This window comes from Toxotes jaculatrix, chromosome 12, assembly GCF_017976425.1.
Source record: "Toxotes jaculatrix isolate fToxJac2 chromosome 12, fToxJac2.pri, whole genome shotgun sequence".
Classification (NCBI taxonomy): domain Eukaryota; kingdom Metazoa; phylum Chordata; class Actinopteri; family Toxotidae; genus Toxotes; species Toxotes jaculatrix.
The window spans coordinates 13,789,095-13,925,588 of record NC_054405.1 but is presented as its reverse complement, the minus strand read 5'-3'; the positions used below and the strand labels follow the sequence as shown (position 1 = coordinate 13,925,588).

At 40.7% G+C, this 136,494-nt stretch overlaps 14 protein-coding genes, 2 long non-coding RNA genes and 1 other non-coding gene across 26 annotated transcripts; 14 read left to right on the top strand and 3 right to left on the bottom strand.

Annotated features, from left to right (window-relative positions):
• Positions 1–25,356: 25,356 nt before the first annotated feature.
• Positions 25,357–30,893, top strand: LOC121191130 (multidrug and toxin extrusion protein 1-like). Its single transcript, XM_041052216.1, has 16 exons — positions 25,357–25,545; positions 26,686–26,787; positions 26,976–27,044; positions 27,209–27,357; positions 27,510–27,552; positions 27,687–27,731; positions 27,900–27,997; positions 28,242–28,339; positions 28,842–29,023; positions 29,211–29,319; positions 29,572–29,647; positions 29,891–29,960; positions 30,053–30,185; positions 30,279–30,373; positions 30,498–30,561; positions 30,655–30,893. The coding sequence occupies exons 1-16, from the start codon at positions 25,357–25,359 to the stop codon at positions 30,891–30,893; spliced, it is 1,761 nt and encodes a 586-aa protein (XP_040908150.1).
• A 3,103-nt stretch (positions 30,894–33,996) lies between these two features.
• slc47a1 (solute carrier family 47 member 1) lies at positions 33,997–47,794 on the bottom strand. Of its 3 annotated transcripts, none has more exons than XM_041052214.1 (17): positions 47,473–47,794; positions 46,984–47,085; positions 43,976–44,044; positions 43,731–43,879; positions 43,227–43,269; positions 42,098–42,142; positions 41,447–41,544; positions 40,699–40,796; positions 40,424–40,537; positions 39,916–39,983; positions 39,233–39,341; positions 38,858–38,933; positions 38,705–38,774; positions 38,430–38,562; positions 35,566–35,660; positions 35,296–35,400; positions 33,997–35,186 (listed from the first exon to the last, which is right to left on the bottom strand). In XM_041052214.1, the coding sequence occupies exons 1-17, from the start codon at positions 47,683–47,685 to the stop codon at positions 34,794–34,796; spliced, it is 1,980 nt and encodes a 659-aa protein (XP_040908148.1). In that variant the 5' UTR covers positions 47,686–47,794; the 3' UTR covers positions 33,997–34,793. The 3 variants fall into 3 exon arrangements, with proteins under 3 accessions (XP_040908148.1, XP_040908149.1, XP_040908147.1); XM_041052215.1 differs by having other exon boundaries at positions 33,997–35,168; XM_041052213.1 differs by having other exon boundaries at positions 33,998–35,189.
• A 4,424-nt stretch (positions 47,795–52,218) lies between these two features.
• tmigd1 (transmembrane and immunoglobulin domain containing 1) lies at positions 52,219–55,228 on the top strand. The gene is made up of 6 exons (XM_041052217.1): positions 52,219–52,355; positions 53,560–53,645; positions 53,797–54,087; positions 54,505–54,792; positions 54,953–55,056; positions 55,150–55,228. The coding sequence occupies exons 2-6, from the start codon at positions 53,582–53,584 to the stop codon at positions 55,159–55,161; spliced, it is 759 nt and encodes a 252-aa protein (XP_040908151.1). The 5' UTR covers positions 52,219–52,355; positions 53,560–53,581; the 3' UTR covers positions 55,162–55,228.
• A 2,049-nt stretch (positions 55,229–57,277) lies between these two features.
• Positions 57,278–61,804, top strand: LOC121190779. Its single transcript, XM_041051775.1, has 6 exons — positions 57,278–57,376; positions 58,504–58,822; positions 58,987–59,294; positions 59,454–59,549; positions 60,293–60,327; positions 60,783–61,804. The coding sequence occupies exons 2-6, from the start codon at positions 58,514–58,516 to the stop codon at positions 60,815–60,817; spliced, it is 783 nt and encodes a 260-aa protein (XP_040907709.1). The 5' UTR covers positions 57,278–57,376; positions 58,504–58,513; the 3' UTR covers positions 60,818–61,804.
• Positions 61,805–62,798: 994 nt separating this feature from the next.
• cct8 (chaperonin containing TCP1, subunit 8 (theta)) lies at positions 62,799–69,470 on the top strand. Of its 3 annotated transcripts, none has more exons than XM_041052237.1 (16): positions 62,799–62,950; positions 63,508–63,598; positions 63,726–63,805; positions 63,894–64,043; positions 64,139–64,319; positions 64,475–64,536; positions 64,627–64,764; positions 65,079–65,257; positions 65,575–65,641; positions 65,736–65,823; positions 65,932–66,047; positions 66,175–66,246; positions 66,402–66,566; positions 66,882–67,001; positions 67,730–67,857; positions 69,181–69,470. In XM_041052237.1, exons 1-15 carry the CDS (start codon positions 62,891–62,893, stop codon positions 67,835–67,837), a joined length of 1,677 nt encoding a protein of 558 aa, XP_040908171.1. In that variant the 5' UTR covers positions 62,799–62,890; the 3' UTR covers positions 67,838–67,857; positions 69,181–69,470. The 3 variants fall into 3 exon arrangements, with proteins under 3 accessions (XP_040908171.1, XP_040908169.1, XP_040908172.1); XM_041052235.1 differs by having other exon boundaries at positions 67,730–67,861; XM_041052238.1 differs by lacking the exon at positions 67,730–67,857.
• Positions 69,471–70,718: 1,248 nt separating this feature from the next.
• rskrb (ribosomal protein S6 kinase related b) lies at positions 70,719–78,254 on the top strand. The gene is made up of 13 exons (XM_041051919.1): positions 70,719–70,748; positions 72,399–72,689; positions 72,778–72,861; positions 73,234–73,302; positions 73,936–74,005; positions 74,883–74,990; positions 75,504–75,544; positions 76,338–76,365; positions 76,671–76,760; positions 76,904–76,992; positions 77,342–77,452; positions 77,570–77,683; positions 77,815–78,254. The coding sequence occupies exons 1-13, from the start codon at positions 70,719–70,721 to the stop codon at positions 78,049–78,051; spliced, it is 1,362 nt and encodes a 453-aa protein (XP_040907853.1). The 3' UTR covers positions 78,052–78,254.
• Positions 78,255–79,923: 1,669 nt separating this feature from the next.
• Positions 79,924–89,560, top strand: aldocb (aldolase C, fructose-bisphosphate, b). The gene is made up of 9 exons (XM_041051776.1): positions 79,924–80,030; positions 85,774–85,890; positions 86,105–86,316; positions 87,016–87,070; positions 87,171–87,331; positions 87,469–87,552; positions 87,676–87,850; positions 88,035–88,234; positions 88,348–89,560. Exons 2-9 carry the CDS (start codon positions 85,779–85,781, stop codon positions 88,438–88,440), a joined length of 1,092 nt encoding a protein of 363 aa, XP_040907710.1. The 5' UTR covers positions 79,924–80,030; positions 85,774–85,778; the 3' UTR covers positions 88,441–89,560.
• A 1,215-nt stretch (positions 89,561–90,775) lies between these two features.
• On the top strand, positions 90,776–95,124 carry pigs (phosphatidylinositol glycan anchor biosynthesis, class S). Its single transcript, XM_041050974.1, has 12 exons — positions 90,776–90,864; positions 91,763–91,902; positions 92,018–92,129; positions 92,219–92,308; positions 92,416–92,507; positions 92,843–93,083; positions 93,190–93,332; positions 93,428–93,542; positions 93,669–93,814; positions 93,994–94,094; positions 94,173–94,383; positions 94,523–95,124. The coding sequence occupies exons 1-12, from the start codon at positions 90,846–90,848 to the stop codon at positions 94,799–94,801; spliced, it is 1,689 nt and encodes a 562-aa protein (XP_040906908.1). The 5' UTR covers positions 90,776–90,845; the 3' UTR covers positions 94,802–95,124.
• On the bottom strand, positions 94,198–95,522 carry LOC121190337. The gene is made up of 3 exons (XR_005894972.1): positions 95,376–95,522; positions 94,500–94,591; positions 94,198–94,332 (listed from the first exon to the last, which is right to left on the bottom strand). It is a non-coding gene; the product is annotated as an uncharacterized LOC121190337 (long non-coding RNA).
• A 4-nt stretch (positions 95,523–95,526) lies between these two features.
• LOC121190335 (serine/arginine-rich splicing factor 1B-like) lies at positions 95,527–99,280 on the top strand. Of its 2 annotated transcripts, XR_005894971.1 has the most exons (5): positions 95,527–95,961; positions 96,605–96,768; positions 96,874–97,046; positions 97,633–98,341; positions 98,716–99,280. XR_005894971.1 is itself a non-coding variant. In XM_041050980.1 (4 exons), the coding sequence occupies exons 1-4, from the start codon at positions 95,768–95,770 to the stop codon at positions 97,819–97,821; spliced, it is 720 nt and encodes a 239-aa protein (XP_040906914.1). In that variant the 5' UTR covers positions 95,527–95,767; the 3' UTR covers positions 97,822–99,280. The 2 variants fall into 2 exon arrangements, 1 of the variants encoding a protein (XP_040906914.1); XM_041050980.1 differs by having other exon boundaries at positions 97,633–99,280.
• Positions 99,281–100,014: 734 nt separating this feature from the next.
• Positions 100,015–103,938, top strand: LOC121190334 (serine/arginine-rich splicing factor 1B). Of its 4 annotated transcripts, XM_041050979.1 has the most exons (8): positions 100,015–100,386; positions 101,271–101,452; positions 101,545–101,717; positions 102,009–102,309; positions 102,726–102,822; positions 103,399–103,575; positions 103,715–103,788; positions 103,881–103,938. In XM_041050979.1, exons 1-4 carry the CDS (start codon positions 100,193–100,195, stop codon positions 102,189–102,191), a joined length of 732 nt encoding a protein of 243 aa, XP_040906913.1. In that variant the 5' UTR covers positions 100,015–100,192; the 3' UTR covers positions 102,192–102,309; positions 102,726–102,822; positions 103,399–103,575; positions 103,715–103,788; positions 103,881–103,938. The 4 variants fall into 4 exon arrangements, with proteins under 4 accessions (XP_040906913.1, XP_040906911.1, XP_040906912.1 ...); XM_041050977.1 differs by having other exon boundaries at positions 103,399–103,788; XM_041050978.1 differs by having other exon boundaries at positions 103,715–103,935.
• Positions 103,939–104,840: 902 nt separating this feature from the next.
• On the top strand, positions 104,841–106,827 carry dynll2b (dynein, light chain, LC8-type 2b). 2 transcript variants are annotated; one of them, XM_041050982.1, is made up of 3 exons: positions 104,841–104,947; positions 105,714–105,858; positions 105,967–106,826. In XM_041050982.1, exons 2-3 carry the CDS (start codon positions 105,727–105,729, stop codon positions 106,102–106,104), a joined length of 270 nt encoding a protein of 89 aa, XP_040906916.1. In that variant the 5' UTR covers positions 104,841–104,947; positions 105,714–105,726; the 3' UTR covers positions 106,105–106,826. The 2 variants fall into 2 exon arrangements, with proteins under 2 accessions (XP_040906916.1, XP_040906915.1); XM_041050981.1 differs by lacking the exon at positions 104,841–104,947 and adding an exon at positions 104,953–105,019 and having other exon boundaries at positions 105,967–106,827.
• Positions 106,828–107,257: 430 nt separating this feature from the next.
• heatr6 (HEAT repeat containing 6) lies at positions 107,258–114,727 on the top strand. The gene is made up of 20 exons (XM_041052419.1): positions 107,258–107,549; positions 107,866–107,973; positions 108,083–108,223; positions 108,316–108,431; positions 108,646–108,760; positions 108,855–108,956; positions 109,083–109,247; positions 109,326–109,573; positions 109,834–110,008; positions 110,097–110,303; positions 110,570–110,669; positions 110,748–111,142; positions 111,247–111,369; positions 111,604–111,690; positions 112,112–112,246; positions 112,344–112,466; positions 112,574–112,698; positions 112,864–112,960; positions 113,218–113,422; positions 113,534–114,727. Exons 1-20 carry the CDS (start codon positions 107,259–107,261, stop codon positions 114,097–114,099), a joined length of 3,624 nt encoding a protein of 1,207 aa, XP_040908353.1. The 5' UTR covers position 107,258; the 3' UTR covers positions 114,100–114,727.
• Positions 114,728–115,471: 744 nt separating this feature from the next.
• Positions 115,472–127,216, top strand: ddx52 (DEAD (Asp-Glu-Ala-Asp) box polypeptide 52). The gene is made up of 15 exons (XM_041052165.1): positions 115,472–115,585; positions 115,839–116,097; positions 116,207–116,346; positions 116,491–116,676; positions 116,768–116,911; positions 117,533–117,644; positions 124,385–124,457; positions 124,591–124,794; positions 124,876–124,966; positions 125,251–125,373; positions 125,485–125,635; positions 125,821–125,896; positions 126,435–126,506; positions 126,645–126,908; positions 127,045–127,216. Exons 1-15 carry the CDS (start codon positions 115,499–115,501, stop codon positions 127,079–127,081), a joined length of 2,019 nt encoding a protein of 672 aa, XP_040908099.1. The 5' UTR covers positions 115,472–115,498; the 3' UTR covers positions 127,082–127,216.
• On the bottom strand, positions 125,471–127,996 carry LOC121191091. Its single transcript, XR_005895063.1, has 4 exons — positions 127,966–127,996; positions 126,229–126,307; positions 125,700–126,062; positions 125,471–125,611 (listed from the first exon to the last, which is right to left on the bottom strand). It is a non-coding gene; the product is annotated as an uncharacterized LOC121191091 (long non-coding RNA).
• A 39-nt stretch (positions 127,997–128,035) lies between these two features.
• rpl23a (ribosomal protein L23a) lies at positions 128,036–130,795 on the top strand. The gene is made up of 5 exons (XM_041052171.1): positions 128,036–128,105; positions 129,175–129,355; positions 129,626–129,802; positions 130,239–130,308; positions 130,551–130,795. The coding sequence occupies exons 1-5, from the start codon at positions 128,036–128,038 to the stop codon at positions 130,563–130,565; spliced, it is 513 nt and encodes a 170-aa protein (XP_040908105.1). The 3' UTR covers positions 130,566–130,795.
• Positions 129,402–129,473, top strand: LOC121191328. Its single transcript, XR_005895094.1, has one exon. It is a non-coding gene; the product is annotated as a small nucleolar RNA Z17 (small nucleolar RNA).
• Positions 130,796–136,494: the final 5,699 nt, after the last annotated feature.

Genomic DNA, 136,494 nt, shown 5'->3' with positions numbered 1-136,494 from the left:
TCAGTTTAAATGAGCTTTTTTAGTGACTTGTCTCTTCAGTAGTGGAGTCAGAAATAGTTTTGGTTTCAGCAGCATCAGCAGTGACTGGCCTACCTTTTGGCGATTTTTCCATCAGCTCTAAGCTTGTCTGTCCGTGTTTCTCACCTCCACGCTGTATGTACTGTACTGCAGACCTAATGCAAACAGACACATGCTACACACAGGTTATACCTTGAGTCAGACAAACAGATAGAAGGATGAGTCCTCCAAAACTCCTTGTTGAAATGAAAACTGTTATCGGTTATCAGCACACCACCCGACTGGAAGGGGAGTAATTTGAAAGCCGTTTGAAACGCGGTAATTTGCCGGTGTGACTCATCGGCAACACCTACAGCCACAAAACCTCTGATCCTCCAAAGGAAGAATAGGATCGCTCAAGACTATGTGTGCAACAGACCAACAAATTGGTGTTTGAAGTTTATTGATAAAGAGGCTATAGGAGGATATGTATGGATCATACATACTAAATAGAACAATATTTTTTATACATCCTGCTCCAGGTTTCATTTACTAATTGTTAATTAATTATTGTATAATTAATATTTTCTGAGCTGAGTCTTTTTTGATTACACATGCGTGAACTACAGTGTCCATGACTGTAAAGTGGAACACAGCCTCTTTTATTGTTTAGAGTAGACAGATGCCAGTAGACAGATGTTTCTATTGATAAATGTCCTGATAGATATCCTGTGCAGCTTTATTGACATGCCATAAAATGGGAAAACAGGTCTGCTGTGGGCTTAAAAGGATATCAGAAGGCTGAGATACAAAATAAACTGCCCACACTTTGATATCAGACAGGAAGTCGGGGTCCAGTTAATACAATTTTGATGACAACCTGATGGTATCACAGCAAAATAGGGCACGCTCACTTGAGGTGTCAGGGTGAGGGAAATTATCATGATTAATGCTGGGTTACACTAGGCAAGAATGTAATCAGTCTCTCACTTGTTAATCATTATCTCTCCCTGATTAATTTTGGCTCAAGATTTAAAATAAGATATCAAGCCTCATTGTGTTGGGCAAAGACCTTAAGACTTTCCATGGATTCAGTGCAAAAACAATTCATCAAATTGTGAACTGTAATTCTGTGAGGCAGAGAAATGAAGCACAGGAGTTAGAAACTCATGCTAAATTGCACATTAATGCTAAAAAATAATTGCATTACTTGCGTTCACAGTGTTACCAAAGTGCTTAACAGGATTACACTAAGACAGATTAAAAATGAGCAGACACTGTACGTTTTTATTAATCTTGTATGTATGTATTAAATCACACTACGTGCTTAGCCTTTCTGCACAGCCAAAATGTACAATTTCCATGTTCATACTGCAGGGATAAATCGATCGGTCACTCACACAGATCAGTCAAGTGGGCACTCACACTTAACATGATGGGTTTTGTTCTTTCGCGTCGAAAATGGTGCGTCTGCTCTGAAGCAAAGTTCCATGTTATTTATATCAAAGTCTAAATCAAGACAGCCACAACATGTAAAAATAATAATGATAATAATAACGATAATATCGTTTGATGGCAGCCATGTGGGAAATTGGATCATGGAATTGCTCCATCTGCAAGAGAGTCAACATTAATAAAAAAAAAAAAAATCCATCCAGCCAGATCACTGAACCCCATCAAACTGAACGTCAAATGTCAGAAATTCAGCTGCATTATGCCTCAGGCAATCGGATTGGGGTTAAAAGAAACTCACAATAAAGCTCTGTAAAGCCAAAGGGAGCCGCAGATTTGTTTAGTATGACCAAAATATGAGAAAGGAGACGAGCTAAACAAGACTGCTGTCTTTTGTTGGCAAAGCGTGTTCAGAAAGTGCATCATCTTTATGAAGTTACCATGCCTGCATTTGTGAAAATTTAAACAAAAGAAAAGGTAGAGATTATATTAGTCACTAATTAGTCACTGACACAAATTCGTCAGCAGTGATATAACTTTATCAAGTGTGAGCCATTGTGGAGCCTTGAGGCTTTCACTTTATGCTACTGACGTGGATTTTACTTTTGTCTCTGCTATGACTTGGAAATGTAAGGGAAGATGAAATGTATACCATTTTAGCGCCAACACGAGTTAAGACATAACAACATACTGTAGGTACAGGCTGTAAATTAGGTAATCAACATAATCTTGATCACCAATGTGCTGATTGGAGTTTAACAACATTGTTTTCTCTAAATGTAGTAGGCATTCACTCAATGACAAGAAAGCTCAAGGTGTGTGGTGCATGATACTCTTGAAAGTAGAATTAGATATAGTTGTCACACAGCAACTCTGACATTCATATACAACGAGGCTGTATGATATGATAGTATCTTGAAGAGTGTAGTTTTGTGGGCTTTGGCCTTTTCAAACATTTGCTTGAGCGTGCCATCTGCAAAACTATGGCACCTCTTCACCTTAATAGGTTCTTAAAAATGTGCATAACATTTACAATTCATGAATATGTGGGAGTCAGTTTCAAATAATGAAAAAAAATCCATAACAAGCTCCCCAATCCCAAAATTGGCATGAAAAATAAACAAATGTGTGAGTATAAATTGTTTGTGTACAAGTAAATATATATCAAATATAGGTGTTTAAGCAGTGAAATTAATGAATTCCACAGAGTTGGACACTTCAACATGGTTTTATGGCAACATGTGAGGAACGTGATCAGCCTCTCACTTTTGTGCTTTTGTGACATACACTTATTTACTTATTTGGTCAGAGTAAGGACGGAAGCCCAACATGAAAAAAAAAACAGGCGTCTTGTAGGAATATTCAAATGTTCTCACATGAGGCCCGTTTAGGTGAAGAGGTATACATGAAAATTGTGGATGTGTTGTCTATTGCACATAACATTTGGAGTCTGTATTTATTTTTTTTTTCTGTAGTGTCACAAAGAAAGAAAAAGTCCTCATTGTAGCCCATGGGTAAAACCTGAGCTTGTAAATGATGTAAAAGGATTTAGGCAGCAGAAGACTGAATAAAAGCTTATATCCAGCGAGCTCAGTATTCACCAAATCCATTTTCCAGATAGCAGCATACAATGAAATTTCCCATTTCTTTATCTGTCACTTCCGCTAATCCAGACACTGATGTCCCTGAAACAAAGCTGTGTTTTCTATATGTAAGTGAATGTCATAAACACTTCTCTTGTCTCCCCTATCATTTCAGCTCATCACCTCCTCTATTATGGCAGCATGCCTTCATTATAATTTCTGTTTCCCTTCTTTTCTGTATCTCTCCTCTATATGTTTTATTTTCAGGCATGAGCATGCTTATCTGTATTTGCCTGTGTGCTTAAGAAAGAACAACAGACAGCGCTGACAGCAGAGAAAAAGCAAACAAGAAAAGGAGGACAGAATTTCCAGGCTTTATTTATGTTATTTATAATATATTATTTTAATTGCTGTTAAATGAAAACAGTGTCTTCCTCCAGCAGTTTGTTCCAGATATATTTTCTTAGAGAGTTAATTCACATTCGAAAGTTTACTTTTACTTGAGCTGCAGTGCATTATTCAGCACAAAAACTTGGGAATCTCCATCAGTTATAAATAAACCCAAGAACCTCATCACTTGGAGAGGACACCAGCCAAAGCGTAGCATAATAGGAAGCCTCCCTTCTTGTAATCAGGGACAGACCCATTGTTTGAAAATTGTATACGGAAATTGTGTGCACATACATTTCCCAGCCTTTGTTTTTCTAATACACTGTGAAGAAATAAAGTTACGTAACACATAAATTGGGCAAACTTTCGGAAAAAAAATAATAAAATGCGCGAGGAGTTCCAGGAATATCTGGCCACATTCACAAAGCTATTTACATGTGAAATATAAAAAACATGCAGTGTCATAGCTCTGAAGTTTTTAACTGCTCCATATTGTTTAAAAGAATAAACATGCTGGACTTGGTGTGAAATGGCGATAAGTGTTAGGGACTATAAATTTGTTTTGGACTTGGGGTGAAAAGGTCTTTGGTCAGCTGTCTTGGTCACAGTGATGTATTCAGAGTTCTGTTCATACAGAGAGGGCATCAGACAGTGTTGTAATTGAAACATTTTATCTTGTGCCTTTCCTGTTAGATCTGGACTGATGTCTTGCTGATAAACGGGTACACTTTAGTCACCCTGATGGAAAGAAACAGTCTCCTTCCAAGTACAAAACACCATGGAGTTGTACCTACTGTTTACATCAGCAGAGGACTGTATAACAATGCTTCCAAAGAGCAATTCTGTCCAGTCCTAATCCAAATATCAAGAATTTTTGTCAAGTTTTCCAATTTAACCTAAATATCAATACATCAAACTAAACAAACATATTTGCGAAGAGTCTATGGCCACCACAGTGGCTCTGTGAGGCTGCAACGATCAGTACGAAGAAAACCAAATGTGGCGAGGGACACTAAGGGGATGATTGAAATCACCGACAACGCCACCTGGGGACTTGCACCGCAGGAAATTCCTAGCATAAATACTTAGTGAAAGCACAAGGCACACAGGTACATTACTGAGGCAGAGACTTGAGTTAAGAGATTTATAAATGTATTTAATAATCACAAAAAAACAAGCAAGAACTGGAACTGATGGAAACTGCTGCAAAAGAAAGAAGAAAAGGTGAAAAGAATACTTGTAACTGAACGAGATAGTTAAAATGTACTTTAAAGAAAAGAAAGAATCTCAAAACAAAATTAAATCACAAGCAAATGAACAATTACGGTAAAGCAAAAAATATAATGTAATTCAATAAACAATAACAATAACCAGCAAAGCAAAAATACAAAGCGACCCAGTTGGCCAGAAGCAAATTCAAACAAAAGAAATCAAAGGAGGATGACTAAAGGAGCAGAAACCTAAACTCAAGGCAAAAGTCAAAAACAAAAGGACAAACTAAATCTACCAGCCAAAACTAAATGTAAAAGATAAATCTAAACAAGTAGGGGCAAAACAAGGGCAAACTATGTCTAAAATAGAGCCAGGGCAAAACAAGGGGCAAACTAAGAGCAAGCTACATCTAAAAAGACCAGGGGCAAAACAAGGGGCAAAACAGCAATCGTGCAGGTGAACCACGGGATGTTAAAAACTAGTATCAAAATCCCTCACAAGCAATGCAGCACCTGGACAGCCATAGCAGGCACAGAGCAGGAGGCAAACAGAGAGACAAAAGATCACAGGTGTCTTATATAACTTGATTCTGATTAGGAGGAGGTAGGAGGTACTAGCTTAAGGATGCACTCAGCAGCTCCACCTAGAGTAGAGGAGGATTCCCCACCACACAAAGATAAATATCTCATGATGGGGTTTGATGAAAAGCAAGGGGAAATTACCAAATTGGTTGTATCCAAGAAACTTCCTTAAATATTATTTAGAAATTATTAGGAACTTACGGACCCGTAAAATAAAGCCTTACCATTGGTTCTGTAATATTTACTGTAATATAAATTTTTATTTATTCGTTTATTTTTTTACTATTATCCAATGTCCACTTTAACCACTGAAATTGTTCTCAACAGTCATCCAAAACTGCACCTTGCCATACCAACGTAAGACAATAGCATCTAGAAAGTGAGCACTGTCATTGAGTGTGGTTCTAGTTTTTAGTTCAGTTTCTGCTTAACATTTGAGTTGTTCTTTTTATTGTATTTTCTTATGTACTTTTTAGTTCAGGTTCTACTTAACATTTGAGTTGATGTTCTTGTTATTGTATTTTCTAATCTACTTTTTTAAGTTGGCTTCTGTAGCATAGGTGTCTGTCTATCAACATAAAAGCAGTTACTCACTGACTTTTATTCTTAGTCACCACTGACGTTATTGTATCTACGCTCTAAAGCACAGAGCAGCGTGATCATAACCTTTAATCACACGTTACTGGAAATACTGTTCACTGGGGGTTTAGTTCAAAACAAAAGAAGTAACAAATTGCTCATCACCTTTATAGTAAGTCAAGACATGAGGAACCATGGCAGTGGCAATGTGATCATCAGAGGCAGTACACTTGTTAACTGAAATAGTAATGATAATAATAAACATTAATTATATAGCACCTTTAAACAAAGATGCACACAAAGTGCTTCCCATATGGGTTTAGCTTAGGACAAGCATCTTAAAAATTTGTTTAGAATTTTAAAAAATATGGCTTTATTGTTAGCAGAAGATTAGGAGATTAGATGCTACAACCTGCATTAATCCTTCTCTCATACACATTAATAGTATATAAACTAAAAAAAGATGGCCAGTTAAAAGTAAACGCTAACATTACAACATCCAGAGCTCCTGATATTTATTGAGGTTTGCTAACGTTACATTAGCTTACTTTTTAATGGTCTGGGTGTTAGTCTGTTCTGTCACTTTACTCAGTTTTGTTGCATTTGCACAGTTTATAGTTTTTTGGTGGGTCTGTAACTAGATGAAGTTTGTCTTTTCTTTTTTTTTTCTTCACTTCTAGACAGTGTAGCCAATTTGTTAAATATTGAAAGGCAAGGTGCTAGTTAGCGCAACAGATTTACTAACTGCTGTAGATAATTAACTTCTCAGCAGACTAGTGAGACTTTTTGAGATTGATGTAGGTCCTTAGATATGAAAGAACTTTTGAGATTAAAAGGAGTTAGCTATTTGGTTTGTTGTTTAGTTTTCATTGGTTAGCAAACATGTTACCGCATATTTCAGTTTGTCTGTGTGTGTAGTGTAGATCTGGTGAAAAAAAAAAACTTACTAAGTATTTATGAAAGATGGATTTTCTTGCTGGAGGAAGGCACTAAAAGAGTTCAGCAACCACATAATATTGAATCAGAGCTTCAGTCAGCGCAATAAGTGGAGTGCCGGTGGCAACGTGGTAATGATCTCTCCCATAGCAAACAGAAGAGCCTGAACTTCTCTATTAGCTCAATTGTCCGATGCCTTCCATGTCAGAGATTAGCTATTCAAAGACACTGTGATTATGAATATAGTTTATCTTAGATAAGGCTGCGTGTTGAAGACAAACCCCAAATTACTGTAAGAATCATGGAAATTAAAGTAAAAGACGTTCTAAAAGAGTTACTTGAAATTGTGACCTACGATGAGCAGATGCCAAGCAGAAACATTAAGGATGTCGTTTTCAGTTACGGATGTGACACAGACATTGCAGTCAGGGAGCAAGTTTGTGTTTGCTCTTATCTTGTGAATGAAACTCAGATGAGCTCTGGGATTTTTTGGAGACATCAAAACTGGTAAGCCTTTTTTTATCTGCTTCTGTGCTATATATAAACGTGTGTGTGTGTGTGTCTATGTGGTTGATTGACAGGTTGTTTGTCCCACAAAATGTCTGTGATGTGGACATGTGCATTGCATAAAGATGGATAAAATTGTCACAAAGTAGTTGTGTTTGGTTAAGGTCATAATGGCAAGAACAGTTGTCATTTTTAAGTACTAATTTTGGGTTAGTGGTGATTTTGATATTCCTACAGGCTTTACAAAGCAATAGGGCCCAAAAGATACTTTATTATGGAAGTGTCTTTAAAGTTGAACACCTCTCGCTGCATGCAAACCACGTTTTGTTGACATACAGCAATTTATGCAAAAAGTATAGTTCTTCACCAAACTTGGAAGTATATAACAGGTTGCATAAAATGGGGTTTCAGAACATTCGTGATTTACAAAGATACTCACTAGGGAAAGCATCCACAGGCCTTTTTCAAAGCAGACATTTTGTCTTGTCATAGTAGGTGCCATTATCAATGGCTCTGCTGTTTTCAAGTGCCCCAGTAAGACATGATGGTATGACAGTGACAACATTCCCAACACCAAAACCCTGAAACTGAAGCAGCTAAATGGAATTAAACCATTGTGAATGTTATTATTTACCCCTTAAAACCTTATTTGTTTTCAAAACTGAATAATTACATAAAGTAGCAGCAATTTAGCTATTTGTTGAAGAAATAGCAAGAAACAAGACTTACAATTTCCACCAGGTTCAGTTTATTTGTATTTCCTTTATTCACAGGTTGCAATTTGAAAAGGCTTGAAAGTGCATGCAATATCAAACATGAAATTTAAAAAAAACCCCAATGTAAACAACACTAACTTTAGACCATAAATAACATGACATAATAAAGAACTGAGAACAGTCCTACAAACCTTCAGTTGGAAAAATGGAGATAGGAGATTGTTTTGATTAGCACATGGATCTGGCACCAGCAAGCAATAATGACTTATCTCATATTGCCATTTGTTGTTACGAAGGTCAACAAAGGATTGTAAAACCTGTAGGACCATCAGCAGTCACCATGAACAACAGCTACCACCAGAGGTGAGAAGGCAGGAAGAGTCAGCAGCCATGATCTGGAATGAAAAGAGGTAGGGGAAGCATTATGACAACTGGCAACCCTCACACAAATGTGTCAGCATGAAGAACAGGTTAACCAGGTTAAACAGGCTAAATTTTCATTAGTGGGAACCTGAACCGGTCAGGTTTGAAGCCTGCATTTCAAGACATTTGGAGAATTTGCTTCACTAATCCCAGCGTGGAGACCACTTCAGTAACGTTTAACATAAAGACAATAGGAACTGGTTGACTGCAGATGCTCAGCAAAATGTAGAGCGCAATGAGATCTACATAATATGGTCTGATATACTATCGCATCTGGCATGAATGGGGAACCATAGGGAGGACAGGATGGATATAATGGACCTAACATGGCCTTTTTAACAGTTGTATCAATCATATGTTTTCTTGGTTTCCACATTTTCTTGTTGTAAAAAGATGGGTAGATGGTAGACTGGATTTTAGTGAATCTTGCACACAAGACATAATAGCAGGAATGAATCCAGTCAGGCTTTTGATATAATTTAATGTTAAGTTTTGCACATTTTAGCCTCAATTAACAGCAGGTAGTAAAGACAGAAAGGAAACGTCAGGAGACAGATTGGAACGACATGTAGCAAAGGTACCCTGGCTGAAATTGCACTGGACATATTGCTGTTTTATGAAATGCGTCTTAATCACCAGGCTTCCAAAACTCCCCCAGCTGCACTTAATCGTGGCACAAAGGCAACAATAACAGGCTGTCATACTGTGTCCACGTAATCCAATAATATACAGAAAAGTTATTGTATTTGGGAGTTGAAAGTTTAGTTCTTTAGTTCTTTGTTGAGTTTCACAGCAGTTTACCCAACACTTATAGCTGGAGTCAGAGCACATTTCAAATAAAGACATGCTCTTATACTAAGACGGCGAATGAGAGATTAAAGTTGAAGTGACTCAGATCCACAGGGATCCTTAACAAAGCCTCAGAACAAGCAGAATCCTTAACAGAGGGAATGAAAGGCTACATTTCTCTGATAATCTGCTTATTATGGAATTCAAATCTGCTTTCATATCTGCAAATATTAATAGTTTTTTTCTGCACACATATTCACTTTGTTTGTGTAGCTACTCCGACAAGCTTAGGCAGAGAGATATATTCAGAAATTAGGCTATGTAGGCTTGAGGCAATCATTTAAATCCCACACTCACTGATATTATCACAAACTGACAGTGTTTGCTAGGCGTGATTTTTTTTTGCGGGGGGGAGCTCAACTCTTGTGGGCTATTAAAAGTCTGTATTCTTCAAAGTATGCTTTAGGCAACAAAATTAAAGCCATAAATATTTCAAATGTTTGAAATAAATGTGGGGTACTCCAGTGGAGTAGTATCTAGCGCTATAACGTTGAGTCACTCGCCCACTGCAAGGCTTTAGATTTTGGATTATCTGAGCCGAAGCGAGAGCTGTGTTGTTTGTTCCCTGCATATGTAAGCAACCGGTGTCCCTGTTGTTAATCACAAAGTTTGAAATCGACATTGAAAAGTTCTGTGTTGATTTCTAAGCTGCAGAATGAGGAGGGGGCACACAGCTTCCTTTGTTCCAAGCCACTTTTGTTTTAAATTAAGCTGCTCCAGAGCCACATTTATACATGATTCTGCATTAGAGCACTCCTGATTTTTTAAAAATATTATTATTATTATTATTATTATTAACAATAAATAGAAAAAGCCTATTCTAAATAAAGATTAACACATATAATTTTAGGCTCCCTTCATATGGTGAAAAGAAAAGTGGCTTTATCAGGAATGTCCAGGATGTACACATGATTAATGTGCACATGTTGGGCCAAGATAATAAATAAAGCTTACACCCTGGGAAACCCTTGTACAATCATGCCACGTGGCTTTTGTTAATGAACTCATAGTTTACAGCATCTGTGAGCAGAATACCTTGAATTATCACTGGCAGCCTGGAGGATAATAGTGTATGATCCCCTCTGTCAAACTGAAACAACTAATGCCAAATACAAAAAACTATTGCACTCAAAATGTAATATTTCATCAGACAGCTTTGCTACATATTCGTGAATGCTCTCCTGGGGATAAAACATCTATCAGGAACAGAAGCATATTGGCATACATCCGCTTGGCCACATGTTTTGTGTAACTAATTGGATAACCACACCAAGTAAAGCACGAAATTGCCTTTTTTTTTTATCCCTCCTGCAGCAGTGGATTCAACCCTCTCTGCAGGGCGTTGGTGGGGCACAGAGGCACACACATTTATGAGTCATACATTTAATATGCTCTCCCTTCCTACTCATATCATAAACACTCAGAGAGATGGAAATGAAACATCCCCCTTTTCCTCTTTAACCACGTCGGCGACTTCGTCAGACAGTCGAGAGAGATTCTCTCCTCTCCGTCCTTTGAGTGTTTCTCATCCTTACTCTCCGGTGCCCCCTGACTCTTCTTCTCTTACGCTGTCTGATACTCAAAAATGCTGCTTGAGCTAATTTTTTTTTTTAGACTATATTAGTGCGTACGGTGTGTCAGTGTGCACTTGTGCGTGTGTGTGTGTGTGTTTGGCTGAGCAGATAAGAGATTAGCATGAGTCAGATAATGATTCAGGACGCCAGGTGGCAAATGCCTCAAATCATCTCTCCCTCTCTCTCTCTTCCTCTCTCTCTTGTTTCCTCTCACTTGTTCACAGCTTTCTCTACTCCTCGCACTGCACACGTCGTCAATTCTGCTCTTTTGCTCGCCGCGTTCTCCCACTGTTCCCACTCTTTTCTCCTCACAGTTTCAGCCTGACTCTCTTATGTTTCCCCAAAACTCCCTCTTTTTCCTCCTGATGTCACCTTCTGTTCCCCTTCTGCCTGCAGCTGTGGCAAACTTAATAACCCACCGGTTCACGGGTGGGCGTGGAGAGGTTAACAGGGGAGATAAAAAGGGTAAAGACAGATCGAGTGACGAGTGAAGGTGGCGGGGGTGTAGTAGAGAGAGCGATGTAGCCAGATGTTGAGAGATAAACCGGAGCGTGTCGGATTGAGGTGGAAATTGAGCACGATTCTCAAAAAGTGTATAAGGAAAAAGCGGCTGCTTGCATCGTGCGCGTGCCGGAGGGGGGAGAGGGATGGTGGGTAATTTAGAAAGAGTGGGACATAGGAATGTGTAGTGAGAGGCAGAGAGGGTTATAGAGAGCTGTGTAGAGGTGGATGGAGGCAGGGATAGAGAGATAGAAGGAGGGGTGGTGATCCTGGGGGCCTGATGACTCATGGCTGTGCTGCGGTTTGTGCGTCACTGGCGCTGGCTGGAGGAGGAGATAGTGGAGAGGTCTACGCATTTAATTACAGCCTTCCAATTTAGACACACTGTACACACGCGCACCTACACACACACTCGCACAAAATAATATCACAAATAATAGTCTTACAAGTACACTAATTTGTAACACACACGCACACAAGTAGACACGCACGGATGGAAGTGCGCGCTGTTAGCACTCCAAGATGTTCGCAGTGTCTTAGGCATACTTGCAAACTGAATATAAATGTTTTCATTCTTTTTTTCTATATTCCTTTCTTCCATCACGGGTATCAAACTGAGGCGATCGTGGTCATGAGCGTGTTGAGCATGCCTGTTCTTTGTGTGCAGTCATCCCATCCCAGACAGACCTCGAGGCACGAAACTTATCAAGACCCCCCCCCAAAAAAAAATCCAAAATACCAAATCATACCATTTGAGCAGTTGCACCACATGGCTTGTGACTGGAATATGAAATAGAGACACAGACATACAGAGGGACGTGCAGGACTCGCTTTGATGACGCAGTAAAGCAAACTCTTCTCTCAGATAATACTGCACGCTTGATAGTTTTCAGAATACAATCCATGCCACGTGATGTACAAGTCATCCTGCTGGTTAAAGGTCATCCTTGTAAGAGCAGGATTTCTGCATCGCCTGTCATGTTTTTTGTTGCTTATTTATGGTTGCATGGTTTCGAATAAGGCATGCGAGGCATGTGATTTTAAAATACCACATCTCAGTGATTTTGTGGGGTTTAGACTGTGGAAATTGTAAAATGGTCTTCATAGCATCATATCCTTTACATTAAGGATCTGCTGTCGTAGAAATTACTTCTCCACCAGTCAAATCAAGTTTATTTAAAAAGCACTTTCAACACCTGCTTCCCGTCATGCGTTTCCTCAAAGTAGAGACTTTCTCAAACAAAGGACACATGCAGATAGAAATGAGAGTAAGAAACAGAACAAGAACATCATGAATGGCAGGAAATGATGGCAGGGCTTGCTCTTGAAAACAGGAACAAAAGAAAGTGTGGCAGCTGTATTATAGTGTTGGCTGCCTATACTTTTGGCAATGTACATTTCTGGGAAGTGAATGTGCAGATATTTTTTCATTTACCGCATGACCCCAAGCTAAATGTAAATTAAAAAACATATTGCATTAGCTTTACAGGCAACCAATATAATCGACCAATTTCAAGTTTCAAATTTTGTATGTATCTACATTGTTTTAAATATTATTTCTTTTTGACAACAATGTAAGAAATGTGGCACATATACTATTTATATTTGAAGAGTTGTGACCCTTCTATGATCAGCTTAATGCAAAAACATCCAATTGGGTTTGTGAAGATAATTTTTTTCACATGTATTTACTATTTTTTTCAGCATAAATTATTATTTTGTTGGCTTTTCTTCCCTTAACCTTAATGAATACAAGGACTATTTCTAAATTTTCAAACATTGTATCTACACAGACCTGAAAAGGTGTTTTGTTTGTTTGTGTTCAGTATCCCATGTGATATTACTCTTGCTTTCAGCTATCATTTTCAGATTTTTATTTGCCTGCAGTACAGTGTGATTTGTGCGTAATCACTGGTTTCAAGGGAATAAAAAGATTATTCTATATTGTGTTTTATCTTAGGAAACCGCAGGGCAATTTGGTTTTGAGGGCTCCTTTCGCCTTTGAACTGACATAAAAAAGATCTCCAGGATACAACACATACTAAGAGCACTGTGTATATCAAATGAAATACTTGAATTGAATTTATACACAGGCCATGTTGGTTTCGCTCATTCACATTTAATTTCAAATGTTTAAATTTAACTGATCCACAGCATCCTCTCCATGAGCCCTTTTGCCACCTTTCTTTTAATTTTTCTTTCTTTGACTTCCCTTTCCCATCCAAACACATTACCCTCCTTGTGTGCCAATTATCCCCTAAGAGGCTGCAAGCCTCACTCTTAAACAATAGGAGCAATCAGTTGCCCTCTCTCCCTCTCCCCCTCTGTGTGCCCCTTTACTCCACTCTCTTTTCCAGGGGAGAGTGCAAAGGGAAGATAATTTTTCCAAACAACAGCGTTGGGAGGAAAATGGCAGAGGGAGGAGAAAGGAGAGACAGAAAGAGATAAAGAAAGAGAGGGGGACTGCTGATTGGCCGGGTCACGTCGGTTCAAAGAGTCTAGAGGCACATCTGACAATACAACACTGCATGCAGATGTTTGCTGTCTTAAGCCGAGACAGGCAAATGCACAGCTGCTCTATAACCCTTGACACAGATCCTCTAAACCCTAAAACACACAACACAGCCACGCTTGCCTGTGACACTCAACTCCACTAAAATGATCCTGCAACAAAGAAGCTGATGGAGATCACAGCTTCTGCTTTTTTTGGAAAATTCATTACAGAATACATTACATTTGCACACCCAGAAGCAATCAAACATGCAGGTGTGTTTCCCAGACAAAGACTGAAGCAGAGCCAATTTTCATTCATTTCTGATGTCAAAAATGTCTCAGTGTCTGAACTAATGTGCTTTAATTTGTTCATAAATGCTTAAAGCTCTTTCTTTTAGTGTTACTAAAATAAGATGTACAAATTATTTGTTTATTACAGAATGATTTCTTTAACCTTCAAAATAAAGGAATCACATTTTTGGATTAAAAGTTAATAAAACAAGACAACATTCATCATTTTTTAAGATTTATAAAATGAAGAAGCAATAACAATTCATAACAAATAATTTTAGAAAATTTTCTTGTGTATGCTTAATTTAAAAAAAAAAAAAATCAATTCAGGCATGTTTTTTTTTTCCCCGGCAGTTTTCCAGGTCTTTCAATTTAACGCCTATTTCCCCTCTCATTCATGTCTGCTATCATGAGTCGTCAGTGGCTCCGTCCCTGGGGAGGGAAATCCCAGCTGTCACTAAATAACTTTTCAGATCACACCAATAAAGCTAATGTCCACGGACACTAAAGGCCGTGGAGTCCATTTAACAGCCGGTTAACGCATGAACACACAAGTGACACACACCCACATACACATGAATGCATGTGCACACAGATTGTTGTGGATTACTCTAACCAGGCTAATGATCTCCTCAATGGGACAACTGGGACTCTTCTGAGACCGTCTTCAGCCTGAGGCCCCACAGGGACTTGGAGAGAGGCTCAGGGGTAATTACAATGTAAATGCTGCTTGTGTGTGTGTGTGTGTGTGTGCGCGCGCACTTCTGAATGTGTATGCCTCCATGTGCATATCCAAGATTAGGTTAATCTACAATCTTACATTTTTTTCAAGCACGTTTTGACTATGGTGGCTTTAAAAATCAATAAATATTGAATTCTTTGCAGTTATTTATGCTATTTGATGTATGTTGACTGATATAACCCTCATATATGTTTTTTTATGACATAAAACTTTCATAAACATACTACGATACTGAAATTGATAACTGTGAATGTGAATAATAATTCAGCATGTTGTACTTCAGCTCATTTTGAGGGATATTATGATTTAAAACAAAAGTAAGGGGGCAAAGTTTAAACACACTAACATCAAATGCAACAAAGGAACTTAATTTCATGCAGTCCTTCCACATCTAAAAAGTTTTGAATCAAATAATCAGTGAGTTGATACCAAATTCTTCAAATTCAACCTTGTCAGTGTTGTGCATGTGTGTGCATGTGTTTGCTTTGTGTTACCGTCTCTGTTCAGTAAACATTCAGATTTGTCAGCAAGCAGGCGCAACATTTTAGCAGCAACCTGCTCTGTGACAGAAAACACATTTGAAATGATTAAACATTAAAACTCAGTGACTCTGAGTGTGACACTGGATGCAGATGACAGGAAAGCAGGGGACAAGAAATGGAGGAGGTAGTGTAATTGAGAGGGAGAGAGGAATGGGGTAAATGGCTGTATGATTGATGTGAGTTTGACACTGGGAGAGAGAGGTGAGGGGGAGGGGGGAGGCAGAAAATGAGGTGGCAGGCACAAATTGATCCTCACCTTTTTTTTTTTTTTTTATACTGCCTTTGTTTCGCCTCATGGCCCCTCATCATCATCATCATCATCATCATCATCATTTCCCTCTCTCTCTCTTCCCCTCTCTTTTTCTTTCCCTCTCTGTCACCAGCCCCTCTTCCCGCCCCTCTCTGCCAATCAGATCGTAACATGACATTATGGCTCATTATACCTGGGCCGGATGAATGGTCTGCTGCTGGTGGCCAGCCTTCTCAGGCACAGTGTACCACACAAAACAGGAAGGCATGTATGACATATTCTCAAAATGTAAATGTTCTGTTTCTTTGTCTGTTTATTTGTTGCATCTCATTTGTGTGGCGTCCAGACAGAATTGGATGAGACAGTGCATTATGCAATGTGTGGAAAGAAAGCAGTGATGGAAAGAGATAGCGAGAGAGTGTGAGGAGAAAAATAGAAGCCAAAAAAAAGAGGGAGTGAGAAAATGAGAATCGCAGGAGAGGGAAAGGTAGAAAGAGAGCCATGAACGCTCAAGCAGCAGAAAAACATTGTGGTCATCTGCAGTGCGATGAGTCACCTGTAGGCAACACACACACACACACATACACACACACACACACACACACACATACACACATATATACGCACAAATCCAAAAGAGACAGGCTTTACAATCACAGCCCACAGCTGTGTAGTTACAATGCCATATTGTCTCATAAAGTTCATTCACTGAAAGCACCGCATTGTCAAATCTGAAACACAATCTTCTGCTGAATGCACAAGTGAAAGTAACGAGACGGAACTTTAAAAATCAAAAGAAACTACGAAATGATTCGACCTTTTACAGCCTTCCTGGTTAAAATCGAGAGATCAACCAATGATTAACATAAACTGTCGAGCCAAATGTTAATGAAAGAGAGAAATTAGTCTTTAGATGGTTTACTGCCAGCATGATGCTCCTGCTCTTGTAATGATTTAGAATAAAATCTGTGAACTAAATCAACCATCTGTGTCCTGTATACATATTTCCTTCTGCTACCCTTCTGCTCTTCCTCTCTTAGGTCGTGTTTGAAAAGGCTGTGGCAAATGTGCTGTGATCAACATGACTAAGTCGATGAGAGAGAACATTTTTAGGGCAACAATGAATGCTTTATTATTATTATTGATTAATCTGCTGATTAATCTGCTGATTAATCCATTAATTGTTTGATATATACAACATCAGAAAACAATGAAAAATGTCCATTCCCTACAGCACAAAATGTCATCAAATGTCTTGTTTTGTTCAACCAAAAACATTAAAGAATATTCTGTTCACTATCATTTAAGGCCAAGAAAATAAATTAAGGCCAGAAAACCTTCACATCTGAGAACCTGAAACCGCATGTTTGGATTTTTTGGTAGTTAAATTTTCTTTCAGTAGGCTAATCAATTAACTAATTGCTGCAGTTACAAAAACTGTGAACAAAAGCACTTTAACTCAGTTGAAAGGGTCACCCTTAGAGCTTAACCCAAATGTCTCATGTGAACCCACGTGAGGGATTTCATGAATGGCATCAAACACCAACTCAGCGCAGCAAAAAAAAGGCAAATACAGCCATGATGGAAGACAGAAAAAAGTTAAATGCCAGAGAGAGAACGAATCAAACTGAAAAAGGTCACAACAGAAAGGAAAATTACATTTGATGTAAATCACATTAGCATCACTGTTACAGTGTTGGAAACCAGTAAAACTATTGAATAAATAAAGCAAAATAAATCAACTCACATGGTTCTGCAGGATAAAACTTGTATGTATTTGCTATATATATATGTATTATTTACCACACCATTACTCACAACGCTGCTCCACTAAAGTAGGATAAATAATCTTGCATATTTTTGTAAATACAAAACATTGGCAAGCTTTAGTTTTGTAAAGTCAATGAGACATATAGTATCGTGATTATGAGAGAAAGGAGGATAAAACAAACCTTGCTTGCTCTGTAGAGTGTGGTTGAACTTTTGCTTTAATTTAATGTTGAATGTGTTGACTTCTTAATCACAAAAAAATCTGCTTCGGCTCCCGACTTTCTTTCCTACAGTGGAAAAGGACTTTGTAGCAAAGCTGTATGTTAAACTGACTCATTATTCACTGGCTGTCAGATAACACAAGGTTACTGTAAAACAAAGACCAAGCGTTTATACTGCAGCCTGACAGAAAATCAGGTGAGCCTTCAACAGCCGCATTAGCTAATTTCCAAATTGTCAGTTCATCACTAGGTAGTAACACTATATTACTACCTACGTGTCCTCGTGCAGAAACAAACACTGGGCTTCTTTTTGCTTCTGTCTGCCTAAATCCTACAGTGAGGAGCTTGTCATCATTCATTCTAATTTTCTCTGCATTTAACTCACACTCTCCAGTCCTCCCCCTTTGCCCTCCCCCTCCCTCCCAGCTTCATCTCTTTTCAAGCCTCATCACTAACACACAGCAAACCTCCGCCACCCCCCACCCCCCCAACTCTGCCCCACCTCCTCACTCCCCTTCCCAATTTCCTCCATCCACTTTCATGTTCCTGAACAAGAATGAGATTAATTCAGTCCATTTGTATTAGTAGTAGCAGGTTGTGCTGCTTTAAATTTCCTAACAGCAGCAGAAACCTAAAATCTCTGTCTGGAGAGGGAGCTGCTGCTTGTCAGCCATCTCCTCTCCGCTGTGTAGCCTCACTGGTTCTCACGCTTGTGTCTTTAGTCTCTCCTGTGCGAGTATGTACGCCTCTGTATGCCTGTGCACACGTTTATAGAAAATTACTCCGAGGCTCTCTTGCATTCATGGACACGTGCATCTTTTAAAGCATTTCATTTTGGTAACATTTTAAGTGGTTTATGCAACTTTCAGGCAACTGGAAGCATTCAGGTGTGAAAGACCACAGAGTAGCTATTAGCTTTTTTTATTTTTTTTTCACCGTGTTGCCATGGCAACAATGTCAATGAGAGACATATTGATTATTAATATTTCGCTACCACTTACTGAGTTGGAAAGTTTATACTGTTGAGAAAGAAATGAGAGACGAGTGGAAACTGTTCCTGTTCATGTCTCTTAGTTGTTACTGTGTGACCAGGTCTCAACCTTCTGTGTTTGTGACCTTTAACTGTTAGAGTCTGACCACATATTTGGCCAAACTCTGTTCAAACAGAGAGTTTAACACATGGACAAACATCCACCGTGGACCAAATCCTGCCCTGGCCAGATCGCAATTTTGTAAATGCTGAAAAGATTCATCACTCTCTCTCACGTTCAGTTAAAAACCAAATCAGTGTCTAGAGGAAACAAATCTATGAAAAAAAAACAAAAAAAAACAACAACTGAGAAACATCAACCTGCTGTATGTGGAGTCCTCCCCCTCCCTCCGATGTCATTGTGTTGGAACAAAAAATATGAATTATTCTGTGGTTTCTCAGAGTGTTTTATAATAGATCTGATTGCATCTAAGCACGTCGCAGAGATTTGAACTCTAATGCCGTCTGCAAAACAGTATCAGATATGGGTCTTAGTGTTGCAAGTCATGATGATTGAACTGAAGAAATGCATCAAGAAACATGTCCAAAGAAAGCAAAGACATTGATTCACCCGATTGAATGAATTGCACTCTACATTTGTGCGTCCGCACTTCTCTGATGAGCAACCTTCTACCTAGAAGTCCAAGAACAGGAGAATTATTTTGCATTGTAGTCATATTTTCTCCAGAGGAGGTGTGGACTTTTACAGAACTTCTTAAGATTGAGGTGTTTTCCTAAATGCATTGTAACTTTCTGTGCGTTGCTCGTAGATGTGATCACAGATTAACAAATGCCATCCACCCACTCACAGAAGTCTAAGAGTGTCTTACTAAGCTGCAGAAGTTTCACTGAAGATTTGATTGGTTTTGTTCGTTTTTACAGTTTTGTTACACTTTTAGTCCATTAAGTGATGTTTAATGCAAAATAAATGATGTTTTACAAACACACACAAACAAAACCAACTAAATGAGCAACTGTTATGCGTTATTGAGCTTCTGGTTTCTATCGTCATCGGCCTCCCCTCTCCTCTTCTGGTCTAATATGTTCATCTCCCCTGGCTGTAGTGACGTCATGTTTTCAGTTTCCATATCTTTTATGTTCTTTTTATTGTTGTTCGCCACATGCTTACTTCTAATGAAGAAAGTGTGACAGAATGTTAAGCCACACCTTGATAATTCAGTTTAACACGTGCTAAAGAGTAACGCCTGCCTCGCAGCAGCTAAGTCTATCAAAATTTACTCACTTCGATGCAGTATATGAATCATAAAGGGCAGCGAGCTGAAAGCCCCAGCTGCTGGCTGAACATTAATCTTTTTCTGAACAATTTGAACAATAAAAGATTTCATTTGCAACATTTCCACGTTGCTGTTTATATATTTTCAATATACAACAAGACTTGAGCACACCATGTTCCTTACTAAAGCGTTTCAGCACAGAAAACCAGAACTGCTTTGGAATATGTGTGAACTGATGTTATATAGAAGTTCTGAGTCTGTAGTTGAAGGAAATCTGGGAGGTGACAAAAATGTAACTTTAAGTGCTAAACTGTATATCTTAAATGGAGTTAAACACTCCTTATGAACTGTACAGCTAAAATCACTTGTATCTTTACTCCAGTAATGGATTTGCCCTCCCAGCTTTTTGTCGGCGTTGATGCACGTGTAAGATGGAAGTGTGCATGCTTACAGCCTGATCTCAGGAGTTAAAATGTTGTGCGCATGCTCTGATGAAGCTCTGTCAGGTAATTAAGACCTGTGTACTGTATGTGCTAAGCGTGTCGACTGAGTAAATCCAATAATTCCTCTGTTTTCAATCAATTTCCAAAACAAGATACTGCATAGTTATTTTCAGCCACTTGTCATAGCGTGTAAGGATCGATTTTAAATGCTGGGAGACTTTCAACGTGTCACAAGCTGCTGGCGTGTATTAGGCTTGATGCGCTGTAGGCGAAGCCAGGTTCCCGCTCTCCTCCTGTGACTCTCATGTCAGATCGTACATCTCCCGCTTCACTTCCTCAGACCAGAAAGACAAAAAAAAAGAAAAAAAAACCTCCCGAGGGTGAAACTGAAAGTGAGAGAAACAGGTTGCCTTCTCTCCAAGGTCAACCAGCTGCCACAGCAATGAGCCTCTTCACTCTGAGTCAACAAAGCACAGAATCAGGTCCAAGCATGAATTTGTCACATAAAATACAGCCCTATGACCCCATCACGCACCAGACAGAAACACGCAGTCATACATAATAACCCCATGAGCTTAATGGGAGGCTTTTGACTGAGTCATACAAGATGTCCTCAAAGACCCGTTTACTTCTAATATTTTCCAGGTTTTTTTCTTTTTTTCTACTCTTGTCTTTGTCAGTGCGAGCGGTCCCTGAGACACCCTTTGGTGCTGTCTGTTTGTGTTTACCCCTACGGACAAACCCGCAGCTTCATCAAGGGTGCAATGGAAAGGACAGTGTGTCATGAGGGACCGAGCAGCACGGTGCCGCATTGTTTTAGAGGCTGGATGAGTCACGGAAGACAAATCAGGGTTGGTGGCATTTGAGAAGGCTCGTCCATTGCATTAGGACAGCATTGTTAAATCAACAGTGGAATTATAATGTGTTCCCATGATGCCTGTTTTAGCAGGTCAGACAAGGAATTCATTAAGGCATAATCTAACCTAACTACCTGAGAGACTCGACAGTTACATGTTATGATTGTAATTTGTTGTCGAGGGGGAATATCATTTGTCTGCCGTCTCTTGTAAACCTTCCTCACGAAAACGATGAAGTTCAAATTCTCAAAACATATTTATAGCACCTAGTGCACAATGTGAGTGCAACATCGCTGTGACTATTTCAAGTAATTTCTATATGACTCACCAAAGAAATTCAAAAGCTCATACATCATCAAAAGAGCAGACAGCAAATTTTCTTCTGCTTTAGTCATGGCTGAATTACTTTTCATCTATATCGTCTTGAGATGAGTCCATGCTTCAATTACTTGTTCCTTTGACAAAGTCGCAAAATTCAAGTGAAGAGCTTGACATTGTGTAGATTTAAACAGAAAATGTGGTCAAAAAATATGTTACCCCCCCCCCCACACACACACACACATACACATACACACCAACCGCCCAGCCCACCTCTCCCACCATCTCATTCATTCAGGTTTTACCACATTTCAAAATAATGCTTCTCAGTAGGGTTCAGCTTTCTTTGAGTGGCTGCCTTTGATTTTTTTTTTCTGTCTGTAGTGATAAAAGCAAAATTACAGAAGATTGCTCACATACAATTGGGGCAGCAATGAATTCATTCATTTTGTTTTTGACTTTCAGCACACATCTCATACGTTCATCCCGTATGCCAACGTATGAAGTGTATGCAGGTGACACACTCCGAGCATAATCCGCTTTTCCTCCCTGCTCCCCTTTTCTCTCTGTTTCCACCTCTTTCTCTCTTTGTGTCTCGTCCTGACCACCCTCACACACACAGCCAACGTGAGATAGCCATGTCTGTGTGTCCAGTGCAGTGTGTCATGTGTGATAATCTCTGACGTGTGCGCCACGTGCCAGTGGTTTTAGGGTTCCACAAGAAGCTACTTATTATTGTTATCATTTTTAGGCATCATCATTATCAGCTGGAGCAGACGCGATGGGTCCCTCTGCGTCATTGTTCCCTCCAAAACCCCTAAAGCTCTCCCCGTCAAAGCTACCCACAACGTAACCAACAAAGGAGGAAAGAAAACACGTCGAAAATCACTCTGGCACTCTTTCAGTGTCCCCCCCTCCCAGCCCCCCATCCATCCTCTCATCCCTTTTTTTTTGCCTCTCTATCAAATGTCCACTTCTTTTGTCTCATCCACTCTTTCTTGTTCCATCGTTACTCCATCTTTCTGTGTGACATGCTCTGCCCTCATCCGCTCTCTCTGGCCGCCATTATCTAAACCACCCATCTCCTCATCTTTCTCTCGATTCCCCTCTCTCATAGTCAGGAAAAAATTTCACAACCTACACACACACACACACACACAGATAAAACGGACACCCCAACACACACTCAGTGACACTGTGCGTGCGAACACTCTCACCCCTCCCAAAACCTTCTTCCATGCACACACTCACCCCCAGCCACGCAAACACCCACCCACCACCACCACCACCACCATCATCACCACCACCACCATCACCACCACCTTCTACTCTCTCCAAACCCCTACCCCCCCCACCCTAATCCTAATCACACCACCACCACCGTCATCAGCCCTTATCTCACTCCACCAAATCTGCTGTGACTCAAAACAATTTCCTCTCATTTGCGATTTTACTGCCCACCCACCCCCCACCTACTACACCTCCATCAACCCACCTACCCCCTTCCAATAAAGCCTCTCCACCTCCTCAATACCCCATCACTACCCATCCGGCGCAAACCCCACCCAAACACACATGCACACAAACACAAACACATATACAAATGCACTCACGTACACACACTCTGAGCGGTCGCCATTAAGAATGACGGCTCATCATGTGTAAGCGGTGACTTGCCACTGTCATCCAGTGGAGCCCGAGAAGAACTGCAGTGTGACGTCACGGCGGACGCCAGCCCTGCTGGTTGGTGGAACATATTTACGTGTGTGTGTTTCTGTGCGTGTGGTTGGGATGGGGGAGCCGGAGGAATACAATTTGGTTGGTGGGTGGACCAGGTGGGCCTTGCTGCATCACTGAACCAGGAAAATGAATGAGAGCCTACACTAGGTGTCACCCCCTTCTTCTCCCGTTGGCCTCAGCTAATTTCCCTTTCTCCTTTTTGTTCTTCTTTTCTCCTCGTGACCCGAGGCAATGAAAACAGGCAAAAGTGCAACAATTAACTGAGTGTTTGACAGTACGTTTGACGGCACATTGCAGGGTTGCTTGACTGTGTTTAATGACTTGATTCAGCTGAAGGAGAAACAAATGTTTATATCATTTGATTAAATTATTAGAAATCCATTCAAAGTTCAGTGAAGCAGCCTGACGTGCCAGAAAATTTTCAGCTTTTGAATTTCAACAAGAGCAAAACAGCACCACCCAATGGGAGGTTCTCATAGCCACAACCAGAGAGAGGAACCCCTAACTGAGAGGTGTTACTATGGCAGGAAGAATATAACATCCTACATGATGAGGTGACAGGATACAAGCATGTGTCCTGTTTTATAGTGACAGATTCACCTCGGGGAGGGGAAGTATGAGAAATATAATGTCAGTTCTCTCTGTATCTCTGCAGTCATGAAATGTTTTGTTTTATTTCATCAGGAGCTGTTGTTGTTTTTTTCTGGCAGTCAGTGTGTAGTTTGTACTGGTGATGAGAATTTCAAATATCGCCTTTGGGAGATGTAATGCAGGAATCGGCAGCTTGCTAGCCCATGAGTCAGCCATAGCGATGTCTTCCAAAAACTATTATCAGCTTGAAGCCTCAGTGTGAGAGGAGGTGTAGACCAGAAGCATGTTCACGTGTTGATTGACAGCTGTGAGCTCCCAGGGCGAGGCTCGCTCATAAACTTTAGAAGGGAATATCTCTGCACTGCTGCAAGACTGTTCAGTGAGTCTGAGTCATAGAAGCCTTTGACAGCACCCCTCCCCATGTTCTGAAGAATATTTCAAGCAAAAAAAAAATTACTAAAAAGTTATGTACTGTAGCTTTAACCATTTTTCCATCTTACAGTCTAACCTTTATTGAATATTTACATAGGCCATTTATGAATCGTTGACGTAAAGTTTCACAATCGTCATATATTAAATGCACCGGAAACTTTACTTGAAGCTGCTATGATCAACACATTTTTATATTAACAGTCGGTCAGATGACTATGACTATGACAAACCCACTGAGAATAAGACTCTGAAATTTTACTCAGCCTTTTAACATCTTTCAGCTTATTGTTTTGTTTTAATGTTAAACATTAAAACTTAGCTTTTAGACATGACTAAACCATAAAGTACTACATATGCATGATATGTCAAGTCAATTTTATTTGTAGAGCACAGTCCCATACAGAAATTAAAGTGCTTTACAGAGTGATAAAACACACTGACACACACACACACACATACATCTAATTAAAAGCTAAGAAGACGAAGAACGTTGTCCTGGGACCTGAGGGATCTGCCAGGTTGAATGACCAGGCCATTTAGTGCTTTACAGGCCAGAAGAGAAATGTTAGACCACACTTTAACACCTCTGAAAAGCTTTTCCTACCTTAGTCTCTACAGTAACAAATTGTCGCCGTCATAATTTCCATCTCCTGTCAATGCCCAGTTAAGATCAGGGGGAAACAAGGTGAAAGCACTGTTGTTCATACAGTATTATTAACTATAGGCATGCATATTCATACTTTGACTAAAAACATTCACTCCTTTTGAACTTTGCTGAAAGAGCGAAGATCTGTGACTCTGCAGAGCAGCTGAAAGAAAAACAACCAGCTTTATTTTGGCACCGTTTACAGTGCACAGCTTATTGGTAGGTCAGGGGTGGAGAGATCTGACTTGTAGCAGTGCCCCCGGTATACTGTAACTGCCTGCTCTCACAGACAGAGAGCAAGGTGAGCAGACATTGCCTTGGTTATTGATTATTACCCAGGTAATTGTTTATTGATTACTCCCAGCTTTCTTGTCTGTGTCTGAGGGGGATTGTACTGTACGAACATCATTCAGTGAAGGACTGAGTTCTGTTTTCTTCCAGATCTCATTTTCAGTATGGAAGATTTAGCTACAAAAAACGCATGTAAGGGAGTAAATGGACAGTCCAAAACAGACGAATCACCTTCTCCTGCTGCTCGCAGTGTTGACTCATGCTGCGGATCCTGCCTGAAAAACATCAAGCTCTGGATACCCGTGGACTACAAGAATGAAACAGTTCAGCTTTTTAAACTGGCAGGACCTGTGGTAAGATTGTGATTAGATGCACCAGTTGACAGGGGCCAAATTTTACCCCACCAGACTTAACATATTCAAAGCTTGAGGAACTAAATCTGCAGCAATATTCAGAATGACGATGAGTACAAATCATATTAGATACAGGAACGTCTGTCTTGTTGGGGGTCTGTATTTTTAAAACCGGCAATAATTTAGAGTAGTTTTCAATGTATGTTACTTATTACCAGAATAAAAGTGAATATTTCTGCATGGCTTTTGATTTGAAAAGGCTTAAATTGCTATTTTCCTTTTAACAGGATGATTGTATTGTATTGTAATTTGCCACCTGCTTTATTAGGCCTATAGCACTAATTAATAGATGAATAGCTCCAAACCATTGGGAATGAGAAAAATAATTGATAAGAGAGTGGCCATGATATGTAGCAATAATAAAATGCCTTAGAGGTGTCATTACTTCAAGATTCAGACAAGTAGAGTGGGATATTTTCGTTGTCAGTTCTAGCAAAGCTTGGTCGTACTCAATTAGCATGTGAAGAAGAAAAGTTCCACAATGAAATGAAGTGAAAAAATTTCAAATTCTTAGACTTTTGAATGACTTATGGCAAATGTTGGCTCAAATATATTTCTCAAACAATATTTTCAATATTCTATAGAAATTGGGTGCATTTGTAAGTGTCTCCTCAACAGAACATTATAACTTGGTGAGAAGAAAAATAGTTTAACAATTTGGAGAGCCCAACCTGTATCCACTTTTGACTGACTTCTATTCATCGCACAAACCAAGAGCTTGATAGATGAGGACATTTAGTTTCCTTTTGTGCAAACCTTTTGATGCCAAAGGCTGTCAAAAACCTACACCAGCAATCACTAGAACTATTTTCCAAAGAAGAAAAGAGAAGTAGTAAAGACGTTTAGAAATACAAAGGAGCCGCAGCAAAACCAAAGCATAACACATGTCAGCTGCCAGAGCAAATAAGAACTTTTTCTTACCTCAAGGCCTTTTGAAACAATGTTTTTTTTTTTTTATGAATAACAACTCGATCAGCTATGTGCGTGTGCATTTGAAGTGTAAAGTTTCATTCATGTTTGTTGAAGTTGGTTTATGTCTTCATAGTTACGAAATGCAGGGAGCATGATTTTGTTTTTCAGTTCATTTCGCATTTGATGAGCTTCCTGATCGGCTTCGTCAGCGTGGTGTTCTGCGGTCACCTGGGGAAAACAGAGCTGGCAGGGGTGGCATTAGCGATAGCGGTGAGGGATCTCGCTAGAGCTTTGTCTCTGCTTTTATTGGCATTTTGCTCTCAAGGATCACTGCACCTTCTTTTTCATAATGTTGATTTGAGTTTAAGCATTTATTTTATTCAGACATTGATCTGTCCAAGTCTGTATCTGTTTTATTTTCTTTCTGGACTGTTGTTTAATATTTAATTTCAATACAGGTAATAAATGTCATGGGTATTTCCATTGGCTATGGTTTGGCATCCGCATGTGATACTCTCATTTCTCAGGTATTCCATCCATCTTATTTATATAACCAGGTCAGTCCTGATCAGTTGCTGCTGTGTTCACAGTGTGCTGTTTCAGATTTGTTTTACTGTGTCAGTTTTGCCCTTTTCTTGCGCATGAGCAAATATTATTTTATTTTCCTTTTTTCCTGACCCCTTTCTTGCAGACTTATGGGAGTGGTAACATAAAGCGTATAGGGGTCATACTCCAACAGGGAGTTTTGATTCTGCTCTTAGCCTGTTTCCCCTGCTGGGCTGTCCTCATCAACACTCAGCCCATTTTGCTGGCTGTCAGGCAGAGCGCAGAGGTCGCCAGGTGAACCCTTTCCACTTCCAAATCACTGCATCACAGCCATACAATAATACAAAGCTACATATACACTTATAACTCATGAATCAAGTTATTCAGTATGATTTGATTTTCTGCACTTATTTTGAATTTTCCCTTTTTTTATGTTTGCCATAAAGACTCTCCCAGCTGTACGTGAAGATCTTTATGCCAGCTCTGCCAGTGAGTTGAACTTCCTCCACAGCTTTACAAAATGTTTTTTTGTATCTGCATCCCTATACTCTGGATTGAATTGTTGTTGTGTTGCATTATTGATCTAATTAACCCTATTCATTGCCTCGTTTTGCCTTCCGCAGGCTGCCTTCATGTACCAGCTGCAGGGGAGGTATCTTCAAAATCAGGTGCATTTAATGACTGTAAGACCACTGGTGTGAAATCAAATGACTGACAGTTTGTCGGTAACAAGATTGTTTTGTGCATGTGTTTGAAAGGAAAATGATCTGTGAGAAAGGAACAAACAGCAGGTGCACTGATGTGTTTTTTTTTAAAGAGTCTGATTTGGTTCACAGGGCATCATGTGGCCACAGGTGATATCTGGAGCCGTGGGGAATGTTTTAAATGCAATAACCAACTACATCTTCCTCAGTGTTCTGGACCTGGGGGTGGCGTGAGTATATACCCATAATATAATAATATATACCCATAATATTGTATTCTTCAACTAAGTCTTACATAAAATATTTTTAAACTAGTCAGTATCAACCAGAGTCTGGATATATCATACTTTTAAAGCTAAATTATACTGTTGATTATCAATCTCAACAGTCAACTGGAGGATTTACCTGAGGACACCTTTGTATGAGTAACTGGCAATGACTGTAGCTTTGTTTTTCAACCTTTTATGTCTAAAGTGGATCTGCAGCTGCCAATGCCATCTCACAGTATTTCTTGGCTGTGTTCTTGTTTGTGTACATCTACGCCAGGGGCCTGCATAAAGCTACATGGGACGGTAAGTTTAGGGGGTTAAACTACTGTGTGTTAGTATTTTTTTGCCCATCGCATTTATATCAATGAATATAAGCTAAATATACCTATATAATACATGTCTATATAATGCAATATAGTTATAATCTTCATGAATGCAACATTTATTGCAGGACAGTTGTATTAAACTTAATAACTTAATTATTATTGTAATTTTTATTCTCTGTGTTGAATTGGACACTTGTCTGTAGATGAATTTCACATTTTTAGTTCAGCCTTTATTTTCAGCTGCACTTACAAAAAGACTCTAGGTTAATCAAGCTTAGCATTTAATTGGAATTAACTGGTCATGTACAGATTGAACACTTTCTCTTGAACACTTATCTATGGTTTACCATTTTGGCACAATTTAACCTTGAAGTTAGTAAAATATTTTTGGTGTTCTGCCAGTACACTGGCAGTATAACATTTTTTAATGGGTATAAATACATTTCACTGAATTCATCGTACCTCCTATAATCTCCTAGGTTGGTCAAGAGACTGTCTGCAGAATTGGGGTTCTTTCCTCCACCTGGCTCTCCCCGGCATGCTTATGATGTGTCTGGAGTGGTGGCTATATGAGATTGCAGGTTTCCTGGCAGGCATCATCAGTGAGGTTGAGTTAGGAGCTCACTCTATAATTTACGAAGTGGCTGTTATCGCTTACATGGTAACTCCTCTATATTACTTTCCTGTAGTTACAATTTCTCTCTTGCTTTAAATATCTTTGGTCATTTTTCTGGTTTGTTTTCAATTGAACACTATGTATGTTAAAGTAAGATTTGTGTGGTTTTGACCTTTAGGACTATATTTAGCTATGAAGTGATTGTTTTCATTTGCCTCATCCTGCCCTGCAGTTTCCAATGGGTTTCTCTGTTGCTGCCAGTGTTCGGGTTGGAATTGCACTTGGTGCTGGGAACACAGAGCAAGCCAAACTGTCCAGCAAGGTCTCCCTTATCTGGGCATGTAAGAGTTTAATGTAGCCTGACAGGTTATGTTACAAAGGAGAGCTCCTTGGTTCTGTTCTTCTGTCATCGTTCTGATTTACAATCCTGTTTCAAAGTCGTAAGACATATGATTTGTCTATTTAATGGCGCCACCAAAATCTTTCCATTAAATCTTCTGTTCTTGCTGTCATTTGCTCATTTAAAATATACAATCAGATGATTTCATACGTTGTCCACCATTTTTGATTAACATGCTGTTTCTCCAATCCAGCTATCGTCGCATGTTTCATTGGAGCCTGTCTTGGTGGATCTAAGGATGTGATCGGTTACATTTTCACTACAGAGAAGTATGTGCTGATTTTGACACTTGAGTAACATTCATTAATTTGTGTAGTCTTAGCTCAAATACAGTAACTAACAGGCTTATGTAATGTCAGTGTGTAATTCATCATGTATTAACCAGAAAAGTAAGCTTGGATTTTTGTCATTACCTCAGACATGGTGGATGCTGTTACTTCATTTAAGCAAAACAACATTTTGATACACCTTGCACTCACCAGTCTTTGTATTTATGTGCATTTTTGTTTTAGAGACATTATTGAAAGGGTGGCTAATATCATGAAGCTGTACAGTTTCATCCATATTGCTGAGGCCTTCGCAGTGAGTACCTTTGCTGTACCAGTCACTGCTGAGCAAAATAAACCTGTCATTCTGGCACAGATTTTAGATTTCTCTTTGTTTTACCTCCACAGGGTGTGACAGGAGGTATTGTCAGGGGAGCAGGGAAGCAAATGGTTGGTGCTGTATGTAACTTGGTGGGTTACTACTTCATTGGGTTCCCCATTGGAGTGTCTTTGATGTTCCCTGTTAAATTGGGCATATTAGGTGAGGACAGATAAAATGTTTATAAAGTAAGTGACAGTTTAGTTGTATTTCCTTTCAAATTAATATATGACCCCATTTCCATCTCTGTTGCAGGGCTGTGGACGGGGTTTTTAATTTCTCTTTTGATACAGTGCATATTCTTTTTAGTTTTTCTATGCAAATTAAACTGGAAGAAGGCCACTGAGGAGGTGAGTAACTCAAAAAAATAGAACTGATTCATATTCCTGTTTTTTCTGGTGGTGGTGGTGGTGGTGGTGTGTTTTTTTTTAATACTCAAAAATGGATTTAGTTGTTTTAAATATCCCTGAACAGGCGCTTATAAGAGCAGGAGTCCACATCACAGAGAGGAACGAGATCTTTGGGATAGAAAATAAGGGTAAACACAAGCTACTTTCAGCTACATATGGACATGTTTTTTGGAACTATTGCACAACTAACATTAACCATATATTAAATCTTTCGCTCACAGTCCTGGACTCTGAAGAGAAACAAACCCACACAAAGACCAATCGATCCAGTTCTTTGAGTCCAGTAGAGGGGAATCTGGAAGTGCTCAGTGCAGACCAGCAGACTTCAGGTGACATGCCTCTCTCAGTCAGACAGCTGGTGGTACGACGCGGCCTCACTGTGCTGTTCATGTTCATCATCCTCGCTGCTGGAGTCTTCATCAGCGAGCTGCTCATCAGACTGCTCCAATTAGATGAGTGACCATTGTTAGACCACATGCAAGTGTCATGAAACAAAGCTCTGTGAGTCTGCCTTCGAGGGCACACATGTATCTTAATGACTATTGGTGAAGGGGGTAAAAATACTAAGTAGGAACACATGCCGTTACACAACTTAAAGTCAAAGGCAAAATTATACCAGTGTGTCCCCCGAAGCAATATGTAATGACAAATTTCCATTCCATACATTACCATTTCCACTACATACATTTCAGACCAGTATTATGATAGAAATTTTTAAAATACATATTACATAAGTATTCTGTAATTGCATTAAATAATTGCTCAGTTATTGCTCAGTTATGAAAACTTGAAAAGTGAATTCATTCAGAGCCATTTTGATTATTCCTTTTATTTTCTGTTATTACCTCAAACTGAAGGGATTGTCTTTAAAGTTAGATTTTTCCGAGAGCAGTTTTGATATTTCATGTCAGTTTTCTGGCACCTTCTGTTCACAGTTCAACCCATTCACTTTTGCAATTGTTATATTTGTCATGTTTTGGAAAATCTAAGAAGAAACAGGACTTAAATGAGGCAATCAATGACAAGCTGAACTGAAAAAAGTACTGTATAGGCATGTCTCCTATATATAGAAACATGCTGCGTAAGAAGGGCTCCAGTCAAGACATTGGCAAAATATATGTTCTCATCCTGCAGTATATAGTCTGAATAGATGCCGCAATTAGAAATAGGATGATTAAATGCTATATTTAGGCTACAGCGCATCTGTGGATGTGTGCTTTCATCATCAAAGACAGAAAAGCTGCTCTTTTTCTTTGGTTTATTTTTCTTTCCTTTGATCTGTGTCGCCAAATTTGATGATAATGAAAGGTCTGTGCGCTCATACTGCAACGTGCAGGCTGGATGAAGACATGTCAAACTGAGCAAATCAACCACCTGTTCACTCCGTGCAGGAGCAGATAAATAGCTAGCTCAGGCTCCACAGTTACAGCCTGCTCATAAATAAAGAATTCACCCTGGTTAACAGCCAATAATTAACCACACATGATGTTCTGATTTTTCTCTACAAATTCTTTAGACAGTGGCTTGACATCTTGAGAAATATGCCTATTCACTTTCTAGCAGACAGATGAGTATATCAATTTTCATATCTGTCCGTTAGCTTAGCATAGCTTAGCACAAAGACTGGAAACAGAAGGAAACAGAAGCATGGCTCTGTGAAATTGTAAGAAAATTCATCCACCAGCAACTCTAAAGCTCACTAATTAACACTTTTTATCTTGTTAGTTTAATCCGCAATGGTAAACGGATTCTGTTAATGTTGTACTAGGCCAGGTTAGGCCAGGCTTCCCCATATTTCCAGTTAAGCTAAGCTAGCCAGTTGCTTTTTGTTGCATCCCACAAAACGGACAGACACAAGAGTAGTTTAGATCTTCTCATCTAACTCTACGTTGGAAAGTCAAACTATTACTTTAAATCCATTCTTCTTTACGCCTCTGCAAAATAATACGGTTACTTACACAACTATATATATGCTGAAAGAATAATTATTTAGTCCAGTCATATTTTAATTAAAGGCCACAGTCAAACTCTCCCAAAGGGATGGATTTCTTTCTTGCAAGGTGCAGACTAATCACTATTCAGGTTTATTCATTTCAGTAGGCACTAATTTCTAAAGAGCTCTCACCTTAAAGTACCTCAGGTATCCATAAAAGCCTCCTCTCTGGCCTGTACAAAGCCAGTGCACCCACAAGCCACCACACTCTCCAAACTGACACCAGCACTGGATTGGAACAGATTGATGTTTGCAACAGTCACATAGAAACTTGCATATTAATTTATCGTTATTCAACATGTAAATCAGGCTTGATTCATACATGGCTACATCGTTGTCTGAGCTTCAGTCTTCAGCTCATCAGCAGAGACACTGCCACAGGCTCCTCACAGAGACTGTAATCTTGGCCCGCTCACCTCCAGAGACTGCAATCAGTAACACGCTGTGGCATCATTAACAAGTGACTATGTAAAAATTTGCTGTCAGTATCGTTCGACTAGACCTTGTGATACAGTAGCTTGAAGAATCTCATATTAACTTCTTGTTTGTGTTGCCATGCAGTACAATGACATACCCAAAACTTAAATTATGGCTGCAGTTAATAATATTGGCTATTACTAACAAAGTCCACAACTATTGGCTACTGCGTATGCGCAAATACTAATATGTGAAGCCTTTCCAGACTGAAGTGTGGAAGTGGAAATCACAAAAGAGCAATGACGGTGCTGATCTTTGACAGAGTTGCTCTCATCAGTGGAGAAATTGATTTTTCTTTCAAGGTTTTTAACCTTTTAAGCAAACTTTATGTCAAACATGCACTAATACATACCACTATTAATGTGGAGACAACAATTTCTACAATGACATTTCTGTTACATAACATATACATTATGTAACAGAAATCAGTGATTGCCTCTTCTCCTAGATGAAAACAGAAAATCAATCTTCAGCACTGATTGCCTCTGACCAATCACTGAGGTGCATGGTTTGACATCATTTACTGAGTTCTGGCAGTGACGTCGCCATTTAACATTAAGTGCCATATTGAAGGGCAGAAGCCTTGTATGACTGTGAAAAACAGTGGCTAAATCATTATTTTATCATGACTCAGTAATTAAACGAGGCCAGTTTCCATCACACTGAGTAACTAAACCATGTTTTGAGTTCATATAAGAACTACAGCAACAGTAGTAACTTCATGAGTACCCACCCTATCCAAACTCATTATAGAACACCTTCTTTAACAAATAGCCTAAGGAGTCTCATATTAAAGTGCGGTTTAGGTGTCTACACCTAAAAAAAAAATTAAAAACTCATAATATATAATAGTATGAACTCTTCCAATTTAAATAAAACAACAAGTGGGGCTTGTCTTAGTTCCCTCACACCGGAACTTTTACTTACTGATATCTGTAAATCTCAGCAACATTTTTTTAAAGTAATGTGATGAAATTTAAATCTGTGTTTAGTACTTGTTTGGTACTGTTTTATTTACACAATACATATACACTTTGATAAGAGTAACGGTAGCATTTTCTGCCCATTAGTCTAGCAGCCATTGGATGCTACAACGTCAATAGCAGGACCTCAATAATTGGTGGTTTAATTTTTGGATCTTTGGCAATACAGTTTGGATTCCTTCAAGTGCATATTTACAAGAACAAGAATATAAGAGTTCAGACTACTTAATGCAAATTTCTTGGGGGAATAATGTATTTTTTGCTTTTGGAGTCCAAAATATCTGATCACCCCTGTGTTTGATTTTACTGTGAGACATGTTTAAAGTCATTTTTATTGATAAGGATGCTAACACAGTTCATTACATTATTGGTCCTATATATACAGTAAAAAAATAACTAGCTTATTATTTATTAATCACCTCTGTCCTGAAGCTATCAGGAATGACAATGCAGTAATACATAGCCTGCTCACATAATGGAGTACATATTTACATGTTTACATGTAAATTTTACATCACATATTTACAGTCAATCTTAAAGTTAAAATGTGAAAAAGAGATTTAAGGTCAGTAAGAAAGAAGAAATATGTCACAGTGCAACATGTAAATCAATACAATCAATAAGTTCCAAAATCAAAAGCTATCAGAGGAAAAACATCTGTTCCTTGGTGCCCACGTGGTCTCATAATAACAGATTTGTAATGTGTCTTGTCCCAGTTGAGCATCTCTGGCTGAGAAGGTTAAAACATGATCTGATCATGTCAGGTTGTAGTTTTACAAAATAACAACCCAGGCTTATGAGAAGATGTGCAACTATGAAAGAACACTTTTCTCTCCAGGAATGAATTGTCCATTTGTGAGAACTGTGTTCGGCCGCTAGGTGTCGACATTCAGGGGTCAAAGGTAGATCAGAGGTATGGAGTCAGGTCCAAAGGAGCGAGTGGCGTAGGAGTGGAGGCATTGGTCCAGTTCAGGGTAAAGTTAGCCCGGCTCTGAGCAGAGGGCTCCGGTGCAGGGAAAGCAATGTGGAAAGCGACACCAATGGCCAAAAGAAGGACTAAAACCAAGAAGGTGAGTCCCCGACGCAAGATTAGCTGAGTGACAGAAAGCAGGGCTTCAGGTTTGGTGTTTATAGTATTTTTGCTCTGCTCAGCATCCCCCTCAGTAGTTCCTGTAGTAGTGTTGTTGCCTTCGGACTCGTGACCTGCTTTCAGCTCCTGATCCTGGGTGCTGACTGGACTGTAGCCATCTGATTTAAGAACTTCTTCACTGTCCAACTGGGCCTTGAGGGTGCATAGATGCTGCTGTTAATCAGTATGTGAGTTACTCAAGTGTGATAAAACTAACACAAACCAAGCAGTGAGAACAAGCTGCTTAGCTACACAGCACATTTTGTACATATGCACTTACTGTGTTAGAGCTTTCAGAGACGTCAGGCACCATTGCTTCAGTCAGCACTGTGCTAGCAGGACGTTTTGGTATCACTACCACTTTCTTTCCAGCTCGCAGCTGAGCCTGAAAATACATTAGAGTGAGATTTATAAAACACATAAGAAAAACAGGTATATTGTTATGCATGATGGAACTGCAGGCTGGTGGCACTCTATTGCTCTATTGTTTTTAGTCCTTTTTGGGAAGGTTTAAATGCCTCAGTTTTACAGGAAAATAAGAAGATCATACCTTGTGTGTGACTTTCTTCCAATTGAGTTTGAAGATTAGAACGAGAAAGAAACCCATCTCAAGGAAAACAGATATAGAGAGACCCACCCACAAGCCTAACAGGAGAGACAGAAAGACACATGCTTTAAACAAAGGTCTACAGTTGATTCATTTCAAACATACCTGCAAACAATTGGATAACCAAATTTTATGGTATTTTAGTCTGGATCAAATGTTGGACTGACCAACCAACAATGCCATCCCTACACTCACGGCATGAATATGGTCAAAAAGAGAAGGATTGCTAAAAGCAGTACTCACTCACGTACACTGAACTCCAAACATATTGCATATCTGCATGTTAAATCAGAGCCACCTTTGCATTATTATTAAACTCTGAACTATCTTTGGAAGTCCTTAATTTGACTATTACTATTACAAACTGGATTAATTCAGTCCACCCTAAAAAGACTCATATCAAGTTTATTTCCAAAGAGCCACACAATCTGGCTGCTTGTGACAAAGTTCTTCCACTGAAAAAAATGTTTTGTTGAATTTACTCAATTTTAATATTGAAAGTGGTTGCACGCAATACACTCATCTAAATCTAGACATATTTTTTAAGTTGGCTGTACTTAATATTTTTGAGTAATTTCAAATAAATTATGTAAGTAGTTTCAGCACAAAAATTCTGAGTATTTGTTACTCTGATTTCCTTAGTAATTCTAACTAAGCGCATGTTCAATTTACTTAAATTCATTATGTAATTCACATATTGTGGTTAAATTAAATTGTTTTATTCAACATATGTAACCCACGCAGGCACAGGGAGGACATGCAAACTCCACACAGAAGGGGTTCGAACCTGGAACCCTCTTGCTGTGAGGCGACAGTGCTAACCACTGCACCACCGTGCCACCCTATTTTGATTCAATTCACAATTTTATGTAAAACAATCAAAATGCATATGTAGATGTGGGGGTGGCCGAGAAACCCGGTATACAACAATGAGTTGTGGCAGTCTGGAGCAATTCCCAATTCCATTTTATTTGAAAATAAAATGGAGTCTTGTTCAAAAACTCCACAGTAAAAAATGCACATTGGGCCAACCAGAAAGATAATCAAAAAGGGGGGAAGAAATTCTCAAGAGCACTTCTCAAGAAGAATCAAAATAATACAGAACAAAAGAATTCACTCTAAACTGCCTTTCTGGTTATACCCTTAAAGTTTGGGCCCATGGCAGGAGCTACAATCTGGAGTTGTGTTCAGGAGCTGTGCTTCTCTCCTTTAGGCTCCGGCCACCACAGCCTCCTCACTTTTATACTGGTGGACTGCACCAAGAAATCAATATCAATTATCTCTTCCAGCACCCTTACAATAATCCCAATACTAAATAACATTATCAAGTAGAAGTTCAGTTAAACTTACTTTAAAAATACTTATTTCTTTTTAAACAAGATACTTATACAGGTCATTTCACCACAAAAGATAAAACACCCCTCCCACTCTACCACACTTGGTTTCTTCCCCCGTGAACCCCCCTATTTAACCAAATGGACGGCTCCAGCTCAGGTTTGGCTGTTCCTGGTCTGACAGAGGAAGAAGTGCAACAAAGGAGACAGGTCAACAAAATTTAAATTCAATAAATCAAATACACGATCACAGTGTGACTTCTCTCCTTCACCCCCCCTCCAAATGTTCATACCACACACATCACCACCAGCAGTTCACACCAGGATCAACATTCTGATAAAATCTACCTGAGAAAGAGCACATGTAAGGCACATGTGTAGCACATGTGCCTTACTTTAGTGCACGGGGTCTCCCTGTGAGAATTTTTTTCCCTCTTCTTTGCTTACTTTTATCTTTCTGGTTGGCCCAATGTGCATTTTTTAACAAGACTCTAATTTTGTCAAATAAAATGGAATTGGGAATTTCTCCAGACTGCCAAACTCATTGTTGTATACCGGGTCTCTCGGCCACCCCCACATCTACATATGCATTTTTATTGTTTTAAATAAAATTGTGAATTGAATTAACATATTTTACGTAATGTAAAATAAAACAATTTAATTTAAAGCACAATAACAAATTATGTAACCACAATATATGAATTACATAATGAATTTAAGTAAATTAAACATGGGTTTAGGTAGAATTACTAAGGAAATACAAAAAAGTAACAAATACTCAGAATTTTCGTGCCGAAAGTGCTTATATAATTTATTTACTAGTACAGCCAACTTAAAAAATATGCCTAGATTTAGATGAATGTATTGCGTGCAACCACTTTCAACATTAAAATTGAGTAAATTCAATGAAGCATTTTTTTCAGTGCACAAAGATACACACCTCACAAGGTCAGAGCTTTGATGCACATTGGGTGACTGTGTGCGTGCGAGCATTTATCAATACATGCACACTTGGAGTGGACAGTAAAGAGCGCCACTCTGGCAGGGGGTCAATGGCAGGCTGCAGGGAAGGAAATTAAGGAATGGCTGGTGCAGCAGGACCCAGTGGGTTTGTGGGCCTAACTAATGAACCTGGATTTAAATATAGACACACTACTTCATTTCTAACTTCTGCTGGCATACTTTAAAGGTGCCAGCTCACTGATCAACTGTTCAACAACTGTTGAATTTATGAACAAAATAATGTCAATGTGAAACGTTCATCTTGTGGTCACTGTGTCCACAAGGTCAGTGTTCCCCCATCCACTTGAAGTTAACCGAAATTAGTGTTTGACCTTTGGTATACCTGCTTGTTTACACTGACTTCACCCGATGTGAAAATGGGGTTGCAAAAAAGTCTGTTTATAGGTCTTGTGGAATACTACTGCATATGTTAAAAAAAAAAAAAAATTGGAGTGGGATGAAAAGTATTACCTAATATTCTGAGCTGGGCAGCAAACATCAGAGCTATTCCCACGGGCAGACCAATGCAGTAGTAACACACCAGGTTAGACAAGGCGGCAATTTTCTGCATCCCAGCTCCTACAAGAATCCCTGAGCAGACACACTGAAAACACACACAGATTGAAACAGAGAGAAAAAAAGACATTTATTCAACAAAAAAGCTAACACCTCTGTGTATACTATTCATCACAAGGGCTCATGTTAAAATTAGACAAGAACACTTGTTCTGCTCTGCAACAACATACCAGAAGTGCATCAAGAAACTGTAGAAATATGTAGACTGTGAGGTTCTCTGAGACAATCTCCACAATGTTGCTACAGACAATAGAAGAAGATCATCAGAAACAGAGCTGCCTTTTCATGGTACAAGAATAAATGTGTGTTAATGTGAAACTCACTCATCCGAGGTAAATATGTAGCCAGCGACGGACTTACAGCTAGCAATGACGATACCCTGGAACACAGCAAGCACTCCTATACCGAAGATGTTACATAAGGTATAAAATATGCCTTCCAGATTCACACAAATGATAAACACGTAAAAAATAAAGCTGCATTGTTGTTCATTGTATTTAAGTTTTTCTTTTTTTGTGCTCACATAATCAACACATGCTCTGAGCTCTTTAACTAAGTCAAACACCTACAGTACATAAGAGGTGTCTAGTTATAGTGTACTATTCAAAATTAATACACCTGGCCATAGTATAAATTGTTTTAATCATCCATGTTTGTCTTTACATGTATGTATGTTACATGTATGTGTGTCTTCATACCTGAGAGAACCAAGGCCACTTTGCAGGTGACAATGGCCCTGGATGTGTTCCCGGCCCCCAGAGCATTGCCAACACGAACACAGGCAGCTGCATGGATACCTAAAGGGAACTGCAAAGACCCCATATTACTTTCAGTTAGAGAAATACAAAGATGGAGCCCAGAGGTATTTAGCTTATCTTAGCATAAACACTGGAAGCAGGGGGGTGAAATTAGCCCGAGGATCTCCAAAGTTCAAAATTACACTTACCAGCACCTCTAACACTCACAAGTTGTTTCATTTGTTAAATCATCCATAAACAGAAATGTAAAAACAACAATCTGGGATTTTAGAAGGAGCAGTGTGTTGTTGTTGTTTGTTTGTTTGTTTGTTTGTTTGTTTGTTTGTTTGTTTGTTTGCTTGCTTGCTTGCTTGCTTGCTTGTTTGTTTGTTTATTTGTTTGTTTGTTTTTTAATATTATTTCTTGATTATAAACAGTTTATAAAACTGTTGCTTAAAACAGTTTAAGCTGTTTTAAGCAAAGCTAAGCTAACTCCCTCCTGGATCTAGGTCCTTACTTAACATACAAACATGAGAGTGGTATTTATCTTCTTAAGTGAATAAGTATATTTCACAAAATGCTGAATTATTATTCAATAATAATGTGTACATAAATCATACAGTGCACAAATGAGTGATACACACCATATATGTTATGGCTCCTACTTCCACCAACACATGCTGAGCAGCAAGATCCACCTCACCAAGTACACCTGATATGATAAAAATCAGATTCAGAAATTTACAAAGACTTTCCCTCCATGCCTAAAAGAAACTCAGCACAAATTTTGACTAAACATAGTAATGAAACTGCACCCAGCATGGTGCTGGTTTATTCATCTGACAGGTCAAATAGATGTCAGAAGGAAAAGATGTTATAAGGTCAGATTTTATTTACATGGCACACATATAGTGCTTCTACATTATTCTCTTAATTTTAGATGAATCACATACTGCTGGCGGAGAAGCATTAATATTTATACCCAGAATTTAATCTGGGAAAATAAGAATGGTTATTTATTATCATAGTTACTGGAAATGTGGCCCCAGTGTCAAAGTCTCACATTTTCATTTAGACTAAAAATAGAAAGCTCTAATTCCAATTACAAGTAGGAAATGTGTCAAAGTGTGTCAAAAACAGTCCAACACTGACCAGCAAGGAAACCGCCGACCTCCCATATCCACCATTCAAAGCAGACCATGAATGCACTGGGAACAGCCAGCTTCATAAAGGAGCCCCATTCCTGTAAACAGTCAGTGGACCAGCCTGCAGAAAGTTTCACAGAGAACTACAGTCAATATGGCCTGGAACAATTACTGAAGACAATACTGTTTACATGCATCATTTACCTTTAGGCCTAGATGAGTAGCAGATACTGTGATGTGGTCATTTAGTATTTGATATTCACATTTGTGTGTACACCTCACCTCCCCACGTCTGCTGATGGAGTTTCTTCCATCTGATGTAGCCAAACAACAGCAGGCAGATGGTGATCTGAGAGAGGCTGTTAGCAATTGCTGATCCACTGAAAATACACGAGAGAACATCTTTATATTTTGTGAGATGTACTTTAATTGTGAATGTATTCCTCTCTTAGTCAGAGTGGGTCTGCATCAAGACAGTGAAAAGTACATTGTGGTTTGAGGACACTTGATGTCTAAGGGTCTGACCCTTGAAAACTAGCAGGAATCCATGCTTGATATGGGAGAGGAAGGACAGAGGACAGAGGCCCGATGGGTTAAGTCGTTTGCATGTTGTATCAGATGTTTTTCCAGCTGGACCAAGATCAAATCCTGTCACATCTCTCCCTTCTTTCTTTACCCTAAACTGCCCCCCTCTGTAAATGAAGTGCAAAGATAATAAACATCTGTGTACGGCTGACCTTATTTTAACAAAAAAACAAATCATTCTTCTTAGATAGATTAACATGCATAATGAGCTCTCTGACCTCCTGTCCCCTTCTTTCCAAATTCCTGGCTATTCATCAGCCCCCAACCCTCTCCTGTCTGGACAACGGTGAAATGATCAGAGGAGAGATAAAAAGTTTCGCTGCTTCAAATGCTATAGAGGCTTATCTTTATTTTATTGGTCATAGTTTCTGATGCATGCACCCTATCAAGTTACACAAAGTCCATAAAAATGAAACGATAAGGGGAAGCAGCACGACACACTTACATGACACCCAACTTGAGGCTTAAGATTAAGACGTAGTTGACCCCCAAATTAAGAACGTTTGCTGCTGCTGCTGTGTACATCTGAGGCAGGATAATGCCCTGCCAAAGAAAAAAGACATCCACAATCAGCTAATCTGTGGAGGTAATATTCAAATCGCATGAATAAAGTTCTAGACCAACTAAAACTTAACTTGATTTTCATTTTTTCCCCAAAGCAAAATTCAGGAAAAAGACATCACTCCAGTGGCAAAGAGATAAAGAGGCGACAGTCATGTTAGCTGCACTTAGGTGCAGGGGTGCTTTGAGCTAAAGGCTAATATCAGCATGCTAATGTACTCACAATGGAAGTGCTAACATGCATCTGTTTTGCAGGTATAATGTTACACTAGTTTAGCATGTTTGCATACTTACATTTGCAAATTAGCACTTAACATAAGTAGTACAGCTGAGGCTGATGGGAATGTCATTAGATTTGCAGATAATTAGCCATAAACCAAAGTAATGGACACATTTCAATTTTGACCTGATGGTGGCAACTTTAAGAAATCACCAAAGTTATTGTACTTCCTCCTGGGTGGGCCGTGAATGTCTAAATCAAATTTCATGGCAAGGGAGAAGTGAGAGGCGCTCCTGTTTCCTCTTACAAACTTACTTGATTTTGTAGGTAGGCAACCTGCAGCTGGTGCAGGAACATAGCCTGTGACAGGGAGAGACAAAGAGAAGAGTTTACAGAATAGAACTGGCACACCTCTTAGATACCAGACAGCCAAGGCTCTCAAGCATAACTTTGATTTATGATGATGAAAAATGATTTAGCTATGCAATCACTATCTATATTGGCACTATGATACTCATGTATTTCCAAATATTGATATGTTGTCTGCAAACAGGGATAGCATGCATGCTAATAATTTGATGAAAACACAAGTAATACTTAGACCAATTAGAGCAACTGACAAACACTTAAACTGGATTATCTCAGTCAAACTAAGGAGTTAACTGGAGTGAAAACAAGATAATGGACAGAGGTGGATTACTTGTGTTGCTTTTGAATCACTGTGGCATTTATACAATTTTGTTGGAAGCATGGAAAATTTCCAGTCTCCAGACTTTACTGGTATCTCAATGCATTCATTTGTCCGGAAACACGCACTACTGTTTTTATGCCCTTTATTGCAAGGTGCAGCTGTTCATGCTTTCCTTTAATTGCTTTTATTGTATGCACCAGAAGGGTTATGGGGAGAATGGAATTCAACAGGATTATTTTCTACACAGACAGTGACATGGCTAGTAGCAGTGAAAATGTGAATTGATCAAATCAATTCAACAGAAAAAAACATTTTTCTGTAATCATTTTGTATTTCTGCATTTATGTTATAATTCTAAAGATATTTCCTGTCTGCTACCTCACATCCTTCAAGTAACATCCAAAAAGTCTTTTGAATTCAGGTTATTGTTGAATTTCAGTCACTGTAAACCCTTAAGCAAAACTTTGTCAGGTTGTCAGGTTATAGAGTGCATGTTAACACACTCCATGGCTTGCGAATGAGGCCAGGGAGTACTGCTGTTTGGTATTTAACTAAACAACTCTGGAACTTTCTTTTTGTTTGTAATACAGGGCCTACTCTTCCTGTCCTAATGCACCTATACTGTAGTGCAAGTAACTGCAGAATATTGCATCATGTGACATATATTGAATGAGGCAGTAAAGATTTTATTTCCCCCACTGGGAGAACACTATTTTTCAGGCTCTGGGGAGTGTTTCAGTTTAGAGCACTCACTGGAACAGCTGGTAGAAAAGCCATCACGTAGAGATGGGCAATTCTAGAGGAAAACAGAGTAACATTAATTTAGTACAGCAAACAGTGACAATTATTCCCTCTCTGCTCAGACATGCACCTGTTTTTGCAAGTCTATGTCAAAACTATGTGTCTGTTTACATTAACTTTCTGCTTTATAGCCTCAGTTCCTCAATATAAAATAAAAAGATGTGATGTAAGTGTAGGGAAACTACCGGTACACATGAACAAAATTTGTAGGTCTATACACATACCTACATATATGTACATACAAAGCTGAACTTAAGCACACCCATACTGAATACTTCTGTACACAGTGAACTGGAAGAACCTTATACACTGATAATATAGTTGCTGGTAATCCTGCAGCCATGGTACTAAAGATAAAGATATGGGCCTTGTTTGTTTCCTTAAACAATTTGACCAACAGTTTATCCTCAACACAATTTAAAGACAATACATCAGTTTCATAAACAGTGGAGGTACCTCGCCACCTCATCTTCTTGGTGCATGATGAGTAGTAAGTTATGAGAGTTGATGAGAAGAGCCCAACAAGGCAGACAAAACAGCAGCAAGATGAGTGAACTCCGCTGGAGAATTACCCCCACACGTTTCATGTTCTTGCTGCCGAATGTCTGCAAAACATAAATGAGACAAATGAGAACTGAACCTGATTACATAGGTTCAAACACACCATGACAATGAGGTGCAAAAAAGGTCTTTTTTCTCACCTGAGAAATCAGTGTGTCACAAGCCATAGCAAGGCCATAGCCTGTAGCAGTTGTGGTAACATTAATGATCTGTGGGGCGGAAGATCAAATACAAACAAATTACAAAACAAAAACTGCAAATTAATTTTTAGTTATAAAAAATATCTTTTAGTCATTGTCCACATTAAAGAAATACATACTTTAATATGATATCTGGACACCCAGCTTTCCTACACTTCAGCTGTTTCAGCAACTAATGTAGGGGACTGATTCCAGAAAAAAGCATCTCACACACAGCAACAGGGCAAAAGCTGTTCTTGATGCTCATATGCTGCCATTTCATCGAAAGGCTGAACCAGTGAGTAGGAAGGGGCTCTGTCTGCCCATTATGTTTTACCTACTCTGAGTAATGATGGGCTCCATTTTAAAGATGGCCAGTGGCAGAGAGTTTTCAAGCAAATCACTATTTATTTTGTGCACATACTATTTTTGGTATTTTCATGACTCAACACAAACTTTACAGGAGTGAATAGTCTAGACACATGGGGCATTTTGACTGGCTTATTCACTATGGTGTCAGTGTGTCCTACCTCAGTCCATTATGATCTCACAAATGGCCATGGATGCCCTGTGCCAGGATACTCAAGAAGAAGCTATTTCTGTTGTCCAAAATCAAGGTAGAGGGCCTGTACTCTGTTCATTCTATTGTACCCAAGAAAAATGGAGATATGAGACCGATCCTGGATCTCAGCTAACGCTGTGACTGCTTTAAAGAAGACTGTCTATTGTATGTGCGGTCTATAGGTAGAGAACACTTTATTTTATACATCAAATCCCCATGTAATTGTCAAAAAGTCTTTTTAGGATTTCATGGCTGAATCCAGAGAGTTTGCTATTTTTCACACTGTCCAATTTGTCCAGCACATATCCACATTAGAGTTTACAATCAGTTGGAAGTAAAGGGCACTCCACCGTGTCAGCAAGGGCTGCAATCTGTACTTACTCACTCAAATCTTCCAGAATTCAGGCTTGTCTATCAGAAGCCAGACAAACTGCTGTTGTGGCAATAGTTTTGATAGTGGAAGAGCTGTCAAGTCTTTGACAGCTTTCAGAAAGTGACATCAAAGCTTGTCTGCAGCTGTTGTGCAGACTGTCAGGGGTACACCACTCCAGCTCAATTCAGCATTTGGAGTTACAAAGCTCAGTGGTGCCAATGACTAGATATAATTGGACAACTTTTGGGGTCCCGTGGTTGAATAGGTGTTTAGGGCACTGACCATAATTTACAACATCCCAGATTCAAGTCCAACAGTACGGGAACTTTGTTGCATTTTGATCCACATTTCTCTCGAGCCTCTTTCTTTCATGTTTCATGTGATAAGCTCAGCTAGCCACACAGGATTTGTTTGTTCTGTGGAAACTGGATGGTTGCTAAGTTACAGTCAAGCATAGGTTCACCCATAGGCTTTAACACCTGTGCACAGAAGCAGTTTGTTTGTGCCTTGTCTGTTAATCAGGTTTAATCTGTTGGATGTGTCGAGATCTTTTTCTAGGTCTGCTCAGTCAGAGCTCAACGGTAGACTGGGGTTGTGAGAAGTCTTGATATTAACACTGAATTAAATTGCACCTGTAATGTGCAAGGGTTGATACGGTCTATCCCACTGAGAATCAACATCCCAGACTGCAGCTTTGTTCTTGCTTTCAGCCAATTTCAACCCGCTGATTTGATTTGCAGGTCCATGTAGTTCTCTGCCAACAGCTTTCATGATTCCCCCATGTGAACTGTGGGTACCCTCTCCCAACACACACGCTCACCCATGCAAACTTTATGCTATCTGCCAAGCACCAAATGGCAAACAGCCAAAGTAAATTAGTGTCTGGTGAAAAGAGTTCAACATGTAGCTTGCCAAAGAGAGCCAGATACTTTTGCAGATCAAGATGGGCAGCCAGAATGGGGTTGATGATGTTTATGTGCATCAACCATGGGTGACTAAACTACATTCTTGTTATATCCTTTTGCTCTGATGCTAGTCTCAGGTCTTGCAAAAGAGACTTAGGTCTCAGTGAAATAACCTGCCTAAATAAAAACAAAAATTAAAAATGTGAGTAAATACTGGAGAAAAAGATCTTCATGCTGCTTTGTTTGCAGGATGTGTAGTTTTGGCAACTGTTTGCCAAGGATTTGAAAAGCCAAGTTTAAGGCATGCGTTGACATCATCTGTTGCCACCACCACTGAGCAGCCAAGCAAACTAACAGGTGGTGGCCATGAATTTGAAGAGGTCCAATACTGGGACAAACATGAAAAAAATACAGATCGAAAAAATTAGAAATTAATATTGATGTATCTACCCAACTATTAGTGGCCTGTGGCCAGAAATTGAGTGCCTGGTCACATACTACAGATGGATGACTCACTTGCAAAGGTCTTAATACTGCATTCCTGCAATGTCGGCTGAATGGGAAGGACAAGAAAAATACCCCTTATTTGGACTATCAAGTATCCATGCATTATTCCAGAGTGGCAGTTCTAACCATGTAGTCACACCAGATAAACAGCCTAAATTTTGCTACTTTTGTTGTTATATGTTTTTGCAGCAGTTCGTTACCAAGAGAAACCAGATACAGAAAGTGTATAGCTTTTATAAAATTAGCTGAATCAATTGCTTTAGCGTTAATATTGGATTGTATTTTGCATTACCAACCAACACTTTGCTGACATGTCTGTAGTTCTTTTCACTTTTCATAGTCGGTGTGAGAAATTCCCAATATCTCCGACTCGCAATTACAAGTTGGTCCACTACTCCCCAAGCATGCACAAGCACACAAACACAGAAATATACTTATTATATTCCTATAGTGAGCAGTAGGAGAAATGGCAGTCATAGCAATAGCAGCAGAAGCAGTAGTTTTAGTTTTAGTATAAGAGGTAGTAAGAGTGGTGGGGATACTAGTTATATTAATAATTATTTATACTTCTATATTTATGATTGTAATTGGTCAATATGCAACAAAAGAGCATATATAGTACCGCTGAGGCAAGAGCGTATCCAGCCAGTTCTGCATTGCCAATGTGACCACAGAATATGGTGATAACAAACGGCAGGAGGAAGTTCAGAATCCGAGACAGCAGCTGTAGAAACAAACAGAGAGATTGGACTAATTTCCAAACAGCCCATCACTGATCAGGTGAGGCTGATGCAGCAAGTTATTGCTATTAACTGGGTTCAGACAGCTTATCTGTACTTAGAAAAGCAGTTTCAAGTTAGAGAGCAGTGTTGTGAAATCACACAAATCTGATTTGCACTAGCATGCAGTATGGACACCATTTTATTTCACCTTCTGCATACATTTCAAAACTGTTAACTGGTTATACTATTAGATTAAATTCTGTAACAGTGCCCATTCAACAGTAACGTGGCAACAAAGGACTACAGTTACTGAATACATCACAGTTGTGGCACTTTATGAATAACATACCAATGCCCCCCAACCAACACTTCAACTTTCCCCTACTCACCAGTGGGCCTGTGAGTCGTAAGACTTGGTAGAGTTCCTCTCTGTAGGCCAGTGGTATCCAGCGTCTCACGCATGCACACCGAAACAGTTTGGAGCTGACTGCTGCCACCGCCTCGTCTCCCTCGACCCCTGCCGTCTTGGCAACAGAAACCCCAGCAACGGGCTCTGCACCCGGCGAGGGCTGTGCAGGTTCTGGGGAACCCAGCTTCTCCATTCAAACACTGAAAAAGACGAGAGATGGGAGAGAGAGAAGGGAGAAAAGCTACAGGACAAGGGCAGGAGGGAGGGAGGGAGTGGGGATAGAGAGAGCAAGGGTAAGGGGGCAGTTGGTCTATCTGGGTTTAGAAATACAACACATGCACTTCTTCAAAGTTATTGATTAAATAATGTGGTTTGGAGGAGGGAGGAGATGAGGGAACGAATACAGGAGAGAGGAAAAGAAAACAGAGGGAGTGACTGTTGTTACAAGGGTCAAAGCAGGGCTGATGAATGTTTCTTGATAGGGAGGGAGGAAATACTGTATTTTACTGTGTATACAGTGAGTGAGTGAGTGAGGGCTTTGTGAACATGTTTCATTAACATACTTTGGTGTGTGTGTGTGTGTGTGTGTGTGGTCTTGCAGAGCTCAGTAGTAATCTGATGAGGAATGCCTGTTTGTACAGTGTACACAAAGAGCTCTGATGGCATAAATGCTGAAGGCTTTGATTAATTACTTACAGGTTCTACAGGTACATGTTTGTGTTTGTTCTTGTTTGTTATTCGTGTGTGTGTGTGTGTGTGCGCGCGCGCATGAATTAGCCACTGATCTTATCTACCTCTGAGTGTACTTTGACTCTGACTTTATCCCTGGGGTCATGCTCCCCATGTAGTTGACACATAAACAAACACATGCACTAACTAACCTGCACGCATCCATTTTTCCTCCTCCAGAGCTCTGTAACTTAAGAATTTATTCACCAGCATCTAGAGGCAGCCTGTCTTCAACATACTTAGCTCTAGCTTTTCAAAAAAGAATCGAGAAAGGCACAGTTGAATCATGTATCAACATCACCAAGGCCATATGCACCCTCAGCTAGCTTCTGTGGCAAAGATCAAACACGTATTGACCTTTAGTATGAGAGAAGTTACAAGCACAGTGATCAGCTTACACAATAAAGCTGGAGACACTTCAGGTGTGTGTGTGCGCACGTGTGCGGTGAGAAGAGATTCCTGCGTGAATCTGTCTAGTATATAGGTTACTAACTAGTCAGTTGTGCAACATCCCATAAGAGCACATTCTTCCTCCACGATTATGTGTGCAATTGCTGCTGACCTTTGATCTTTGATCTGATTGACCATACACTTTTTTTAAAGAGTGTGTATAAGAGGCTGTCAAAGGCTGAATATGATCAACTGATGAAGTGAATTTTAATGCTTACAGTGCATTAAAATTCCCTTTATCAAATGCAAATACATGACAAAGGAAGAAGGGCGTTTGAAGGAGGCATGACTAATACAACTGGCACTTTCTATGCTCAGTCAAAAACCCTGTCATAGACTGAAAACAGGTTGCAAATACTGACCTACCATTTTAAGAAGCTTAAATGTTAGCTCTGGTTGAGACAGAAGGAAATCCAAATCTGATTGGATAACAGCAACAATGACACCAAGGTCAGATATGTCTACTGCTTTCAACTCACTCCTACCTTCATTCTAATGTAGAGTTATAAAGTGGCAGACAAAAAAAAAAAATCTGCTGTTCATTTTGGGTTAAAGTCCATTTTACCAAGTGCAAATAAAGAAGTAGAAAGTTTGAATATGACTAATACAAGTGCTTCTTTTTTCCTCAATCAGAAATCACATTTTAGGAGATATCCACCATTAACAGACACTCCACCATGGAGGTATTATCGTAAGGACATAATAGTCCAATTTTAAGGTTAGTTATGTTGTTGAGACATTTGTTCATGAAATGGTCTTTTAGTCTTTTAGAGCCAAATATTTGTTTTTAAATGTATAAGCGCCCAATGAATTTCCCCTTGCAACATTTTTTAAAAACCATCAAACAACCATGCAACTTATGAAATGAAATTGAGTTACGATTTGTTAAGAGTGCACAGACAACACATAAATAACTAAATGAATCTAAGGAAGGATGTAGATAGACATATAGGACACTGAAAGACACTGACAGTCTCAAACATGAAGCTCATTGCATGTTTCCAATCATAATTTGTAAACTCATTTACTAACTGCAGCTGAATGAAACGTTTTTCAGTTGGTCAATGCCTCTCTCTAGTGGGTAAGAGAGGGAGGACGGTTGCACACACACGTACAGTTGCCAATGTTCTCAATTATTTCACTGTATATAATTGAAATGTGTGTGAGGAAGCTTACCTGTAAGTAAGATCACAATGTCACGTCTGAAGATTATCTATGAAGATATCGCTGCTGTGCCATATGCGTAAATTGCGCAGAGCCCCTCTGTCAGTTTGGAGTAACGTCTATTGGCCCTGCTGCTGTGAGATGGGGACAGCTATTTAATAATGTCAAAGAAAATCATGCACTCTGCATTTGTTTAGTCAGCGTGAGACAGTGTCTAACAGCTTTTAAAGCCCAAATTGTGACAGTTGACAGCGCTTGCGATCCGACAGGTGGAATTTGGGTGTGAGGAGGCGGAGCACAGCTCCGGTGGGCTACGGCTCGGCAGCTGTTTCGGAAACTCCACTGTGCACTACCTGTGCAGCACCAAGCAACGGAAAGACAGACACATAATCATAGCTGGTGAAGATAGTGGGGGCGAAGCAGAGATTGAAATGTGCTTCGTGCTGTAATGAAAGCTGTCACCATTATTGGTAACTGATCAGAATGTGCTGGCGGCCTATTTGTTTTTGATTTGTCTCTGTTTTTCGACAGGTCAGTCTCCAAGACTGTTTCCGTGTGGATATATGTTACCTTAACCACTAGTCAAACTGGCACATTGGAATGGTCACATGACAGTGAAACAAGAATGGCACACATCCGATATGCTGGCGTGCAGTAGCATCTGCTGTTTAAATAGGAATGGAATACAAATGGTAACTGGTGTCACTAAGAATCAGTATGCCATGTGCATAAAAGAAGTTGTATAGGACAGTGTAACATGAGTGACATATTGTTTACAAGTGCCATAAGCAGGTACAACGGCAGCCTTATGCCAAATCCAATAGTGACATCCCACTCAGGTAAAGAACCAGAACTTTCCCTCAGGAGTTGGTAGGGATCCAAAGCAGAGCTAAAAGAGGTGAATATCGGAATGTGACTCCAGACTGACTTCATCATCATCATCATCATCATTATCCCCTAAAAAAACAACCATAGGTTATTTGTGCAAGCAGCTCATCGTGACTCATAGTCACGTTTTACTGTTAGGCCACTTCTTTCTGTGAAAACATTTTTATTGACTATAGTCATTACAGTGTCAAGGGTGTGGATGTAAGGAATGAAACACATTCATTTCACATTTGCTTTTAATAGTTACAGGTTTTTAAAGCCCATAACAAATTGGCAAATTTGCTAACGTATCTGACAATGTAGGCCTGTACATTTGTTGATGAAGGAAGTCACTGTTGAAGCAGTTACTCTTTAAACTTCAAAGTCATAACACGTCATATAACTTTTCTGCCTGCCAGCTGTCTTTGTATATGAAATTAGTTTTATGTGATTTTTTATTTCACTGTATTTTTACATCAAATTCACATTATCTGTAATGTCCTCATGTGAGAAGAAAACCATGTTCAAGCTGGTTTGATGCTCCTTAATAAAAACTGGATCTGAGGGATCGTTTCCTTGTACACTCTTCCATTTTTTCCTGTTAATGTCAGATAACTGGCAGTAAGCGAAGACCAGTGTAATGTGTGTATGGATATAAAAACAAGTTGTTATCAGCTTTGTTGATAGCTGATAACAAAGCTGCTAAATGCCCAGTGTACAAGTGTGGCTACATTTGTACTTTATACTTAAAGATTTTATACTATTTAATGTAAAGATTATGATTCTATTCAGATCCAACGCCAAAGTTCAGCATAATACTATTACATGTTTTACCAATGATTAAATTATGTCATTCAAATGTATGTTTTGGGAAAAATAAACAGGAGAGACTAGTTGTGTACATTGTGTTCACACTGACATTTCTTGAGAAGTTTTTAGCAAAGCAAACAGTTACTCATTTACACATTCTACAGTTACATTATCACTCATTCAAGTCCTCCAACCAGAAGGACCATATAGGCCATTTGTCCCTGTTTGACCCTCTGAGGCGACCCATAGGAGCGTCTCATGAAACAGTGTCCCTACAGCGGCAGGCCTTCATCATAATGGCTACAATAACAAACACACAGTTAAGGTTGTGCAACGGTCACGGTCAAAAGAAACAAAGAGCAGTCTCCCAAGTCTAAGCCCTGTGTTTTGTTGAACCATCCATCCACTCTTAATAAAATGCCACCTGATTTCCTCCTTTGTGCCCGTAATCATTACCACCGCCACAAGAGGTCGCCTAACAATAAAATGTAACCATGGGTCATAACACCACTGCTTTGCACAGATGACCTATAGGGTCATATTTTTAGGGGAGGGAAAACTTCAAAGTGTTTACACATTGTAAGTGCACAAGAATAAAATAGATAGAGAGAGAGAGAGAATGGGTGTGAAGATTGAAAGGGCGTTGACAGAAACAGGCAAGTAGAATGATGAGAAAGCCATTTAGAAACAAGTGAGGGAAGTAATAAAAAGTGCCCTCGCCTGCCTCTGAAGCATATAAGAGCTACTGAAGATTCACACAGTCCTCCACATCTTCATATTCACACACAGGGAACATCAGCAACAGAACCCATACAAGAAATAGGAAGAGACAATCATTGCCAGGTAAGTACCTCTCAGTCATCTCACAATGCAAAACCTTTGAATTTTATGTGTATATTTTATAGCATATTTTATGAGTATAGTTTATTTTACCCAGAGAGCATTAGTACTGTGTTGCTGGTATAACTAGTCAGAAAGAGTAACTCTAATGATTTCTTGTAAGTAAAGTGAAATCACACATTATTTTGCTATTATCTTCAAGTAATAAGTGCCAGCCAGTACAAACTATCCAATTATAGAAAAATGGACTTCTCTAACAGACAGGTCTTTCTATATTTAGTCTTTCTGAATCTTGTAAAAAACACTGGAGAGAACATAATGTAACAAGCAATTGGTTTTCTTTCTTGGACACAATAGTCTGGTCACCAACCTAGTTTTTTTTTTTGGTAAAGGTCTTTCCAAATCCCAAAACACCTCATACACATGCCTTCATAAAAGAATACAAAGGAGGCAACTAAAGCTGTGGTAAACAATGACATTTAATGCTTAAAGATCTCATATTATGATATTGCAGATATCCTAAATAGGATCTGATATTCATGAGTAGAACTGCTCTAAAAAGCCTGATAATATGATAGTAATATGCATTTAAATTATCTCAGCTCTGGTCTACAAATTTCAGATGGTAAGTTTTCTTGTTTTACCAAAACTGTCACGCACACAGCAATGTCGTGACAAACGGATGCTCAAACACAATCCATTAGCACTGTGCATAAAATTTTAGATGACATGCATTGACAAGCATTTTTGCCACCTCATGTGCTGGGATTTAAATTGTGTTAAATACGGCTTCATTATCTTGGCTTACTTATTGCCGTGCATTACATATCCTTTACACAGCCGAGGAATAGAAGCTTTTTTGTGTTTTATTTTTCTCTTTTATTTTTTGAATTTGATTGTTTTAGGCATCATAGATGGGCAAAGGAGAAAGGTTTGGCTCACAAAGAAATTTTGATAGAATGAAAGAGAGGGCAGTTGGACATTTTAGTATATAGTATTATTGTTTGTTGTCTGGTGGTGATTGGTAGCCTAACAAGGTTGACAAAAACAACAGAAAATAATTAATCTGAACAAATCTCATTCTGTGTAGCTGTAACTGATTTTTTTCTGTGGAAAGGAGTTAAGTTTTGGTGAATTTAGATTAAATGAGAATTTTAAGTAAACTCTGTACAAGAGCTCTTTCCGATCATCTTTCCCTTCTTTCCAGGTTTAATCCAAGGAAGAGTAAAATGAAGTTGATGCTCTACCCCCCTCTTTTTCATTTGCTCCTGTACTGTTCAACCCAGACATTAGGTAAGTGTGTCTGGTTTGCAATTCAGGTCACGTACAATTTATCTGACTTTCAGTTAAATTATTCCAACAGTGTATTTTTTTCACCCCTTTTGTGCAGTCTAAGCTTTCACTGCTTTGCTTAGTGATCCCTTAAAGTTTCAACTTTCTTAAGGTGTCACGATCCAGTCTGACCCAGAAGTCAGCAGTGAGGGTGTTATACAGACAGAGCTGGACAGGACCGTGTCTCTGCTCTGCAAGCCTGGCGGCAGCTCTGAGCCTCAGGCTGATGAAGAGCTGGTGTGGCTGAGGAACGGTGCTATGGTCAGTCTGGCAGAAGGAAATAGGAAGGGCCGCAGCAGTGTGTGTGTTACCCCTGTCGTCCACGAAGATAATGGTGCCACTTTCACATGCCACCTGAGCAGAAATGCCACAGCTAGAGCCTCAGTAACCCTAAATGTCACACGTGAGTCCCTTCAAATAAATACTGGAATTAATAGTAAGACCAGTAACTATAATATCTAGTTTTTTGGTTTACTGATTTTTGAGTCATACAAGGTATGGCAAACGTTTGTGGTTTTGAGTGAAATATCTCAAATGTTGTACAGAGATGAAAGTCAAATGCTTTAATTTCATGGCAATCAAAGATATTTCATTCTGGACACAAAGCAGTGGACCAGCAGACATACCACACATCCCACTCTGCCATCCACAGAGCAATGACGTTAGCATGGCTAAAAACGCTATCTGAAAGAGCAGTACTAGACTCTGCTCTTTAAATGAAATGTTTGCATCAGTCAGGGAAAAAAAATTAAATTTATTATTAAATTTGTTTCCAAAATCTCAGCCTCATTAAAACTGTCTCTGTGATGTTCCTCTTAAGACCGCCCACAGCTCTCTGGGTCAGAGGAGGTTGCAGTGGAAGATGACTCAGTGCTTGTCCTGCGGTGTGATATCTGGGCCAATCCACCAGTTTCATCCGTGTCGTGGACACTAAATGGAAGCGCGGTGGATCTATTAGCAGGTGGCTTCACGGTGACCAATGATGGCTTTACAAGTCAGCTGACCACCAACAGCGTGGAGAAAAGCTTGCATGAAGGCGTGTATCAGTGCACAGCGTACTCTCCCATGTACGGAGAGCACAGCATGAGCTTCCAAGTCACAGTAACAGGTCAGTTCACACAATCAGTGTGGCACAATTTTGCTGAAGCCACATCTCTGTGTTGAGTGGCCTTGACTATTCTTATGTTTAATCAGTGCATGAGACAATGAACAGGTTAGTGATATAAAGTGAGAAAAAGTGGGCTGATCACCTTCTTCCTTACCTGTAGAAAAGACCATGAAGTTCCCACTGATACCCATGATAGCAGGGTTGGTGGTGGTGTGCCTTACTGCACTTCTTGCTGTGTTTTCACGGTGGAGGAGAATCACAAAGGTGACATACAAAACACACAAACATACTTCTCATGTACTGACTCTGACTCATTACAGACTGAACCCTCTGAACACTTTCTATCTCTTTTCACAGTGCTGTAAATAAGGTCCAAAATAACTGGTCTTCTCTGCTTCACCAAATGAGGCCATGAAGACATCACCGCCCCCCCAACACCCCTCTACTGAGTGCAAGAGACTGGAATTACCCACATTACCTTTTAAATTTGACATTTTAAAAGGTTAGGTTAGGTTTGCCTTTTTTAAAAATGCACTTGGCTCAAAGAATGTTATATGTTATAAGCTAAAAAAACAACATTTCTTTTAGAAGAATAAGTACTTTTATAATGCCTATGTTGATGCTGTTATCCTTCCTGATGTAAAAGTTAGTGTAGGTTTCAGAGACATATCTGTCTCTTCTGTTATAAACAGGCGCGTTTAATAAATGTTTGTGAAAGGACTGACTGAGAGTCGAAATCTTGGTGTCAAGTTTTCACATTTGAGCTGAACTTTAACTCCTGACTCAACAATACAATCGAAGCTCGTTAAAATCATGTTATACATTTACCCTTATTGAGACAAAAGAGCAGGGACTACAGTGCCATGAGGGTCAAGGTCTAGAGCTTTGTGTTCTTACCAATAAAGAAACAGTTAACAGGTTCACATAAAAAGTGCAACTCTGAACAAGGATGAGAGCATGTTTGACAGGAATGCACAGGTGTGATATCAGCTTCCAGTTGATCAAATATAAGGTATAAAGACAAGAGTGTTGTCCGAGTCATGGCTTTTCTTGTGAAAGGAGCTGCTGGGTCGTGCCCGTAGCTTTGAATCGCTACTCAAGCTGATGATCTGATCAGCTGATGATCTCTTGAGCTGTTTAGTCTGGTACTAAATCTAGGAGCTCATTTTGTTGTTGTTGTTGTTTTAGTAGAAGTGTCCAAAGTCATTTTTGCAAGATACAGGCTCATAGCAAGTTGTTTTATAAGACAAAATAACAAGTAGAATATAAGTTAATGAAAAGTGGAAACACAGGTTGTGCCTTCTTTTTCACCTCAGACTAGAACAAAATAGGTGGACATGTCAAGGAACTCATGTGTGGGTCTATAGTGACATCTGCTGGACACTTTAAATCCTTTCCTATCTCTGGAAATGGCATGTTTGTGCAACTGTGAAAAGACAAAGAGTGAAATATTAATGTGAGAAAATCTTACAGCTTCACTGTGCGTGATGAAGTAAAAATGAGCAACAGTATTTAGTGTCCTTATTTTGTTGTTATCAACAAACTGCATATAGTATGTAGGAAAGACTGTTGAGTATTTTATTATATGGAGGCAGTTGTTTAATCTTTAGCAGGTATGTCCACTGAGATTTAGAATCTATATCTCAAAGATGAATAAGAGCATCAAGGTAAATAGTAAAAAGATAGTAAGGAAAAAAGATTGCTGATGATATTAAACAGCAAACATCTAGGGTTTTTTGAGTGGCATGATGAGTGTAAGATAGGGTTGGACAGTATGGACATAAATAACATAAAAAACATAAATATATGTTAACATAATGTGGTGGTATTTGGGGACAACTTATGGTGTTGGAAAATCCACATTGTGTTTGCCATGTTCTGTCGTCCCTATAAATGGGACAGACAAAATATTAGAAACATTCCTCAATATACGACAATCCAGCAACACTACAAACTGGCCTCGAACCAGGTTGAACTAACATCTATCTCATGCCAAGTCAATAAAAATGGAACATTATAAACCTCACAAAGATAAGCTTTATTGCTTAACTGTTGTATTGATTGCATTAAATTGTCGCTGAAAAACTGGTCTGTGCTCTATGTCTATGTCTGAATAGAATCTTCAGCTGTGTGATTAAACTGTACTAAAAAAAAAATAATAATAATAAAAAAGTTAAAAAAAAAAAAAAAAAACTTAAAAATAAGTTTTAAAATAATGAAAGAAAGAAATATCCAGGGATACAGAGAAACAAAAACAGACTTTCTGAGTACACCATAGTCTTGATGCCTATTTTTCCCCATTTAGTGCTTTAGTATGTTTCTTTTCTTTGTGACCATTAAAATTTGTGTATGTAAACTTAGCATTTAATATACGTCAATTTTAAATACAGTATTTCTGGTTTCTGCACCTTATGGTGACGTGCACGCACGTCGAGACGTAACGTATTACGTCGCTGAGGGAGAATTTGCGTGAAGGGCGTGGTGATCCGCGTGCAGTCTACGGTCCGCCGCCAAATTCAAACAGAGAAAGAAAGAAACAGCAGCAACAGGCAGCCGAAGGACAGACGAGTCGTACAACTTCCAGGTAAACTAGCGCCTTTGTTTATTTTTTCGGTATTTAATGTAGATTTAATTTAATGTTAACGTTGTCGAGCTAACGCTGTTACTTTAAATTAAATTAACGGTGTCTTCTCGGACACAGCCCTCTTTTTGTTTATGAGAGATATTCACTGTCCGTTTATCGATATTGTGAATAACTCCATTAACGTTACCACTGTTGGAATAAATGGTAACTTTAAATCACTGTTGTTTCGTCTTCTTGCGGTGTTTTGGATGGCGCTATCCTCGGGTTAAGTGTTTTTTAAAAACAAGGACAGGGCAGTCTGCAAATCACGATCTCCTGATCAAACAATAGCCACGGAACATTTACTAACAGTTAAATGTTGATTGATTGTTGGGGTTGTTACGGATCGGATTTTCCTTTATTTTCACATTATTTTGTCAATAACGGTATTATTTTGTCAATAATTTCTTTAAATCAGATTAATTTAAATTAGTAAAATATTGTAAAGTGCTTGTTTTGCTCGTATGTCTCTGGACATCTGTGTCTTATTTACCTCTGTACAACCTAATGTGATATTATCTTGTGTCTATACAAGTTCTCATTCGTCCAGGTCATCATATCCTAAGGGTTGATTGAAGGCAACTGGACTTCTTGTTTGAAGTTTGAAGACGTTTCACCTCTCATCCGAGAAGCTTCTTCAGTTCTAGAGACTGGTTAGAGAGCCCAAACATTTAAACTCGCAATCGAAAGCACTTCGGTGGAACCGTTCACACCTTGGATGGCACCTGCTGGGCTGCTTCTGGGCCTGAACCAGTGTCTAGAAATGAAGAAGCTTCTCGGATGAGAGGTGAAACGTCTTCAAGCTTCAAAGTCCAGTTGCTTTCAATCAACCTTTAGAATTATTACCTTGTGTTTCATTGTTATGAATACTTATTTAATTTGCTTATTTTATTTGAATTATCACCTTCATTATTGTTGTTGTTGTTACTACTATGAAATAGCATGAGAAATCCACTAATTGTTTCAGCACCATTTTTATTTACTTAAAATCTATGTAAAGCTCTTGAAACAATTCTTTTAAAGTCTGCTGTGAAAAAATTATTAGTGTTATAATTGTAACACCCTGCTGGTTTTTTATCCTACCTCAGCTCAGACAGAATGGCGTCTTCAGTGATGGATGGAGTTGGTAGAGCTGTGGTGGGAGTTTGGCGGGCACACACAGTCCTGGATGAGTCTGATGGGGCAGAGAGCTCCCCAGAAGCCCCAGACCGTTTCCGCAAGCTTCGCTCCTCATCTTCTCTTAACTCTCTGCGAATGTCTTTGCGCAAGCGGCTTCCGCTACGCTCTGTCCAGACCAACTCCCTCCCTGAGAATCCGACTTGGGAGACCCTGAAGGAGGAACCAAAACCCAGCACCGTCCGTAAACTTACTCGCAGTGCTCGGAACTCCATCAGCGGAGTGTATCAGGTAGATGAACTGGTATAGTTTTACTTAGGCTGGATCTGGAGGTGCCAGTCCATGCCAAAGTGATGTTGTGTGTGAAACTCACCAGAAATCAAGCTGCTTTCTCATTTATCCACCCCAAAGCATCATCTTTCTCTTCCTTTGTGTCCTTTTCTCTTTTCACCCAGAGGCTGCAGAGGACCAGAGAGTTTACACGTGAGGAGTGTTTGGTAGCAACCCCGGGCCGGACATGTGATGAGGAAGAGGCTGGTGCATCAACTTCTCGTACCCCAAGACGTACACCTGGCCGAGCTGCAACACCCAGACGCACGCCCAGAGCGGCAGCCACACCCGGGCGTACTCCGGGCTCTAGAGGAAGAAGGACTCCTGAGGCTGGTGTACGGGGGGTGAAAACAGGAGGAGGCAGAAGGCAGCTGGTCCGCATGGCTGCATTACGAAGTCCCTTTGCCTCACCCAACACACAGAACCAGAGACTGTGAGTCTTTTATTATTTACCAGCTACAAAGCAGCATTCATACATTATACAGCTGATACAGTTGTTAGTTGGTCCTGATGCTTTTACAGACAGTATTCTTCTGTTCGTTTTATTTTTGTTTTTTCCATGCGTGAGTGTTTGTTTTCTCTGCCGTGACAGAAAGTTTGACCAAGATTTGGAGTCCGTGTCCAGTGGACTCAAGAGGCTCAAACGTCTATCCAAGGCCTTTGATGACATAATTGGCAGAGATGACAGGTAAAACATCTTCACTCTGAGTTAAACGTGTTTCTGACTAGGAACGTGGGCAATTTAAATATCTGTTCATTAATCATATCATTAATCAGAAGTGTTGTTTGTATTTAGTGTGTATCTTTTGTTAGTATTTTGTAGTTGTGGATAATACATGGTAGGTTAAAGGTGGGTTAAATGCTGAGCAAGAGTTTCTGTATATGTGGATGTGAGTTTTGTGTGTATTTGAGGAAGCTACGATCCATTTCCATTTATTCATGCATATTCTGAGGAGACCACAGAATCACACAACCGCCCTGTGCCTCTTCACTCTCCCACCCACCCAAAGAATCCCAGTCTGCAGCGCAGCTTGTGGATCCCCTGATTTCCTTCCCCTCCCCCCACACACACATTCTTCCCGCCTCAGTTTGAAACTGGGTCTGTGTTTCTGGTATTCGGATGAGGAGGGAGTGAGGGTCGGGGGCAGCCAGCAGGAGGAGAGGGTATGGGTGTGGGAACTGGAGCCAGATGAAATGACAAAAATGTGCTTGTGAGAGCTTGGAGTGTATTTGCATCATTTCCTGTGTTGACATTCAAAATGCCAACGCATCCATAAAGAATTAGATGCACTGTGAACGCCAAAAAAGGCCTAGTGAGAGTGTGACCTTGTCAGTGGAAATTACATGCAGCTAAATGCTTTCCTCTCTGTGTGTAAAGCTTATTTTTGTGGAAATTTAAACACAAGTTTGTTTTCCTCTCACAACAGGCAGTTCAACTATTCCCTTATTGTGGAGTAGGGAAGAAGGTAAATTCAACATCAAAACAAAACTGAAACTAAATCTAGATGAGCTGTTGAAATATAGGCTTATAGTATAACTAACTTTGTGACATGAAAGCGCATGGCAGGGTCAGCTTGATGTCTGTATTTTGAAGCATGGACTCCTGACCTATTACAATGAAAAGCTGCTCTTTTATGGCTGATGAAGAACTTACATTGTCCAAAGGATGCTTTTCTATTTTTTGAAACTCACACTTCCTTCTTCCTTTACTTCCCTTTGCTTTACATCTTGACTTGGTCTCTGTCGCCTTGCCCGTTCTTTTCTGCTACTTACCAGGGTGTCTGCAAGTCTCAGAAGAGCCTTAAAAATCTGAAATTATGTTAAAATCAAGGCCATATACTTGGCTTAAAACCTGCAGACACCAGGTTTGCATTACTCTTTGTGTATGCTTTCTGCACTAATTGTTGTTCTCTCTGAACAGAACCAGTGCACGGGGACTTTCTGGAGGAGCAATGATGAGAAAGCTGGACCCCAGCGGTAAACTCAGTCGTTCAAACCTCACACGTCGAGCCACGCACCTCTCAAACACAGTTGGAGGTTGGGCCCACGTAGCTGTGAATACTATTCGCAAACCCAACTGAACTACACACGTGTGTGTATATAAAACACAGGACCTTTCTAGCCATGTTTATCACATTTCACGTCGCTGTTAGATTTACATGTAGTGTTGTCATGATACTGGGAGACTGTTACATGGCAGCTTGTCTTCTTCTCTTGTTCATGCTGTGTGTAATTAGCAGCATCTACAGTATGTAATTCTTGTGTTTACATGTCTCAGGTTAGCTAGTTGTGGGTAAAATGTCCTCATTGTAGCCACCAAAGGGATTTCTGTATTGTGGTGTATGTACCTGTTATAGCTGCTACAACAAAATGTCTTTGTTACATTTTCCAAGTACTAATTTTGTCCTTTATATTCACACTCTGCATAGAAACCTTTTGTTAGTTTCTGAACTTGAAAAGAAACAGTGCATGAGACCAAAATTGTATCTGCAGAACTAACACTAAATTTACTGACAGAGGGGAGATTTATTTTCCTCCATTTTATATGTATGCAATAATGTTACTAACATTTGTTATGCCTTTTTTAAATGTCATTTGATTATACCAAATTGTAAAGTGTATTTTCTATGAAAGGGGACTTCATTTTATACAGTTTAGGGAGCATTTGAATGGGATTTTCCTTGATGCAGAGGTCAGCACTTTTGATGGCCTGTGGATGATTCATGTACCAAAGCTGTACACATAAATCATCTGATAATGTGATGGGAAAGATGTAATGGCTCATTACCTGATGACAGCGATGGTGACGTTATAAAGCTATATCCATCAGGTTATTAGTGTAGTGACTGTCAAGCAAGCAGCCTAAAATGAAGCAAAATGTCTGTCTTCTGCCAAAGCGAGACATTATGTCTAAATGTGAAAAAAAAAAAACTCCACGTAATAAAACCTGTAAGCTTCATTAAAACATGAAGTCTTTATTATTTATGTATAACACAGGTAATCGGGGCTGTTGGTAACACAAAATAACACCTTCCTTTCAACATGACTGCTCGTTTCACTCTTGCTAAAATACCTACATTGCTTCAAAATGGTGAAAGTCAATGTTCTTGTAATACTTTTTTAAAAGCACAAACAGTTAATTATCAACAGTACTGCTAACACTGGGAATTGGGGAATAATGATAGACATTTTTAATTTATCAGACATTTTATGAACTAAACAATCAAAGGTTCTTAAAGAAAATAATCGGTGGTTGCAGCTTTTCAGTTCTCCTATGATGGAATAACACTACCTTGCCTGTTGTTTTCTGTGTGTTTGTGTTTATTGACATGAAAAAAAGAAAGCAACTTGATAATACACCTCTTTACAACAAATGACCACCATATAAACCCAAACAGTTACAATTTCAAAACTAGATTTTGACATGGGTTACCCTCTACAAGACCAGGGCCACAGGACGGAGAATGAAAGACCTGACATACTTCACATTGTTCTGCAGTGGTGCACATTTCTAAGAAGTCTGCAATTAATCCAATTATGTAGACCCAAATGAAATGTGGGGCCTGGGCAGTTTGTCAGCTCTGCCTAGTTGGTAATCCAGTCTTGACCTCAATTATCATCCAGTGATACATATTTTCTAACAGTATGACTAATTTCCATTCCACACAATGAGTACTTTAACATTTTATACTTTAACTTGTTGCATTTTGTAAAATAATACTTATTTCCTGTAATGAACATTTTACAATGTAGTATAACTGCACTGACTTGTAAGTAAATGATCTGGATACCTTTTGAATTACTGGCACATTTAGAAATGACCTATTGAGACAACAGTGCCCTCACGTGGTGTGTCATGGTCACAGCAGGTGAAACGCGAGTCGCTCAGTTTGTCCCTTATTGTTAGCCGGCATCAGTCACACGCCTCGCTGAAATCGCTCCTCCTCGGTCTCTCCGGCTTTGTACCCCGAGCTGAACCCACGCCGCGGCTACCTTCTCTAAGATCCCGGGGCTGCTAAACATCGGAAAATGGCCCTTCACGTTCCCAAAGCTCCGGGCTTTGCCCAAATGTTGAAAGACGGCGCCAAGGTGAGGTTAAAACAACGCGTTGGAGTATTTAGTTAGCTTTGAGTGAATGATTTTGAGCTAGCATGCTAGCTAGCGCTAGCACGTTCATTCGCAGTCATGTGGGAGAGTTCTAGAAGGCAGCCAGGCCGCTCGGTGTTACTGGACCCGTGGATGTTAGCATGGACTAAAGGCTGGTTTCTGCGCCTGTAACTGTGCTCTCTAACATTTAAACATGCTGTGTATGTAAGGCAGTGATAACTGACTGTGAGACAGCAGTCACACCCAGTTAGCGTTAAGCTAGCTGTCAGAGTTGAGGCTTTGATTGTCTCCTCACCTCACAGATGCTGATGCTTCCTGTTTTGGGATAGCTTACAGGCTTTCAGCTCATCTTACATCTGTCCCTGTTTAGCAGGTGGTTTCGTTAGTTAATTGTCCACACTCATTCCCTGACAAATCCATTAAAATCTTTTGATTGATTTGCTTTCCTCTGGTTATCAAGTTGAATACCAATAAGTATTTGTCTGACATGGACACTGATGAAATGTAATGCTGAGTTATTATTTTGTTGTCTGGTGCAGCACTATTCAGGGCTTGAAGAGGCAGTTTTTCGTAACATCAAAGCTTGCAAGGAGCTTGCTCAGACCACACGTACCGCCTATGGGCCAAATGGTAAGCACCTTCCCCCAGCTGTAAGATATATATTTGCATTAAGTATTTGTGGTTTGACCAGTTAAAATTTAAGTTGGAGAGATGGCAAAATCAGCTATGGCTAATCTGTGGCATTGTCATCTTTCAGGTATGAACAAAATGGTAATCAACCATTTGGAAAAGCTGTTTGTCACCAATGACGCCGCAACGATTCTCAGAGAGCTTGAGGTGAGGGAAATTTTTCTGCAATATAGTGCATAATTGAATGAGAGATACATGAGGGAATTTAACTGTTTTCTTGTTGATTGGTTTACAGGTGCAGCATCCAGCAGCCAAAATGATTGTGATGGCATCCCACATGCAAGAGCAGGAGGTCGGAGACGGCACAAACTTTGTCCTGGTGTTTGCTGGAGCTCTGCTGGAGCTGGCTGAAGAGCTGCTCAGGATGGGCCTGTCTGTGTCAGAGGTAAACAGCATGGTCTTTAGTAATATTATATGATTCAATAATGCTGTTTAGAGTTCATAGCAGTCTGCCTAAATGTAAATGCATCTTTGCTGCAGGTGATTGAAGGCTATGAGATGGCTTGTAAGAAGACTCTAGAGATCCTGGCAGACTGCGTATGTTCTTCAGCCAAGAACCTCCATGATGTTAAGGAGGCCACATCTCTGATCCGTACAGCAGTCATGAGTAAACAGTATGGCAATGAAGACTTCCTTGCCAACCTCATTGCAGAGGCCTGTGGTGAGTCAGTAATCCAGACTACCTAAACCAAACTAGGGCTGTCAACTGTCAAAGATAATTCACTTGATGGCAGCATTAACTTTGTATTTCTTTCACTTTCTTTTCTTCTTCTTCTTTCTTTTTCTTCTTCTTCTTCTAACTGGTTTGTGCTACAGTATCCATCTTCCCAGAGTCCAGCAATTTCAACGTTGACAGCGTCAGAGTATGCAAGATTTTGGTAAGTATCCTTGTCCATCGAATATATTTTGTGTGTGTGCGTGTGTGCGTGTGTTCTCTATCTCTAAGTTATTGTCTGTGTTGGTTTCAGGGCTGTGGTGTGACAGCATCCTCTATGCTTCATGGTATGGTTTTCAAGAAGGAGGCAGAGGGAGACATCACATCTGTAAAAGACGCAAAGGTCGCAGTCTTTTCCTGCCCCTTTGACTGCACGGTGACAGAGACCAAGGTAACAAATACAATAATGATTATCAGTCTTTGATTCTTGAACTGAAATCAATGAAATTTTATGATGTTGTTTCCCGATAATTTTGGTCAGTTTCACATTTGCGATAAAATGTTCACCATATGATCTGAATCTGTCTTACACAAGAATGAAAACACTAGTGGGATGTTTTTTCTAAAACTAATAGCAAAGTTATTAAAATGTTACACAAGCAAGAAGGGGTTTGTGGGGGTTTAGACAAAAAGAAGAAAATATGATATGGGGCCAATGTGAAATTTAAGTTATTGGTGCTAACTGTGGTCTTCTCTGTCTCATAGGGCACAGTGCTGATAAATAATGCACAAGAGCTCATGGACTTCAGTAAGGGAGAGGAGGACATGATGGAGGCTCAGGTGAAGGCCATCAAGGAGTCTGGGGCCAACGTGGTGGTAACTGGGGGGAAGGTGGCCGACATGGCGCTACACTATGCCAACAAGTACAACCTCATGGTGGTGAGGTAAGACTGAGAAGACCTCTGATAATCCCATTGGGTGTTAATTATCAAGTGATCAGAGCCAGATTCATCAGAATCTCTTCTTCAAAAAGCACATAGTTTGGATCTAATGGGCAGGAGAGGGATGGCATTGGCAGTGTTGTTGCAAAGTGACCTAATGGTATAATTCTACATCAATCTGTAATTTTATGATTACTGAAAGAAATTCTATGTCATGATCACAGTATTGTTAGTGTAATGGCACTGTAGAGTCTATGTGGTATTGTACTTTTGATCACGGTGCACTTCCCATCCTTAAATCCTCCTTTTGTGCCCATCAGGCTTAACTCCAAGTGGGACCTCAGGAGGTTATGCAAGACTTTAGGAGCTGTAGCACTGCCCAGGATGGTGAGTCTAGTCATGTTTGGTTCAAGTCAGATATTTGAACCATATCAAAACAGACCAGTATATAATGTATAATAATGCTTTTCTGCTCTCTTAGACTGCTCCAACTCCTGAGGAGATGGGTCACTGTGACAGTGTGTACCTGACAGAGGTTGGGGACACTCAGGTTGTTGTCTTCAAACACGGTAAATCACACTTTGTTATATTCTGAAGAGTCTTCATTTTAAAACTGATTTCTTTTGCTCCATGTGTCCAGACTTAATGTACTGTTTGGTCTTGATTGTTTCAAACAGAGAAAGAGGACAGTGCCATCTCAACGGTGGTGATCAGAGGCTCCACTGACAACCTGCTGGATGACATCGAGAGGGCTGTAGATGATGGGGTCAACACTTTCAAGGTTCTGGTCAGGGTAAGTCAGCACAACCACAGCAGTTTTTTATACTTAGACTTTGGTAATAAGAAATAAATGAAAGAATCTCTTAGAAAATATCATTATTTTGTTCACTGATTGTTTCTGTGCCATTCACTGTCTCTAGGACAAGCGACTGGTACCTGGAGCAGGAGCCACTGAGATTGAGCTGGCCAAACAAATCACCTCATATGGAGAGGTATGCTGATTTGAGTGCATTAGCTGAAGTGGACCAAGTTCAGACTAATGTCTCTCCTCTTGGTTTCATCCTTTTTTGTCTTTCCTGCATCACCAGCTGATAAACTGAAGAAACACAACGTGTTTTGTATTTTTTTCTCTTCTTCCTCTCTGCAGTCCTGCCCTGGTCTGGAGCAATATGCCATTAAAAAGTATGCAGAGGCTTTTGAGGCGCTGCCACGTGCACTGGCTGAGAACTCTGGTGTGAAGGGGAGCGAGCTCATCTCTAAACTGTACTCTGCGCATCATGAGGGAAACAAAAACATGGGCTTTGACATTGAGGTTTGTGTACAAAAGAATTCTTGTATGACTTGATTATGATTTATTTAACATATACATTGACTAGAAAATCCAGCACATATTAGACCTTTTAATTAATTCAACATGAATTTCAGTCAGCTTAATAGAAAAGAGGCAAAATTAACCAAAAGAGTAAATGGCTTCTGGTTCAGAGCCAATGTTGGCTTAGTCATAATTTTACATTTTGAAGCAGTAGCTTTCTTTGCTCTTCAGGTTTTGCGTTGCATTTGTTTTTGGATGTGATGAGCTGCATGTCTCCGTGTTTGAATCTGGTGGCTGACGTGATGTTGTCTTTAGGGAGAAGGCCCCGCTGTGAAGGACATGCTTGAAGGTGGCATTCTGGAGCCTTATCTGGTCAAGTACTGGGGCATCAAACTGGCCACCAATGCTGCCATCACAGTACTTAGAGTTGACCAGGTGTGTACACAAACCCACAAAATACTTACATGAGACACACAGATAATCACAAGCAGCCACAAAGTTAAAAAAAAAAAAACAACCTTTCTTTCATATTGCATATTGCTGAAATAGACAATGTACATTTGTTGGGGACTATTTGTAGCTGTGGATTAATATTTATTTTTTGTATGAGAGTGTGTTTACAGCAGCAGGACAGTGTATGAGGGACTGAGTATAAACTACAGTGTTCATGTTAATGTTAATAGAAATAACTTTCATTGTGCACTGACTACATAGGCAGAAGTTTTTGGTACAATCAGTACAATCACTGTTAAATTGAATAATTGAATAAATATCATGAGGGTTTATCTGTGGTGTGGATCAGATACAGATATGAAGCTGGTGTCAGTAAGATTTCTATTTTTACATTCAAGTGTCTTATTTACTTATTTATGATTCTTAACAAAAGATCTGAGCACAGTACATCGAATAAATGGTTTAGCCAGCTCTCTTTGGGCATAAGTCAGGTTTTCTGTTATCAGGAAGCTGGCTTCATAAGTCATGAGTTAAGGCAGGGATGTTTTCTGTTTTATAAATTGTTTATGTTCAGTTTTATTTTTGACTTTTTTTGATTTTCATTTTGATATAACATTAATGTTCTTATATTCAGCATGTTAGGTCTTCTTGTCTGAATTAGTAGCTCCAGATAGTTAACTTTAGTGTGTGTGAATATATATACGATCCAGATCATCATGGCTAAGGCTGCAGGGGGACCCAGGGCTCCCAAGCAGAGAGGCCATTGGGACAAGGACGGTTGGGAAGAAGAGCCTGATAATTTTGAAACTCACCATTAGAGGGCGCACACACACCCTCTGTCAGTAGGTCCTGGAATGTGTGTGTTTTTGACTCAGAAAACTCACAGGGATGCTCTCAAACACTCACGGGCCACTGAAGTTGTGAAATGTTTTGTTCTTTTGCCTGTCACCGCTAACACTGGGTGTGATACACTACTCAATGCAGAGACATTTTATATAGCTGATTAAATTCAGCCACTTCACAGGTGTTTTTGATACCAGGTGTGTCACTGACAGCAGACTAAACCCGCACTGAACACATACAGTATGGTGTGTTAGCATGCTGCATGCACTCATTAACTCTTTTCTATGCAGTGGACGTCCTCAGGTTGCATGTAATATAGTTTAACATAAAGGGAACGTGTAAATGAGCTGAGATGCAGGGTTCTGGTGGCTGAAGTGGTTTTGTTGTCTGAGGGGTATTTTCCTGGTAAGAGGTACTCCAATGACTGAAGCCGTTGTACTTCATCAGAAATCTGCTCTCTCTAGATCTCAGCCCACGCCCTCAGTTACCAGTAGAGCTTGAGATTATTAAAACCATTGTTATCCTTCCTAGATGATTACATTTCTAGTGAAAATTATGTGTGGCTCTACCAGAACCTACACTGCCTATCCTTTGTTATATTCTGGCTGCTAAGGTGCTCTGATTACCTTAAAAGTCTCAGATGTGTTTCCATTCTTTCAAGCTGCAGTAAATGCAAGGGTAATTTTTAGACTCATAACTTTGTCCTCGGGATCTAAATTTGGATAGATTTTGTGAAATGTACTTGAGGTGATGGGTATAGTCCAGCACTGAAAATAGAGGGATAGATATTTGATCTCTCTTTGGGAAGGCCATTTTCTCTACTTACTTACTTACTTATTTATTTATTTAATCAATCTTAAAAGCCTTCACTGCCTGTGCTACATAATTTTCTCTTTTGTAGCACATTTTTCTCTTAGAGCATCCCCATATGTGCTCATGAATATTTAATCATCATAAAAGGCCTTCCTCAGCATCTGTAAGGATTTAAATCACCTCTTTTACTTTGAAAATATAGTGAAAGTGCATGAGTTTAAGCAAAGAATTCTGGGCATGTGTTGGTTATTTCTATTTGATTGTGCCGTGGCAAACATTTCACATTAAATAGATTGAAAATGATTGCTAAACTGAGATGTTAATGAAGCCAGGTAATACTCACTGGTGTTGGATTTTTTTTCCCAATGCCCGCTACTGTCTGACATTTGTGATTTAGAGTCAAAGTTTGTAACCTGCTGCCCTGCCTCAGAGCCTACAACCTGCTGCTTGGATCTCAGTGCTTAGCCTGGAGGGATTAAATGACCGCTGTCTCTTCTCCTTTTAGATCATCATGGCCAAACCAGCAGGGGGACCCAAAGCTCCCCAGGGCAAGAAGGACTTTGACGAGGATGACTGAAATCGATGTTGTGCAGCGGATGCGCCTTTAACCCTGAAAGCTTTCTCACGGATTCACAAACCCTTTTCTACTTGTTTATTTAAAGCTGAGCAGTTTGGTTTATTTTGTAGAAATGACCATACATTGGTTCAAAAAATAATATGTGAGAGAAAAATGTGTGGATGGCACTGTTTGCTTTTTATGTTCATAGTCCCAAATAAAAGGCACTTGCGCTGTCATGTCCTGCTTTGCATTGTGTTTTTACTTTGTTGTGTCACTCCGCCATGTTCTGTAATTGCAATTCTTTATGTAGGTCGTTTGAATCAGTTCTTTGTGCATTCATGGGCATTGAATTTTTAATCTTATCCTTCTTTTTACGTTTCCTAGTTATTCAGTGTTTCCCACTGATTCCATATTAAGCTTTACCTTCCCTCCAAGCAGTGGCCGTTCTACATTGAATTACTCCCTGGGCGACACCCCCTCTGAGCGCCCCCCCAAAAAGAAAGAAAAGACATTTAACACAAACAGCCATGGTTTAACTTTATATTATAACAATCTCCAACATCCAACATTGCCAAAGCAATTTAGAAATTAAAGTTATCAGAAATTAAATAAATATACTCTATATACATAAAAGTGGCAAAAATATACACAATCACACATAACAACAGCAGAGAATAACAATAATATAAAATAAAAATATAATTTTATTTAGAATAATAAAAAAAAGAATAATATACAAATAAAATATAGAATAAATATTCTGAATCGCACAAATCCTTCATCACACAAATGAAAACACACTAAAGGAAATCTATAACACTATTTTTTTTTTTTTTTTTAATAATTCTGCTGATACCACAAACATGCATGAATTTACCCTTGATGTTGGGTTTTCACTTGACGTGTTGATGCAGCAGAAATTATGCATGCACTGGTTTATTTTTAGACTGAAGTGAACTGAACAATTGAATGTATGGAAAGGCCGATTGAAGATGTACTATGCGCCACAGAACGCATTAATATTTTTATTGATGCCTGCATTTAATTGTTCTCTGCAAACTATGAGACCCGACAAGCGAATGGCATTAAAGATAATAGAACAATGTCTCGTGTATTTGTTGAATTGTCTTGTGCGGGTCTGATTTACGGAGAGCAGCAGGGGGAGCTGAGCTCCACCAGGTTGCAGTCTCATTGGATGGCAAAGATGTGGGCGGATTTGCGCTGACGTTGCCCATACTCGGGATTAACTTGTTTTTATGTCGCCATATGCATCACATTTTGCACAAGATATCCCGATCACCTGCAGATTGTTGATACAGAGTGTAAGTTAGCTTCTTCGAGCCTTAAATTAGTCTGTGCGTTGTGCATGTGACTGTGTATAGGCTGCTGTATAGGCTGCTGTGGGGGCGCGCAGTACAATGTGAGCGCCTGGATGAGGAGCAGACGTCGCACTGAGGGTACAGTGCTGATGTCCTGTCACACTGATGGGGGCCGACGGCAGTAAAAACAGGAAGGTGAGTTGCGTGAGATTCCTGGTTGCTAAGGTGTGACGCACGTGAGGGGGGGGGGGGGGGGGTTCTTGTTTCCATGGCGATGATTTTGGGTGTCCGAAATCACCAGGACAGCAACGACGGAGCCAATCCAGAGCACCCCAGATTGTTTTAAAGGATTATTTTGTTTAGCAGTGTGTTCAACTAAAGTGTAATGAAATGAATTGCGTAGTCAATGATACATTTGTAATTAATCTTACACTTGATGATATTCCTAGTACTATGTTGTTAGTTTCCCGAAGTACTTGTAATCTCTACACTTTTATTTTGAAGACGAGATAGTCACGCTTCCGGTATTGACATCTAAAATCTATAGGCAGTTCAACACCTAATAACAAACAGTGTCCAAATTAAATCCAAACACAGGTCATCTCTGGTCAGTTCTCAGATGAAGGCCTATTGATGGCAGTTATTTCAGCTGAGTGACTATAGATGTGTCCATGTGTCCCTTAATTTGGCTCGGATGATAATAACATCCTACACGGTTGATTACACACATCTTGCTCCACAGAGCATCAGATCTGTTGTGCAGCACAGCGCCCAGGGGAAGAGCCGTTGTGTGACCTAGTGACTGCAGACTGGATGTACACTATGCACTATGTTTCTCTTCTTAAATCACATGTGAGAGCAGGAACAGTTAAATGAAACTAATCTGTTGCCCACTGAACTCCTCTGATGTACTTTAAGGGGTTTTACACAAGCTGAAGTTTTCATTTGCATCAAAGGTTTTTGCATAATTTTTCACAAATCTACTGCAGGTTGCAGTTGACAAGCAGTCGGATCGACATATGTGCTTTGTGTTTGTGAGAGTTTACATTTGCGTATATGAGTCTTTTGTGTTTGTGTTTTGAGTTGTACAATAACATAAGCTGGTGTAACTGTATTAGCACTCATTAGCTAATGAGAAAATTTACATCTGCCTTTAGGTCCAACCCTGAAACAAGTATAATAAATCTGTTTCATTCATAAAATTCTTGAAATAGTCAAATATGAAATCAAAAAACAAAACAGCAGCAACATATAGGGCTGTATCTCCACAGCTTATATAACTATGATGGTCCCCCATTGACCAGTGCTGGGCAGAAATGACCCCTGGATGAACCTAACTGCACGCACTTACAGTATATGTATTTGTCTAATTGCTTCAGTGGAGCCACAGAGTTGGAAACAGAGTTATTCCAACATCAGTGGAGCTTTGTTTGCACTCAACAGCTCTCCAGTGGGTTACTGTGAAGCAATGCTTAGGCAGCTTTCCCTGGTTACATAGTGAAAATAAACATATTTTCAAAAGGCTTCCCTTTGTCCCGCATGAATTATGCCACTTCTGTTTCTGGGCTATGAACTCCCAAAAGGTCAAGTAAAAAACATTTTCTTTTCTTTAGGCATTGCACACCAGCTTTGATAAGAGCTGATACTTGCACTTGCATAATACAGCCCCAACATTGTCAGACGAACAGTCCCTAGATTAACACTGGTTGTCAGTTTGAGACTCCATGAGTTGGCCCCTTGAAGATCTTGGTTGGAAATTCACAGTATGTTTTTTCAAATGTCTTCCCTATTAACCTGTGCCACAACTCCTTCTTGGTTCATCCTTCTGCCCCGTCTCTCCTACAGAGGCCCACTGAAGGGCAGGAGAATGAGCACTTCTCATCTGGATGGCGTGGTTTCCTCTCCAGTGTGGGTCTGTCTATCCCAGCAGGCCTCTGTCGCCTGGCCCCGCCTGCCCTGCGTCTTGGCCAGCGTCGAATGCTCCAAGGCAAGTCTCCCGACATCCCTGAGCACGTCCTGAGGTTGGCGGGAGTCGGCCCAGACAAGCTGAGAGCCGAGTGGAGCCTGCCGGGGTTCATTACCATGTTCCTGCCCGAATTCCCCCACAGAACTGTGCCTGGGCACGAACACTTTCAGGTAGAGCTCAGTCCCAACGTAGACACAAGTAGTATATAAGGCTTGATGTGATTGGTTAATGCATTACTTGTGTTTTTCACTCCACCAGGTGTTGGGTTACATCGCCAAAGGTTCTTTTGGACCCATTCTGAAGGTGAAAGACAAGGCCAAACAGAAAACATATGCTGTCAAAGTGAGTCTTCTGCCCAAATCTCACACTTTAAATATATTTATCTGAGTGGTGAACAGCCAGTTTATTAATTCATGAAAGTAGCATGTGCAAATACAGTAATATACAAAGTCACTATTTGAAGTTAAAGAAATACATACTGTAAAACATTTTTAAAGACTATAACCACGTCTATTAACCTGAAATTTCTCTTTAATTTTCAAAATTGCCCTCAAGTCAGGATTTCTCGTTTTAACTGGTCACGGAGGCCTTTAACATACACACTTGTTGTAGTAAACTATAACTGTGTAATAAATATAATCAATAATAAATATTTTTGTTTATGTCAAAATCATTACAGTCCTGCGTAGTCTCAGTGGTTTTGTCGGTCAACAGGTTATACCGAAATCAGAGATTCTGAGACTTGGGGTCTTGGAGCAGTCGAAAGAAGAAGTTATAGTCCAGGTAAGTACCAAGAACAGGCCTTGAAAATCATTGAGAGTTTGTAGATTTGAGAAAGAATAAAGTCTTGAAAATTTTTAGGCATTAATATATGTCTTTGAAAAAGACTTGATTTTGAAAATAGCAAACGCAGGATCCAAATTCATCAATTTTCCCTTTAAAGAAAAAAGGTAATGTAAAAGCATCGACACCTCTCTCTGTCTTTCTCACAAACACATTAAAACAGTTAAATAGAAATAACCTCTGCAGTCAAAGTAGGTGAAAAAGGACATAAAATAAGTCTTTATGCATATGATGTATTATACATCTCTAATTAATTGTCTAGATTATCTATATTCCTTGATAGAATATTTTCAGCTACAGTATAAATTAAATGTGAGTAAGACTAAAGCTTATATTGCAAATAGAGTTGCACCTTGCTGGACATGTTGTGGGATATGCTCCTATTGGTCTGAGGAAGTGATGTTTATTTCCTTTCCTCAAAAACTATGTTATGTCTGATTTTAATCAGTTTTGTGACAGATTTCAAGACCAAAAGTTACTAAACTTGAGTGAAGTCGGATTTCAGAAAACTAGTTGGAACCAGTGAAGAAATAAAAAAGATTTTCCAGGCTGACCTTTGACCTTTGCCTGCAGCGTCAGGTTCGCCACCCATTTGTCCATGACCTCCAGGACTGCTGGCAGACACAGCGCCACCTCTACATTAGTGAGTCAGCCAGAGACCAGTGACCCAGTCCAACCCAGATCCACTATCCAAAACCCCTCACTCCACCTTTTTCCACCTCAACACGTATAGTCTAGTCCAGGACCTACCCACAATCCCCAACCCAACACCTAGAACACAATGAGCAAAATACAAAGAGCTTCCTGTCAAGTTTTTTAATTCTGGGTGTTTTGCTTGTACAGCACCTAGAAACACAAACTTTACCAAACCCCAACAACCCCACAACCCCAAACTACCACTGCCTGTGCATCCTGTAGCTGCTTTACCCTCTTTTCTTCTCCTCCAGAGCATTTACCCTTTTTTTCCAGATCAGTCACTGACTCAGAAAGTGTGACCCAGTTTGTTTTGCTTCCCCACCCCCTGTGAAAAGAGAGTGTGTTAGCCTGGGGACCAGATGTTGAATGCTGCTGCAGCTCAACATGAATACATGTGTCACATTCAAAAGAAGGGACGCCCCTGCTTGCTTAAACAGTGAATCATCACTGAATGGCATCTTTTAAGTCATAAACATGGATATGGAGCGTAAGAGTTGCTGAACATTTTCCTTTCTTCTCATTAGATCCATTATTCCGGACACACACATACACTTCTTCACAACCCACTTTGTATCTTTATTTTATTGAAATTGTGTGCTTGGCAGAAACAAACTAAAACTAAGCTAAGAACAAACTACAGCAAATCTCCTGTGTTTGGTTTGTAAAGTAAAAAAAGTTCTACACTGTCCTCTCTTCCAGGTTACACTCTTTTTTCCTAATTTCTATCAACAGTGTGTGTTCCACATCCCGCTGACCTTCCCTACCCCTCTGCACCTCACATCACATGACGGAGACATGTTTTAATGCTGTCTCTACTCCCGCAGTGTGTGACTACTGCAGCACAGGAGACCTGTACACTTATTGGCAGATGAGTGGTCAGTTCAAAGAGGACACAGTACGAGTGTTTGCAGCAGAGTTGGGATGTGCGCTTGGTAAGTACGCTCTGGAGTGTGGGTTAGAGCTGCATTCACTTATAACTTAACCCGACAGAGATACTGTGAAATGACCACGAGAGATTTTCCACCAGCACTGTGATGCTTAATGGCTTTGTTCAATAAAGACACAGAAGCTCATAATTATTTGTGTGTTATTATCTTAAGCACATTGTGTTTGTCTGTACTTGTTACTTAGATGAAAATCAAGCCACATTTAAAGGAGAAAACCTGGTGATTCCAAAGGGTTCACATACTTTTTCTTGCCCCTGTGTTATACACGTAACCTTTCTCCTCAAATAAGAATTAGATCAGACTTGTCTACATGAAAGTTTCCATAGTTATTTAATTGTAAGTGATTATAAGAGGATGTCTAATTAAAATGAGATGAGATCTCAAAGGATCTCCCTCAGAAACAAGGCAGTGCCAAGGTTTTTAATATGCCAGCAGGAAGACAGAGTGATGGATTCGAAACGTATTTACAAGCTTTATATTATTGTTTTTCTTTCACAGGCTTTCTGCATGACATCGGGATCATCCACAGAGATGTGAAGGTAAGAGAGGGAGATACAAAATGCGAACAAATGTAATTCTATTTAATAAAGGGTTTAGATAATATCTGTTCTTAGTTAAATAATAGAGCAGTTTTCATTTCTGTCTTGTCAAACAATTGGGCCACCCAACATGAGACTATAAGACACCGCTATATATCAAAGATAAAAAATTAAACAAGACATCATCCCATTAACACAGACACAAAAGCAAACACAAAACATCAATGATGTAACATGACGTACACACATCTGCATAGTTTCAGGTGTTTATGTAGCAAAAGACAGAAAAGAAATGTTACAAGCCTGAAGTTAATCCCCGTAAAAGGCTTTTTCCCTCGTCTCCCCGTTTTTCTAACTGCCCTACTTACATGCTCCACATGTGACCAGCCAACTCAGCAGTCTTTGTGCAGCAGCCATGTGTTTAAAAACATCTATATCAGGTTTTATCTGACTAAACAATATTTTTGCTTGGTTCCCAGTGAAAACCTCTACAGACCGAATGCTTTATATTTTGCAGATTTTAGACAGTGATCTTAAGGTTGTGATTTTTTAACCAGTTCAGTTACTGGTTATATTCATTCATTATCATAAAATACTGTATGACTTTCCTCATTTAAACTATTAAGATGTCAAACTATGTGTATGGGATAAAAATTCACTTGTAATTTAATAATAAGAAAAAGAAATCTAAGGCTCAAGAAAATCAGATTATTTTATTTGATAAAGTTAATTGAATTAATAGAGGAGTGAACATGGATTTGTGTCTAATTCAGTCTTTTTGGTACCTTTGTAGATGGAGAATATCTTGCTGACAGACAATGGTGAGTAAAAACTTGTCACCAGCAGAGAGCAGCATAGCTCTGGCATGCAAGAGTAGCACAGTACCTTCCAGAGAACATCCTGACTGTGCACAGCTGTCAGTCAATACACATTAATGCAAACAGTACATCTGTTAGTGCTGAGCAGGAACAGCCTTTGTATCCAATTACATTCACTAAGGAGATCAGATTATGATGGGAATATTTAAGTATTCTACATCAGTTGTAACTGCATCAATAAGAAGAATCTGGGTTTGGGGCCTTGTGTCACGTACTCATAATGATGTAGAGAAACTGGTCTGTTCCAGGACACCTCCGCTTAGCTGACTTTGGTTTGTCCCGTCGCCTGGAGAGAGGAGGACGAGCCTTCACCATTTGTGGAACAATCCAATATATGGGTGGGAAATATGTAGATAATTCCTGCCACAGCTGCAAATCACTTGGTGCATTTTTTACATATTGTACTAAAAGTTATTAAATTAATGTAAAAAAAAATATATAGTATGTCCAGTGCTGTGAACATGCTCTGTCTGCTCTGCAGCCCCAGAGGTTCTGAGTGGCGGACCCTATAACCATGCAGCTGATTGGTGGTCACTGGGAATTCTGCTTTTCTCATTGGTTACTGGGAAGGTGAGCATCCTGTTGCCAGTAGGCTCAGTATGCCTTGCATGATAAGCTGATATGACTCACAATTACTCTTCCAGTCACATAGCTGAGCCTAAATTTTGCTGTGAAAAGAAGACTGTGTAAGATACATTTTATGCTTGTTTCATGAAGTAATTTTACACATTTCTTTTCATTCCAGTGTGTAAGTTCTGAAAAAACGGGACAACACTCCAAAATGAATGATCTTAATTTAAAGGACTGAAATTTGTTTCTTTTATTATGCTTTGTCACGAAAAAGAGTAAAATCTGTCAAATTTTTAAAAATTGAGACACCCTAAATTATTTTTCTTCATGTTCCTCCGACTCTCCTCAGTTCCCTGTGCCTCCAGAACCAGACCACTGCAGCATGCTGAGGAAAGTGAGGGGTTTTCCCTATGAAATGCCACTTAGCTTCAGCCCCCCATTTGCCTTGCTAATAACTGAGGTAATTACACAAAGTGTAACTTTAAATTTAAACTTTGACTATTTGAGTAGATGCACCAGCATCTAGGTTTGTCTAGTCTGACATCATATCATGGCCTACATCCATTTGTCTGTCCAGCTTTTGTGCAAGACTCCTTCCCGCCGCCTGAGGACCCTCGATCGTTTCAAACGGCAGACCTTCTTCCATGGAACAACTTTTGATCTCGCCCTGCTGCAGCGGCAGCCTGTGGAGGTAACTGATGAATGCCTGGATGTTGTCAGTTTGGTTGTTCCCTCATTTAGTTCAAACATGAATCAGATTGTTGAAGAAATGTTCAGTCTGCAAGCAAAGTGAAATGATTTTGCCTCATCATTACTGTCCAGGTGATTCTGGAGCTGAGAGAGAGACCAGACCGAGCCGCCAAAGCTCGACGAGGACTCACTTTGTCTCTGCAGCCTCTTAAGGGCTTTGACTATGATGCACTACTCAGCCCCCCAGCCACACCAGACACACAGCTGGATGCCGAAAAACAAACCCACACAACTGCACCCTTTCCCGGCCCAGCACTCCCTCTGCTGTCTCCTCAGGAAAAAGGTCCACGCAGAGAAGTATTTGTGTGACGGACTTTGCGTTTACTGTATGATTACTTACACGCTAAAGGTAAAGGCCTACATAAATGTACTTCTGCACACTTTTTCACCCTTACACACAGGTGTTGTGCACCTTGTAATGTCTTATTTAGCAAAAGCCAAATTATCCAATTATGACTTAATTGGATCTATAGTTTAGAAGGGAATGATTCAGCTGAGTAAAAAAACACCACTTCCCCACTTGTATTGGCAACTTTTATCTTTTTTTTGCGATGTACTGAGCACTGTTTTTTTCTTTCTCTTTTTTTTTTTACCTGTTTGCCTTTTCCTTTTCCATTGAGCACCTTTTCAAGCCCACCGTGTTTGCTCAACAGTTGTGCAAAAAGATTGCGCTATTGTCCATCTACTTCCAGTTTTCCGGTGACTGGTCATGGTTGCCCTGTTAGTACATAATGTTCCACTGCTATCAGATTCACCCCACATGGAAAAGTCATGCTGGTTGAAGACAATGGTCCGAATTTCTTTTCTTTTCTTTTTCCTTTTCACAATGAGTTATATGTAGTTAAGCAGACATCCAAGCAAAACCCTACAACAAAGTGAGTGTATTTCTGAGCTTCTGCCTTTGTTTTCATGTTGCATGATTATGAAAGCGTTTTGGCAGAAGTCGGCAGAACTTGCCTCATTCTCTGAGTGATTATGATCTTTAGTTTAAAACCTACTCTCTACCTTTTATTCTCGCTGTGATACAACCTTTCCCAAGCTTGACCTTTACAGCCAACATTCTGTTGCAGCAGAAACGTCTCTTCTCCTGTAGCTACTATGTAAAAATCATGCAAGCATCACAACATCAGATCGAGATGTGTACGCCTTCAACGTCAACTTTATGGTTTATAACCTGCGACTCAGGGGAGCACTCACTGGTTTTCCCAAGTCAGCCTTGATTTTGACTTCAAGATGGCACCCAGCTGTACAGATCTGAGCTGGGACAGTAAGGGTTGAATGAACAAGCATAATGTTTACCTCCAGTTAACATTTTGATAGATACAGGGCTTTTTCTATTGTCCAAGGCTGCCCTAACCCTAGCCAGTAATTACACCTTCATGCACTTACCTGATCATCAGATTATATTATGATTTTGTAAAGCATGCCCTCATGTGTACCCAGAATGCCTCACATGTGTGATCCTGAGCTTGCTTTTTTTGTCACGAACATGCTTATTTATAAATTCCTCTTTACAAAGTTTATATGAATATTTTGGATGCTGTTTGATGTTAAATGTTATGTTACAATGTATTTTTGTAATTGCCATGTAGCACAGATGAAATAATATTAAACTCTTACTGTACAGCGATCTGCTGCATTTGACTGCTTTGAAGAAAGAGAGACAGAGAGTACTGAAAAAGTTTTTCAGCATATCAGTCAGTGATATGTTGAAAATCATCATTGCTCCACTTTTCATAGAATGCCTGTGTTTGGTTAAGAAATCACATTTTGTAGAGGATCCAGTGGTGGATATTTACTTAGGTTTGTACTGTATATATGACTTATTTTGCAAATAATATGACTCTTGTAGCAACAACAGCTGTAAGAGTAAAACGGTGAGTAACATTAAACGACATCATCTTCCATTTTATTTCTTCCACAAATATGGTGCCCAGTAAATCTTTCCTCTCAGGATAATTTTGTTTTCATTTTGTTTTTTTAATTATATATGTCATTGCCACTCAAAAGTAATGCAGACAGTGCACGTAGGACGCTTCATCCACTAACTACATGACTGAAAACTTGCAGAATCATGCTGCAATCACGATCCGAGATGTGACGCCATCAGGGCGCATGTGCTGTAGGCAGCGTCGTTGCATCACACGACGCAGACGCGTGAGCTCCGCCCCGGCTCGAGGCTTTCGTAAAAAGGGTCACGTTGCGCTGCAGCACTGACACAGGAGACTGTCTCGCATCCTCCTCTCGGCGCTCACCAGCTCTCTACCTGCCCAGACACCGACCAGCAGGTAAGAACCAACCCTCATCTGGTCAGCAGGACAGCTACAGACACTCCTCATGGGTTATCGATCGAGTATAGATGATCACAATAATAACGATGATGATGATGATGATGGTAACGATGCTCTGCACGACCTACACGTAACTTCCTCATTAGTCACTCACGAATTATCTTCCTTGAGTACCTGTGGCTCTATATGTCGTCGTCGAAAACCATTGAAAGTCTTCCACAATTTTATCATACCTGTTTAAATTTGCGCATTTCAGCGCATCATCGAAATACGCAACAGGATGAGCGCAAAAATGATGACCTTCAAGGATGAGCCCTTTGCGTCTGCTTGCGTTTTTAACACAGAGACAAACAAGCCCTCCCTTTTTATGTGTTTTAACTGTAAGATAAACAATTTGTATTAATCCGGAGGGCAGCAGCAGTGGAAGGTGATGAGGGAGGGTGTCGCTAAGGAGGTGGGCTGTCAGTGTGTATCTGTGCCAGAGCACGTAGACCTCCTCTGGGAGGCGGATATACTGTGAGTGATTCATTCAAAGGAACATATATATCAAGTTGCAGCACATGTCAGTGCATGGCTTCATCTTATAAGGATAACACAAGTCAATTAATAGACTAATTGTTTCAGCTTGAGAGTATGTATATACATATGCAATGTATATAAATAGCGTATATGAGGTGTCATATGGATTATTTGTACAGACAGTACAAATGTAACACAGTCTGACTCAGTGTCCCCGTGTTCTAGCATAGCAGTAGAACATATTTTGATTTAGTACAATGTTAATTGTTTAGTTATCAGCAGATGGTGTTGTAGTCATATTTTTTTCTCTATTGTTCCTTCAACCTTAATCATCTCTTTTCCCTGTATGTGCTATGGAAACAAAAAAAAATGCATTCAAATTGTCAAACTGATGATAAAAGAAGAGAGTTTAGTTTAGCAGTGTTTGAGAGAGAAACATCACCTAGGCTAATCTGCCCATTCTCACCAGTATCAACCTCTCTCCGAACTGCAATGCACACAGCTCTGACGTCTGCCATAGGCTCTTATATCAGAGAGCTGCATGGGAAACAGTGCTCCTGCTAGCGCTGCTGGATCAAGGCCTGAAGATAGAAACAGCCCAAACACAGGGACGTGCATCAGTGCCAAGGCCAGCAGCCCGTCTGGTAACAAAACGCTACAAAGCAAGCAGGCTTTTTACTTTTGACTAGTTCTGCCCCGCAGGAGCCATTTTGCCTCCTTAAAGCTCATGCAGCTTGCAATGTAGAGCAAATAACAAGGTGGGTAAACCTCCAGGTGGCGATTATTATGCAGACATGGCAGCAAAAAATGATCCCATTTTTTATTCAAAAGCCCCCTATCCTCTCCCTACATGCTTATTACTATAGTATTAACTACTAATAAATGTTATGTAAACTGCAATGCCAGCCTGAGTTTGGGTAGATACACTCAGTTCTCCCCCACTGAGTCCCTGCCTGCAGCCGTATAAATACTATGCAGTGTAGTATGCAAGCTTCAGACATCTTGTAGTTTAATGCTTGCAGCAATGCTTAAAAAAAGACAAGCTGCAGCATGACGTCTAGACATGTAGATGTTCATTCTGTATTGAGCCTGATGTTTATGTGTTTGTGATCTCTAACTGCATCCTGGGTTGGTAAGTGAGCCTGTGCAGCATCAGTTTTCACAGGGAAGGACTGATTAACTGTTCTAGCGTGAAGAACACAGTGTGGTGTCTGATCCAATCATCCTGTCCTTTATAAGGTGAAAGCTGAGTGGAAAATGGGTTTCAGTCAGGGAATACTATGTATTTGTTCTGCTGCTTTGTTTTAGCTAGGGTCTAATTAAAGTTAAGTTAAATTGTTTGTTAACTCTGAATGATGAAACTATGAATTTAAATGTGAATTAATTGTCATTTTTCCCCTTCATGCATGTCTGTAAGTCTGGTCAGCAATACGATTGGATGCATTTCACTGATGTTTAGAGACAGAATTATTTAACAAATAGTGATCACAGATTTAAGTTTATCCACGTGACGCCACAGTAGGGAGTTGGCCGTTGCATCTTGATGTCGCAGTGCAGAAACGGTGTTTGTCTTGTTGAGGCCAACCACTGTGCAACAGGCTGAAATGAAAATCAAAGAAGCTTGATGGAGAGAAGGCACCAAGACAAGACAACTTTATTATAATCTCACCTGTCTCTCTCTTTTACATATCTGAAATGAAAATGATTCAAAAACAGATTTTTTAATGACCATCCCAAAATATATTATAATGCCAGTCATTCTGAAGTGCATTTCAGAGCTATATTTGTCTGTAAGATAAACCTTGTCATCAGCAGTAATGTGTGATAATGACATCAGAAGACTGATACTTTAAATCACATCAAAGTGATATTTTTTACAACAGGCAACATTTCTGTTGATAAGTAAGATTATCTTTATGTTCTGGAGCGAACAGAAACACAGATTCCCTCATTGGAGAACAAGAGATCAGTGATGATGATGATGGCACCTGAAACAGTGATGTAACCAAAGCCACATTTAATCAGTATTTTAACTTTTTCTACCAACCCAGTTTGGACTTAATTATACAAGTATTAGTAATAACAGTACCAGAACATGTCATCAAGTTGCCTTTGGGGTCCCCCCCCCAGGAAATTGGTGAGCAGAGGTGGTGAGCACTGCTTACCACCTGCATCTCATCTCTTTATCAATATAGTTACCACATGGTAATTTAAACATTCATCTCACTCCTGATATGACACGTGGCCTTAGATCAGACTTGGCAGTGGGTGGAGGACCTGAGTCCTACATACCCTGGCGTTTCAATTCACGCTTTTTGTCTGATGGCAAATTTGTGTCATTTCACAACTTTGTACTAGTTTTACTTTTATTGACTCATGCAGCCAGTAAATGACATCAGACTTTTGAATTGGAAGCAAATAGAGTTGGTGTTTGAGCATTGAGATGTCAGTGGAACTATGAGGGCTGTTCAGTTGCTCTTGGTCGGTTTATTTGAGGCCTTTCAAAGCTCTCAGCAGCTTGGACTGGCTAGAGTGATTAGCTTTATTTTCAGGACATTAAACCACTTTGCTTCTTGGGTTTTCTATGAAGCGTCTCCTTTTTTGTAGATAACTTGAGGAAATGAAGTCTAGTGCAGAACACTTAAATAAACCACAGCTTGCCACAGCATCTTCAAAGGAGAAAACAAACTCACTCTCGCACATGATTTAATTTTCCAGATTGCTCTCACTAACAAATTAAGCTTTGCATGATGGACTCCCTTATTTTAGTTTGACACATCTGTGGTGCAAGGGCCTCAAACAGGTGATAATTACTGAGTATGCGGCATAAACCGGGCCTTCGTGTTGTGTTTGTTCTTAAATTCCCCACTGAGGGAGAGCGTTTCCGGGAGACACACAAGGAGCAGACACTAAAGTAGAAAACACTAATATGACTGTCCCTTGAGTTTGTGAATAACTTGCGATCGAAACTTCCGACACTCAGCTACTCTGAGTTTTTGTGTGCGTGTGCTGCATTTGTTAGAAAAATCTGCAAAAAAATTTGCAATAGTCAGGTTGTGGACTTTGTGATTTTCCACTAGTATTGTGGTAAAATAGCAACAAAAACCTTTGTTGCCACAATATCACCAGTTGTAAGCGACTAGCAAATACAGTACTCCTCTACCTGTTAAGTCTACTGTTAAAACTATTGTCTGAAGAGTTGTGAGCACTGATTCTGCTTCTTCTTCCGTGGTGGATTTGACCCCCGTATGATCATTGTGTTTATTTATGTTTTAAATTACTGAGATTTTTTTGTTCATAGTAGCTGCAACAAGATCACATGTTTGGTTCTGCCATCTTGTTTGGCTGTTCACCCATGGGATAGATTTGCCCACCCAATGACAGAATAATTCAGAAGCAGAAAGGTGCATTGCTCAATATGTGCACACTTTACAGTGTATGTGTTCAACAGTGCGTTGCTACCAAACCTGCTCTAAGCTGATCATATGTCAGAGGCAGGTGACAATCACACTGTGGGGGCATTGTCCTTCAAGGCCTTTTTTTTTATACCTTCAGGAGACATAAACTCTATAAATGGCATCACAATGTTTTTTCAACAGAGGCCTGACCACACTGGATCCAGAGTCAGTGAAAACAAATTGATGAAGCACGCTGGTGCTTCACAAAAGAAAACCGGTATTTGCTGAGCATGAGCTTTGTGTGGTGAGCAGTGGAGCAGGGCCGTGCATACTAAAGCCCCACACATCATGCCAGCACACGTTGGTTGAATTTTATCAAGTGTAAATACGTTGTTTTATTCACTGCATGTAGTTTGTGCTCCTGGTCTAACTTTTCCCCCCCTGAGGGGCACGTATTGTTCGCCAGCAGGCCTCTTTAATTTCACCTGCATGTGGAATTTAACTATCAGCAGTGAGCCGTGCTCGACATTGGTGTTGTGTCAACTACACACTGTTTTCATTGCCTTTGTGTGTGTGCGTGCCTGTGCTCTAAAGGTTGTTATCTCATAGCTTTAAGCTGAGGATTAACACAGAGGATACAGGGTATGTCAGGCAGTGTCCTACCACAGCAAACCAGCCTTGGTTGGGAATTAAGCAGCCATGAGAGTTTATTAGTAAAGGAACAGCATCCACCCATCAAACAGACTCATCTATAGCTGATCCAATATGGTGGCACAGTTCTTGTGATGCTGAACAAAGCTATAGCAGTGTCGTTGTTAGCTGGGAGCGGCTTGGTAGCTGGTGTAGGCGACCAGACAGAGAAGTCACAGCTTGTTCCCTGGTACAGTCTGTATTAGTGGGAGTGATGAGTGATGTGTTCTAGGGATGCGTTAGAATGGGAATTTACAAATCCCACCTGTGCTCATCTTGTGTGCATCCTGCAGTTATCGTTTATTGGCAGAAAGCAGCAGCGTTCCTCGGTGAGGACAACAGGAGGTTTGAAGCAAACTAGATGGGGTGATTAAAAAAATGTGGAACTAAGTCTTGTAGTGACCAAGGCCAAAGAAATAAAAGGCACGTATACGTGCATCACACAAAGAGGGATATAATGACGTTAATGGAGAAGAGGAGAAAGGAGAGTGTTGCTGAGGAGAGAGAAATGAGCTGTGCTGCATCCAGTCCTGCAGCTATAACGAGGACTGGCAGCAGAGCATACAGGAACGTTGTTACATAATCGCTCCCTCTCTGTCTTCTGCGGTGCAGAGTAGCGGTGGGGAGGGGAGGGGTTACGTAACTGCTTATTTACGGCAGAGTGAAGAAGGGAATAGGGAACAAAACTAATCTGGTTTGAAGCGCATGTGTGCATGTTGGCACGTCGTGACAGCACGGCTGCTGCTGCCGAACGGTTTCTGTGTGACTGACACCAGACAGCATTATCAAAAAGAAAAATTTTTTAAACTGTCATATCTAACCTCAGAGGGTCTGAACACCAACGAGGAAGCTTCATTTGGAGTCTAGATAACAGTTATTTCTGTGTCTTTTTTCTTCTGCTCACAGTTGCTGGTTTTATCACATTTCACACACACATTTTTGTAATTTTCACTCCTCCTCCTGCTCTTCTCATCCTCACTGAGAAGAGCTCAGTTCTGCAGCGAGGAAGCCATGTTGTATATACAATAGAGGGACATTAAATGAGGCCCATGCTGGGCAATTGTCCAGGTCAACACAATGTGAAACAATGCAACCTCTCCATGCCTCTCTCTCTCTCTTTCTGTCTCTTTCAGCCACCATGACTCACCAGTATCCCGCACTGACTCCTGAGCAGAAGAAGGAGCTGCAGGACATCGCTCAGAGGATAGTAGCTCCAGGAAAGGGCATCCTCGCAGCTGATGAGTCCACCGGTGCGTGTGTGTGTTCGTGGTTGCAAAATAAAAACCTTTCCTGTGAAGTTTTACACATTATTTTACACCTGAGCTGTCATTGAATATATAGCCTTTACTGTCATAGAAATTGCAAACAGTGTCAAGGCCTGGTGAATTACCTGTACAGTTATGTTAATGTTGAGGTCTTCATTTGAGCATGTACAAATAATTATGTGTTCCTGCTGTTTTACAGGAAGCATGGCGAAACGCTTGAACCCCATCGGGGTTGAGAACACAGAGGAGAACAGGCGCCGCTACCGCCAGCTGCTCTTCACAGCCGACCAGCGCATCGACAGCTGTATCGGAGGGGTCATCTTCTTCCATGAAACCCTCTACCAGACCACAGACGACGGCGTTCCTTTCGCCAAGCTCATCAAAGACCGCGGCATTGTCGTCGGCATCAAGGTGAACAGCGCTCAAAGTTGCAGCTAATCACTTCAGTCCTGTTTAAAGCCTCAAATTAGATGTCTTCAGTTAGGAGATAGTGGGTCTCACCCTGTCTCAGAGTCAGTTTAAATAAGTGTCTTTCTGGTACGATAATACAGAAACACTGATCTCATCCACCTTTCTGCCACATGTGCTAACCTGGTTTCATCCGGTGGCTGTTTTTGTACATGGTGTGTCACTCATAAGCTCTCTCTCCTAAACTTAAATCTGTGATTCTCTGCCTTGTTTGGTGGCTGTGAGCTTTGGCTCTGAATGTCCCGCACATCCACAGTGTTGATATTATACAACAGCCAAGTATTTCAGTTCAGCAGGCAAAAATACAGCAATCATCTGTTTAGCAGGTAAAACTAGAAAGGCTCCTACACTGTGTATGAAAACACAGTTCTCTCTGTTAGCATGTTTAGATACACACAGACCTACCCAGTACAGCAGGTCAGGCTGTGAGGACAAACTGGGTGAAAGAGCTTTCAGGCTCTATGTTCAGGAAAGTTGTTAAAATTTAATGAGATTTTTTTTTTAATCAGACACTCTAATTAATATATAAAGCCAAGTATTATTTAAAACAAATATTGATGCACTTGAGAATTTCAGGGACATTTAGGTGTAAGATCACAAGTGCAACATAATGTGCAACAATTTCTGTTTCGATCTTTACAGGTTGACAAAGGTGTTGTGCCCCTGGCTGGAACAAATGGAGAGACCACCACTCAAGGTAGGAAGCATTAGGAACACATTCTAAAAACAAACATTACAAACCCCTTGTCGCTGTGTTCCTGATGGATAGTTCTGTGTGTATATGTGTTGGGATGCAGGTCTGGATGGGTTGGCTGAGCGCTGTGCGCAGTACAAGAAGGATGGTGCAGACTTCGCCAAGTGGCGCTGTGTGCTGAAGATCAGCGACACCACACCATCTGAGCTGGCCATCTTTGAGAATGCTAACGTACTGGCACGATATGCCAGCATCTGCCAGCAGGTGAGTCGCTGTCCAATCCCAATTCAAAGTTGAATTTCAAAAAAACAGCAGAGTGGTCAGTAAGAAAAATTTGATGACTATTTATCTTTAAGAGTAGGAGAGTTTGCTTGAAACTTAAACTTGGTGATGTCTCCTAGAATGGTATTGTTCCTATTGTGGAGCCTGAGATCCTTCCTGATGGAGACCATGACCTGAAGCGTTGCCAGTATGTTACTGAGAAGGTAATTTACTGAGGAATACACAAGATATAACACAAACCACCATATATATCCTGTACAGTGTTTATTTTACGACATGTATACTCTCACATTCTTTTGACATTCAGTACATGTGTCTGCTGTCAGGTCCTAGCTGCTGTGTACAAGGCCCTGTCAGACCACCATGTGTACCTGGAAGGGACACTGCTGAAACCCAACATGGTCACAGCTGGACACTCCTGCCCCACCAAGTACAGCAGTGAGGAAATCGCCATGGCTACTGTCACTGCTCTGCGTCGCACCGTGCCTCCTGCTGTCACAGGTCAGAAACCGATAGATATACAATGATAATAATAATAAAAATTGTTTTGTATGCATGCCTGTGTTGCAGTATTAATTATTTGTTTATCCCACCATCATACAGAGAGGGTTGAAAGGCTTAAATGTTCTGTGAAATCAGGTTTGAACAGGTACATAATGTCTGTATTTGCTCTGTATTTTCCCAGGAGTGACCTTCTTGTCAGGCGGCCAGTCCGAAGAGGAGGCCAGCGTGAACCTTAATGCCATTAACAACTGTCCGCTCCCCAAGCCCTGGGCCCTGACTTTCTCCTACGGCCGCGCCCTGCAGGCCTCTGCCCTGAACGCATGGAGAGGAGAGCTGAGCAACGAGAAGGCCGCCACCGAGGAGTTCATCAAACGTGCTGAGGTCAGACAGAACTGTGAACGGATATTAGATACAGTCACAACCTTGCACAGTAAACTGAAACTTCCTTTGGGAAATATTCTTAATTCAGTTTTTTTATCTCTTTTCTTCTTCAGGCAAACGGTTTGGCTGCGCTCGGCAAGTACGAGTCTTCTGGAACTGGTGGCGCCGCAGCACAGTCACTCTACGTGGCTAATCATGCCTACTAAACATCAAACTACCACATAATACTGTGGCCTAGTGATAGTCTTATATCTGCTCTGCTATTCCCCCTCACACCTCCATCAATCACAGGCCTGCGCTGTCTACTGTACTTTAGAGTTGTCAGAGTTCTAGATATGTGTATTTAAAAACATAATGTGAAACAACAATACTAAAGGGAACAGACTTTGTTTTTTTTTCTGTCTGGTTGATCAATCAAACTGTTTTGAGACAATTTATGACTGAAGTGGACAGCTGTTTTATTTTAACGTCTGGCTGCCTGTCTGTAACAGTTAGAGGGCTCAGACACAGGAAGTTAAAGACTGCAAAATGTTAACAGAGGATCAAGATAATCAGTCAGTATTCAGCTCATGCCTCTTCTTGAATGCACATCCGGTGCTTTCTCCACTCATCCTCCTCAATATACATCTCGAGCCACTCCCAAGCAGGCCAGATCAGCTTGTGTGTATCTGTGTTTCGCTTCTGTCAGAACAAAGTGTTGGCTCGTCCTTAAAATGCTACACTAACACCCTCCCTGACAGTGGGACCAACTAGTTATTAGCGGCGTCAGTACATCTGGAAAGGGACAAGACGAAAAGACTAAACAGTGTGAAGACTTTTCAGATTGAGTTGATCTTTTGAGCGAGCGACTGGTTATAGATGTGGAGTGCTCGTTGTACTTTCAGACAGCTGTAGCTCCAGCAGAGGTCAGTAGGCACACTTTAACAAACCGTCACACACCAGGATTCATCCTAACCTTTCTGTTCTCACGCTTCTAATCACCACAAATCAGAAGAACATCTTGTCTTGTCATCTTGTCTATTCTAAGTATAACATTAGCTTTAAATTACATACAGTAATTAATGTATTCAGTTGTGTGAAGGTGTCAATATTATGTGATGCTTGTGTGTTATCCTCATTCCTGATTCTCCCAGCTTGCCCCATGGGAAGATGAGATGGTTTCTACTGACATACTCATAAAGTGGACCAATTCGTGGGGTTGGCAGAGGGGAAACAGTCACTGCTGTGTTGGAATACTGTGATGTTTGTGATGTTAATATTGTTCTTGAAGCACTTGGTGTGTCAAATAGTGGAGAAATATAAACTAAAAATAAACTTTAAAAACTAGAAGAGGTCTATTTATGTGGTGTTGTTTCTTCTGTGCTTATGGTGTCTTTTGGATGCAATTTCATACTGCATTAGGACCATATTGTCCTAATAGATAAATGTCTATGAGCCGTTAGCAGTTCCACCAAAGAGACACATCTCTGTGAAAGTTTCACTTAACTGTTCCAGACCAAAAGAGCTAAATGATTATTTTTTAAATTAAAAAGGCAGATTACAGAATTGCCCAAAAATATATATAAATTTGTGAGGCAAAATTTATGATTTTCTTTCCCCTCAGATTTACCTGTATATTAAGCAGTTAAAAGCAGCTCCACCTCAACCTTTGACAACAGTGAAATGATGCTAATGTGCTGGTGCAAAGGTATCAACTGTAGGATTTTATGAGTACTTCTTCTACCATTGGGTTATAATATGTATGTATATGTTTATGTATATGTATATATGTATGTATATGTATGTATATATATCTATATCTATCTATCTATCTATCTATATCTATATAGATAGATAGATAGATAGATAGATAGATAGATATATATATATATATATATATAGAGAGAGAGAGAGAGAGAGAGAGAGAGAGATTCTAAGCAATTCTTACAACAGCAGCACTGACCAACTCTGTCCAGTGTGTGTGGGGGGAATCAGTGAGATTTATTGAAAAGCCTTCAGCAGTAAAACAAACCAGCAAAATCTTACAGATGCCCAAAGCCCAAAGAGCAACTCTGTCTTCCCTCACTACCACTACTGAGGTGCCTGCAACATCCTTAACTCCCAGCTGCTGAGTCTTGACAGTTCAGATCGAGGTTGTACTGGGCAGGTGTTGTTGTTGTTGTTGTAAGGTGCATCCATCACATTTTCAAACAAGATGGTCAAAATAATGGAAACACTACTCAGTATGACTCAGACTAATATCATCAGCGCCACTCAATGTACTCAGATAGTCATAGCTGCATGTTTGTTAGAGCTAAGACTGAAGCCACCACATGGAGGCGCCAGTTGACAAAATATGTTTGACAATGTGCTTGTGCGTTTAATATAATCACCGTGAGATCCAACGGTGACTGCCTCACTGCGTCTCAAAACAACTCACTACCATCTCGCTCTCTCGGGATTACGGTGAACAGAGGGGTGTTTATTATTTAAAAAATGGTTAAAGGACTGTATCTAGATCACAACTTATTGTTTTCAAAGTCCACTGTGAATTTTTTTTACGTGGGTCACGTGACTCGAGACTGGCTGTGCTCCATTAACAAACGCACCTCATCCAGTCATTGAAAAAAAAATGGCTACCGCGGAAGTAGGTGAGTACACACATATCTGAACTGTGTATGAATTGTTTCTGTTCTTCAAAGAGGCAGACTTGACACCAGCCGTTTGTCGGAGCATATTTACCATGTAACAGCTGTAGCGACTCTAGTCTGAGGCGGCTGTTTTCTCCATGTTGTGACCCTCTGAAGCTAACTGCTAACTAGCCGCACCAGCAGTTGCAGCAGTGATGCCCTTCCTATTCCCACTTAAAACACTACAAGCGAACCTGCTGATTGTTGCCACTTTATGTTCTTTGTTATCATTATTTAAAAATTCTCACCAAGCAGTGAGAATTTTTTTTGTGTATTTCTAGCGTTAAAACTGAACAAGATATTGCAGCCAGTTCCTTTATGTTGACCAATTCATATTTTTTTCTATAAGGCTATAAGTGTTTACATCACTTTAATGTAAACTTTAAAGCCTTGGTTTGGTTTGCCACGTATCTAAACAAGTGTAGCATCGAGCTCACTCTTATGGAATAAACAGATTGATGTAAATATATTATTTAATCAGGCTTTTCCAGTTAGATGTCATGTTTTACATTGTACATATCAAAATAGATTTACTGTTATGGTGACTTAGTGTTAGTGTCTAAAATAACAGCAGGAATTTATGTATTTGTCACATTAATGCAAAAAAGAAAGTGAATGAATGAATAAGCAGGTGTACAGGTGTTCCTACTAAAGTGCTTGCTGGGTGTATGAGAGTAAATGAAATATGTTTTCATTCATCAGCAGGTTGTCAGAATGTCACTCAGGCTCTGAGTAGTTTTAACGATTAATCAATAAATTTTTGATTAGTCACTAATGAAAATAACTGTTATTACACATCTAAGCAGCAACACAAATATCTGTAGGCTCATCTGTCTCTCTGTCTTTGTGTGTCTCTCAGAGCGTAGACGAGGCCAGCTGGCTGCTCTGTCCATAGCAGCAGTGGTCATCATCGTGGGAGTCCCTCTGTGGTGGCGAACAACTGAAACATACCGCGCGTGGTTGCCCGTCAGTCAGATTAAAGAGCTGGCTACCCTACAGGTGTGTTTATGTTTTCCGTGAATTAACCCTCCATCTTGTGACTCATTATCTTTCATGTGTAATACATGTTTACCTTTTAAAAATCTCTGTTTTTTTATTTCCTTTTTTTTTGCAGCTACAGTTGAGTGCTGATGTGGAGGTTGTGTTTGCACGTGGCACCGTGACACCAGAACAGCAGAAGAAGCTCCCACTGACACAGACACAGGATGAGGAACACAGAGTAGATGGTAATTTATTAATGCTGTCTGTGATCTTATATGAGCATATAATATGAAGACTGCATCGTCATTTTTGTCTCAAATTCATTTGTTTCCAGAGGACACAGCTTTGAGGTACAGGTATGAGACAAGGTACCGCACAGCTACGATCATGGAGGAGGACGCCCTGAAGCAGCCCACTGCTGCAGGTGAGATATCTTTGCCTGTCAAACCAGCTCTTCAGAATCAAACATTTTGTCATCTCATTGAGACCATAGATAGTAACTTCTCTGTCTCTCTTGCTTTCCCTTTGTAGAGGCAGATCTGTCTCTGCATACGCTCAGTGAGAGTCCATGTGGTTCTTTGGTTGTGTATGTGATCCCAGAGTCATCTTCACTGCTGCCTCAGGTTAAAACCTCTTTTTTCTTTTTTACTTGTACTTTTCCTATATTTTTGTAACTAGCCTTGTTTGGTTACCTGTCCTTCCTTATTTCCTTTTGTTTTTCATTAGTGTGTATGTGTCTAGATGTTGAAAGGGTGAATTAAAGTTCATGAATCTGTGGAGTGAAGTAGGATTTCCACTAAGAAAAAAGGAAGATAAATTGTCATTACTTCTTAGTGTGTAAATACAGAACCTTCTGCACAGCTTGCAAACAAAATTATGAGTCATTTGAGCCAGACAAGCACAAGATAAATACTTCTTATCTTCTTCTTATATCTGCCTGTACCTTCATGCTACTCAGGATGTGGACGTATATGTTGGTCAGAGACGGACAGCTTTGCTGCGTATTGGTTCCCAGATGAGAGTGGGCAGGACACTAGAGCAACTGCTGGCTCACATGGAGCCTCGGATTAAACAGGTGCTGCAGGTGATGTCTTTTAGCCACACCGACATCACGGCTGCCCTGAGCGACAGAGTCCGTCTCAGCCCTGGCAGCAAGGAGAGCATCGCTGACAGTATGAGAGCCTTTAAATCCAGTCCAGGTTGGTATTTGTTTCAGCACAGCCCTAAAGTGAACCTACTTAATTTCTGTTCTAGTCAGTGTACACTTCAACTCTGTGAACACTTTCCTTCTATTCTTCTCTTTAGGTTATGAGATAACATTCAGTCTTTTGAACCCAGACCCAAAGTCCCACCGACTGCACTGGGACATAGAGGGTGCTGTGCAGTCCTACATCCAACCTTTGCTTACAAAGCTGAGCCCTGTAGCCAACTTTAGCATCGACTCTCAGGTACTGTGTGTGCAAAGTGTGTGAATGTGCAGCACCCACGTCAAGATGACAATATTCTCAGCCACTGTATGTTAATAGGCGTATTCTCCTTACAGACCTTATACTATGCCATGCTTGGTGTCAACCCTCGCTTTGACAGCAGCCGCAGCACCTACACACTCAACGCTGACAGCCTCGCACATGTCATCAACCCTGTAGAGGCAAGACTCGGTAAAGGAAAACGCACACTGAATGTTTTTCAAGTGTTTGCTAAAAGAAGAAACGCAATGTAGTTTGTCCTGGTGTATTTATATATAACTGTTTTATTATGATATGTTTTGTGTGTTTGATTTCCAGGTTCTAACGCTGCATCTTCCAACCCGGTGTTGAATTTCCTCCTGTACGTCCCGGACGCCCACCATTCACCCCTTTACATTCATGACCACAAGAAACAAGAAGTGTCCTCTAATGCCTTTCACTCTCCTCGTTGGGGTGGAATCATGGTGAGATAATTTTAAGGGAAACACTGGATGGCGGCAGTTTAAATGGTTATGGCTCATTGTTAATTGCATGTGGTATGAATAATAGTTATGTAGATATATAAAATTTTATTTTTCACACACAGTTATATGCTGTGCTGGGCTCCAGTTCAACAAAAATGTCTTTATCCGTGTTTTCATAGGTTTATAATGTTAATGGTTTCTATGGACCCGAGGCTGTGTTCCCGGTTGACATCAACATCAACATGGCTAAAGTTATGGGAGTCTTCCTCGCACAGCTTCGGTAAGTGGACACCTACAGTGCACAGGTATCCCTTTTCCTGCAGACACAAAGTAACTTTGCTTCACTGTCTCCTGTCAGACTGCTGCTGGGTGTGCAGTCGTCTTCTCCTCCTCCTGGCTTCCTGGTGGCACAGGCTGGCAGTGCAGGACTAGCAGACTGGGAGCTGGATCGGCTCATGTGGAGTCGAAGTGTCGAAAATGTTGCAACAGCAACCACCACCATCACCTCACTGGCACAGCTTCTGGACCAGATAGGCAACATTGTTATCAATGACAACATTGCTCAACAGGTGAGATGCACTCCATCTCAAACAAGAAATTTCCTAATATGAACACTGTGTGTACAAATTGCTACCTGCCTAAATTGGTATTTAAATAGACAGTAAACAAATCAATTGAATTTAACCTTTGATTGTTGCTGTCTCTCAGGTGTCCAGTGCTGTCACGTCTCTGCAGCTGGCTGTGGCTGAGCTGGAGGCCGGGAACCTCGGTTTCGCTCTGCAGTACAGTAAAGAGGCCATCTTGGCATCGGAGAGAGCATTCTTTGACCCTTCTCTCCTCCACCTCCTCTACTTCCCAGATGACCAGAAGTTTGCTATCTACATACCACTCTTCCTGCCCATGTGTGTGCCTATTCTGCTGTCACTGCTCAAAATAGTGTCTGAGGCTAGACAGAAACGCAGAGATAAACAAGCCAAGAAGGACTAAGAAACAACTCAAGAAGAAGAAGAAAACGTGATGAACAAAAAAAAACGCATTATAAAGTGTTTTGTGAGTGGCCTTGACATCAGGTACAAAGGAAGCATGCAGAGAGGCTCATTTGCAGCATTGAAGTGTGGAGTTTACAAATCAGCCATGTATGATTTTTATTGTTTCATGTGAGGAATTGTGTTGAGATTTTAATGAAAGAATGGTGTGGCTGTCTGACACTATACTCTTGAAAGCTTGAATTGTAAATGTGTAAAAGTTTTATATTCGAATTTCACTTTCAGTTTTAAGTTATTAACAAATAAAGACCAAGTTGTAACTCCTTTTGTTTGTTTGTTTGTTTTTTGCTCTCTGACTGGTCCCTTTGGATGGCAAGAAAATAAATAAATAAAAAATAAGTCTCTCTCTCTCTCTCTCTCTCTCTCTCTCTCTCTCTCTCTATATATATATATATATATATATATATATATATATATATATACACACACACACACACACACACACTACATAAATTTGGGAGAGACTTTTGTCCAAAGTGCAAAGTGTTATTATTATTAACGCAAGGTCCACTTACTGGTTTTTCCAAGAGCTGGTTTTTGATTGGTTCAGGAATGTAGCTCAGTATGCAGTGCAGATATCCTGTAGGATGTAACCTGGTGCTCCAGCAGGTGGCAGTGTGTGCACCTTTAAATCAGTGGTTACACTTGGTCACACGTCACTAAAGAAGAACCTGTTGTACGTGGGATGTTGTGAGTTGCGCCTGTTTAGCCGCTGTTTTTCTGATTATTTTGACATCTGAGTGGAAGAATTTCAGCTTCCATTTAGACTTAGCTGTAACTAAATATTTAAAGTGCAATTGTTATATTCGGTTTACTACCTACGCGTCGTTTTTTCGTTTAATTAAGTAAGGGGAAGACGGGTTAGCCTTCCTGCTAGCTTCCTAACGTTAGCGACCTTAGTGCTATCATGTCCGGCGGAGGTATCATTCGTGGACCCGCAGGGAGTAACGACTGTCGGATATACGTGGGAAACCTCCCTCCAGACATCCGCTCAAAGGATGTTGAAGACCTGTTTTACAAATATGGGTCCATTCGTGATATTGATCTGAAAAACCGGAGAGGAGGACCGCCGTTTGCCTTCGTGCAGTTCGAGGACCCGAGGTGAGCTGCAGTGCTCCGCCACGTTTCAGCGTTATCTCCCCTGTCGCCTCACCCAGAGCTGTTCACAAAAGATAGTGCCACACTCTCATAAGTAGAGACAGTTTATGAGATAACCTACTGTAAATCCAACGTAAATGGAGGTTTTATCATTTTGTTTTAGTGGTGTTTATTCAACTTAATAGTCCTTTTGGAGGTGACTCTCAAGCACTAATCTAAACACTCTGGTAATAGCTCCGCAAATGTGAAAATTTGTTGCTTTTTTTGTTTTACATGATATCACATCGATATCACATTTTTGACAAATGCTTACATTGCACTAATACAAGCATTTGATGGCATGAAGAATGCACAGAAGCATTGACTGACAGCTGCTTTGGACTGCAGTGTGTTTCAAACTTGAAATTGCCAGCATTCCTCAGTGCCAAGCTTGAAACGCCTGCCAGTCCAGTTAGAAGCCAGTGTTGATAATATTAAACTCTCACTTTTCTGCTTTCAACAGCTCCAATACTTTCTTCCATATAAATAAACCAGTATAAGTAATTCTTCACAGTTACACAGTCATTTCATCAAGTGTGTTTTATTTTATTTAGCTGATATAAGTTGATGTTGATGAAGTATGATTAGAAACTGTTGAATTCCACAGGGATGCTGAGGATGCTGTTTACGGGCGTGATGGTTATGACTACGATGGATATCGCTTGCGTGTTGAGTTTCCTAGAAGCGGAAGGGGAGGTGGTGCAATGGGACCCCCGAGGGGAAGATATGGTCCACCATCCAGACGCTCTGAGTACAGGGTTGTTGTGTCAGGTGGGTTTTGTGTTCCTCTCTTTTCAGGTTTTTAAGAAAATATATACTTTCACCAAAGCGTAGAGATGACTCTACTCTGAGTCTTACGTCACCTTTTCCTGTCAGGTCTTCCCCCCAGTGGAAGCTGGCAGGACCTGAAAGATCACATGCGAGAGGCAGGTGATGTATGTTACGCTGATGTGTACCGTGATGGCACCGGGGTTGTGGAGTTTGTGCGCAAAGAAGACATGACCTACGCTGTCCGTAAATTGGATAACACCAAGTTTCGCTCTCATGAGGTACGTAAAGGGTTACAACCTCAGGCTAACTTGCCACTGGGACTACAATTTGGAATTTTTTGAAAAGAAAGGAGGACTTGATGGTGAAAATAACTGGGCAGTAAGTAAAGACCAATACTGAGGTTGAATGACTTATGTTGCTTTGCATCATGATTCTGGCTATGCGTCTTATTGGTGCAGTGAGAATGACAGTGATGGTGGCGTATTAAGAATAATCTTCAGTGAGTTGCTGATTTTATCAATATTTTGGCCAAACACACACTGGTATGTGATATGTGCTAATAATTAAACATGGCTTGAAGAAACACCAAACACACAAACAGAAACAGAAATTCAAAGATCTGGATCAAGGCTCCCGGTTACTTCTGCAACAGCATCTGTGAGCACATTAAAGTGCAGGTTTGATTCAAGATTCAACACTTTATTGCCAAATGACTAAGTTTGGCAATAAAGTTTGAGCAATGATATGTCCTCCAAAACATTAATTTAGGTATTTTTGACTGTCCTTTTTCTGTCTATCTGAGTAACATGTAGCAACTCACACATGGGAATGAATGCTTAGTTATGTATGCTCATGTCTGTTCAGGGAGAGACTGCCTACATTCGTGTGAAGATGGATGGTCCTCGCAGCCCCAGCTACGGTCGTTCTCGCTCTCGCTCTCATAGCCGCAGTCGAAGCCGGAGCAAGAGCGGGTCTCGCAGCTACTCCCCTCGCCGCAGCAGAGGGTCTCCACGTTACTCTCCCCGGCGTTCACGCTCCCGCTCTCGTACTTAGATTCACCTGACCTTAACCAAAGCAATGGTGTATCTCTGAGCTGGAGAGGAGATCTTCACATCACTTAACAAATCCTGTGCACTGACCATGGATCATCTCATGTGTTACCCATTCTTACTGTCATGTTGTGTGTTCCCTTTTCTCCCACTTTTTGTTGCAGTTTTCTTTTTAGTTTTCATTTTACGGACAAGATGTACACAAACCAGATGTCTGGTCTGTGTACATGGCCCCATTTCACTCTTTGATCTGCCATGCTTCCCTTTATCCGTTCTCAGAAGCTTTGATTTTCTTGCTAAACATCTTTCCCTTTTCTCTATGCTTTTCTTTTGCTCATTTCCCTCGTATGCTTATGTTTTCTTTAGTTTGTAAAGATTTTACTTCCTCTAAGCATATACTACTGTCCTTTGACCTTCTTGTGTGTCTCTCTGTAGAGTTCAGAGGAACAGGATAGGATGGGAACAGAGGAAACAGTTCATATTAGGATAAACAGGAGGAGGAGGAGTCAAATATGGCAGCAATGGTATGATGGCTGTGCCTTGTCAACTGTGAAATCTGCATTATAAGCCTGTTCAACTTCTTTTCTTTCTTTTTTTTTCCACATACACTTGACAGTAGAGTGCGTTGTTGAATATTTTCAGTAATAAGTTCTGCACACCAGTTTGTATTTTGAGACTCAAAGCTTGTATTTTTTGCTTTTGCTCATCCTTTAGTATTCAAAGTAAATCTTCGTTTTTTGGGGGGATTGATCATAGACGGTGTCCCATGTTTTGTTTTTTTCTTTTTTTTTGTTTTTCAAACCTCCCTCGTAGATGCATTTATTGACATTTTTAAATAGTTTGTGAAGGTGTGATTCTAACTTGCCTCCTTCTCTTTGGTTCTGCTGGTATTCTGAAGGTTTGGACTGGGCTCATTGTTCCCCCATTCCGGAGCTGGATCAGGATTCAGGATCAGATCAGGATTAGGATTAGGCTTCAGGATGGATACATGGAGCAGGAGCATGGGATCCTTTTACTGGGAGAGGATCCCGACCCCTGGCCCTGTCCACATAACCCCATCAAACCGGAAACATTGTAGTGAGATTTTCAAACTAAATTGGCTTTCAAATAATACAAATTACTTTTTCCAATTTCGTGTGGGACCTCAGAGACACAGTCACTGACGGCACCGTGATGAGCGTTTATTTTTCAGATTTTTTTTTTTATTATAAATAAGAAGAGCGAGGCTTGGATCAAAACCAGGAGGAGGGCTGGCAGGTGCAGGATGGATCCACACGCGTAAGGAGAGTGGTAAATAGTGGGCAACCATTAACAGTGGAGGAGGGAGGGAACAGGGAGGCGACAAGGGAATGTGGCCTGGTTTGTATCTTTTTCTTCAGTCTTTTTCAGAGGAGGATAATTTCTGATTTTCTTACATATAATCTTCAGTATCACAAAGCTTTATTCTCTTTTAATAAAAGTTACAATAACATTTCTAGATGTTTGTGTTTTTCTTGCTCAGTATTTTTAATACCTCAAATGGTTGTGCACAAAATTATGCAACACCTGTACATATGTGCAACAAGTGCAGTTGTGTTTACAACATTTTGGGGTCTTCTGTGTTTAGATTTAGGTATTTAGCCCAATTCAGATATTTGTAAACTCAAAAATAAATTATTCAATATATGGGAAAGATTTAGAAAATGTGGACTTATGAATGTGAAATTTACTTAATACCATTAATAGGTAAACAGTGGTGTATTTTGCAGTTTTCATAATGTGGAATGATCATAGACTTCCAAAATAATTTTAAGAGTTTGTGGATATATTATGAACAATTTTGTATCATACTTCTGTTTATTTTTTGGGGATAACATGCTTTTTGCCACTGTATATTAGGGAAAAAAATTAGATTTGTGATTTCCACACAAATTTTCCACTTTAAGTGTTTTTTCTTCATCTGTTTAAACTGGTATTTTATCAGCTGCAGACTTCCACTAGGAATAGCATTTATAACCAACGGATATTCTTATGGAATGGGGAAGTTTTTATATGTAGGCATTCGTCTGATCATAACTAGTAGTAGATTTCCATTACTTGACGGCACAGTTTTACGTAACGTACAAGCAGTACGTCTTGCGCGACGTGATGACGCGTTGGCCTAGGTTGTCTGCTATTGGTTAATAGGGCTCGCCCACCGGACTAAAACAACTGATGGGACTGTAACGGAGGGACTCCGCCAGCGTTACTGTGAATATTATCCTTGTACTTAGTGAAACGACGACAGCCATAAATCTATTTTTACATTTTGTTGTTGGAGGTCAAGCCACTCTTTGTCTGTTTTGTTTGCGAGTCTCGTTTGCTGGCTGTCACCTTTGTTTTGTGCCACTGTTAACATGTCCGGCGGAGGTGTCATTCGCGGTCCCGCGGGGAGTAACGACTGTCGGATATATGTGGGAAACCTCCCCCCTGATATCCGCACCAAAGACGTCGAGGATGTGTTTTATAAATACGGAATCATTCGCGATATTGATCTGAAAAACCGGCGAGGAGGACCACCATTTGCCTTCGTGGAGTTCGAGGACCCGAGGTGAGCTGCAGTACCACATTTTAACCTCAAATCCTTCATTTCAGGGTTAAACCTGTTCTCAGCACATCACACTGAACTTCACCATTACTTTTTAAACTGGGAAACCACAGCTTATCTTCTCTCCATATAGGTAACGTAAAGGTAAATATTTTTCTGTGATGTTTCTAAATGGTTAGGAAGGCACCGCTAGATTGCAGTCAGAGGTTGATAGATCATTCCTCAGGTGTTTGGGTATGTTTTCTCAGGTGGATTGAGGTTGTTGCAAGGTAATTGCTGTGGTGCTCTGGGTGTTTGTCCTGGACTGGTTTGGGGTGTGTTAGAGAGATAGCTGTGTTTTTTTAGATGGGTATTATGTTGTTCTGAACAGTTGTGAGGTCCTTACCAGGTGGTTGTAAGGCTGTGTGGGTGGTTGCTAGTTGCTTCCTTGTACTGCAAGACCAGCAATTTGACAGGGTCATTACATCAGCCTATATAAACTTATAATACAGTAGGTCTGTAAAGTACTTACAATAGGTCAGTAAAGGTGGCATGTAAGTATAGAAATACCAGAAATATGTTTGGTAAATACTTTAGTAATTGTGTCACCATTACATAATGTAGTTTGTCCACTAGACTAGGTTTCTTTAACAAACTGAGATGCCTAATATTGTGTGTGTGTGTGTGTGCATTTGTTTTAACTGAAACCAATTGAACAGAGAACATGGTTGACCTTTTCAGCACCATGGACAGAGACACTGAGTCTTTAAATGTAACTGAGAGTAAAAACATCTTATTTCTTAAATGCCATTTAATGAGAGTAAAAGCTCAAAGTGTAAAATGTATGAACCATGTAGTGCAGCCAAAAATGTAGGGAAGAGTGAGTGACTGTCACTGTCACCCTGCAGGGATGCAGAGGATGCAGTTTATGGACGTGATGGTTATGACTACGATGGCTACCGTCTGCGCGTTGAGTTCCCTCGAAGTGGACGAGGAGGCGGTAGGGGAGGTGGTGGTGGAGCTTTAGGAACCACAAGGGGAAGATATGGTCCCCCGTCAAGACGCTCCGAGTACAGGGTTATTGTCTCAGGTAGCTGATATACCCCAAATGGATCATCTTGTTACCTTGACTGTAGTGTTGAGATTCTTCCTTCCTTTATCACCTTCCTTTGTTAATGACAGGTCTTCCCCCCAGTGGAAGCTGGCAGGACCTGAAGGATCACATGCGAGAGGCAGGTGATGTATGTTATGCTGATGTGTACCGTGATGGCACCGGGGTAGTGGAGTTTGTGCGCAAGGAAGACATGACCTACGCTGTCCGTAAATTGGATAACACCAAGTTTCGCTCTCACGAGGTAGGTTAGTGTTACAGCAAGGAATCGCTCTGGAACTAGATTTTGGCATTGAAACTGTGTGTTTAAGGTAAGTCTTGAAGTGAAGCATGGAGCAGGTTAAATGGGGAAATTGAGCATTAGGGTGAAGACAACTGGACAGTAAGTAAAGGTTGGTTTATATCCATGGTCAGTATATTGTTGCTTTGGGATTGATAAAGCTAATCCAACGGCATGTCACACTGATGAATCTCAGCACTGATGAGTTCTTATTCTGTCTGCCATGTGTCATTTCTATTCCCATTGTGTGTTCAGGGAGAGACGGCCTACATTCGTGTGAAGATGGACGGTCCTCGCAGCCCCAGCTATGGTCGTTCTCGCTCTCGTAGCCGCAGTCGAAGCAGGAGCAACAGCGGCTCACGCAGCTACTCCCCACGTCGCAGCAGAGGGTCTCCGCGTTACTCTCCTCGGCGTTCCCACTCGCGCTCTCGCACTTAAGGCCCATCAGACCTTATTTAAAAACCACCAGCCAGCTCAACCCAGCGATGCATCTCTGAGTGGAGAACAGGAACTTCACTGGACAAATCCTCTACAGTCTCCATGGACCGTTTGATATGTTAGTTGTTTGCTGTTTCTCTTGTTGTATGTTCCTGTTTCCCCAATTTTCTGTTGTGATTTTTATTTTACTTTACATTTCAGCAGACTCTTGTTTGACCATTTAAAACTGGCTAAAATACCCTGGTCTGTGTATGTTGCCCTCTCTCTTATATTTATATTCTCCCTTTCCATTTTCCCAGTCTTTCTTTTTCACCCCAAAATGATCAACATCCCTTTTCTGCTAACCTTGTCTCCCCCTTTTGTGTACTTTTCCTCCTCTGATTCCAGGGTGTATTGAAGGGAATGGTACCATAGAACAATTCATCATTGTATGCTTTGTGTTGTAGTTGTTATTTTGTGGGTGGAATGGTAACATATTTTTCTCAGTCTTGCATTTACTATTGTACTTTGACCCTCTCGTGTGTTTCTCTGTAGAGTTCAGAGGAGCAGGATAGGATGGGAACAGAGGAAAAGGAAACACAGTTCATATTAAGATAAACAGGAGGAGGAGGAGTCATATATGGCACCAATGGTATGATGGCTGTGGCCTCTCACAACTCTGAAATCTGCATAAAATAAGGCTTTAGTCATTATTTCACCCTGAATGTACGCTTGAAAATAGCTGAGTACTGTAACTGAATGTTTATGGTTACATTACAAGTTTTGTTTTGTTATTCTATAGCTGCTGTACTTGTGCATGCTACCATTATATTATAAGTACCAGCAACGTTACTCGCCTTCTTTCAGTAGCCCTTAAAGTTCCAGTGGCTCTTCACACTGGTCCTGCAATTTTTTCTAAAACATAATAAAATCCTGTGTTGGGTCAGGGCAGTATCACCTAACTGTATATAGTCTTCATGTGCTGTACACCAGCTTCATTTTGGAGATCCAGTGGTTACTGGTGTTTCTGCTTTTGCTCATTTCTTAGTATCCAAAGTAATTGCTAGTATTTTTTTTGTGGGGAGGGGGGGGTTGATCGTAGACAGTGTCCCTTGTTTTTCTCAATACAAACTCCCTCGTAGATGCATTTATTGATATTTTTAAATTAATCTGTGTAGGTGTGATTCTAACTTGCCTCCTTCTCTTTGGTTCTGCTGGTATTCTGAAGGTTTGGACTGGGCTCATTATCCCCCCCATTCCGGAGCCGGATCAGGATTCAGGATCAGATCAGGATTAGGATTAGGCTTCAGGATGGATACATGGAGCAGGAGCATGGGAGCATTTTACCGGGAGAGGATCCCGACCCCTGGCCCTGTCCACATAACCCCATCAAACCGGAAACGTAGTGAGATATTCAAATTAAATTGGCCTTCAAACAGTCAAAAGAGAAAGTTTCTTTTTGTGTGGGACCACAGCGACGCAATCGCTGATGGCATCTTGATGAGTAATTGTTTTTCAGATAAAAATGTTTTTTTTTAAATAAGTGGAGCAAAGGTCGGATCAAAACCAGGAGGAGGGCTGGCAGGTGCAGGATGGATCCACGCACATAAGGAGAGTGGTAAATAGTGGGCAACCATTAACAGTGGAGGAGGGAGGGAACAGGGAGGCGACAAGGGAATGTGACCTCAATGTGCTTTTTTTTCCTCCTAGGTGTTTTGCTGCAGAAGATGATTTTTAATTTTGCTAAGTATAACCTACAATATCTAGAAGCTTTGTTCTATTCAATAAAAGTTCAATGTATCGTTTGATATTATTGTTTTTCTTTTTTCTTTTTTTGAACTAGTAGTAGAGCTGAAGAGACAAAACTACTGACAAGCAAGTGCAAATAGCTGTAGACTCACTGATGTGATTAGATTTAAAGGTGTCATTGAAATTTTATAATATTATATTTTGCCTTTGGGCCTTTGTTGGTTTCATTTATTTTTACTGACCAGTTCTTCATAAGCAGCGAGAAGCAACATGTGCTAACTGCACTGAACTGTGAACAATTCATGCATCTTAACGTGAAGGGAGACAAACTCTAATGGGAAGCAGGATGCCAAGTTTTTATTAATCAAAACTCTGAGTATCCTACCTACAACTTGGCCCTAAAAAAAGAGCCAATGCTTTCTTGTTTTTTGTATTTGTAATTGTACTAACACAGAGACAAATACTCTCTATACTGAATTTTTGAGGGCAAGATTGTCTTTATCTAAAACGCTTAAGCAAGCAGTTTGGACACCAACCAACCAATCTGGAAAAACTGTTTCAAAACACCTTATGGAAAATGATTTTTTTAAGTTGTGTTCTCTCATTTTTTTACAAGCAGCATGGGATCAGTACTCCTAACACTGCTGAATAGCCACCTCATGCTCTGCCTCCTCTGTTTGGGTCGAATATAGCTCTTAACGTGTTGCAAGCTTTTTAAGTTATGCGGATCGATACAATCGATCAACCTCATCACCTAGATAAATCACGTCCTCTATGGGGAGGCGGTGGGGTGGGGTGGTTGCGAAAAAAAAAATAGTGGTGCATTCTGGGTGGAAATAAGATGCAGGCACTGTCCGCAAGTAAAAAACGCCGTCAGCAGGGTGGAGACTTCACTTCGGCCAATCAGAATGTGACTGTGCTGTGGAGGGCGGAGCTAAGACGCACGCTTTCCGTGCATAAATTTAACCAAAACCTGTGCAGCTGCCCGGAACGCACGAGTCTTAACGTTATTACTTCACAGCGAGACGGTAAGACTAAGTAGCATGTCAGGTTTTGTAAGCTGCTATTTATCATTAATGAAGCCGGTGCGCTATTAACAGATGAGAGTGAACACCGAGGCTTCTGTTGCTTGCATGCTAATCTCTCCTGAGCCTCTTGTATTTGTGCAGAGAAGCTGTGCGAAGGCTCTTTCCACTTTGTTTGCAAACCTCACAACTTGAGCCAGCGATGCCAGAAACTGAAGATCTGAATGATAGAAGGAGTAACTTGTTGAATATGTGCAGAAATAGTTGTTTCTTCACAAAGTTATACTGCTGTCAATTATACACTGCAGGCGCATCCATTTCAATTATGTTGCTGAATTTTGTATCTCATGTCAGCACCCTTTTTTATTGCTTACTGCGAGATTTGTAGACAGGACGCATTGTTTGTCCCACATATCCATATCCATTAGTGAGTTGTCTAAATGCACGGAGTAAAACCAGGTCAGTCTTGGGTATATCTTAGGGCAATTAAAGTTTTTCTTCAAGGTAATCCAGATGACTTGGTGATCTTGCTTCATGAGGCCTCCTATTCAGTCATCTGGATTGGATAGGGTGTCAGTCTTAATTTAGCTCTCCATTGTAAATAATGTAAATCATCAAATCAAGATGCAAAGAAGTAGACTTGTGTCTACAGTGACTGTTTCTGTAAGTCTGTGTTGGTGCCGTGGAAATTGAACGTCAAGTTTCACTAGTTGCCTGAACTGGAACTATGGAAAAATGTCACTGAATGTTATGTTCTTCTCTTGTGCAGTCAAAAAGCCATCATGTCTGACAAAAAGGCAGTGATAAAGAATGCAGACATGTCTGATGAAATGCAGCAGGACGCAGTGGACTGTGCCATGCAGGCTATGGAAAAGTACAACATTGAGAAGGATATCGCTGCCTATGTCAAGAAGGTACGTTAAATCAGTATTAAATAATTAACACAAACATGTCATGTTTGTTGAGGCCTTTATTTTAATGGCCTCTTATCTATGCTATGCTACATATTGTCTTCCCTGCAGGAGTTTGACAAGAAGTACAATCCCACATGGCACTGCATTGTTGGGAGGAACTTTGGCAGCTATGTGACGCACGAGACGAAGCATTTCATCTACTTCTACCTGGGCCAAGTGGCCATTCTGCTGTTCAAGTCGGGCTGAAATCCATACATGCCCTCATAACACTACTTTTAATTCAGCCCTTAACACTTCTGTGCCATGCTGTACATTTGCTGCCGCCTTTCTGCAAACATGCCTACCTCCTGGTTTCCTGCTTGCTTCAGTCTGTCATTGTTTGCCACCTACAGCACCACCACCATCATTGGTGGATGGTGCGCTAGCCTGGACTGGTGATGTGCCACTATAGAAAATGCCAATGTAAAACCACTTAATCATGCCAACACTCAGTCAGCATCTGCACATTTGACAGACTCCCCATGAATCATAATTTCCAGATATTATTTCTGCTGTGCACTGATGCACGGACCTTGTACGTTATTTCATATGAATTTGTTGTATAATAACTTATTTTTCAAGAAATTAAAACGAGCAACAAAGTTTTTGTTGAAATGCCTTTAATTTTCAGTGTCGACTGAGATTGAATAAAAATGCCAAGTGTTGCTCACACTTAATAAAGACTATTACATGCTAAGAGATTGAAGCTTTTGTACATGCTTGAACATTCCTGTTTCCACTTGTGCTGTCAAAATTTGTAACGTTACTGCTGTACATCTCTGGAATGTAATTTAGTGTGCCCTTTGGTATTGTGATATTTTCAACATGTTGATCACAAAACAACTTTGCGACAGTAAATTGGATCAAAATATGTCTGTGGCTAGTCTGTGTGTGTATGCTTTCTTGAATTTTATAGTGTGACGCAGGATACGTACTTTTGTTCCTTAAAGCTTGAATGATTTTTTTTTTTTCAAAGTTAATGTTATTTCTAAAAAAACATTTCAGAGGGAAGTAATAACATTAATGCTATTATATCAAATTCAAAAACAAAATGCAACAAGAAAATATGTACAAAATAAATATTACATGAGTATGTTGAAAATTCTTTAATCTTTTGATACTTAATGTAAAGAAATATGCTTAAATTTTAAATGCAGGGCTCTCGTCTTGTGATGGTGTATTTTAACATTTTAGCAAATGTAAAATGTAATGCTAAAGTTTGCTCATTCACTTAAAATTAGGCAGAGTAATAATTGGTATTACACTGCAGGGGGCAGTAATGAGCCCGATATCTGGATGTTAAACTTGAATTTAACGCAAGAACCACCGAAAAAATTTCAAATACTTCCGAGGCTAAAAACATGGCGGCCCACTCCGGGTTGTCAGCACCGGCTCTTGGCCGTGCCGGAGCCCCTCTTTTCTCCTCGGCGGTTCTTACTGAGTCGACCCCGTTCACTCCCATGGGGGCGGACGGCTGGCAGCTCGGCTCGCCGTCGGACGCTGAGAAACAGTTTTCCCGCTGCGCCGCTAAGCTCCGAGCCCTGCGAGCAGACTCAGGCCAACTCAGGGAGGAGCTCAACCTGCTGTTTGACCAGCTCCTTTCTGAAAACTACAACAAAACCTTCTACCCCAGTATCAACATCCGGCCAGAGGTAACACAAACTCTCTTTGGTCTTGTAGAGATGTCTAACTTTAATTTGTGATACTGGAAGATTCAAATAAATAGACGCTGATATTATTCTTGTGTTGAGGTTTGCTTGGTGCCATAGTAACATAGCATATCAAGCACAGTAACACAGTTAGACTTAATTATGCCCCACAGCACATAATGTTATGCTTTCCCCAGGCATCTAGCTTCTCGAATGTGTATGTCTGCTGATATTCTTGTATCTGTAACAGCAGAGTGAAATGTCTTTGGGTTTTAGACTGTTGGTCGGACAAAACAAAACATTTCCATTTCCGTTTCAGGATGTGTGTTCTCTGCTGAAACATGCCAGCTGTCTTGTGCCGCTGAGTCAGGAACATTTAGTCATCAAACTCTGTCAGCTAATACATCATCTTCTCAATCAGCTGAAGGTAAGAACTACACTTTACAAACAGCAGAGCTCAGCCTACACATCCACCAGTGTACTCAGTATGAGTTGGCAAGTTTTTCCTACTCCATTGATTTTTTTTTTCTTTTAAGGTAATAATGGATGAGCAGACATTGAACGTATTGGTGAACTATACCGCTAGTGCATTAAAAACGTGCAGCACATGGACACATTCAGATGTCCTCTTGGCGCTCTCCACAATAGTGTATGGGAATGGACCTCAGTGCCACCAGGTAAGTAGGACTGTCTGTGCAAATGTTCTGGAAGCCTAATGTTATTAAGGATAATTATTGAATGTTTACACTGAGATTTTTCTCATACATAGCACCTCAGTGACTTACTGGGTGAAGATGGAGTGCTTCTGCAGTATAGTGCTCCATCTCAGGCAAATATGGAACTACGCCGTGTTGCTCTTACCTGTATGGCCAACATCTGTCTCAGGTAGGCTTTAGCATCCCGAGAAATTTAGCCAGTCACCTTGTTGTACATTTTTGTTGGCATGCATGTGGATTTGTGTTTTAAAACTTTGCATTCCAATCCACAAACATGCTTTTGTATGGTAGTGTGTTTCTCTCTGCCTAAATGCTCCTTCTTCTTGGTACTTAAATTCTTGGTTGTAATCGTTTCTGTTGTTGGCTGCATTGTTTCTCTCCAGGATCCCTGGTCAGCCACCTTTGGATGATCAACACAGAAGTGTATGTTACAGAGTCTTCCTGAAAACACTGCAGTCACCCAAACCTCCCAACACTGACGAGCTCTTCTACTGCATGGTAAAGACATTTTGTGTGTTCTAACAAAAGTTTAAATGGCGGAAATGCATTCAATAATATCTGATCCATGCCTACCCTTGTCTCCTCTGTCTAGGTGATCCAGGCAGCACTGAAGGGACTCCAGTGTTGTCTCTCGGGTGGGAAGTGGAAATTTGGTGGAGGAGAGGAGCTTGGCTCTGTACTGGCCACACTTAAGGTGCAAAACCTGTAGCACACTTTAAGATTTTTATATTGCTTTATCATTTTTAGCATTTTCCAGCAATAAACACTTCATGACAGTCAATGTTGTGGTAAGTTGGAAATTTGTACACATGTTCTGCAGAGGCTCACGTTCCAGGGAGCTCCAGGTGTGAATGCAGAGTGGCCGGCGGTGCTTTACCCAGCACCTCTTCCACAATATGAGGGTCCCTCTGCACCAAAACCTGCTGAACCACCAAAACCCTCTGAACCACCAAAGGATGGCGCCGTGCCAGGCAAAGCCTCAGGGGTAAGGCAAACCTTCAATTTTGTTGATCTCTTGAGTTATAGTGAGGACTGTATTAAAATCAGCTGTGTCTCTCCTAAGAATAAAAAGAGGAAATCCAGAGGGAAGGGGAAGAAGACGAGCACTGAGGAGAGCAGAGCGGATGATGGAGAGGAAAATGATAGAGAGGCAGTGTCTGCATTTCAGAAAGGAGGGGGAAGAGAAGGAGGCAGAGGTGAGGGAGACTTCTTGTCTAAACCCTCTACCACGTCTCTCTACCCGTCCTGGAAGCTAAACAGTTCGGACTCAGAGTTTTCAGACGCAGAGGGCAACGCACAGAGCAAATTAAGGTAGAGAGAGACTGATCATGCTCATGTTCATCCATATCACTACTTTCTCATTGATGCATGCATGGTAATTTTTTTTTTTTCAATGAAAGTTGAAGCTTTGTGCTGTGCATCCATTTCATTACTACAAGCTGAAGATATTTTGAATGTTAACTTTGAGGAACATAATTAATTTTATGCCTTGTAAAAGCTTTTCATTCTTGCATGAATGTGTGAGAAATAATTTTCTGGGTGGTCCATCCTGCCTTATTTTTCTGTTTCAGACTTTACCACAGTCGTGTGCGCCAGGGAGCTCTGCACTGTTTGCTGGCTGTGGTGAAAGGTGTAGAAAAACGGACTCTGTATGGTTACTGGTCTTCCTTCATCCCTGACTCTCCCATTGGGGGACCACCACCTCTCACTCTGCTCACAATTATACTGAAGGACCCATCGCCAAAGGTACAACACAACCTCACTCATGTCCTAGTTCTCCTCAACATGTACGACTGTAACATCTTTCTCTCCTCTTTCTCTTTCTCTTTCTTAGGTACGTGCGTGTGCGCTGCAGGTATTGTCGGCCATGCTGGACGGCTCCCGTCAGTTCCTGGCTGTGGCTGAAGATACAGCGTCCCCTCGTACATCTTACACCCCTTTCTCTTTCTCGCTGGCTACTACTGTCCGAGAACTGCACCGTGCTCTCAGTCTGGCTCTGCTGGCTGAGAGCGCCCCACAGACACTCACGCAGGTCATAAAGGTACGATAACGTGTGTGATACTACCTTTGTCTATTGAAAGATAAAGGGGAAGTGCTCTGATTTTATTGTTGGCAGCCAAGTTGCATTGTGGGCAATGTAGGCACCAGGTTTTGGAAAGGACAAAAAAAAATGTGTGGAACGACAAAGACAATATCTCTGATTCTGCTCTAACGATTTTTTTCCCATCGTTAGTCCAGCAATGTTGTGGAAATATAAATTTTAATAACAGCCACAGGTTACAGGTCTCCTTCTTTCCTGTGTCTTAGTGTCTGGCCTATCTGGTGGCCAATGCTCCTTATCACCGTCTCAGACCTGGTCTGCTCAGCCCACTCTGGAAGCAGATGCGTCCCTATGTGCGCCACAGAGGTCTGTATTTTGTCAGTGCTCTCAACTAACAGGTCAGGAGTTTGTGCTGCTATTAAAACAGTTGTTCTCTGTCTTCAGACGTGAATGTACGCGTGTCAGTCCTGACTCTTTACGGGGCTCTGGTGACCACTCAGGCTCCTCTCCCTGAGGTGCAGCTCTTGCTTCGACAGCCAGACAGCAGCAGCAACACTGGTTCCTTCACGCCCCAGGACTCAGTTCTCAGCTGGAGACAAAGAGACGGAGTGTCCTCGCCCTCTCGCACACCAGTCACCCCTTCCCAGCGCAGCCTGCACACACACTCTCCCCATGTTCTTCGCACACCGGGCGAAGAGGACAGCTCGCCACCGTGGCTGCTGCAGCTGTGTGTGTCGCTGGTGACTCAGCCCAGAGAGGACCATTCAGACAGCGAGGGAGCAGGATCAGGAGGAGGTGCGGTTTTGGAGCCCTCCCCTGTCCGACTGGAAGCTTTACAGGTGAGATAGATTCTGTGAGACAGAAAACAACTAACAAAATTCCCAAAAATCACATCTGAAGGTGATTTTTAAAAAAATGTTTATCCTGTATCACTGTGTTTCAGGTCCTGTCCCACCTGGTACGTGGCTACTTCTCTCTAACCCAAGCATGTCTGTGTGAGATTGGACAGGTGAGCGCACGCTGCCTTGGGGAGACGGACCCCTCTATACAACTGCACGGAGCAAAGGTGAGACCCTCTAATTCCTCTTACTCTTTTAAGTGACTTTCACACTACTCATGGTTTGTTTATTTTTTCTGCATCTATGTTCAAGCTTCAAAAACAGAGATGGTGTATGTAAAGTTTGAAAATGGATTCTGTGATTCCATGACAACTCTTAACAAACATTTCTAAATTATATAAGTAGAACCCAGAAGGGTCTAGATCTGGGCAGTGATATCTATGTCATCAACTTTTGTTTAGTTACTAGAGGAGCTGGGGACAGGAATAATCCAGCAATACAGAGCAGAGAGCAATGTGCCTGAGAGCTCGAGGATCCCCATGAGTCACGTACGTACAAACTGTTTTTATACTGTATCAGGTTAGACCTGTTTTATTTAGTTAAGAAACCCGCGTTTCATATTGATGTTTGTTAACTTTAACTGTGTTCGATTCTTTCCTCTTTCATTCAGATATTGTTGAAGGAAACTAATGAACCAGAGCTGACTAGGGCCCATACTCTTCTGTATCCAAATATATGTCAGTATACACTGTTTATAAAATAGGCCCTAGTTTTGGTAAAGAGATTTAACCAAAACTGTCTGAAGAAGAGTGTTGTTTTAATGTCACGTTTTGAAAGAGTCAGATCCTGAAAAGTGTTGGTTAATCTCAATATTTCAGTTGTGTGATTAGAAAATTCTAAATGCCAAATTTTAAGGTATATTATTGTGTTTTCATTGTGTGTGTGTATGTGCATGATATAATGATATAGGTGGTGCAGTTTTGGTCAGAAGTCTTGAGTGGTCCGCTGAACGCAGCGCTGCAGAACGAACAGCATCCCATGCTGCAGACGAGTGCCTGCGACACACTGTCCTCCATCCTGCCACAGGCCTTCGCGCAGCTGCCTGTGAGTGTCACAGTGATTGAATTCTTGTCTGTTTTTACACAGCAAATACCGAGCTTCATGGAAGCTGTGTGTGTGTGATGTGCAACGTTGTTTTCAGGACAAGACCCAGCTGATGTGCATCACTGTGCTGCTGGGGCTGACCTACAGTGAAAACTACCTGGTGAAGACCGCAGCTGTAAGGGCTTTGGGAGTCTACATACTGTTCCCCTGTCTGAGAGAGGTAGGGACAGCGACAAGCACAGAGAGCACCCACTAAAATCTCATTTAGGTCTGGAAAAATGTTTCCGACCCAAAAGGCTCTGTTCTGAGGTTGTGATATCTTTTCAGGATGTGATGTTCGTGGCCGACACAGCAAACACTATCCTCGCCGCCCTCGACGATCGATCTCCAAATGTCCGTGCCAAGGCTGCCTGGTCTCTTGGCAATCTCACAGACACACTCATTGTCAATATGTAAGAAAGTGTACAGAGCACACACTGCATGCTTCTGTATATTAACATATTCTGATGTTGAATAAAATAAAGCATAGATCAATAGGTTCTAAGAATAAACTCTAATTTAGATAAAACAAGCATCATAATCAAGATATAAAACCTGTTCTTTTTTCTCTATATTAGGGAGAGTGTAGGTGTGGACTTCCAGGAAGAGTTATCAGACATGCTGCTGCTCAAGATGCTGCAGGCAGCTACTCGAGCATCAGCCGACAAAGACAGGGTGAGAGCATTGACATTTTAATACACAAGAGCAAAAGCTGAAAACTGTAACTCTGTAAATGCATGAATGAAAAGTATCTTCCCTGCTTAAGAATGTTAATTAATTCAAAGCCATGAAAAATCAAAGGCAAAATGCTCTTTTGCGTTAAGCTCTCATGAAGAAATCAACTATCTGCCAAGTGATGACATTATTTTCTCATCTTCCTTTTGATTGGATCTCATCTTTCTCATCTTGCGTCCCCTCCTAAACCCTTCCAGGTGAAGTCTAATGCAGTGCGAGCGCTCGGGAATCTGCTTCATTTCCTGCGTCAGAGTCAGCTGACCCGGTCTGCTTTCCAACGCCCGCTGGAAGACGCAGTCCGTGCTCTCGTAAAAACTGTCCAATCAGAGGCCACGATGAAGGTCAGGTGGAATGCCTGTTATGCCTTGGGAAATGCTTTCAGAAACCCTGCGCTGCCACTCGGTAAATCTCTATTCCCAGGGCATTCCCCTGTGTTTTCTCTCAGGAGAAACTGATCAGTGATTCTCACACGTGAAACCTAACAGTTCATTTCTGTTTCTTTCTTCCTCTCAGATTCAGCCCTGTGGTCCCGCGACGCGTTCTCTGCCCTCTGCCACGTTGTTACTTCCTGTAAGAACTTCAAGGTGCGGATCAAATCAGCTGCTGCCCTTGCAGTTCCCGCCCATCGTGGCTGCTATGGGGACACGATACGGTTCAGCTGCGTGTGGAGTTCACTGGCAACAGCACTTGAGAACAGCGAAGACACAAACGACTTCTTGGAGTACCGCTACAGTGCCAGCCTGCGACACACGCTCTCACAAGCTCTCCTGCATCTGCTCAGCCTCAGCCAGTCTCAAGACTTGGCCGCCCTCGGGGCATCGCTGGCTGGCGAGGAGGGGAAGGGCATCAAAGAGTATTTGATCAGATATCTCAGAGCGGAGGAAGCAGGAGGAGAGGGAGCGGAGGGAGAGAAAGACGCAGGCGGGGACAGCGTCAACCCTCAGCAGAGAGTCGGACGTCTGCAGCAGACTCTGATCAGAGTGAAGGGGTTGAAGACTGAAGGGGGAGAGGAAGAGGGAGGTAAGGAGGTCATAGTCAGGTTTCTGGAGGATTTGCTAAAGACCTGTGAAGAGCCATAAAGAGTCACATCTCCAGCTGCAGCGCTGGGTTTCAGAAAACTGAGATCTGTGATCACAAAAGCTTGTCTCTCAGGTCGGGACAAAGCAGTGACTGAAGGCAAATATTATGTAATCAGCTTTGTCATAGTGTGATCTTAGGACATCACAAAGAACCACAAGACTGTTCAGAAAAACGCAAGGCAAGAACTATGTTTTTTTTTCTTAGTGCAGTTCGCAGAGGCTTTTTATATCCTTTTATTTACCTAATTGCACTTTTTTTTGACTTCTCGTGGAATCATACTGCGATGATATGAACATGCCATGTTATTTAACAAAATTTAGTTGTCCAAGTTAATTAATGTTAGCAAAATAATTCATTGAAGTCCCACGTGTGGAGAGTTTTGACTGATTTGGAACACTGATCATCGGTTTGATTGTTTTACTTATGATTTTACTATAATTTGCCAAATCAATGATGGACAAATATTCTTAATATCATTTTACTGATTTAGTAATGCCCAGCCATTATTCATGTTATGATGTACACTACATTGTCTATGTGAACACAGTTATAATGACGCAGGCTGGACTGACAGACTGGACATCTGTGCAGTCAAAATGAGATGTTCAAAACAATAAATAATTTCAATGATCTCCCACAGTGTGGCTTCAGAGTTACTCAACATAAGAGTCTAGACACAGTAGGTGTTGATGTCCGAGAAATCTTTCGTTAGCTCTGCAAAATCCATTCAGGTCTCTATCTTCTTCCTGACACAAAATTCACAAAATGAGATAGGTCTCATATAAACAGAAATACTTTGGAGTCATTGTTGCTTAATTTAAAAAAAAGAAAGAAAATCAACAGTAAAATGTCTACTTTCGAAGTCTGTAAGTATCACCTCGATATTTTAGGTGTAATGAGGCTCAAGACTCACTTGGGCATTATAGTTTATGAGCTTTAATGTAATTCTGTTTTATATGCATACATGTTTTATTGAAACCTCAGGTTCAACTTATTTCACTGAAGTGTAAAAAAAAAAAAAAAAAAAAAAAAAAAAAATCAGAATTCAAGTAACCTCCAGTGACTGAAAACATGAACTTCAGTACAAGGTTGGATTACTAAACTTGTTGCCTGTGTGCATTATCTCCCTTACGTTAATTACAGTCGTATTCTAGTACTTCCTGTGCTTTTTCTCACCTAATTTTTTAAAAGCCATTTTTAAAATGTATTTTTCAGAGTAGAAGAAACTAAAATGGTTTGTAATACTGGGTGTGGTTAAATCTACAAATAGGACGTTGTTACAGCAAAGTCAAGAACTACTTTGACACTCACAACCAGTAGTGGGCACCAGAGTTCAGCGGTAGATGATCCGGGTTGATTAGTGATGCCTGGATCAGGGCAGACCACGCTGCTGAAAGAATGGACGCCTTTGAGTTGTTTCGGAAACTAGGAGCTGGGGCTAAATTTGACCTGAAGAGGTTTGGTGAAGACGCTGCTCGGTTTAAGGTAAACGTAAAACATATAGCTCAGGATGTGCTGGACGAAAGTAGCGTTTAGTGACAGCACCACGAACCACTGTGTAATTTATTTCGACTAACCCCGATTTGTACTAGCGTGAAAGTGTGCTTCAGTGTTTTTTTCTGGGATAGTTTGAAAATGTTTAGCGATGTTTAGTGCTTCAGTGTCGCAGTTTATTTGATAAGTGTTTGAACACAATCTTGAATATAAACATACAATCTACTCCTGCCTCATTTTGTAGGTTGTTAGATCTCACGGAGGGGAAGCGTCCTCGGATCCTCTCTCTGCGATCGATTACTTTGGCACAGGATCAGTCAGTGGAGCCCAGAGCAGGACCACAGGACTGGAGGACGATGACAGAGGAGGAGAGGAAAATGGGGAAGGAGGTGAAAGTGAGGATTCTGGTGCAGCAGGCAAAAGGAAGCGAAAGGATGAAGAGAAAGATGTGAGAACAAAGAAGAAAAAGAAAAAGATGAAAAGAAACCAGGTGGAGCTGGAAGGTAAAGGATGTGGCTGTTTGTTGCTGGCAATGTGGATTTTTCACCTTTTTTTAAAAAATGTATCCATGAATTTTGTGACTCACTACTGCGTGCTTCTGTATGTCTGAAGCTGGTGGGGGACCACGGAAAGACACTGAGGGAAATGGCATCACCTGGACGTCCTCACTGGACAGAACGATCCAAAACCTGCCAAGTGATGGGAAAGAGAAAAACTCTCTGAAGAGGCTTAAGCATCTTCATCAAGAAAAGGTCCTCACAGAGACAAAACTCACAACACAAGAAAACATTTGATTTTATTTGATTAGGGCAAATGTACAAATTATGTCTGCCACTGAAATATTCACTAAGGTCCCTAATCCTCTATCCCCTCTGTCCCTTTTTAATTGATTTTAGGTGAATCGTATTCGCTCTCAACACCGTATAAACGTGCACGGCTGTGACATACCTGACCCTGTGTGCACATTTGAGGAGCTGCAGTCCGAGTATCGTCTCAATCCACGGGTCTTTCAGAACCTCAAAGATGCAGGGCTGAACTCGCCGACGCCAATACAGATGCAGGCAATACCACTTATGATGCATGTGAGTACAAAGACACATATTGGGTGGTTTGTAAAAAGGTATAGAGACGGTAGGTTTGTAAGGATTTCTGTGTGACTGGTTTCTCGGTCAGGGTCGGGAGCTCCTGGCCTGCGCTCCCACAGGATCAGGAAAGACTTTGGCTTTCTGTCTCCCACTGCTTGCCCACCTGCAGCAGCCGGCCAACCTGGGCTTCAGAGCTGTGATTATATCCCCGACCAGAGAACTGGCCAGTCAGGTACACACACACACACACACACATACATAGTGCTGTTTGTTATAATGGACGTTTTCTATTGCAAGATGAGGTGAGATTATTGTGTTAGTAAAATTTGGGGCTTGGCTATATATTGACATTACTTGTTTGTTGTATCGTTGGATGTTTTCACTTTTGACTTGGAGTTTTTTTTCCGTTCAACTTATGAACATAAAATTAACCCTCCTTCTAGCTCTGTTTTGATTGTCACAGACTACTGAATGAAATATGTTCACCAGTTAGTTGCTAACTGTGTCTGTCTGCTGTTCCATGCTGGGCAGATAGTTTACAGTGGGTTTATCAAAGCTTTTATTTTTTTCTGAAAACTGCAGCCTCCTGTGGTTGGAAATGAGGTTGACAAGAGCCCTGACAGTGAAGCTAAACAGTAAAGCTGCAGAAAAGAAAAAACAATGAGCTGAAAGATGCCAAAATGCTCTGTAGAGTTGAGGGGAGGTGCTGAGTTGAGTTGCTAAATCTCTGCGGGTTCATTGCTAAGAGCTTTCACATTATATATAGTCATTTGACCCAGTCCACTTTTTCATATCATGATATGAAGCATATTCGTTTGCTTGCATTTTAACTCCTGTTTTCTGTTGTGTGTAGACCTACAGAGAGCTGCTGCGTCTGTCAGAGGGAGTTGGATTTAGAGTTCACATCATAGACAAAGCTTCCGTGGCAGCCAAGAAATATGGACCACAGTCAAACAAAAAATATGGTAAGAAACAGAAAATGTGTTTGCAGCAGCGGTAAATCTGATTGTCCTTTCTGTTTGTTTACACCAGAGGTCTTCAACAGGGGGTCCGTGACCTCTAGTGGGTCCGCGGAGGTACTGCAGGGGGGTCATGAAATTTTTGGTTGATTAGACAGTTTTTTTAATCTATTTTTTTGCCCACATTTTTTCCTACTAATTTAAATGTCTTTAAAAACATGTTAACATGAATTTAACATATGAACGAATAAGGCAGATGTTATCTTTCAGTCAGAAATGTACACATTTAGCGACACACAGGAGCTCTCTCAAGCTGGGTACCAGTTCACTCACTGCACGAGACTAGACCTGTCCCTCCAAGCCTCCTGCACACTAAGAGGAGGACCCGCCCCTTTTGCTGCTGTGCCAATCATTTGGCACAATTCAATTGGCCTAGAGTCTATTCAGTCCCGCAGCTAACTAAGATCCCAGACACAAGGACGCACGCTACAATATTATTTTACTGTTACCTATGTTTATAAATGGCAGTGACACGGCCACCCTATTCACTGCACGTTTAAAGTAAAAACATTAATATATGAACCTGTGTATTGTTTGAATAGCTTAGTACTGAATGCACAATAGCAAGGTATGTTTATTCTAAGTTCAGTTTAATATAAATCAATTTTATAAAATATAAGGATCATCTATATATAAAATATAGATAGGGCTGGCGAGAGGACCAGGACGCCGCCTATAAGGACCAGGACACTGCCTACAACACCGAAGACCCCAGGATTATCTGGACCGAAGAGGGCCAGGTGTTGTAGGTGGTGTCCTGCTGCTCGCTGGGGGGCAGTGGCGTTGAAGACCCCGAAGACCCTTGGGGTGTAGGCGGTGTCCTGGTCCTCTTTGGTCCTGGGGTCTTTGGTGTTGTAGGTGGTGTCCTGCTGCTCGCTGGGGGGCAGCAGCGTTAAAGACCTCGAAGACCCCTGGGGTGTAGGCGTTGTCCTGGTCCTCTTTGGTGCTCGCTGGGGGGGCAGCGGCGTTGAAGAACCTGAAGACTCCTGGGGTGTAGGCGGTCCGTGGGTCTTTGGTGTTTTAGGCGGTGTCCTGTTTCCCATGAGCCTTTTTTTCTGGAAAAAGCAGTCAAAAAGCATAAATGTCAGATATGTCATAAAGAAATTACAAATACAAATACTTATGTTACTGCGCCTGCTGCTCCTCTTTGGTCCTGGGGTCTGCGGTTTCCTGCTGGCGGTGTCCTGCTGCTCCTCTTTGGTCGTGTTGTGGGTGGTCTCCTGCTGCTCGTTGGGGGGCAGCGGTGTTGAAGACCCTGAAGACCCCTGGGGTTTAGCCGGTGTCCTGGTCCTCTTTGGTGCTCGCTGGGGGGCAGCCGCATTGAAGACCCCAAAGACCCCTGGGGTGTAGGCGGTGTCCTGGTCCTCTTTGGTGCTCGCTGGCGGGCAGCGGCGTTGAAGACCCTGAAGACCCCTGGGGTGTAGGTGGTGTCCTGGTCCTCTTTGGTGCTCGCTGGGGGGCAGCGGCGTTAAAGACCCTGAAGACCCCTGGGGTGTAGGTGGTGTCCTGGTCCTCTTTGGTGCTCGCTGGGGGGCAGCGGCGTTAAAGACCCTGAAGACCCCTAGGGTGTAGGTGGTGTCCTGGTCCTCTTTGGTGCTCGCTGGGGGTCAGTGGTGTAGAAGACCCTGAAGACCCCTGGGGTGTAGGCGGCGTTGAAGACCCTGAAGACCCCTGGGGGGCAGCGGTGTTGAAGACCCCGAAGACCCCTGGGGTGTAGGCGGTGTCCTGGTCCTCTTTGGTGCTCGCTGGGGGGCAGCGGCGTTAAAGACCCTGAAGACCCCTGGGGTGTAGGTGGTGTCCTGGTCCTCTTTGGTGCTCGCTGGGGGTCAGTGGTGTAGAAGACCCTGAAGACCCCTGGGGTGTAGGCGGTGTCCTGGTGCTCCTTGGTGCTCGCTGGGGGGCAGCGGCGTTGAAGACCCTGAAGACCCCTGGGGTGTAGGCGGTGTCCTGGTCCTCTTTGGTGCTCGCTGGGGGACAGCGGCGTTGAAGAACCTGAACACTCCGGGGGTGTAGGCGGTGTCCTAGTTCTCTTTGGTCCTTGGGTTTTTGGTGTTGTAGGCGGTGTCCTGCTGCTCGCTGGTCCTGGGGACTTTGGTGTTGTAGGCAGTGTCCTGTTTCTCATGAGCCTATTTTTCTGGAAAAAGTAGTCTAAAAAACATAGATGTCAGATATGTCATAAATAAAATACAAATACAAATACAAATATTTATTTTAGTCCGCCTGCTGCTCCTCTTTTGTCATGTTGTGGGCGGTGTCCTGTTGGTGGTGTCCTGCTGCTCGCTGACCCCAGGACCCCACGGGGTCTTCGGTAAGCGGGACCTAAGAGGGCCGGCGGGAGGGCCAGGACGCCGCCTACAAGGACCAGGACACCGCCTACAAGGACCAGGTCACCGCCTCCAAGGACCAGGTCACCGCCTCCAACACTGAAGAACCCAGGATCATCTGGACCAAAGAGGACCAAGTGTTGTAGGCGGTGTCCTGCTGCTCGCTGGGGGGGCAGCGGCTTTGAAGACCCCGTAGACCCCTGGGTTGTAGGCGGTGTCCTGGTCCTCTTTGGTGCTCGCTGGGGGACAGCGGCGTTGAAGAACCTGAAGACTCCGGGGGTGTGGGCGGTGTCCTAGTTCTCTTTGGTCCTTGGGTTTTTGGTGTTGTAGGCGGTGTCCTGCTGCTCGCTGGTCCTGGGGCCTTTGGTGTTGTAGGCAGTGTCCTGTTTCTCATGAGCCTATTTTTCTGGAAAAAGTAGTCTAAAAAACATAGATGTCAGATATGTCATAAATAAAATACAAATACAAATATTTATTTTAGTCCGCCTGCTGCTCCTCTTTTGTCATGTTGTGGGCGGTGTCCTGCTGGTGGTGTCCTGCTGCTCGCTGACCCCAGGACCCCAGGGGGTCTTCGGTAGGCGGGACCTAAGAGGGCCGGCGGGAGGGCCAGGACGCCGCCTACAAGAACCAGGACACCGCCTACAAGGACCAGGTCACCGCCTCCAAGGACCAGGTCACCGCCTCCAACACTGAAGAACCCAGGATCATCTGGACCAAAGAGGACCAAGTGTTGTAGGCGGTGTCCTGCTGCTCGCTGGGGGGCAGCGACTTTGAAGACCCCGAAGACCCCGAAGACCCCTGGGTTGTAGGCGGTGTCCTGGTCCTCTTTGGTGCTCGCTGGGGGGCAGCGGCGTTGAAGACCCTGAAGACCCCTGGGGTGTAGGTGGTGTCCTGGTCCTCTTTGGTGCTCGCTGGGGGGACAGCGGCGTTGAAGACCCTGAAGACTCCTGGGGTGTAGGCGGTGTCCTGGCCCTCTTTGGTCCTTGGGTCTTTGATGTTGTTGGCGGTGTTCTGCTGCTTGCTGGTTCTGGGGCCTTTGGTGTTGTAGGCAGTGTCTTGTTTCTCATTAGTCTATTTTTCTGGAAAAAGTAGTCTAAAAAACATAAATGTCAGATATGTCATAAATCAAATACAAATACTTATTTTACTGTGCCTGCTGCTCCTCTTTTCCTGGGGTCTGTGGTTTCCTGCTGGAGGTGTCCTGCTGCTCCTCTTTGGTCATGTTGTGGGTGGTGTCCTGCTGCTCCTCTTTGGTTATGTTGTAGGTGGTGTCCTGCTGCTCCTCTTTGGTTATGTTGTAGGTGGTGTCCTGCTGGCGGTGTCCTGCTTCTCCTCTTTTGTCATGTTATGGGTGGTGTCCTGCTGCTCGCTGACCCCAGGACCCCAGGGGGTCTTCGGTAGGCAGGACCAAAGAGGGCCGGCGGGAGGACCAGGACGCCGCCTACAAGGACCAGGACACTGCCTCCAAGGACCAGGACACCGCCTCCAATACTGAAGAACCCAGGATCATCTGGACCAAAGAGGACCAGGTGTTGTAGGCAGTGTCCTGCTGCTCGCTGGGGGGCAGCGGCTTCGAAGACCCCAAAGACCCCTGGGTTGTAGGCGGTGTCCTGGTCCTCTTTGGTGCTCGCTGGGGGACAGCGGCGTTGAAGACCCTGAAGACCCCTGGGGTGTAGGCGGTGTCCTGGTCCTCTTTGGTCCTTGGGTCTTTGGTGTTGTAGGCGGTGTCCTGCTGCTCGCTGTCCTGGTGTCCTGTTTCTCATGAGCCTATTTTTCTGGAAAAAGTAGTCTGAAAAACATAAATGTCAGATATGTCATAAATCAAATACAAATACTTATTTTACTCCGCCTGCTGCTCCTCTTTTCCTGGGGTCTGTGGTTTCCTGCTGGAGGTGTCCTGCTGCTCCTCTTTGGTCATGTTGTGGGTGGTGTCCTGCTGCTCCTCTTTGGTTATGTTGTAGGTGGTGTCCTGCTGCTCCTCTTTGGTTATGTTGTAGGTGGTGTCCTGCTGGCGGTGTCCTGCTTCTCCTCTTTTGTCATGTTATGGGTGGTGTCCTGCTGGCGGTGTCCTGCTGCTCGCTGACCCCAGGACCCCAGGGGGTCTTCGGTAGGCAGGACCAAAGAGGGCCGGCGGGAGGACCAGGACGCCGCCTACAAGGACCAGGACACTGCCTCCAAGGACCAGGACACCGCCTCCAACACTGAAGAACCCAGGATCATCTGGACCAAAGAGGACCAGGTGTTGTAGGCAGTGTCCTGCTGCTCGCTGGGGGGCAGCGGCTTCGAAGACCCCAAAGACCCCTGGGTTGTAGGCGGTGTCCTGGTCCTCTTTGGTGCTCGCTGGGGGACAGCGGCGTTGAAGACCCTGAAGACCCCTGGGGTGTAGGCGGTGTCCTGGTCCTCTTTGGTCCTTGGGTCTTTGGTGTTGTAGGCGGTGTCCTGCTGCTCGCTGTCCTGGTGTCCTGTTTCTCATGAGCCTATTTTTCTGGAAAAAGTAGTCTGAAAAACATAAATGTCAGATATGTCATAAATAAAATACAAATACTTATTTTACTGTGCCTGCAGCTCCTCTTTTTTCCTGGGGTCTGCGGTTTCCTGCTGGCGGTGTTCTGTTGCTCCTCTTTGGTCGTGTTGTGGGTGGTGTCCTGCTGCTCCTCTTTGGTTATGTTGTGGGTGGTGTCCTGCTGGCAGTCCTGCTTCTCCTCTTTTGTCATGTTATGGACAGTGTCCTGCTGGTGGTGTCCTGCTGCTCGCTGACCCCAGGACCCCAGGGGGTCTTCAGTAGGCGGGACCAAAGAGGGCCGGCGGGAGGACCAGGACGCCGCCTTCAACACCAAGGACCCCAGGATCATCTGGACCAAAGAGGACTAGGTGTTGTAGGCGGTGTCCAGCTGCTGTCTGGGGGGCAGCGGTGTTGAAGACCTTGAAGACCCCTGGGGTGTAGGCGGTGTCCTGGTGCTCTTTAGTGCTCGCTGGGGGGCAGCGGCGTTGAAGACCCTGAAGACCCCTGGGGTGTAGGTGGTGTCCTGGTCCTCTTTTGTGCTCACTGGGGGGCAGCGGCATTTAAGACCCTGAAGACTCCTGGGGTGCAGGCGGTGTCCTGGTCCTCTTTGGTCCTTGGGTCTTTGGTGTTGTAGGCGGTGTCCTGCTGCTCGGTGTCCTGGTGTCCTGTTTCTCATGAGCCTATTTTTCTGGAAAAAGTAGTCTAAAAACATACATGTCAGATATGTCATAAATAAAATACAAATACTTATTTTACTCCGCCTGCTCCTCCTCTTTTTTCCTGGGGTCTGCGGTTTCCTGCTGGTGGTGTCCTCTGTGTTGTGGGCAGTGTCCTGCTGCTCCTCTTTGGTCGTGTTGTGGGCAGTGTCCTGCTGGCAGTGTCCTGCTGCTCCTCTTTGGTCGTCTTGCTGGCAGTGTCCTGCTGCTCCTCTTTTGTTCTGGGGTCTGCTCCTCTATGGTCTTCGGTGGGTCTGCGGTGTCCTGCTCTTTGGTCTTCAGTGGGTCTTCAGTGTTGTAGGCGGTGTTCTTCTGGCTCTGTCCAGACTGCACCGCTGAATTTATCAGCTCCAGTATAACGTCATCGTGCCGTGCTTTGTTGCGTTAGCACCCTTGATCATTCGTGACGTCATCGACCGGTCAGATCCAGCGCCTTTGATTTGACTCCCTGTGACTTTGGAAAATAAATAATGAGTATTTAATTTAAATGCATTTTAGTTCGTTAGTTTTTAAATGTAATTCTAAATTTGAGGATTACGGTGATCTTGTAACATTAAAATAAAACGTTTTTAATTTTTTAATATACGTCACAAACGCCGCTGTGCGACACGCGGTGGCAACATTTTCTGGTTGACCGCTGACTACATGCTCCAGTACATGTGATTTGGTTCGCTGCAGGTGGATAATTTAATTTTGGATTTTTATTTCATAAATTCGAGGAGGACTCAAATAGACATTCAGTATTTTATTTGAAACTAAGCATTAACCAAGCGTCTTTTTTCGGAGTTCAAAATTTTTTTGTTACATGCAGAAATAAAATTTCGTGTTCTCTGTAGCAGTTCACTGATTTCATAACGGCAACACAATATAGTTTTTTTTTATTTTTTTTTATACAAAGCATACAGGTAAAAAAAAAAAAAAACATTAATATATGAACCAATATATTGTTTGAATAACTTAGTACTGAATGCAAAATAACAAGATATGTTTATACATGTCACTAGGCTCAGTTTAATATAAAACACAATTTTATAAAATATAGGGGGTTAGGGGGTCCCTGCTCCATGTCTCCATCAGTTTCAGGGTCCTTGGCCTGAAAAACATTGAAGACTCCTGGTTTACACCCTATGTTTCTGTGCGCAGATATACTCGTTAGTACTCCAAACAGACTCATCTTCCTTCTCAATCAGGATCCTCCAGCCATTGACCTCAGCAGGTAACATTTGATCTCCTACTCTGACTTTTTTTTGCTTATCTTTTGATTGCTTCTTGTTTCTATCTTCACTGTCAGTTGCCTTATAATGGTGGGGAAAAAATCTGATATTGATTGTTGTCCTGTTGGTGTACAGTGTGGAGTGGCTGGTTGTTGATGAGTCCGACAAGCTGTTTGAAGATGGTAAGACGGGTTTCAGGGAGCAGCTGGCCACAGTGTTTATGGCCTGCTCTGGTCCAAAGGTGCGCAGAGCTTTCTTCAGCGCCACCTGCACGCAGGATGTAGAGCAGTGGTGCCGTCTGAACCTGGACAACTTAGTGTCGGTCAACATCGGACACAGGTAATAATCTACCTGTAACGCCTTACTTTGATGGATTTATATGGGCTTCTTCTTACATTAGAAAAATCAATTTACCATCAGAAACACAGCTGTTGAGACGGTGGAGCAGGAGCTGCTGTTTGTCGGTACAGAGAATGGAAAACTGGTGGCCATGAGGGATGTCATTAAAAAGGTACGGACACATCAAGGAGGTTACTTTCCAAGCTTGTTAAGAATTTATTTTGTGTGGCCTACATTATCCCACAGTCATGAGTTTGACCCCTTTTTCTGACTGAACACGTATTAAAAAATGACAAAGGGTTAATTTATACATTAGATTCTGAAATGATAATAAACAGTTATTCTGTTTCAAACCAAGGGTAAAAACGCTAAACGTTAAAAAGCACATGAATGAACAAGTCTGTTTCTTTAAGACCTAAGATTAAATGAAAGGCTGTTCTGCCTGTTTTATTTCAGGGTTTTCTGCCTCCCATGCTGGTGTTTGTTCAGTCTATAGAGCGAGCACGGGAGCTTTTCCATGAGCTGGTGTATGAAGGCATCAATGTAGACGTGATCCACGCAGATCGCACACAACAGCAGGTACACACACACACACACACACAGTTAATAACACTGTAGGACTGGGTGTCTTTGTGTCACTAAAATGCAGTTGGGTGTTTATCCACCTCGTGTGTGGCTCATCTGTTTCAGAGGGACAACGTAGTGAACAGTTTTCGCTCTGGTAAGATTTGGGTGTTGATCTGCACGGCTCTGCTCGCCAGAGGAATCGACTTCAAAGGAGTCAACCTCGTGCTGAACTACGACTTCCCCACCAGCGCTGTGGAGTACATCCACCGAATTGGTTAGTTAAATATGATCATTGTGCATTAGGCTGAGATGATTAACCAATGAGACAATGGACAAACCTGAAGATGTGCTTTTTTTTCTTTAATCTTGTGGTGTGTCCTTTAATGTATTTCTTTTTCCCCCTGTCTGCTCATCCGTTCCCTCGTTTTATCTGTATCTTTTCTGTTTGCTGTTCCTCAGGTCGTACTGGCAGAGCTGGACATCAGGGCAAGGCCATCACCTTCTTCACAGAAAATGACAAACCACTGCTGCGCAGGTACATGGTTGCAATACATGGAACTTAAGTGCAAAGTGATTTCCCTTGAAAGATAAACATGTAAGGCTTGCGTTTGTGTGCCTGACCCTGGAAAAGTAGTCTGCCAGGTGTCTGAAGGCTAAGACGATGAATGATGGTTACCATCCAACCCCAGTAGGGCACAGGTCTGCGACAAACATCATACAAAGGAAAAAGTGGGATAGTCCAGGCACATGAGTATTTCAAGTTCAGAGAGAACAAAAGAGACAAAATCCAGACAGTATTCACTGCCACCTTATACAGGCTTCATCAGGAACACTTGTTACAGAAATACAGCTGCAGCATTTACTTACTTGTCTCTGGTGTTCACACTGGGGACACCAGCTTGTTTCCTGTCTCTCTGCTGTTGGGGGTTACACGCCCACTCCCCGTCTGTGTTTGTGCCAAAAAATGCAGCTGGAGTCAGTACAGATTCCACGCTTGTTTTTTTTCCTGTCAGATGTTGTACAATTTACACCTTTTCTCTGAATATATTTCTCTCTTCATCTTTTTTTAAAAGCATTGCTAATGTCATAAAACAAGCTGGCTGTCCTGTGCCTGACTACATGATTGGCTTCAAGAAGATACACAGGTAAAGGAGATGCATGATGATGATATTCCACAATTCACAAAATATTTACTTTTTTTTGCTTTTATTTGTTGCTCAATTGATCAGTTTATGCTTTGGTAATGTGATTCTAATAGTCCATCTGTATTTGTTTGTGTTTAGCAAAGTAAAGCGCAGGCTTGTGAAGAAACCTCCCAAGAGAAGCACCATTTGCACAACCCCTCGCTTCTTAATGAAGAAAAAAGGCAAAACACAAGGACAGAAAGGACAGGAGCAAGCATCGAGTGGAGAGCAGAAAGGAGAAAAGAAGACAAAAGGACAGGGACTGAAGAAAAAAACTAAAACACAGAAAGAAGAGGGAACAGAAAAACACAAGAAGGCATCACTGAAGATGGGATCAGGTTCCTCTGGAGCCAAGTTAAAAAAGTAAGGAAGGTGGGGGAGGGCACTACTATACTGGAATAAATTCCAGTATCAGAATATCAGAATGTGTGGCACTTGTTGAGGATGTTGGTCAAAAATGGCTAGAAAGAATTCAAAAATGTTTTATTCTCTTCACCAGGAAAAAGGGGAAGAAAAATAAGCCACAAGAGGAATAGAGGAGAGCAGAACAAGCAGACTGATGATGAAAATGGATGTGGATTTTATTTTTTCTACATCTTGGTTTACTGCTAATTTTCACATTTGTGCTTTGTATTATCAGAGTATAAAATAAACTTTTATATGTTGTGTTATTTTGTCTCCATTTCTGTTATATTTGCTCATCTGCAACTTCAGACACTTACAGAACATATTTTAATAAACATTCATCAATAAAAATGGAGGCTGGAATGAGTGATTGAGTGGTGAATGATTATGTTGAACTAATGAGTGACACCCAATTAAGTAATGTTACTTATTACAGTCTGACCATATAATCCTTAAGGCTCAAGGTGATTTACTATTTAAAAGTGAAAGAAAATAAGTCTCAGTCTGAAGTGACTGAAAGTTAAATGGGAGGAAGACAGTTTGCAAGCTGTTTTTGCTGAAACAGACTAACAAAAAAAACCAACCAAAACCTAGATATCATTTGCATATACAGTACCATACCTAACAAATGTAAGCCATTATGACCCACTTTTTTCCAATAGTCCTTGGAAAGGTGTTCAGAGCTTGTTCAGAGCTAGGTCAGAGTCAGTCCGGTCCTTTGAATGTTATGTACAATTTCCAACCAAAAAGATTAAGTAGAATAAAAAACATTTATAAAATGATAATAATAATAAAACCTGTAGTTCAGAGGAAGTGTCTTGCCTTCAAAACAAACAAAAATTCATCCTGTATAGAAAAGGGTAACCACAACACTAAAAACAAAGGATCGTCACTCTAAACTTGATAGATACATAAATTAATAGTTTAAAAATGTTTCTAGAAAATAAGATTGAAAGAAAATATAGCTTGAATAGATTGTGTCTCATCTGGATTCAAGCATTAAAATATTATTTACCGTCTTTAGATTCCCAGCAGCAGTTTGGCTTTCTTAGCTATCGCGATACATTTGCCATGAGATCTCGCCCATGCATTATACTGCAGGAAACCCCGTTCAGTCTTCCTTTCTCAACATGGCACCGAAGGTGAAGAAGGAAGGTTTGTCAATCTAATCATTTTGAATTAATAAACTGCAAAAAAAACCACTAATAACCCGTCTAAGGCTTAGTATACGTGGCCGAAATGTGGGGGTTACGTTACATCAGTTTAAATAATCTCAGCGTATTGCCGTCAGTAGTTTAAATACGAAGATAACGCGTACTGTGTCTCCGGCATGTATGCTGGAACGTGATGTTAAGCTAATATTAGCATGTTAGCATTCATAACGCTGACTAAAACGCTGCCCATTTGTAGTTGCATTTCTGTCTTGATTTCTACCTACACAGTCTGTTGCGGACTCGTCTTAACCAGATAATAATGATACGTCTTCGTTATTAGCCGTACTTATCGTATTAGGTTAGCGTATTAGCCGTTTTTGTGGTAATGTTAGCACTCGCTGCATCGCAGCGGTGTTTGAAACGGATCACTCACACGTGAACGCCTCAGTTTTTCTTTTAGTACCAGAAAACTAAATACAGTGTCTACAATTTGAACATTTTGTTAATTTTTAACGCTGGGTGTGTTACGTATAATCCTGATGTTCGTACGGCCGATTTGGTGCTAGTGGTGTGTCTCAGTAAGAAATGTAAGTGTAGTTTTAGCCGTGCTAAGTTCAGGGCTGCGTTTGGTGCTTTCAAACTCTTGCGGAGGGTTGAAATGGCTGAATGCACTTCGAGCAATGGCAGATGTCATCACTAAGTCAGTGTATTTATCAGTCATCTATATCCTTATGCCACAATAAGGAAATATTTTAGAAGAAGTGAGTTGTGACTGTCACCATGTGTATGGCAATTGGTGTGTGTGCTTCATTACTGTACTGCTACACCACTCATCAGACAGATGTCAACATAAATGTAATTTTTCTTGATGATACTTTGCGAAAGGAAACAGGGAACTGTTGTAAACTTGAAATACAGTCCAAGTTTAGGGCAGTAAACCTATGTACAACCTGTCAAATATCTTAATTACAGGTGTGATGGTCCCTGGTTTGTGGCTTATTATTAACTTAGAAACTGCAGGAGTAAGAACAGCTGATCAACAGTCTAAAGTGGTATTTCTGTGTCCTCAGCTGTCCCTGCCAAGACTGAGGCCAAGTCAAAGGCTCTGAAGGCCAAAAAGGCTGTGCTCAAAGGCGTACACAGCCAGAGGAAGAAGAAAATTAGGACTTCTCCCACCTTCCGGCGCCCCAAAACCCTCCGTCTCCGCAGGCAGCCCAAGTATCCTCGCAAGAGTGCTCCTCGTAGGAACAAGTGAGTTATCATGACTGCATTTTGCCAAGAGATGTGGATTAAATACGGTGCATATGATGGTAATAGCGATCAAAGTATGAAAAAGCATGATTCCAGCTTTATAAATTACTGATGCACCCAGTTGAAATACTTTTTACATGTGTAGTAGAGAATATGAAGCAGTTGACAAATGTTAGGTAGATTTGCTTAGATGATTTTAAGGATCTGTTTTGTGGAGATGTGGGATAGAAAAGTGAGGCCTTTTGATTTACTATAAATGTTTTTCTACAGGTTGGATCACTATGCCATCATCAAGTTCCCCTTGACAACAGAGTCCGCTATGAAGAAGATTGAAGACAACAACACACTTGTGTTCATTGTGGACGTCAAGGCAAACAAACACCAGATCAAACACGCTGTCAAGAAGCTGTACGACATCGACGTCGCCAAAGTCAACACACTCATCAGGTAGAGATCCTGACCCAGGCTAAGCTGAAAGCCAGCTTCATATTTTCATGTTGGAAACTCAAATACTGGACTCATGGAATTATTTTGTGCACTGCCTGTTTAATGTATTATTCATGATGCATGTCTGAACAGCAATCAGTGCTATGTTGGATTACCGTAATTACAGCTACATTTGTAGTGTGTTTTAGTGGACTCAGGAATGAATGCTCTCCATAGTTTGATTACATGACTTAATATACCTAGATTTTATGTCTGTTTTAATTACAATTTGAACAGTATAGTTTGAGATTGGGGATTTGGTTCAAATTATGGTCTCAATAGTTCCAGAACAGCACTTTAGTCTCATATTGAAAATATAAATTTGGTAGAATAAATTTTATTTACCACTGTCCCTTCACTGCTTCATCTTACCCATCTGTTTCATTCTGATCTTAAGGCCTGATGGTGAGAAGAAGGCGTACGTTCGTCTCGCACCTGATTATGATGCGTTGGATGTTGCAAATAAGGTGAGTTGTCAGTCATTCCACAGGGTAAATAGGTTTTTTGAGTTTTTAAGGCTAGATCAACTGAACATAATGATATTGTATTTACTTTCAGAAGTTGTCAGCCCTGTGCAAGTGATGTAAACTTTTCTTTGATCTGAATGTCTTTGATGCACTCAAAGGAACCACTGATGCCAGATAATGCAGATACAGTTGTATTCAATCTGCAGATGAATATTGCATAACTTGCGTCTCTTCCTTCACAGATTGGCATCATCTAAACTATGGCTGAAGAGACTTGTGGACGAATAAATATTTGTATAAACTAAAACTGATTCGGTCTCCTTGTCTATTTGTGATTTGTCTTGATACATGGATACACAGTTTCATAGAAGAAAGGTTTTCCCTGCTTTTACAGTTGCTGCCTGAGTTACACTTTTTCAGGATATGTAAGATTTGGCAGCTGCGAAATGTGAATACAGTTTGATTAAAAAAAAAAAAAAAAAAAAAACTTAAAATGCATGCAGTTTTGCCCTCAGAACTGAACAAAATTAATTCAGTAGAGCGTTTGGCAGAAGCATTGTCTGAAAGCATCAGTTTCTCCTTACACTGCTATGCTAAGTCATGTAATAGGTTTTAGAGTAAAAATCGTTTTCACTGACCTAAGCACAGGCCTTGGTCAGTGTCAATGCATCAGATGTAACAGTAATAAGTGACTTAAAATTATAAGGATGGTTTTGTATGAACCGTTCCAGGCATCAAAGTCTTTTGTTTTTGTAGATAGTGTATTTTAAAGTTTGGATTCTGCATGTAGAATACATTGACAAAGAAATGTTTGGAGTATTGGACACTTAGGACAAAGAGGTTGAAGTTTATTCCTTAAGTGACTATTTTTGTTCTTTAAGATTCTGATGCCCTGGTTACCAGTGAAACTAGCCAGTTTTAAGTGTCCTAAAACCTTTAATGACTCTCCTGTAATTTACAATTGACATTTTATCCTCAAATTTTTCTGGTTTTCATCCAGAAAAATTAAGAATTGGCCTTAGGTTTACATTTCTTGTTAATTTAGTGATTCAAACTTTGAAAAGTAAACTTAAGCTTTTCCCACCTAAGACAGAAGCCCTGCAGCAAATGTGTTGAAGTTTATAAAGTTGATGAGTGTCTCACTGTGACCTCTGACGATTTGAAAATGATTTAAACCTTCAAACATATGTTTACTGCAAGGCTGCTGTTAAAGACTTGTTTTAGAAAGAGTGAAATGTTGAAGTTTTTAGTTTTACGTGCATTGGGTGCAGGGGCGGGCTGGGGTTGAAATTCAGCCCGGGAGCTTGGTTTGGAGAGGCCTTTTTCCCGATCGCACGACGGACGTAAGTGGAACTGTGATTTTAACATGAATCTAATGATATACATGATATACAGTCAGTAGAATGTACTAAAGTAAGCTATATATGCTCACACATACTCTGCATACTCAAACACTATTTAAAAATTAAAACTGTGTGTGTGTGGAGAACAGAGGCAAAAAGACTGGCAAAATTCTGTTCAATAAATGCTTTATTTGGCAGCATGAAAACAAGATGTGTTTTTTGTGTGTTGCTTGCATGTGGTTTTGCTCAAATAAAAGCAATTAAGTGTGTGTGTGTGTGTGTTTCTGTGGCTTCTTTCTTAATTTACCTGGCTCGTCTTTCTTGTTTTGACAGTTTGATGACTGGCTGAGCCAATCACATTTCAGTAGAAACAGGGATCAGCTCAAATTGGGATGGGCTGTTCGTATCCTCTCTTAATCGTCCTGTTGTCTTCGGCTCAACAGGAGGATTAATATGCAAAATATTAGTTTCACCCACTGCAGCACCTGTCAACCGCTGGAGGTAGCCGGTGGCCTTTGGATGTAGCCGGTGGCCTTTGGATGTAGCCGCCTATCCCAGCCGATGCTTTAGCAAAGAGCTAACTGCCAGTGCCTGTCTATGAATCTGTCGCTCAACGTAACCATGCCCTGATTTATGTAAGAATTTTAAGCCGGTGAATTTTTTTGTACCACAACCGTTTTAGTGTTATTTAGGCTTTGAGGTATTACTAAAATATGACTCTTTTTGGCATATTTTGACGCCATACTATACTAAGACGTTTTTTATGACTTTTGGAGGTCAAAAAAATTTTTCGACTTTTTTTGGCCGATTTTGACGCCATACTATACTATGACGTTTTTTATGACATTTTGAGGTCAAAAAATTTTTTGACTTTTTTTGGCCGATTTTGACGCCATACTATACTATGACGTTTTTTATGACTTTTGGAGATCAAAAAAATTTTTGACTTTTTTTCTCCGATTTTGACGCCATACTATACTATGACGTTTTTTATGACATTTTGAGGTCAAAAAAAATTTTGACTTTTTTTGGCCGATTTTGACGCCATACTATACTATGACGTTTTTTAAGACATTTTGAGGTAAAAAAAAAAGTTGACTTTTTTTGGCCGATTTTGACGCCATACTATACTATGACGTTTTTTATGACATTTTGAGGTCAAAAAATTTTTTGACTTTTTTTGGCCGATTTTGACGCCATACTATACTATGACGTTTTTTATGACTTTTGGAGGTCAAAAAAAATTTTGACTTTTTGCGCCGATTTTGACGCCATACTATACTATGACGTTTTTTATTACCTTTGGAGGTCAAAAAAATTTTGACTTTTTTTCACCGATTTTGACGCCATACTATACTATGACGTTTTTTATGACATTTTGAGGTCAAAAAAAATTTTGACTTTTTTTGTCCGATTTTGACGCCATACTATACTATGACGTTTTTTATGACTTTTGGAGGTCAAAACATTTTTTGACTTTTTTTGGCCGATTTTGACGCCATACTATACTATGACGTTTTTATGACATTTTGAGGTCAAAAAAAAAAGTTGACTTTTTTTGGCCGATTTTGACGCCATACTATACTATGACGTTTTTTATGACTTTTGGAGGTCAAAAAAAATTTTGAATTTTTTTGGCCGATTTTGACGCCATACTATACTATGACGTTTTTTATGACTTTAGGAGGTCAAAAAAAATTTTGACTTTTTTTCACCGATTTTGACGCCATACTATACTATGACGTTTTTTATGACTTTTGGAGGTCAAAAAAAATTTTGACTTTTTTTCACCGATTTTGACGCCATACTATACTATGACGTTTTTTATGACATTTTCAGGTAAAAAAAATTTTTGACTTTTTTTGACCGATTTTGACGCCATACAATACTATGACGTTTTTTATGACTTTTGGAGGTCAAAAAAAATTGTGACTTTTTTTCACCGATTTTGACGCCATACTATACTATGACGTTTTTTATGACTTTTGGAGGTCAAAAAAAATTTTGACTTTTTTTGTCCGATTTTGTCGCCATAATATACTATGACGTTTTTTATGACTTTTGGAGGTCAAAAAAAATTGTGACTTTTTTTCACCGATTTTGATGCCATACTATACTATGACGTTTTTTATGACTTTTGGAGGCCAAAAAAAGTTTTGATTTTTTTTGTCCGCTTTTGACGCCATACTATACTATGACGTTTTTTATGACTTTTGGAGGTCAAAAAAAATTGTGACTTTTTTTCACCGATTTTGACGCCATACTATACTATGACGTTTTTTATGACTTTCGGAGGTCAAAAAAAATTTTGACTTTTTTTGTCCGCTTTTGACGCCATACTATACTATGACGTTTTTTATGACTTTTGGAGGTCATAAAATTTTTTGACTTTTTTTGGCCGATTTTGACGCCATACTATACTATGACGTTTTTTATGACTTTTGGAGGTCAAAAAAAAGTTTGACTTTTTTTGGCCGATTTTGACGCCATACTATACTATGACGTTTTTTATGACATTTTGAGGTCAAAAAAAATTTTGACTTTTTTTGTCCGATTTTGACGCCATACTATACTATGACGTTTTTTATGACTTTTGGAGGTCAAAAAATTTTTTGACTTTTTTTGGCCGATTTTGACGCCATACTATACTATGACGTTTTTTATGACATTTTGAGGTCAAAAAAAAATTTGACTTTTTTTGGCCGATTTTGACGCCATACTATACTATGACCTTTTTTATGACTTTTGGAGGTCAAAAAAACTTTTGAATTTTTTTGGCCGATTTTGACGCCATACTATACTATGACGTTTTTTATGACATTTTCAGGTCAAAAAATTTTTTGACTTTTTTTGGCCCATTTTGACGCCATACTATACTATGACGTTTTTTATGACTTTAGGAGGTCAAAAAAAATTTTGACTTTTTTTGGCCGATTTTGACGCCATACTATACAATGACGTTTTTTATGACTTTGGGAGGTCAAAAAAAATTTTGACTTTTTTTCACCGATTTTGACGCCATACAATACTATGACGTTTTTTATGACTTTTGGAGGTCAAAAAAAATTTTGACTTTTTTTGTCCGATTTTGTCGCCATAATATACTATGACGTTTTTTATGACTTTTGGAGGTCAAAAAAAATTGTGACTTTTTTTCACCGATTTTGACGCCATACTATACTATGACGTTTTTTATGACTTTTGGAGGTCAAAAAAAATTGTGAATTTTTTTGTCTGCTTTTGACGCCATACTATACTATGACGTTTTTTATGACTTTTGGAGGTCAAAAAAAAATTTGACTTTTTTTGGCCGATTTTGACGCCGTACTATACTATGACGTTTTTTATGACATTTTCAGGTCAAAAATTTTTTTGACTTTTTTTGGCCGATTTTGACGCCGTACTATACTATGACGTTTTTTATGAGATTTTTAGGTCAAAAAAAATTTTGACTTTTTTTGTCCGATTTTGACGCCATACTATACTATGACGTTTTTTATGACATTTTCAGGTCAAAAAAAATTTTGACTTTTTTTGGCCGATTTTGACGCCATACTATACTATGACGTTTTTTATGAGATTTTTAGGTCAAAAAAAATTTTGACTTTTTTTGTCCGATTTTGACGCCATACTATACTATGACGTTTTTTATGACATTTTCAGGTCAAAAAAAATTTTGACTTTTTTTGGCCGATTTTGACGCCATACTATACTATGACGTTTTTTATGACTTTTGGAGGTCAAGAAAAATGTTGACTTTTTTTGGCCGATTTTGACGCCATACTATACTATGACGTTTTTTATGACATTTTGAGGTCAAAAAAATTTTGACTTTTTTTGTCCGATTTTGACGCCATACTATACTATGACGTTTTTTATGACTTTTGGAGGTCAAAAAAAATTTGGACTTTTTTTGGCCGATTTTGACGCCATACTATACTATAACGTTTTTTATGACTTTGGGAGGTCAAAAAAAATTTTGACTTTTTTTCACCGATTTTGACGCCATACTATACTATGACGTTTTTTATGACTTTTGGAGGTCAAAAAAATTTTTGACTTTTTTTGGCCGATTTTGACGCCATACTATACTATGACGTTTTTTATGACTTTTGGAGGTCAAAAAAAATTTGGACTTTTTTTGGCCGATTTTGACGCCATACTATACTATGACGTTTTTTATGACTTCTGGAGGTCAAAAAAAATTGTGACTTTTTTTGGCCGATTTTGACGCCATACTATACTATGACGTTTTTATGACATTTTGAGGTCAAAAAAAAAGTTGACTTTTTTTGGCCGATTTTGACGCCATACTATACTATGACGTTTTTTATGACTTTTGGAGGTCAAAAAAAATTTTGAATTTTTTTGGCCGATTTTGACGCCATACTATACTATGACGTTTTTTATGACTTTAGGAGGTCAAAAAAAATTTTGACTTTTTTTCACCGATTTTGACGCCATACTATACTATGACGTTTTTTATGACTTTTTCAGGTAAAAAAAATTTTTGACTTTTTTTGACCGATTTTGACGCCATACAATACTATGACGTTTTTTATGACTTTTGGAGGTCAAAAAAAATTGTGACTTTTTTTCACCGATTTTGACGCCATACTATACTATGACGTTTTTTATGACTTTTGGAGGTCAAAAAAAATTTTGACTTTTTTTGTCCGATTTTGTCGCCATAATATACTATGACGTTTTTTATGACTTTTGGAGGTCAAAAAAAATTGTGACTTTTTTTCACCGATTTTGATGCCATACTATACTATGACGTTTTTTATGACTTTTGGAGGTAAAAAAAAATTTTGACTTTTTTTGTCCGCTTTTGACGCCA

What these genes read in the sequence shown, in the direction of transcription:
- pigs (XM_041050974.1), top strand. An exon ending in AGCCTTTAAATCCAGTCCAG is followed by an intron (nt 93,084 to 93,189) that starts GTTGGTATTTGT and finishes TCTTCTCTTTAG; the next exon opens with GTTATGAGATAACATTCAGT. An exon ending in CCCTGTAGAGGCAAGACTCG is followed by an intron (nt 93,543 to 93,668) that starts GTAAAGGAAAAC and finishes TTTGATTTCCAG; the next exon opens with GTTCTAACGCTGCATCTTCC.
- ddx52 (XM_041052165.1), top strand. Translation starts at nt 115,499, where the DNA reads ATGGACGCCTTTGAGTTGTTTCGGAAACTAGGAGCTGGGGCTAAATTT. An exon ending in CCAGCCATTGACCTCAGCAG is followed by an intron (nt 124,458 to 124,590) that starts GTAACATTTGAT and finishes GTTGGTGTACAG; the next exon opens with TGTGGAGTGGCTGGTTGTTG. An exon ending in TGAGGGATGTCATTAAAAAG is followed by an intron (nt 124,967 to 125,250) that starts GTACGGACACAT and finishes GTTTTATTTCAG; the next exon opens with GGTTTTCTGCCTCCCATGCT.
- LOC121190779 (XM_041051775.1), top strand. Translation starts at nt 58,514, where the DNA reads ATGGCGTCTTCAGTGATGGATGGAGTTGGTAGAGCTGTGGTGGGAGTT. An exon ending in AACACACAGAACCAGAGACT is followed by an intron (nt 59,295 to 59,453) that starts GTGAGTCTTTTA and finishes CTGCCGTGACAG; the next exon opens with AAAGTTTGACCAAGATTTGG. An exon ending in ATTGTGGAGTAGGGAAGAAG is followed by an intron (nt 60,328 to 60,782) that starts GTAAATTCAACA and finishes CTCTCTGAACAG; the next exon opens with AACCAGTGCACGGGGACTTT.
- LOC121190334 (XM_041050979.1), top strand. Translation starts at nt 100,193, where the DNA reads ATGTCCGGCGGAGGTGTCATTCGCGGTCCCGCGGGGAGTAACGACTGT. An exon ending in GTACAGGGTTATTGTCTCAG is followed by an intron (nt 101,453 to 101,544) that starts GTAGCTGATATA and finishes TGTTAATGACAG; the next exon opens with GTCTTCCCCCCAGTGGAAGC. An exon ending in CCAAGTTTCGCTCTCACGAG is followed by an intron (nt 101,718 to 102,008) that starts GTAGGTTAGTGT and finishes TTGTGTGTTCAG; the next exon opens with GGAGAGACGGCCTACATTCG.
- LOC121190335 (XM_041050980.1), top strand. Translation starts at nt 95,768, where the DNA reads ATGTCCGGCGGAGGTATCATTCGTGGACCCGCAGGGAGTAACGACTGT. An exon ending in GTGCAGTTCGAGGACCCGAG is followed by an intron (nt 95,962 to 96,604) that starts GTGAGCTGCAGT and finishes TGAATTCCACAG; the next exon opens with GGATGCTGAGGATGCTGTTT. An exon ending in CCAAGTTTCGCTCTCATGAG is followed by an intron (nt 97,047 to 97,632) that starts GTACGTAAAGGG and finishes ATGTCTGTTCAG; the next exon opens with GGAGAGACTGCCTACATTCG.
- rpl23a (XM_041052171.1), top strand. Translation starts at nt 128,036, where the DNA reads ATGCATTATACTGCAGGAAACCCCGTTCAGTCTTCCTTTCTCAACATG. An exon ending in AGTGCTCCTCGTAGGAACAA is followed by an intron (nt 129,356 to 129,625) that starts GTGAGTTATCAT and finishes GTTTTTCTACAG; the next exon opens with GTTGGATCACTATGCCATCA. An exon ending in AAAGTCAACACACTCATCAG is followed by an intron (nt 129,803 to 130,238) that starts GTAGAGATCCTG and finishes TCTGATCTTAAG; the next exon opens with GCCTGATGGTGAGAAGAAGG.
- aldocb (XM_041051776.1), top strand. Translation starts at nt 85,779, where the DNA reads ATGACTCACCAGTATCCCGCACTGACTCCTGAGCAGAAGAAGGAGCTG. An exon ending in CGCAGCTGATGAGTCCACCG is followed by an intron (nt 85,891 to 86,104) that starts GTGCGTGTGTGT and finishes GCTGTTTTACAG; the next exon opens with GAAGCATGGCGAAACGCTTG. An exon ending in GCCAGTATGTTACTGAGAAG is followed by an intron (nt 87,553 to 87,675) that starts GTAATTTACTGA and finishes GTCTGCTGTCAG; the next exon opens with GTCCTAGCTGCTGTGTACAA.
- slc47a1 (XM_041052213.1), bottom strand. Translation starts at nt 47,685, where the DNA reads ATGGAGAAGCTGGGTTCCCCAGAACCTGCACAGCCCTCGCCGGGTGCA. An exon ending in TTGCCTACCTACAAAATCAA is followed by an intron (nt 41,545 to 42,097) that starts GTAAGTTTGTAA and finishes TTTCTTTGGCAG; the next exon opens with GGCATTATCCTGCCTCAGAT. An exon ending in GGAAGAAAGTCACACACAAG is followed by an intron (nt 35,401 to 35,565) that starts GTATGATCTTCT and finishes ATGTATTTTCAG; the next exon opens with GCTCAGCTGCGAGCTGGAAA.
- rskrb (XM_041051919.1), top strand. Translation starts at nt 70,719, where the DNA reads ATGGGGGCCGACGGCAGTAAAAACAGGAAG. An exon ending in AGAAAACATATGCTGTCAAA is followed by an intron (nt 72,862 to 73,233) that starts GTGAGTCTTCTG and finishes GTCGGTCAACAG; the next exon opens with GTTATACCGAAATCAGAGAT. An exon ending in TCTCATTGGTTACTGGGAAG is followed by an intron (nt 76,993 to 77,341) that starts GTGAGCATCCTG and finishes GACTCTCCTCAG; the next exon opens with TTCCCTGTGCCTCCAGAACC.
- dynll2b (XM_041050981.1), top strand. Translation starts at nt 105,727, where the DNA reads ATGTCTGACAAAAAGGCAGTGATAAAGAATGCAGACATGTCTGATGAA. An exon ending in TCGCTGCCTATGTCAAGAAG is followed by an intron (nt 105,859 to 105,966) that starts GTACGTTAAATC and finishes TCTTCCCTGCAG; the next exon opens with GAGTTTGACAAGAAGTACAA.
- cct8 (XM_041052237.1), top strand. Translation starts at nt 62,891, where the DNA reads ATGGCCCTTCACGTTCCCAAAGCTCCGGGCTTTGCCCAAATGTTGAAA. An exon ending in CCTCATTGCAGAGGCCTGTG is followed by an intron (nt 64,320 to 64,474) that starts GTGAGTCAGTAA and finishes TTTGTGCTACAG; the next exon opens with TATCCATCTTCCCAGAGTCC. An exon ending in ACATGGGCTTTGACATTGAG is followed by an intron (nt 66,567 to 66,881) that starts GTTTGTGTACAA and finishes TGTTGTCTTTAG; the next exon opens with GGAGAAGGCCCCGCTGTGAA.
- tmigd1 (XM_041052217.1), top strand. Translation starts at nt 53,582, where the DNA reads ATGAAGTTGATGCTCTACCCCCCTCTTTTTCATTTGCTCCTGTACTGT. An exon ending in CTGTTCAACCCAGACATTAG is followed by an intron (nt 53,646 to 53,796) that starts GTAAGTGTGTCT and finishes AACTTTCTTAAG; the next exon opens with GTGTCACGATCCAGTCTGAC. An exon ending in AGTAACCCTAAATGTCACAC is followed by an intron (nt 54,088 to 54,504) that starts GTGAGTCCCTTC and finishes GTTCCTCTTAAG; the next exon opens with ACCGCCCACAGCTCTCTGGG.
- heatr6 (XM_041052419.1), top strand. Translation starts at nt 107,259, where the DNA reads ATGGCGGCCCACTCCGGGTTGTCAGCACCGGCTCTTGGCCGTGCCGGA. An exon ending in ACGAGCTCTTCTACTGCATG is followed by an intron (nt 108,761 to 108,854) that starts GTAAAGACATTT and finishes TCCTCTGTCTAG; the next exon opens with GTGATCCAGGCAGCACTGAA. An exon ending in TACAACTGCACGGAGCAAAG is followed by an intron (nt 111,370 to 111,603) that starts GTGAGACCCTCT and finishes ACTTTTGTTTAG; the next exon opens with TTACTAGAGGAGCTGGGGAC.
- LOC121191130 (XM_041052216.1), top strand. Translation starts at nt 25,357, where the DNA reads ATGGAAGATTTAGCTACAAAAAACGCATGTAAGGGAGTAAATGGACAG. An exon ending in TTAAACTGGCAGGACCTGTG is followed by an intron (nt 25,546 to 26,685) that starts GTAAGATTGTGA and finishes TTTGTTTTTCAG; the next exon opens with TTCATTTCGCATTTGATGAG. An exon ending in TACATTTTCACTACAGAGAA is followed by an intron (nt 29,648 to 29,890) that starts GTATGTGCTGAT and finishes TTTTTGTTTTAG; the next exon opens with AGACATTATTGAAAGGGTGG.